This window comes from Muscardinus avellanarius (genome assembly GCF_963383645.1).
Source record: "Muscardinus avellanarius genome assembly, chromosome: 20".
NCBI lineage: Eukaryota > Metazoa > Chordata > Mammalia > Rodentia > Gliridae > Muscardinus > Muscardinus avellanarius.
In genome coordinates, this window is record NC_137806.1 from 5,419,692 (window position 1) to 5,563,870 (window position 144,179).

The 144,179-nt window shown below is 43.8% G+C and overlaps 1 protein-coding gene and 1 pseudogene across 3 annotated transcripts; both read left to right on the forward strand.

Moving 5' to 3' along the window:
- Positions 1-3,248: 3,248 nt before the first annotated feature.
- LOC308277627 (ATP-dependent DNA helicase Q1-like) lies at positions 3,249-5,202 on the forward strand (annotated as a pseudogene). Its single transcript has one exon. The product of its transcript is annotated as an ATP-dependent DNA helicase Q1-like (transcript).
- Positions 5,203-19,424: 14,222 nt separating this feature from the next.
- Positions 19,425-116,931, forward strand: ARMC3 (armadillo repeat containing 3; the record flags this gene model as incomplete). Of its 2 annotated transcripts, none has more annotated exons than XM_080716880.1 (18): positions 19,425-19,472; positions 24,458-24,575; positions 38,857-38,982; positions 44,148-44,216; positions 45,596-45,771; positions 49,237-49,431; positions 56,191-56,374; positions 75,653-75,805; positions 75,901-76,006; positions 90,776-91,025; positions 94,033-94,169; positions 95,230-95,398; positions 98,938-99,038; positions 103,440-103,541; positions 103,955-104,062; positions 111,222-111,422; positions 114,951-115,113; positions 116,722-116,931. In XM_080716880.1, 18 exons carry the CDS (start codon positions 19,425-19,427, stop codon positions 116,929-116,931), a joined length of 2,616 nt encoding a protein of 871 aa, XP_080573006.1. The 2 variants fall into 2 exon arrangements, with proteins under 2 accessions (XP_080573006.1, XP_080573007.1); XM_080716881.1 differs by having other exon boundaries at positions 103,967-104,062.
- Positions 116,932-144,179: the final 27,248 nt, after the last annotated feature.

A 144,179-nucleotide genomic window follows, 5' to 3' on the forward strand; every position in this document is an offset into this window, starting at 1 on the left:
CAGACTCAGGCCCCTGGACTCCAGAGTTCCGTGGGCTTTAAGTTACCTGGCACTCTGCTCCTCCTCGCCGGCCAGGAGATGGCTCTAGCGCCTCCCTGGGCTGTCCACACGCTGGTTTTCTCAGGGGAGTCCCTCAACCACATTGTGCCCAGTAGTTGATTCTGGTGATTCTTCTGGGTTGTATATTGATCCACCTAGTTATTCTCAGCTCAAGGGATTCATCCTTAAACACAGGCAGTGTTGTAAACAGGCTGTGTTGTTCAGCTTTTTAAATTTAATATTTTGTTTGTGCATTGTAATTATACACGGTAGCGAGGTTCAAAGTGGTGCACACATACAGGCCCACCGCACTTGAGTATCTGCTCTGCGTCCTATCCTGCTCCCCGGCCCCTCCTGGTACATGTTAGTGAGGTCGGCAGTGATACCTTTATACATGGACACCGCGTGATTTGAGCTGTGTCCTCCCTCAATCCTCCTCCCCACCCATTCCCCATCTCTCTCCGAATTCACACCACAATCCACTTGTCTCTCTCCTCATTCACCTAACGTCACTTATGTTTCTTCTTTTCTCTCTAGCTTCCACATTTGAGAAGAAACGTACAACCTTGGACTTTCTGAGCCTGGCTAACCACACTCAGCGAGCCTAGTGACTCTCGTTCCACCCATCTCCCTTCAGCTCACACAATTTAGTTCTCTGTGGATGAGTAACATTCCACTGTGCATATAGCGCATTTTCTTTATCTGTTGACACCTAGGACGGTTGCATAATTGGGCTGTTGTGAATTGTGCCGCTATACACATGGATATACACGTATCACTATAGTATCCTTTTTTTATTTTTTTGTGATACTGGGGATGGAACCCAGGGGCATTCTACCTCTGGGCTACACTCCCAGCTTTAGTTTTTATATTTTATTTGGAAACAGGGTCTCTTAAGCCAGCTGAGGCTGGCTTTGAACCTGCACGATCCTCTAGTCTCAGCCTCCCGAATGCTGGGATTAAAAGAGTGCGCCACCACGCCCGGCTGAATTGTTTTGTTGTTGTTGTTGTTGTTGTTGTTGTTGTTGTTTTTACTGTTAATTTGGGTATTTGTTTATGTCAAAAGTCAAACTAGAGCTGGGAAGGTGGCACATGCCTGTAATCCCAGTACTTTAGAGGCTGATACAGGAGAATCACAGGTTTGAGACCAGCCTCAGCAACTTAGTGAGACCCTCAACACCTTAGCAAGACCTTGTTTCAAAAGTAAAATAAAATAAAATAAAATAGGCCTGGGGTTATAGCTCAGAGGTAGAACACCCCTGAGTTCAGTCTTCAGTACCAAAACAAAACAAAACAAATGTCAAACTAAAGGGATCAGCAGGTGTCCTCCAAGGGGCTGCTGGGACAGTGCTCCCTGGTCACCCATTTGCAGGGATGCCGTGTTCATGCAGAAAGGAGCCAGCGGTTCCGGGCATCAGTCACAGAATGAGATGTTACGTCAAAGGCATATGTTGTCTCAGAACTCTTTTTTTTCTTCTTCGAGTGTCATGGTACCCCATATTCTTTTCAACCTCACAACCTCTAGCAACCAAGCTGGTATGTACAGATTATAAAAACCTAGTTCAAAATCCAAAAATGTAAAATCCAGTCTAAGGACTAAATGCCTGCCCCTTAGGACCGAGTCTACGACGTTAAGCTGGTGTGAAAGTCCTGGGGTCAAGTGTACAATGAGCATTATGTACTTTGAGTCATTCAGGCTTCCAAACGCTCTCTTTCACAGTACGGTTGTCTCTCGCGAGGGGACCTTATTCTGCGCTGTGGGTGCCTAGTAGCATTACCCTTCTGAATAGCCAACAGGGCTTCCCACTGTTTGTAGCACAGTGTCAGTCCCTGGAGCCCTTAATTTTTTTTCTCCCCTGGTACAAAAAGACAAATGCACTGAAATTCTGCCAAGATTTTGCATCAACCGTAGCATGAGATAAAGAGGATTTATAAGCAAAGAACTCCCTTGAACGGCTGCCAAAAAGCAGATAACTTTTAAATAACACAATGTGGTAGAAGAAACTGCCTCATGGCGATCTACTGTTGAGAAAAAATAGCCACTCTTTATAGTACAGGTTGACAAACTGAGCATGCTTCCGCTCTAGAAAAGGTAAAAGATCATCATGTCGCTTATGGCTCTGCTTCCAGTGAATCAAACGTAGCAGGAAACAAAGGCTTACGTTGTGTCACTGATCTCTGGACACTTCCAATTGGTTTACAAAATCGGTCATATGACTAACTTAAATGGAAGGGAAATGAATCCAAAAGAACATTTTTAAAACTTAAGATAAATTACCTAACATTATACAAATGTACCCTTCCACTTAAAGAAAATTTAGATTATAACATAGATAAGTAGCATCAAAATATAATTTATTTAAAGTAAAATAAAATCCATGTTATACTGTACCATAGAAATATAGTTATTTACCAGCTGAAATAAAACTTAAAACAAAATCAAATAGATACATCAAATATTGAGTTTATAAAACTTAAAAATAAAATAGTATTACATTTTAAATAAGAAAAGTGAGTTTGTCCTTGCGAATATTTTATACACACGCCTGACTTGCAGCTTAAAATTTCTCCATGTAATTCCGGATCAAAACCTTTTATATTCGAAAAATAAAGAATAAGAGGATGGAAGATGGCAGCTGCCGAACAGAATAAGCGTCTCTTGGAGAAGCCCTGGACACCAGGTTTTGGTGTGATATTGGAATTGGACAGCTTAAGGAGGCACTTCCAACCGCGACTTCGTATCTAGAATACAGCAGAGGGAGTGCATACCGGCGGAATTAGAAGCAAGGAGACAAGGAAGCGCCCAACACGCAAGAAAAGAGATCTTCGGAGAAACTCCCCAGAAGGGATCAGAGAAGGGACCACTCCAGCCGCGCACGCTGGGGACTCTTATCAACACACCTTGTAAGAAAAATGCGCCTGGGATGGTGGAGGGAACCATACCGCGCCAGGCGGGAGCCAAGCTGAGGTAAGGGGGCTTCAGCGCACAGCGGTCGCACTTCGCCCTGCTGTGCCGGGGTCGCAGAGCACCGGGATCAGCAGACCCAGCGCTGAGCAGTGAGGCTGTGACCTCTGATCGTGGAAGGGAGATAAAAATCATTGCTGCCGAATGCTTGCTCTCACAACCTCCTCAAACCACACATACTGTCTTCTCTTATTTAAAATATAGAAGGTTATCTTGCGGGGCTGCTGACAGAAAGAAAAATTTGCATCTCCAGTTCAGTTTTAGAATGGCGTCCGTCTCAGCTCTGACCGAGGAGTTGGATTCTGTAACCAGTGATCTGCATGCAAGAGACATTCGAATTCAAGGACTTACAGAAAGGCAGCAAGAGCTTCTTCAGAAAAAGTCTGTCTCAACAAAGAAAATAAAAGAGTGTCTGGATGCTTCAGACGCCGGGGCCAGCACGGAATGTGATTCTTCACCTGCCGCCCGGGACAAAGAAGATTTTCCGTGGTCTAGCAAAGTCAAAGAGGTTCTCAAAATGTCTTTAAACTGCAGAAGTTCAGGCCACTGCAGCTGGAGACTATTAATGCGACCATGGCTGGGAAGGAGGTGTTTCTCATGATGCCCACGGGGGAGGTGGGAAGAGGTTATGGCATCAGTTACCAGTGCTGTGTTCAGATGGCTTTACACTTGTGATCTGCCCACTGATCTCTCTTATGGAAGACCAGTTAATGGTTTTAAAACAATTAGGAATTTCAGCTACCATGTTAAATGTTCTAGCTCTAAGGAACATGTGAAATGGGTGCATGCTGAAATGGTAAATAAAAACTCCAAGTTGAAGCTGATTTACGTGACTCCAGAGAAGATCGCCAAAAGCAAAATGTTTATGTCCCGACTAGAGAAAGCGTACGAAGGCAGGAGGCTGGCCCCGGGTCACCGTGGATGAGGTCCACTGCTGCAGTCAGTGGGGCCGTGACTTCAGACCCGATTATAAGGCACTCGGCATCTTGAAGCGGCAGTTTCCTAACACGGCGCTGATCGGGCTCACTGCCACCGCGACCGATCACGTTTTGAAGGAAGCTCAGAAAATTCTGTGTGTTGAAAAGTGTCTTACTTTTACAGCGTCTTTTAATCGTCCAAATCTTTATTATGAGGTTTGGCAAAAGCCCCCCAACATGGAAGTCTTTATTGAGGACATCGTGAAGCTCATCAATGGGAGATACAAAGGGCAATCAGGAATCATAAACTCTTTCTCTCAGAAAGACTCTGAACAAGTTACGGTTAGTTTACAGAATCTGGGAATTCATGCTAATATGGAACCGGAAGACAAGACCAAGGTTCACACAAAATGGTCAGCCAATGAGCTTCCGGTAGTAGTGCCAACAGTTGCATTTGGTATGGGGATTGATAAGCCAGATGTGAGGTTCGTTATCCATCACTCCATGAGCAAATCCATGGAAAATTACTACCAGGAGAGTGGGCGTGCAGGTCGAGACGACAGGAGAGCAGACTGTATTTTGTATTACGGCTTTGGAGATATATTCAGAATAAGTTCAATGGTGGTCATGGAGAACGTGGGCCAGCAGAAGCTGTACGAGATGGTGTCGTACTGCCAGAACATAAGCAAATGTCGCTGGGTGTTGATAGCTCAACATTTTGATGAAGTGTAGAACTCAGAAGCCTGTAACAAAATGTGTGATAACTGCTGTAAAGACATTGTGTTTGAAAAAAAGAATGTAACAGAGTACTGCAGAGACGTAATCAAGATCCTGACACAGGCCGCAGCCCTGAACGAGAGGCTCACACCCCTGAAGCCCCTGGACTCTTGGACGGGAAAGGGCACGGCCAAACTGAGAGTGGCCGGTGTGGCGGCCCCCGCAATTCCTCGCGAGGACCTGGAGAAGATCATCGCGCGCTTCCTGCCGCAGAAGTACCTTAAAGAAGACTACAGCTTTACAGCTTATGCTACCATTTCATATTTGAAAACTGGACCTAAAGCCAATCTTCTCAACAGTGAGACACAAGTTATTTCCATGCAAGTAAAGAAGCGCACGCAGAACTGCTTCAGGGTTGAGTCATCGGAAACTTGTAATTCTGAACGCGTCGATAAAAAGGGGGAAGAAAAAAATTCAGGTAACTTCCGGAAGCCTGCCAACATGCTTCAGCAATCTGGTTCTAAGAATACTGGGGCTAAGAAAAGAAAAATTGATGACGCCTGAAACGACTGCTTCTAATTTCCCACTAAAAGAACCTTTTATGCACGCATACATTAGTCAACAGTTTGATTTTAAGGACAACTTTATTATTTTATATGTACAGAGCTATATTTTTCAGAGCTTATCTCTGAAGATTTGAGAATTTGGGACCTTTTGAAAACGGCTCATTACATATTTTTTCAGTAAGAAACAAAGGGGAAATTTTCTTTGTGTGTGTGTGTGTGTGTGTGTGTGTGTGTGTGGTACTGGGGGTAGAACACAGGGACATTCTACCTCTGAGCTACACACTCCAGCCCTCTTTGTAATTTGTTTTTGAAACAATATCTCACTAGATTGTTGAAAGAAAAACATATTTATGTAAAATTTTTCAAATGTAAAACACTTGAAAATAAGTTCACATACATGCCTGTGTTTTCCTTGGTACACAACTGTCTTTTTCATAGCAATACTACTGATGCTTATCACTACAGTGATACTTTAAGCTGAATAATGTAGACGACTTCAGATTATACAATTAGCTGTAAAATCCAAACAAAAAAATAAAAGCATCAGTAAAAATACAGCTACATCTCTACTTAAGTAAAATAAAATTATGAGCTTCCTGAAACCACATCTCTTTTTTGACATTTTACAGTAAAACTGAATCTCATTTATTACAGGACATTCTGGCTAAGTAGATAACAACTAGTTAAATTTGTCCCAAAGTTAAATCACATGTTTAAAATACAAAAGTAACAGGAATTCTTAAACAATAAATGGCCAATTTTGTGTTAGAAAATAAGCCTTGCTGGCTTAAGAGACCCTGTTTCCAAATAAATATATACATATAGATATTAAAAAAGGAGAGATAGGTCTCCAGAAGTGTAACCTGGAGGTGGGGGGTCTCCAGAAGCCTCAATACCAACCCTCCCCCCCCAAAAAAAGAAAAAAGGGAACATCTGTAGATGACCTGCCCATAGTGACAGAGACCAGAGCCCAACGCACAACAAGGCTGGTGCTGGGGACCAGGATAGGAATCTGCCGGGTGACTAGGCCGACGCCAAAGCCAGGGAGGCCCGGTTTGGAGCCTGCCGTGAGGCAAGGCCAGGGCTGGGGCCTCTGTCTGAGGCCAGGAACAGAGCCTTCCAAGGAGTAAGGCCAATGCCAGGGCCAGTGAGACCAGGATCAGAGCCTGCTGAGGGGTTAGGCCAGTGCCAGGGCCAGCAAGGTCAGGACTGGGGCCTCCCGTGAGGCAAGGCTGGTGCTGGGGCCTCCAAAGCTGGGATCAGAGCCTGCCGAGGGGTGAGGCTGATCCCAGATCCAGTGATGCTGGAATCAGAGCAAGCCGTGAGGCAAGGCCAGTGCTGGGGCCTCTGAGGCCGGGATTGGAGTCTGCTGAGGGGTGAGCCCGGTGTTGGGGCCTGTGAGGCTGGGATCGGGGCCTGCCGTGAGGCAAGGCCGGTACTAGGGCCTCTGAGGCTGGGATTGGAGCCTACTGTGAGGTAAGGCCGGAGCTGGGACCTCTGAGGCTGGGATTAAAGCCTGCCGAGGGGTGAGTCTGGAGCCAGGGCTAGCGTGGCTGGGATTGGAGCCTGCCATAAGGCAAGGCCAGTGCTGGGGCCTCCGAGGCCAGGATCAGAGCCTGCCAAGAGGTTAGGCTGGTGCTGGGCCAGCAAGACCGGGACTGGAGACTGCCATGAGGCAAAGCCAGTGCTAGGGCCTCAGAGGCCGGGATTGGAGCCTGCCAAGGGGTGAGGCCGGTGCCGGGACCAGCAAGGCTGGGATCGGAACCTGCCATGAGGAAAAGCTGGTGCTGGGGCCTCTGAGGCCGGGATCGGAGCCTGCCGAGGGGTTAGGCCACTGCCGGAGCCAGCGAGACCCAGGCTGGAGCCTGCCATGAGGCAAGGCCAGTGCTGGGGCCAGAAGGACTGGGACCGGAGTCTGCCATGAGGCAAGGCCAGTGCTAGGGCCTCCGTGGCTGGGATCAGAGCCTCCCGAGGGGTTAGGCTGGTGCCGGGGCCACCAAGGCTGGGTCGGAGCCTGTCATGAGGCAAGGCCAGTGTGGGGGTCTCCGAAGCCGGGATTGGAGCCTGCCAAGGGGTAGGCCGGTACCGGGGATAGTGAGACCAGGATCGGAGCCTACCATGTGGCAAGGCCGGTTCTGGGGCCTTCAAGGAAAGGATCGGAGCCTGCTGAGGGGTGAGGCCAGTGCTGGGCCCAGTGAGACCGGGATTGGAGCCTGCCATGAGGCAACGCCAGTGTGGGGGCCTCTGAGGCTAGGATTGGAGCCTGCCAAGGTGTTAGGCCGGTGCCGGGACCAGCGAGGTAGGGATCGAAACCTGCCGTGAGGCAAGGCCACTGCTGGGGCCTCCGAGGCTGGGACTGGAGCCTGGTGAGGGGTTAAGCCGGTGACGGGACCACCAAGGCCTGGATCGGAGCCTGCTGGTGTGCCAGGCCGGTGCCAGGGCCTTCAGGAGCGGGATTGAAACTTGCAATGTGGCATACATAGAGAAACATACAGAAAATAGAAATTCAGATGCTTTCCCTAATATGCAAAAACTAGGAAGAAATGGGTAATAGGAGGAGATCTAGTTGAAGAAAGGACCCCATGGAAGAGCAATTAAGGTGACCAATCAGAGGGGATGGGATGGGGGAGGATGGAATCTTTTCAAAACACAGGATATACGTAAACAAATGAATCAATGTCAATCACCAAATCAAGCATGGGATCGAGGTAGGGGGAGGGAATGGGACAGGGAGGGGATGGGGCTAATTGGATGATGTGTGCTTGGATACCCTCACAAGTCATGTATTCTATTGTGATATTTGACTACAATGCATTAATAAAAATATATTTTAAAAACGTTTATATTCTCAATAGTCACCTTGTTCAGGAAGAATGCTTATAGAATTATAGGTATAAAGAGAAGATTATGGTTTTTTTCAGTGAATTAAAACTGCTCTTAATCATTGTAGGTCATTTAAAATCATATTTTATAGGCCTATCATTTAAAAAATATAACTATTTTTTCTTGGACCTATGTAACACTGATTTTTTGTGATAATGAATGGGATTCGAGTTCTTTAAAAATGTTTTAATATTAAGTATTTCAAAATCTTAAAGAAGATTTTTCTTTCAGCACAAACAGATATTGCTCCACTGGTCTTCCTAACTCTTTAGAATACACATTTTAACACTTAAAAAAAAACAACAACGGTGATTTTTTTTCTTTGAATCTGTTAATGTCGACAGTGCACATTATCCTATTTCCCTAATTTCATGGAATTATTTCCTGTGGTCCTTCCAATCTAAGATTATGTTCAAGATGTTCAGTATACCACTTAACATATATTTTAAATCAACAACTAAACTTCACTTCTGCAAAGTAGGAATCATTTTTACTCACACATATTTTAATTCTTTTTTTAGATCAGAAACTCCTAACAAAAGTTTTCATTGGTTATCTCCTTTGGTTTGAACCAATAGATAGTATTTTTCCAATCTTAATTATTTGCATAAAGCTGCAAATAAACAGGACTACACCATTTTGAGAATAGCATTGAATGTTGACTATAGATATAGAAAAATAATTTTACACCACCATTTCTCTGTAATTTAAACAGTGAGTTCTTTCACTTCTAGGTTTCTGGAACAAACTCTTGATGTAAAGCCTTTAACCCACAACTCAGCATCACACATGGTTAAGCAGTATTTCTAATCTTTCTTGTTTTAACCTGCCCAAATTGCACTTTAAATATCTTATCTCAAGGACTTTGTTTTGGTCACTCTTTTGCAGAACAAAAAATTTTTCTCAAGCATTTTCTTTCAAGATGTCTTAGTTAGACCTATTTGCTGGGCACGCTTAGCAACGCCCACAGGCTCAAGTTTTTCATCTGACTATCTTCTAGATTTTTGCTATCCTGTCACTTCACACATCATAAATACCTCTTCTGAGAGTATCATTCACAGGCGGCACGTCTTCTATGCCTTCGCCTTGCTGGCCTCAAACATAGACAATTTTCACAAAGGGTGTTAAGTTCGGTGTTTTTGAAATTATACATGTAACTTGGTTATGGCTGTGAATTTAAGGTTAACCTAATACTAATATAAATTATTTCATGAAATTATCTTGTTTTTTATTTTGAGCTTCGTTTGAAAGGTTTAAATCTTTTTCTTTTTAAGATATAAATTTTGTGGAATGGAGCTGGGTCTGATTTCCTACGCATACTGCTTTACTTGATACTTTTCTATGACACAGAGAGACAGACAGACAGACAGAGACAGACAGACAGACAGAGAGCCACTGACTAGGCTGAGAGGGAGTAGATTTAATGGCGAACATAAATACCAAAGTATGACAATCCTCACTATTCTGCATGCTCATGACTTAAGCTTCTTGATTGCTTGACTTTCTTGGTGGTCCATTTCTGCAGAATTGTTTTAAAAGTTAAAAAAAAAAAGCTAAGCCTACAATCTGCTCCTTTAGCCTCTGAAATAACACTCTAAGACTCTAATTTCCTATTAGCTAGAATAAATTTTTTTTTCCAATGGAACTTCAAGTAATCCAATACTTGGAGCCAGGAACAGTTTTTGGCTTTAGAAGCCCAAAGATCTGGGGCTTGTTCTTTGCCCCAGTTGGATTTGAAGACAGCAAGGATCTGTTTACTTTGAGAGGATGTCTTATTGGGGGTCATTTGTGGAAGGAGTATCTCCTGGAGAGAGTTTTGACAGACTGAAGGGCCATACCTCAGCACAATGTGGTCCACAAAAGGATTGCAGAGGATGTGGAGGTGGGAAGGTTATTTTGGAAGTTCTGAGACAGAACTGTGTAGTTCTGTACTTGGTAGTTTTAGAACTTGGTAGTTTTGAGATTAAAAATGATAGTTTTTACACTTGGTAGTATTTATTTATTTATTTATTTATTTATTTATTTATTTTTGGTGGTACTGGGGTTCCTGGAAACCCTTCTACCTCCGGGCTACACTCCCAGACCTATTTTATATTTTATTTGGAAACAGCGCGGCTGGCTTTGAAGCTTCGCAATCCTCCTGTCTCTGCCTCCCAAGCGTGGGGATTACAAGCGTGCGCCACCACGCCCGGTTCACTTGGTAGTTTTAGAACTTGGTAGTTCTGAGATAGAAAATGACAAGTTTAATGTGGACAGAAAATGACTAGTTTAATGTTTTATATTTCTTTTGTGTGTGTATGTGGTACTAGAGGTAGAACCCAGAGGCTTTCTACCTCCGGGCTATACTCCCAGACCTATTTTATATTTTATTTGGAAACAGGGTCTCACTAAGTTGCTGAGAGCCTCACTCAGTAGCTGAGGCTGGCTTTGAACCTGTATGATCCTCCTGTCTCAGCCTCCCAAGCATTGGTATTACAAGTGTGCGCCACCACATCTGGCAAATATTTTATATTTCTAATAAAAGTTATGGCTAAAAAACCAGAGTTCCAATCACTGCCACACAATGATATCTTGCCTCTTGTGTTCACAGCATGGTCCTGTCAGTTTCTGATTGACAATGTGCACTGATTCGTAGCTTCTCCAGATTTCTGGAAAGACCTAGAAGCAATACCTGGCCCTTCAGCAATGAGCAACCCAATGTCTAGTCTATGATTTCCAAATGTCTTTTTCACCATAACAGGCATGAACTCCCTGAGTGTCAGTTTGGGGACAGAAAATTTATAAGACAAGTTGAAAAATCTTTTCATAATAAAGAACAGGGAATCCATCAAAAATTCCTTGAGTCCTATCAAAAGGATACAGGACTCAATTTAAAGGGCTTCATAAGTTGGACAACTCAGTACTATTAAGTTGTTGATTCTCTCTACATTTACAGATTTAATGCAATTCTAAGCAAAATCTTAGTTTCTTATGAAAAGTGACGAGTTAATTTTAAAAAATATATGAAATTCAAGAGACTTAAGATGGTCAAATTGATTTTAAAAGAAATAAATTTATAAGACTTACTATAAATTACAATAATCAAGGTATTGCAGTATTAATGTAAAGACAAATGTATTGATCAAGGAAACAGAATAAAGTCCAGAAATAGACGTACGCCGAGGATGAAGGCGCCAAGGTAATTCATTATGTAAAGAACAACATTTTCTTCCAGTGGTACCGACCCCTTGGACAGCCACATTCGGGACTGTGAAACCCAAACCATGTCAAGACATGACATAGATGATAGACCTCAATGTAAGAATAAGAGCCACAAGAATTTTAAAACAAAAGAAACTCTTATTCTCTCCTCATGTGGGGTCAGGCAAAGATTTCTTAGGTAGGGACAAAAATAAACAGAACAACAAAAACTAACCCTTCAAAACCAATATTTGATACTTGATCAAAATGTAAAGCTCCTGAACTGAAATATGTGTCTAAGATAAACCGTAGACTGATGGGAAATATTTCTAATATAGAGAGAAATTTTACAAATCCATTAAGACAAACAACCCAATTAAAAGCAAGGAAAATAATTAAGCAGATAATTCACAAAAAAGATACAAAAATGACTAAATGCACATGGAATGAGATCGCCATGAGTCATGAAAGAAATGTAAATCACAGCCAGAAGGCCACACTGCTACATGCCCAGTGGAACTGCTAAAATTAAAAGGACCAACGATATCAAGTGCCGTAGAGCAAGTGATGTAATTGGATCTCTCGTCCATTGCTGGTGGGAAGGTAAATACAGCCCAGTTCCTTTGGAAAGCAGTTTGGCAGGTTCTCATAACATTAAACACGTGTATGGCATAAGACCCAGAAATTCCACTTCTGGGTATTTTCCCAAGGAAAGGAAACATATATTCCCACAAAAACCTGTATATAAATGCTCAGAGTTATATTTATTTATAACAGTACAAAACTGGAAAGACCCCAGTGTCCATCAACCAGTGAATGGGTGGCTGTTGGACAACCATACGGTATAAGCGTACCGCAATTTCACGAGACAATCTACTGATACACACTGTGGGCGAATCTCAAAGGCAGCATGCCAAGTTAAAGGAGTCAGACACAAGAGGCAGCAGATTGTGTGGCTCCACTTCTAAGACAGTCTAGAAAAGGCAAAATTACTGGGAAAGGAGCAAGGCAGCTGCTGCCAGGAAAGTGGGGTGGAGGGAGAGGTTCGACATCAAAGGGGCAGGAGGGAGCTGAGGAAATGTTCTGCTTCACTGTGGTGGTAGTTACACAACTGTAAACCCTTGTCAGAGCACATCGGATTGTAGGTTAAAATAGGCACGACCAAAAAAAAAAAAAAAAAAAAAAATTGGCATATTCAGTAAAGATTGACCTAGGGGGGAAGAAAAACAGCTGTTTTAATTATTTCATTAAAAAACTCTACAACACGCTATAAAACTGTATTTCTAGGATGGGCTGGAATGATGATACATTGGTTCAGAATATTTCTACAAAAGCCAAGTTAACCTCGATTCAAGTCTGACTCCTTCCATGTATTAGCCAAGTGACCTTATGGCAATGATTTCATTCATACCTCAGAGGGCCGTGGTGGGGATTTAATGACTCACTTCAACCACTTCGTAACTGCCCGACTCACAATAAATACCCACCAGATATCATGGAAGCAAATATATCATAATATGTGAAAATAAAGTCAATGAAGCTAGTGTAAGGTCAGCAATAGCATAAAAGGAGAAATGTTTTACGATGGCTGGGGAACCCAGTAAAGATTTTCTGGAGGAAATCATGACTCACAAGAATCTGAAAAATGAGTAAGTGGTTTCTAGCTGGGAGCCAGGGAGGGCACAAAGTGTCCTGGTGCGCTTAGAGAATAAAACGCAGGGGCCACATTTTTTTGAGTGATGAGAGGAGGAGCTTTTGCAGAAGAGAGGGACTGGTCTAAAGAAGGGTCTTGAGTGCCAATTTAAGAAGCTTGTTGCAGCTGGAGGCAGAGGCACACACCTATAATCCGCAGGAGACTAAGATAGGAAGGTTATAGGTTCCAGACCAGCCTCAGCAACTTAGCAAGACCTCCAGCAACTTAATCAGACTCTGTTTCAAAATAATACAAAAGAGGACTGGGGTGTATCTCGGAGGTAGAATGTCCCTGGGTTCAATCCTCAGTACAAATGAAAAGAAGAAGGAGGAAGAGAGGGATAGGGAGGAGGAGGAGGAAGAGGAGGATGTTGTTACAGCTCCATCTCCAGTGGTAGATATTAGGTTCAGTAAGGAGAGAGACAAATTAGACTTGCCTCTTACAAAGTTTGCTATCATCATCCTGGAGAAGATGAACTAAAACTGGGATGAGGCTGGAGGACAAGGGAGAAGGCTTGTGAGATGGATCCGTGTAGAGGATGGGGACATTCTATACTTGGGCTGTGGGACTGGAAAGGTGACAATAAATTCAGAGAACTTTTAGAATCAAGTAACTGTATATGTAATTGCCTTGAGTATTTCGTTACAATAAAGGAAAGCTGACTAACACAGGGACTGGAAGAAGTTTTTATTTTTATTTTTATATCTTTTTATCATGATGTAAATCGTGTTGACAGTGGCATACATGTACCCAGCACTTGGTGCCCTCCCCTGCCCCGTTCCTCCTATCTCCCCCTTCCTCATACAGAGTACTGGGGTTGACCATGGTATTTTTACATATGTACACGAAGCCAATGGTAGTAATTCCTTCACTGATCCTCATTCTTCCCCCTCCACTTCCCCCAGCCCGGCTCCTTGGCTCTGCTGAGGTTTCCCCTCCATCCCCTGGAGTCCCCCTGGTACCCGATCACTCCCCAGCTTCTGCATATTGGAGAAAACATAAGACCCTTCACTCTCCGTGACTGGCGAATCTCACTTAACATAATGTTCTCCAGGTTCTTCTATTTTCCTGCAAATGACATAATTTTGTTCTTTATTGCTGAGTAGAATTTCACTGTGTGTATTTTCCATAATTTTGTAACCCATTCATTCGTTGATGACACCTAGGTTGCTTCCACAGTTTGGCTTTTGTGAACTGTGCTGCTTTGAACATGGGTATGCATATATTACTGTAGTGCTCTGATTTCAGCCCCTTTGGAAAGATACCCAGGAGTGGTACGGCGGGTCATAGGGTGGATCCATTCCCAGTTTTCTGAGGAATCTCCATACTGATCTCCATAGTGGCTGAACTGATTTACAATCCCACCAACAGAATAGAAGAGTTCCAATGTCCCCACACCCTCTCCATTTATAAATGACACGTTTATCGTTGACTTCTTGATGAGGAAGGTTTTTTGTTTGGCACAGGAGAGACTTAGCCATATTTATGTACTGATTAAGAGTAAAGAAGGGAGAGAGGAAAAGATTGAAATATACAAAAGGGTCCAACCAGGAGACAAAAATCACACCAGATATTTGCAATAGAAAATTTAATAGAAAAATCATTAAAACGTATATAAAGCTACTTGTCAAGTAATTAAAAAGGTGGAAAGAGAATATAAAAACATAAAAGTATCCATTTAGAAGTATCTGGCACTCCTCGGGCTGAGGGCCCAGTGCAGGCAGGAGATAAGTATAAAGGAGAAGAGTTTTTGTTTTGTTCTGCTAAAGGCAGTCAATCAAAAATATTTTTATGAAGATGCCACGTGAGCCAGTCTTAATTAGGTAGAAATGACAGAATATCCCAAGAGTTGCACATAACCAAGCAAATAGTAGATGCCTAATAAATACTTGTTGAAAAAAAAAATCAAACGATGACGGGGCAAAATCCAGAGGAGAAAGGCATGTGAAAATTTTAGGAAAAGGAAATGTGACCGGGGCTGGGGCCATAGAGTGAACCTCCAGGCTACAGGCAGGAGAGGAGAGGAGGAGGTGGCGCTGACCGCGGGGGGTGGGGGGGCGGTGGGTGTTTATACTGTGCTTAAGGTTGATCCTAAGAAGCCCCTGACTTTTCAGTCGGGAAATGATATTACTAGAACAGCGGTTTCTGGAGGTCTGTCTGTCTGTGGTATGTAGAAAGAACCAGAGAGGAGCAAGGGACTGACGTCGTCGGCTACAGGGCCGGACTTGATGGCTGGATTGGGACGGAGGAAAGAACTCGAGAGGGGACGGAGGAGGTGTGGCCGGAGGCGGGGAGGGAGAACAAAAACTCGCTCGTTCTCTATCTACCTGGGCGCTGGGGAGGGATGGCAGAGAAGGGGGGAGAGGAGGACTTGAAGGGCGGGCGGGACCTCCCACCGCACAAAACACTGGCGGTGTCAGTCTGCAGCCTAGCGGAGTTATTTGCACCAGTCTGGCTGAGACCCAAAGGCCGAAGAATACAACCCACCCGCACCTGCCCACGGGGCTGAGCGGCTCCTGATTTCATTTCCCCCTGCGATCCCTCAACAACCAGGAAAAGGAGGATTCCCAGTTTTTATTCTGCCCCAAAGCACGGGCCTCGGGGGACTGCGGTGCTCTCGGGTTCTCGGCTACTGACAGCGCCCAGGGCTGGACAATGGGAGCCTCGGGAGCCTCCGGCGCGTACTCCCAGGAGGAAGCGCGCAGGCGCAGCGACGTTGCCTAGCAACCAGAGGCAACAGTGGACCGGGAGGCGCGCTGGCACGGGCAGGTGCGGTTTGCTGGGTCTGAGGAGCCTCTGTGCTGTGTTACCTCCAAGGTAAAGGCGGGTCCGCGGCTGCACCCCTGTGCCTTCAGCAAAACTTGGGGAAGGGAAGGGTTCCGCGTGGTGGGGACTGCTGCGGCAACCAAGAAAATGCCTCTTTAGGGGTTGTCCTGTCCCAGCGTCCCCGGTGTTAGGAATAGAGATGGGTTTTTTAAGTATCACCTGCCATTTAACAGGTGACAGGACTGAGGTCCCGGGAGGGGATCTGAGGGCGTAAGACGCCGTTCCTGGCCTGGGAACGACTCTAGAAGTGGGGCCCAACTTCTCCAGCACTCCTCCTCCACTAGAAATCTGTTGAAAACAAGTCTCTGGTTTAGAAAATATTTCAGATTGCAGGATGAACATGTGCTGAGGAGAAATGCAAACAACCAATAAACTCCTGAAAAGCAAGGTGGCTGCGGGATGCGTATTTAAATCAGACTTGTTTTCGTAGCCAACCCCTTTCCGCTCGGCTGCTTTACTGCTGGAGATTATATATATATATATATATATATATATATATATATCCTAGGGGATCAGCTGGGGATGTGGGTGGAAATTGTATGTCCAAGGCTATTCATTGAAGCCTTGTCCGTAATTCCAGAAAATTAGAAATAAGACACTGGCTAGGAAAATAATGGGCTTGGAAGCATTATTTAAATGGCATATTATGTTGCTCCATTGGAAGTGATTATAGCAATAAATGAAGGCTGAAATTTCATGCACTTGCCTGTTAACGTAAGGATTTAGTAAGAAAATGGCTCCAGGAATGGAAAGTAATAATAGGGAATAGTAATCCAGGTAGTATTTCTATGAAGAAGACATGAAAAAATACTGTATGGAAATAGTATCAACTTCTTTGAGCTTAACTTTGAGTGACTTTTATTTTATTAACTGTGCTAGTCTTTGTTTTTCAAATTCTCTACAATAAAATATATTACATTTATAAGGGGAAAAATCAATGGCTCATTGCCCCTGGGCTATACAAGTAGTTTACTCTCTCCCACCAACGATTACAGCCAGTGTGGAGCTAAAATCCAGGTGCTTGTAACCACACGGTATCTCCATGATGGGTTCTGCCACTGTATTACCGTACTCTTAGGTTATTTTAGCCTCTGTAGTCTTCAGTATGCAATTGCTCATAAACACTATCCTGAAAGAGGAAAAATCAACTTCAGAATGAAAACAGATGATTAAAAACAACTTTATGCAGGTATAATTTAATTGCTTCTCAAATATTCAAAAGAATTCTTTTATAAATCAGAGACTGCTATATTTTGGAATTGGTTATAAATAGCTATGAAGTCATCCTGCCCCCAAGGAAATTAACTATAGGATAGCTTCTCATCTGTTCCAAATAGTTTCTGCATGTCTGCCTAAAACATTAGAGGCACAAGGTCTAGGGCCTATACACTTTTCAAACACTTAAGATATTCGAGATTCAGAAGGGACATTGGCCCTAATTTTTTAAAAGCAACCTGAAAATTAAATGTTTTTACTAACATTAAATTTTTATCAGATTGGAGCTGGGCGAGGCGGAGACAGGAGGATCGCGCAGGTTGGAAGCCAGCCGCGCTGGCTTAGGAGACCCTGTTTCCAAATAAAAATATAAAATGGGTCTGGGAGTGTAGCCCGGAGGTAGAAGGGTTTCCAGGAACCCCAGTACCACCAAAAATTTTTTTCATCAGATTGGAAAACAATTTTTTGTTTTATAAGAATTTCCAAGTATATATACTACTTGCTAAGTAATTTCAACAGCAATTTTTATGAAGAAAATTACATTTAATGGGGGATGTGAGTACGTTTTAATAAGTTTGATATATTGGCTATAGTGTAAAATAATACAGCATATAAAATAAGCCCGCCAGGTCCCTCAAAGATCTGACAGTGACATGGCCTGAAGTTAGTGACTGGGAACAGATGCCTGACAAAGTCTCTGTGAGTTTCCATGAACTGAAAGCCTTCAGTGAGTGTGATAAATACTGCTGAGTGTTTCTAATGCTAGGAATTGCATTTGAACCAACAGACATTGTAAATTCTCTCTAAACATTTTCCGAATCCCAAGGCTTCTCTTGACACGATGGTGATTTCTATGTAGCTAGAATATGTCATCTGAAATTTCTCTAATGCCCAACATCACCCCAGAAACACCCACGGAAGAAAACTAGAAAAATGTGTTGGGTTATGTAAGCACCAGCATCTCGAAAGCTCTGCTCCCAGTTGAGTTACTCCTCTGTGGTTTGTCAACTAGTACATGGGCTGTTCCTCTGACTTCCCCCCACAAAGCCCTGCATCTAAGAGCAGGTGGAGAGCCATCTTGCAGAGAGTAACCCCAATGTCCTTAGGATATGTCTTTTCTGATTCCCAATTACTTTTTTAATCGATCTTGGATTATATTAAATCTTTTTTTATCTAGGAAAATGACACAAATATTAGCTCAGATTTGGTAGACTTTGTTACCATTTATCAAATAATTACTCCCAGGAAAAGTAGAAGAAATTATTGGAGCAGGGTTTGGGGATTGAACCCAAAGCATTCTGCCTTTGAGCTATACCCCAGCCCTTTTTATTTTTTGTTTTGAAACAGGGTTTTACTAAGCCGGGCGTGGTGGGGCACGCTTGTAATCCCCGCGCTTGGGAGGCGGAGACAGGAGGATCGCGCTGGTTCGGAACCAGCCTTGCTAGTTTAAGAGACCCTGTTTCCACATAAAAATTAAAAAAAAAAAAAGGTCTGGGAGGGTAGCCCGTGGGAGTGTATCCCGGAGGTAGAAGGGCTTCCAGGAACCCCAGTACCACCAAAAACAAACAAACAAACAAACAAACAAACAAAAAACAACAACAACAAAAACAGGGTTTTACTAGGTTGCTGAGAATCTCACCACATTGCTGAAACTGTCCTCAACTCTACGATCTTCCTGTCTCAGTCTTCCAAGCACTGAGATTACAAGTAGAGGCCACCACGCTTAGCTAAGCTAATGAGTTTGATAAATATAGACGCCTATGTGGAAGAAACTGTTTTAGGTTCATAAGACAGATGAATGCCAGAAAATGGACAAAAATCCTTGCGTTGTGACACAAATATTTTTGTAGATCTCAGAAGAAACTTGGATTTTAGTCTCTCAAGTCCAAAAGAAGTGAGTTGCTATAAGCATGGTGAACTATTTTTCTATTACATAAATAGAAGTTATGTGGCTATTATATTCACCTGCATTCTAAACGACAGCTGAGACTCGTGCTCAGCTATCATATCGATGTTTCCTTAGAATTGTACAGTTTGAAATAGGGATATTGGTAACACAAACAGTCATTTCTACATATTTCGCTTTTTCCTTTTTTTGGTACTGAGATTGAATCCAGGGGCACTCTACCTCTGAGCCAAACCTCCAGCCCTATTTTATTTTTTATTTTGAAGCAGGGTTTTCTAGGTCGCTAAGAGTCTTGATAAATTGATAAGGCTGGTCTCAAACCTATGATCCTCCTGTCTCTGCTTCCCAAGTACTGGAATTGTAGGCATGTGCGACCATACCTGGTGCATTTTCTTTTATTAGGTAAAAATGTAAAGGATGATAAACCTCCTCCCAAGAGTACGGGTAGCTGAGATACTCATACACACTTATCAGGCCTAATGACGCTTTAAACATTTTTTATGCATCTTTTCCCAGGATGGGTAAAAAGATAAAGAAGGAAGTCGAACCTCCTCCCAAGGACGTGGTGAGTTTCTGCTTTCAATACTAGCAGCACTTTAACCACCAGTTTTAAAAATAAATGGTCTGTTTGGCATGTACTAGCATATACGTGAGTACACAGTGGCAGAAGTCCAGAGTCTGACTAATGATAAGATTAGTCAGAGAAATCTAACATTATATAAACAAACATTTACAACATTGTCATTATATAATTAGCACAATTAGAGAGTCATCATTAGCTTTTCCGGTCTGTGGATAGCACGTTTACAGCCTCGTTAATGGATAAATAGTTTGGGTCTATTCTTTTAGATACGTCACATTTGCATTCTCCAGGCTCTCGTTAATGTGAATTATCCGAGTGACTTTTCAAAAATAACTAGAAGTCTTGCTACAGCTCAGCTCCATGGTCTGGTGGTCCCCAGGGACATGTGAAGTTCTGATTCTTTTTTTTTTTTTTTTTTTTTTTTTTGGTGGTACTGGGGTTCCTGGAAGCCCTTCTACCTCCGGGCTACACTCCCAGACCTATTTTTACATTTTTTTTTATTTGGAAACAGGGTCTCCTAAGCCAGCTCGCGCGGCTGGCTTCGAACCTGCGCGATCCTCCTGTCTCTGCCTCCCAAGCGCGGGGATTACAAGCGTGCGCCACCACGCCCGGCCCGTGTTTTCTAATTCTATCAGAGGAGTAGTCTGGAATCGCCAGATTCATTATTTCTAATGCTATGGAACGCATCCCCCACTGTAGACGCCCCTGCTCTCGCTTCTAAAACCATCATTCTATCAGCTCTCTAGTCAGTTACTGAAACATTGCATTCAGTGTAGAAAGTGGCCCTTGACAGTTTTCAGTTAAGAAGTCTATTTTGAAACAGATGTTTGATGTGAATAGCAAAGACATGAGGATAGTGCCCCGACTCACAGGGTTTCAACTCTGCAGAAACCTGAGCTTCCTGCAGACACTTCCTCCAGAAGGGAGCACTGTGGGTAGGACCAAAAGCTTTATTCCAGCTCCGCCTCTTGAAGGCTGGGTTATTCTAAGTTGCTGAATTTGACTATAGTTATTGCAGTATTTCTTTACCGCTTGAATGGGTATTGTACCATCTAACTCATCTGGATGATCCCCTGGATTAAAATAAATTACATAAATTTCTCAATGCTAAACCCATAGTTAGCACTCAGTAAATAAGATCTGTCATGATGAGAATCCCCTGAATTCTGCTACACACACACACACACACACACACACACACACACACACACCATGCACACATGCACACCCTGAACAGCCACCCAAGTATGGATGCTTCAATAGAGTTAGGAATAAAAGCTGCAGATCCCCCTGTCCGCCCCAGTCCAGGAAGACTCCGCAGCAGTGCTAATTATGGTCTGGTGGTGGGCTTTCATTCTGACTGCTTTGCTCTGGAAACGTACTCCTAAAACGTACATGGCAGATACACTATTCATCCCATACCTCCACGTTTGCGTGCCCCCACTCTTTGCTGACAAATAGCATTATTAGCCTCCTCTTAGCAGAAAGTTGACTCACAAGCCCAGTTCTTGGCAGCAAATACATTTTTATTTAGAATTAGGGCACTGATAAACATAGATATATTTGTTGACTACACTTTATACAATTTTAGAATGCTTGGCTGGTACTATTCTCTGTCCTCCAATCTTTGGGGACACAAGGAGGACTTAGGAAATGCAACCCTAGCATTAACAAGACAACCACTCCTGCTCTCTCAGTTCCCAATAGCTTTGGGGGCCATCAAATTCATATGTAAGAACTAGCAGCGGCCCCCAACGATTTGTTACCTTTCCCAAGGACCTTCTGCCCTTTTCCCCCTCTGATCTTATGTTAACACAGCTGAGAGAGTAGTATAAAAATAATCCCGGCCGGGCGTGGTGGTGCACACTTGTAATCCCAGGATTTGGGAGGCAGAGACGGGAAGATCACGGTTCGCGGACAGCCTCAGCTACTTCTTAGTGAGGCCCTTTGCAACTCAGTGAGACCCTTTTTAAATTGTGTTAAGGGGTCAGCACTTTCTCCTCCTAGATCTGTGCACAGGGGAAGCGAAGCCTGGTGACTATGGGATCAGGGCGACAGAAAATAATAGAGCATTTCCCTCACCTGTGCGCTCCAAATCCATTTCCTTGAAAAAGTGGCGTGTCTCCCAAGGCTTGTTTTTCCTTCTTCATCAATCTCAGAACTCAACCTTTTATCATTTCTCGTAGTCTGACAGCACTGCATTTTTTTAAACAAAGAATCAGCGATTTATTTTGGGGTTTTTCTCTGTCATCACAGATAAACAAAACACCATGAATTAATAAAGAAGTATCAATATGTAATATATACACGTATAAAACTATTGGTTTGCTCACTTTGATCTAAAAGTTTGCCACTTTAGTTCAGGCTGTAGAGTGAACTAACGCCCATGTTAGCTATATTCACCTTAACCATAAGCACTTAAGCAGATCTTACTGATGTCTAGAGATTCTCCAGTAAAAATTCGTACTAGATAGAGAACTGGCTTCCTCGTGCTTATCGGTCTCTTTCCCCTATGCACTTGGTGCCTCACGATCTGAGGCCACTGGTGTGGCAGACACACTCCAGTAGAAATCAAAAGAGCCTTTGTTTGCACGTAGCATCAACACGCGTCACTTGACTCTCATGATCTGCTTCCAACGAGTTTCACTTAATTTTGTATTCCATAGACCCAGCTATCTGATAACACAGTAACCATTAGCCACACGTGGCTATTTAAATTTAAATCTATAATAATTAAGATTAACCATTAAAAGAGTTAAAATTCAGTCCTTTGGTTGCATCATTTCCCTTTCAAATGTTCAAGAGCTACTGGTAGCCTGTGTGTGCCATTCTGGACAACCCAGAATCAGAAAGTCCTTATCATGGAAGTCACACTGGACAGACCCGTCTCCTTCACAGAGATATAAAAGCATCTCTGTAAGTCTCTGGTCGCACCCACAGACTGGGCTTAAAAGGTAAAGCTTGGTCAAAAGCTTTCTTCCATCCTTTCTGTAAATAATTTGGGCTCATCATTTATTTTGTACAGAGCATCAAATTCTAATTTCACATTCAGCTTGTTGGTGACTGTGACCTCCTCGTGGGAGGCAAATGGGATGTGTAATTACAGCACAGTATTATTTATTTACTCATGTGGCATTCTGTTATAGCTGTCACTTTATTCTCAGTGCCTTTTTAAATATAAAATTACTATGACGCTGCAGGCACCGAGGAGAAACAAATGTCATGCCAGGTGTCTCCACTCTTTGCCAAACCTCGCTCTTTCTCCTCGTTTGACAGTTCTTTGATCATAGTGCCCCAGTTTCTATCTTTAAAAGCTTCTCATGCCCTATTTTGCCTTTTTCTTAATGATGACCGGAAGATAGGAGAAAATACCAGATTGCATTTTAAATCCTTAAGAGAGATTAAATGATATTTACTATAGCTTTTTTTTTTTTGAAGGTCTGGGGATGGAAAACCAGGGGCATTCGACCTCCGAGCTACACCCCTTGCCCTATTTTTAATTCTTTATTTTGAAACCGAGTCTCACTGAGTTGCAGAGGACCTCACTAAGTAGCTGAGGCTGTCTGCGAACTGCGATTCTCTGGTCTCAGCCTCCCGAATGCTGGGATGACAAGTGTGCGCCACCACGCCCGGCTTACTATAGCTTTTATTTACATGTATTTTCATGTGCTCTACTTTTTTGATAATTGTAGTCATTTTTGTGGAGATCACAGCATATCCATGTTTAATCATAGAAGACTCAGTGTGTGTGTGTGTGTGTGTGTGTGTGTGTGTGTGTGTGTGTGTGTGTTACAGGGGCTGGCCACAAAACCTGCAGTCCTCCTGTCTCAGCCTCACAAGTACTATTCTGCCACACTCGGCTTGGCTCACATGTTTGTTTAAAAATACTGTAATATGAATTCTGGCTGGGCACTGTGGTGCATGCCCGTAGTCCCAGCTACTTGTAAGCAAAACTCCCTCCTCTACCAGCCTCTGGAAATGGAAGGAAATAGCGTAATACCGTTTTTCTCCATGACCATAGGGAGTCCCCAGAGCTTGTGGGTCCTTATTGTTCATTTCAGCAGCACATTAATTCTCCAGGTCTCACAGCAGGCCCCGGGGATACTAGGAGGCCTACCTTTTTTCTTTAAGCTACATTACCATTTCCTTTGTTGAAGATTTTACCCAAGTTTGTTATATGCTCTTTTCTATTGCTTTTTCTGTTGTTTCACATATGTAATTCCTGCTTTCCCCCCAAAGAAACTAGGGGTTGAATGTAAGTACTGATTATGAAGATTTGGGGGGTGTCACAAAGACACTCACAGGTTCTTCTCTGCTGACAGAATGAGTTAGTTACATCCAGACAGTGTTGACGAGCGCTTGAAAGGTGCTCACCAATCGTCTCCTTGGTCCTTCATGGTAGATAGGACTGTCCCCATGATCCAGGAAAAGTAACTTGCATCCGAGGACCTCAGCATTCAGTGGCTTCCCTGTGGCTAAACTGAGAAACTAGGCCTGTCACATTCCAAAACATTTTTCTCTTTCCACAGGAATTCCAGTGATTATACCAATAATCACTTGTCTGTTATTTTTTTATGTGAATGTGTTATTGATTGAACCCAGGGACATTCTCTTCCTAAGCTACACCCCCAGCCCTTTTTTAAATTAATTAATTAATTAATTTATTTATTTACTTTTGTTTTCAAACAGGGTCTCACTGTGTTACTGAAAGTTCTGCTATTTTGCTGAGGCTGGCCTTGAATCTACGATCCTCCTGTCTCAGCCTCCCAAGTACTGGGATTACAAGCATGTGCCGCCGTGCCTGGCTGGCTTATCTGTGTTTTCTTTAAACAACAGCTTTCGTGTGCTCTTCTTCAGCAGTGACCGCAGCCTATTTGTAAGATTGTGGTGTCTTTAAGTTTTCAGACACCGTTCATCTTTTATGCGGTTTTTAAAGCTCGGCTGATGTTTTTCCTTTTGTATTTCAGTTTGATCCATTAACAATTGAGAGTAAAAAAGCAGCAACCGTGGTGTTAATGCTTAATTCTCCAGAAGAAGAAATTTTGGCTAAAGCCTGTGAAGCCATTTACAAATTTGCCTTAAAAGGTTTGCATTTCCTCAGTTGATCTGTCTATTTAATTAATGTCTTAAAATATATACCACATAGTGGCCACTTTTCTCTCTAACCTTTAACTTCCTTCCTATCAGATGAATTCTTTTAGGCAACTAGAACATCATTTAATGTCCTATCTGAAAATAACGGGCCTCCCCAAATGCCGGACTTACTCTCAAGGGCAAGCTCGTCACGGGGCAGAAGAGTCGTGTGGAAGGTCTCATCATAATGAGACCTTTTTAAAAATCATCAGTCTCACGGAAACTAAAAGCACCTTCGATGTTTGAAACTAAAAAATAGTGTTGGATTATAACCAGAAGTATACAATACACATCCATCAGTCCACCCAGTATGGATACACATAAGTCGTTGAATAACTAAATAAATGAGAAATACGAGACAAATATCCCATAAAGAAATTCAGGTCATTTATGGAAAACATCCTGCCCTGAAACAGGTGAACTATAACTTCCCACTTTATATGAGTGGGTTGCATTTAGTGACTTTTTCCCAAAGGGTATCACATAAAAACAGAAAAAAGATTGGTTCCATAATTTGGCTATTGCAAAGTTTGCTTTGATAAACATGGGTGTCATGTAGCACTGTGCTATTCTGATTTTAATTCTTTTGGAAAGAGACTGAGGAGTAGGATAGCTGGCTCATAGGATGGCTTCATTAAGTCTTTTTAAAAAAAATTTTTAAGCCAGTGTGGTGGTGCACACTTGTAATCTCAGCATTTGGGAGGCTGAGACCAGAGGATCGTGGTTTGTGGCCAACCTCAGCTACGTAGGCCCTTTGCAACTCAGTGAGACCCTGTTTCAAAATAAAGAATTGAAAAAATAAGGCTGGGGAAGTAGCTTGGAGTTAGAACGCCCCTGGGTTTCATCCCCAGTACTGCCAAAAAAAAAAAAAAAAAAGTTATTGGTGCACTGTAGCCAAGCCTCTTCATGGGATATACGATGGTGGAGGCACACGTGCACACACTACAAGCCATCCCCTCCCCACTGCAGAGGCTTGAGGAACTTCCAGACGGATCTCCATAGTGGATATACTCATTTACAATTCTCTCAACAGTGTATAAAGACACGTAGCACATACACATAATGGAGTTTACTCAGCCATAACAAGCAAAATCGTGGTTTTCGTAAGAAAGAGATGAAACTAGAGAATATTATGCCAAGTGAGACCAGCCGGCCTCAGGAAGTCAAGGGGCACGTGCTTTATCTCACATGTGGAAGGAAGCTGAGGGGAAATAGCAAGCAGAAGGGACTGCAGATGACAGAGGAGAGAAATTAAGGAAGAGGCTTGGGGAGAGAGAGAGGCGTGGAGAAGGGAAATGAGGCTTAGGAAGAAATCGTTCAAATAATGTTATGTCGTAGATACAGATGCCACTGCCACGCTCACTGCCGCGTCCTGGGAGCGAGCAGAGGGGTTGGGCCGGCTGTGGAGGGAAGCGCCGCACGTGCCCTGTGCCTGTCTGCTTCTATCGCTTTGAACCTCACGGTTATGTGTGACTGTAATGTGCCAATCGAATTATAAAAAAGAAACAGAGGAACAAATAATCTGTTGGTAATGAAGAGCCCTGCAAACCTTCCCTAGCTGGACGACCAAAGCAAACATTAACGTCAATAGGCCGCTGATCGTACACGCCCTTGACGTGAGGTGATGGAACGTTTATCTCTGTGCTACTTCCCTTTAAAAGTCATAATCCCTGTTGGCCAAAGATTTTTAAAAATTAGACAAAATCCCAATTCAGAGACATTCTAGAAAATGCTAGCCAGTATTTCTCAAAGCTGCATGGCCGTCAAAAACAAAGAAAGTCTGAGAAATTCTCACAGCCAGAAGGAGCCGAGGAAACCTGGTATCTACCTGGCACAGGAGCCTCAGTGGGATTCTACAGCAGAGAGAAGATCTCAAGTTAAAAAAGGAAATGCAAGCCAGGCATGGTGGTGCGTTCAAGTAATCCCCGAGATTACTTGAGTATTCTAAGTTTAAGGCCAACCTCAGCAACTTAGCAAGGTCCTACCTCAAAAATAAGAACTAAAAAGCTCAGTGGGAGAGCAGTTTCTAGAATAAGTCCAAGAGTGGAGGGAGGGACAAAACACAGACTAAGAAAACTCAACTAATCGTGCACCAATATTGGTTTATTAACTGTGAAAAATGCACCACCACTACACTCATGTCAGAAGTTAATAATGGAGGAAACTAGGTCTGGACTATGTGGAAAGTTCCTGTATTACCTCTGGATCTATTTTCTATAAAACTGGAACTGTTGTGAAAATAAAGTTTATTTAAGCATTGTCAACACTACAAGTCAGACTTTATTGGTAGGCGTATCTATCGAGGATTTACAAGCATACAAGACAGTTCTATTTTAGCTCACTCCAAATGAGAAAATTGGACTCTAAAAATTATATTGTGTGACATTTTAATTGGGGCTATTTGAAGTGAGTTTAGTATAACTTGATATTTTTACCAAAACATTTCAAACTAGGATGGGAATCGTCTGATTTTAATGAAACGATGCTTTAAACATTTTGGGGGACTTGGATGAGAGAAGAACCTGTCTTTCAATTAGCAAGTCGTCCTGTGCTCACCGTGCTTGGACTCTGGTCATCACGGGGAACCCAAATGAAGCCTGGAGTTGTTCTGGAAGGTTCTATGACTGAGTTGCGTAGGGTGCTGGGTCAAATTTCAGGGAACCGTTGAGTTATGCACACCACTCGGCCTAAGAGCAATCATACGTCATGAGGTGTCTTATGAACTTAACTATATTAACTAACAAAATTATTTCACCTGGTGTTTTATTCTAGCAGTATTTTCTGAAAAGTTTATTTAAAGAAAAATGATGGGATTTTGCCTTTTGGCCAAGATGGAGTAAAGTAGCAGATTTATTTATCCTACTACATGAAAAAACCAAGAAAACTGACAAAATGCGGTAAGTGACAGTTGGCAGGAGGCGGAGCGTCAGACAGCAGAGGCAATGACCCCGGGAGACGGGACAGAGGAAGGAGTCCCAGGCCTGCCCGGCCTCTGATCCCGGAAGGTGTGTGCTCTGAGTGGGGAAGACAGGTGTGAGCGTCTGGGAAGACAGAGGAGACGGTCTCCTGCAGCAGCGAAGAGGGCTGAGCGGCCCAGAGGGACCTGGGGAGTGTGGAGGATTCCACGCAACATTCAGCGTGGTGCCGAGCAGAGGACTTCTTGGACAGAGAGGCTCTCCAGAAGATTAGCCGTAACAGGTGCTCACCAAGGGCTAGAGTAATAACCCGTTCTCATAGGCCGAAGTGAAAACCTCAAAATTCATAGAGCATTATGCACAATACACACAAGAGTTTTGCCTTAGTATAAGAAAAAAATTTACGATAGACTGACAATCCTTTTGGCATCACCGAACAAATAATCTTAAGAGCAGGACCTGAAAATATCACTGTTTCCAAGTCACTTAACGGTGCCCCAAAATTTCAAGGGTGCAGAAATATCCATTGCTCAAAAATTTCACAATGTCTGACAGCTAATAAAATTACCAGGCATGAAAAAAACAGGGAAAATGTATAATAAAGATATAAATCAATCAGTACATTGATTGATGCAGTTATCAGAATTAGCAAAAATAGCCATTCAAAGATGAACTACTTCTGTATTCCATATGTACAAAGAAAAATTAAAAACATAGAAGATATAAAACAGATCCAAGTGTAACTTCCAGAGATAAAAACTTCAGTGTTAATATTAAAATTACGTGGATTTGGATTGACTGCAGATGAGACATTGCAGAAGAAAATATTAATGAATCTGAAGACAGGATGAGGAACAGTGGAAGAGGATTTTAAAAGGGTAAAATGAAATTCGGGAAGCCAGAGGGGAAATTCAGGTGCCGACATATGTGTAACCGGCATCTCTGAAAATGATAAAGACGGAGACTGTTTGAAGAAACAACAGCTACAGTTTTCCCCCATCTGATGAACACTCTCGATCCACAGATCCAAGAAGCGCATCAAAACCCAAGCGCAAGGCTGGGCGTGGTGGGCACGCTTGTAATCCCCGCGCTTGGAAGGCGGAGACAGGAGGATACATATGTTCCCTCTAATATGCCCAAACTAGGAAACACAAAGGATACCAGTGGGACTCCAGATATTGGAGGGGAAATACTAGCTAAGTTTGAATGGAAAGATAGGAGAGGAGAAAGGCCGATCTTGATTAATGAGGGTCTACACCTGAACATGTGTAAAATTATGAATAAGACATGGTTAACCTGGACAACCATTGGTGGGAGGGGGGAAGGGAAAACGGGGGCGGGGGGGGAGAGGGCACCAAATATAGTGTAAATGTATACTATTTATGTTCAATAAAAAATTGTTAAAAAAAGAAAAAAAGAATAATATTAAATAAGCTAACAAAAAAGATCCAATGGAATGATAAGTAATGTCCAATTTATATAGAAGAAGGCAGAAAATTAAGAAACAAAGCGAGGAACAAAAAACAAATGGCAAGATTGGCGGAACATACAACAATTAAATTAAGTAAAAATTACGGTCTGTGTGCCACAATTAACAGGAGGAGAGTGTTGTATTTGATAAAGAGGAAGATAAAACCACATTCCGCTCTCAAGAACTTCATTTAGAATGTGAAGACACAAATAAAAGGTTGAAGAAAGATACGCGGGCCGGGCGTGGTGGCGCACCTTTGTGATCCCAGCATTCAGGAGGCTGAGACTGGAGGGTCGTGGTTCAAGGACAGCCTCAGCTACTTAGTAAGGTCCTTTGCAACTCAGTGAGACCCTGTTATCAAAAATAAAAAGACCAAACCCGCCAAAAAAAAATAAATAAAAATAAAAATACCAAAAACTAGGGCTGGGCGTGTATCTCGGAGGTACAATGCTCCTGGGTTCCATCCCCAGTACCACACACACACAAAAAGAAAGTTATGCCAACACTATTCAAAACAAAGCTAGAGGTATTATATTAATATCAGAAAAGTCAACCGAGAAAAGGGCCAGAGATAAAGTCATTTCATAATAATAAAGAGGTCAACTAATCAGAAGACTATAAAAATCTCAAACCATTATGTGTATAATATGAGACCTTCAAATACTCCAAGCTAGTGACAGAAGGACTAATGTCCACAACTAGAGATGGGATTTCAGTAGCGCTCTCTCTCTCTCTCAATAAATAAAAGAACAAGTAGACAGCAAATCTGTAAGGATATAAAAGCCTTAGCCATCAATATCAATGATTTTAACCTAATTAATATTTATAAAACACTCTAAGAAGAGCAGTGTATACATTATTTTTAAAACGCATACAAAACATTTATTTAAATAGGCCATATTCTGAGCCATAAAACAAGCCTAAATTTTAAAGGATTCCAAATCATGCAAAAATCTATTTTCAAACCTGAGTGATATTAAATTAGAAATCAATAACAAGGAATTTGGGGTGATCATGAAGCAGATAGAAATTAAATAACACACTTCTAAATAACCCATGAATTGAAGAACAAATCAAAAGGAAAATCAGAATTGAAACCCAAAGCAGCACATAAACACTTATAGGATGCTGCTAAACAAATGTGTAGAGAAACTTACTGCATTCAATGCCTGTGCTAGGAGACAGGGAAAGTTTCAAACGAGTAACCTGAGTTTTCATCTTAAGAAACTAAGATCAATGAAAAGAAACAGATTAAACTCAAAATTAGCAATAGATACAATAGATGTTTAAACAGAAAACAATGAAATAGAAAATAAGAAAAAGTGGACAGAAGTCATGAAATGGAAAGCTGGATTTTTTTAGAGGATCGGTAAGAATGATAAATGTACAGGTGGGTTGATAAAAGACACGAATAAATTACCAATATTAGAAATGAGAGTGGGGACTTCATTATGGAACAAGCATGTATTAAAAGGAGAATGTGAATAAAATGAACAATTCAGTCACAATAAATTCTACAGCCTAGACAGAGTGACCAGATTCATTTCAAATACAAACCCTCAAAACTCACTAAAGAAAACATACCCTGCATAACTTTGTATCTATTACATAAAATGAGATGTATAGTTAAGAATCTTCTATCCAGATGGCTTTACTGGTAGATGCCAAATATTGAAGGAACCAGCAGTACCAATTTATAAAAACACTTTTAGGGAATTGAAAAGTACGAGATTTTTTTCCAGTTCATTCTATGAAACCACCATTATCCTGGTACTAGAAACTGAAAAGGTCAAGAAACTCACAGGTCATCTACACCGCGTGAACATAGATGTGAAAATTCTGAAGAAAACATCAGCAAATCAAAAGACAGTAGCCGGGCGTGGTGGCGCACGCCTGTAATCCCCGCGCTTGGGAGGCAGAGACAGGAGGATCACGCAGGTTCGAAGCCAGCCGCGCGTGCTGGCATAGGAGACCCTGTTTCCAAAATGAAAATGTAAAAATAGGTCTGGGAGTGTAGCCCGGAGGTAGAAGGGCTTCCAGGAACCCCAGTACCACCAAAAAAAAAAAAAAAAAAAAAGACAGTATACAAAAAAGCAATTGCAGCCTGACTAAATGCGCTTGTCTCAGGACTGAAGATTGGTTTAAAACATCTGAAGATCGATCGAGATATTTTACCATGGATAGTAGGCAGGGGGGGAAATGCCCCAAAATATTAACACGATGATCTCTGGAAGTTGTGAATATGTATGTTATATGGTCAGGGGGCAGTAAGATTTCAGCTATAATTAAGGTCGTTGATCATCTAAGTTTGAGATAGAGGTCATTCCAGTTTCTCCAGCTGAGGCTAACACAGGCTCGGAGTCCTCCTGCTGGGAGGACATGGGAGAGTCCTGAAGAAGACGTGACGGTGGTTTTGAAGATGGCAGAGACTCACAAATGAAGGAATACTAGGTGGAAGAGAAAAGGAAACAGATGTTCCCAAAAGAAGGAGTATGGATAGCCTGCCAATAGGTCAACCGTCACCTGCAGAGACTTGTTGCAGGTTTCTGACGCCCAAATCATAATAGGAAAATTGGTTTCATTTTAGGTCATTAAGTTCATGAGTTGTGTTATAGCAGCAATAAGAAATGCATATACCTTCTCTTAAAAAGTAAAGAAGAAAAGTTATATTATCTCAATAAGTGCTATTTTTTAAACAAAATCCAACTCTTGCCCCTGATTTTAAAAAGACTCTGCAAAGTAGGAATGCATACAAGTTTCTTCTACCTGATAAAGGACATCTATGAAAAGCCAGTAGCTAACAAACATCACATTTAATGTTGGAAAACAGAATGCATTTTCTCTACGATCAGGAGCAAGAGAAGGACTCAGCTCTCCTGGCCGCATCCAGCATCGTCTGGGAAGCTCTAGGTATTGCCTCCAGGCAGCCAGAGGCAGTAAGAGGCATCCAGATGAGAAAAGCAGTACAACTGTCTTCCTTTGACATCACCTTGAAGTAGTCAAGGTTCTTTAGAGAAGCAGAATAGGGCGTGTACAAAGGAGAGGAGAGTACGGAAGTCAGTTCACGTGATTGCAGAAGCCAAGAAGCCCCATGATGCGCCATCTGTGAACTGGAGAACTGGGGAAGGCAGTGCTGGAATTCAGTCTGAGTTCACAAGTCTGAGGACCAAGCCTCTGGTGGAAGATTCTGGAGTCTGAAAGCCCAGGAACAGGTGCCAGCTCTCACAGAGCAGGAGCCGATGGATGCTCCAGCTCAAGAAAATAGGAAGTGTCCGTCCTCCACCTTTCTGCTGTCTTTAAACCTTCAATGTCTTGGCTGTTGCCTGACTACCTTTTTGAGGGAGGATTTTCTTTACTCGGGCCACTAATTTATCAAATGCTATCTGTTCCAGAGACACCCTCACAAATATACCCAGGAATAATGTTTTCTGATTATATGAGTATCCCCTAGCCAAGTTGACACATAAAATTGATCATCACATATATAGAAAATTCTATTGAGGCCGGGCGTGGTGGCGCACGCTTGTAATCCCTGCGCTTGGGAGGCAGAGACAGGAGGATCGCGCAGGTTCGAAGCCAGCCACGCGCGCTGGTTTTGGAGACCCTGTTTCCAAATAGAAATGTAAAAATAGGTCTGGGAGTGTAGCCCGCAGGTAGAAGGGCTTCCAGGAACCCCAGTACCACCAAAAAAAAAAAAAAAAAGAAAGAAAATTCTATTGAGCTCAAGTGTGGTGGCACACGCCTGTAAGTCCACTAGTTGGGAGGTTGGGATAGGAAGAGCACAGGTTCAAAAGCAGCCTCAGCAACTTAGTGAGACCCTGTTTCAAGATTTAAAAAATGAAAATAAAAATAGGCCTAGGGGTGTAGCTCAGAGGTAGAATGCCCCTGGATTCAATCCCCAGTATTTCCCCCTACACACACACACACACACACACACACACACACACTCACACACACACATCTATTGAATATTTATTTATTTTTGTGGTACTAGGGATGGAGTTGCAAAGGGCCTCACTTAAGTAGCTGAGGCTGTCCATGAATCGCAGTCCTCCCATCTCAGCCTCCCGGGTGCTGGGATTACAAGTGTGCGCCACCACGCCCAGCTCTATTGAATCTAGAATGAGATCTAGAACTTATAAATAAGTGTGGTTGCAGGATCAGTATATTCAATTGCACATCTGTAAAGAAGCAATGTACCATCAGAAACCAACCTTGCAAAATACTATTTACAATCAAAACAATATGAAATACATAGGGATATGTCTAACAAAAAAATTGTGAAATACACAGGGTTGTATCTAACAGCAGTATGTGAAAGACCTGTGCATTGAAAACTATGAGATATTGATGGAAAAAATAAATAAACTACAAATAAATTGGAAAAAATATTCTATGCTCATGGAGTAGAGATGTCAACTGAGTTTATCATCAATCTATAGATTCAACTCAATTCCTACTAATGTCTCAGTCTTTTTCTTAACACAAATTGACAAACTAATTCTAAAATTCGTGTTATCCTCCCCCCCCAAATTAAAGTTAGAATACCATAGCAATACATGCATGCCTCTATTTATAGCAGCACAGTCCACAGAACCAAATTATGGAACCAACCCGGATGTCTGTCAACAGACAAATGAATGAGGAAGATGTCCTATATACACACGAAATTTTACTCAACCATAAAGAAGAACAAAATTGTGTCATTTGCAGGACAATAGATGGAACTAGAAAACATTAGACTACGTGAAATCAGCTAGTCTCAGAAAGCCAAGGGCTGTGTTTTCTCTCATATATGGAAGGTAGAGAGAAAATTGGAAAGAAAGGGAACCTTATGAAAATGAGGAGAGAGAGCAGTAGAGGAGCGGAAGAGGATCAGGGGAGGAAGGAAGAGATGAAAAAAGGAGGCTTGTAGAATTAAACAGACCTAATAATATGATGTCCACATATGAAAGTACGACTATTACTAGCCTTACTAATTTGTATGTGGAGGGAGGAGGTTAGCAGCATGGGGCCAGGAGGGAAGCACAGGAAGAGATGTTGTGTGCATACTTGAATGTACCACTTTTAACCCCACTACAGTGTATAATTATACGGTACCAGTAAAATTATGAAATAAAATGGACATGCAAAGAACCTAGTAAGTAGACCAGGCGTGGTGGCACATGCTTGTAATCCCAGTACTTGGGAGGCTGAGACAGGAGAATCGCAGGTTCGAAGCCAGCCTCGGCAACTTAGCGAGGCTCTCAGCAACCTAGTGAGACCCCGTTTCCAAATAAGAAGTTTAAAAATTGGGCTAGGGATGTAGCTTGAAGGTAGAATGCCTCTGGGTTCAACACCCAGTACCAAAACAAAACAAAACAAAACAAAAACTAGTAAGTTAAAACAACTTTGAGACAAAAACAGAGTTGGAGGGCATATGCTATCTGATTTAAGACTATTAAGCTAGGCATGGTGGTACATTCCTACAACTCGGTTCTTGAAAAGTCAAGATAGGAGATTGCAGGTTCACAGCCAGCCTCAGCAACTTAGAGAGACCCTCAGAAATGTAAAAAGACCCTGTTTCAAAATAAAAAAAATAAAAGGGTTAGGGGTATAGGTCGGAAGTAGTATGACCCTGGGTTCAACCCCCAGTACAAAAAAAAATGGTTTAAGATTATTATAAAGCCACAATAATTGAGATAGTTATCATTATAAAGATAAACAAGCAGGGTGTGGGGGTGCACACTTGTAATCCCCGCGTTTGGGAGGCGGAGACAGGAGGATCGCGCAGGTTTGAAGCCAGCGGTGCTGGCTTAAGAGATCCTGTTTCCCGTAGGTAGAAGGGTTTCCAGGAACTCCAGTACCACAAAAAATAAATAAATAAATAAATAAATAAATAAATAAATAAATAATAAAACAAACAAAACCAGGCGTGGTGACTAACACTTGTAATCCCAGTCCTTGGGAGGCTGAGACAGGAGGATTGCATAGGTTTGAAGACAGCCTCAGCTACTTAGGCTCTCAGCAACTTAGTGAGACCCTGTTTCCAAATAAAATAGAAAATAGGTCTGGGAGTACAGCCCAGAGGTGGAAAGCCTCTGGGTTCCATCCCCAGCACCAGACACTCAAAAAAATATAAACAAGTAAACAGTGAAACATAATAGAAAGTTCAGATATAGTCTCGTCTATTTATAGCCAATTTTTTAGAGGCACAAACTCAATTTTGTGAAAACAGTCTTTCAATTAAGTGGTTCCAAAGCAATGGGAATTTTGACACTAAACTACATGATATATAAAAGAACAACTGATAAATTGGACTTCATTAAATTTATACTGAACATAGGGCTCACCAAAAAAGAGAGAGAGAGCTGGTAAAAAGCATATTACAAAAAGATGCTTCACATCCCAAGTCACTAGGAAATACCACTACATAGTTATCAGAATGGCTAGAATTCTGGTACTGACAACATCAAATGCTGTCAGGGACATGGAGCAACAGATATGCCTGTTCTTGGTCAATGAGGATGCAAAATGGCATGGCCACTTTGGGAGACCATCTAGTGGACTTAGAAAACTAAAATAGTTTTCTCTTATGATACAGCAAATGCTCTTTAAGTTAAAGTGATTTTATTACTCTCTCCATTTTGAAATTGAAATCAAAATTTTCATAGCCCAGTGAAACTGAAAAGCTGAACTCAATCAGGACCTAAACATTATTCCAAAACTTGCAAGGCTGAACCCACATAGAACCTAAACACGATTGGAGACTTTGTAGCATGAGATCCCACTCACTGGGGTGTAGATGCACCCCTGTGCTCCATAACACTGGACTCTGGCCTTAATGAACTCCAGCCTCCGGGTCCTCTTGCCACAGTGAGAGATGTCAGTGACCCTAGAGCGAGCCAGAGTCCCCGGTACCCTGGTGGCTCACCTCTGTGCAAGTGTTGGCTGCAAGTTCATCTGGTGGGAAAGAAGAGGAGCTACGGTAAAAAAAACAAAAAACAAAAAAAACAACGAGCTCCCCATGTGGCCCCACGCACACTTAGCTTGCAGTAGGAACTATGCATGCTAATGAGTTACTTTTCATATTAATTATGCAAGTGTTCATCAAGCATCCCTTACATGACTGTCGGGCGCAGTGACGACTCTTACACGATCTTCCTCAAGCAGTTTTATTACCCCAGGTTCTTTTACAGTTCCCGTAAATCTTCTTCCCGTAAATCTTCTCCCGTCGATCTCCTCCCCCCAGAAATCTTCCCCTTATATAGAGCCCAACAGCCAATCAGCAGACTGTTCACGTGCACAACTCATGGCAACAGCCAGTCCATTGGCTGTTGCCCTATGGCATGCGGTGTTCCCGTGTATCTCATGCTCTTGTCGTCACTTCCTGAAAGCTGTTTACCACCTAAGTGCTCTGGGGAACTTCCGCTCAGCGCCATCTTAGCTCTCGGACTTATTGGCTGATGGGCGGGGCCCGTCACAGTTCCCCCTTTTTTGTTTTTTCAGACAGGAGAGGACAGAGGACTCAACCCCTGTATGTTTGGAAGGGGCTTCTAGGCCCACCACCTTTTGCCAGGGACGGGACAAGAATCAGTGGCAACCCGTATGCAGTTGAGCATGCCCTCCTCGGGATGCACCCTCCCGGGGTCCCGAGTGCAGTCCTAGCTGGCATCCTGTCATTAAGACTTTCCCATCGCCGCAAGCCATATTTGAGGGGATTGTCCCAACTCCATGGCTGCAAATGCCTGAGCTATGAGCACTTGATCTGTAGCGCGCTGACGGATTAGTTTTCTAAGACAGTAGAGACATAAGATACACAGTAAGACCAGACAGAGACCAAGAGCACCCAGTCCAGCCCACTCTTTTAAATGACGAGCTGCTTGTTGGATCCAGGACATCAAGGTGCGGGCCATCACCGGGTCAACTCGAGTAGTATTGGTTTTGATGATCTCCAACCGCAACTGTTTTATCAAATTGTCAAATTTCGATGACCAGTTATCTGTAGGATATGCAGAAAGCTCGCGAGAAAGATTAGCGGCAATAGACGCGTTATCATTAATCATGACAAGGGGAGCTAAATCCGTGCAACTGCCATTTATCCCACAAAGAAGCCACAGATCAAATGGGTTAGAATGAAAGGCCATGGTCGGGCTCTGATAAGTAAAATTATAACCTGCAAAAGTAGAATTTGCTCCTGTGCCAATTTTAGGGGAAAAGGTAAAAGGATTAAGCGGGGAAAAACTTGAGCAGAATGACTCAAAGGCAATGGAAAAGGAAAAGCAGTCAGAAGCCCCCATTGTGGATCAATCCAAGTATTGGCCAGGATTTAAGGTGGCTCTAACTAAATTTTGCCAGTCTCCTGGGGTCATGGCATAGCGATGTAAACTCTCTATTATTGCTATATTGAAAGCAGCTGACGACCCATATGTGCGAACTGACTCTGCGAGATGCTTTAATCAGTTCAACAGCTTTCACTTGTTTAACGTTCCTCTTTTATACCGTCTAAAGCTGCCTGGCCCTCCTGCACAAATTTTCTAAAGCGCCTTTCTTCCAAACAGGCACGAATCAGCCGAAAAAGCGGCCGAGTCCCTCCTGTAACAATACCTTGTTCTTCGGCGCGTTCTACGTCTCTTCCCAATTTATCCCAGCTTGCTAAAGAAAGATTCCCTGATACTGTAAACCATGGCGCTACCCTATCTATTTGTTCGAGAAAATCTTGTATTGTCTTGTCCCTAAGCTTTAGGCCTCTACTTTTCAACAAAGCTTTCAATGCTTTATGCTACGGGTGAGATGGACTATTTCCCATCTTGTCGAATCAGGACCAGCCCGATTCTCTAACTTGCTTACACTAAAAAATATCCTCCTTAATGGAGCCCCCTTTGATCGGGGAAATAACTTGCTTACACTAAAAAATATCCTCCTTAATGGAGCCCCCTTTGATCGGGGAAAATAACCCTCCGTAAACGGAGCCTCCTCCTCCCTTTTCGGAGTCAAAGGAGTACTTACCAGCTAGCTGCCCTGGACTGCCGAGGTTCTGATCAAAGCGAAGTTCCCCGTACGGGCCACCACTTGTCGGGCGCAGTGACGACTCTTACACGATCTTCCTCAAGCAGTTTTATTACCCCAGGTTCTTTTACAGTTCCCGTAAATCTTCTTCCCGTAAATCTTCTCCCGTCGATCTCCTCCCCCCAGAAATCTTCCCCTTATATAGAGCCCAACAGCCAATCAGCAGACTGTTCACGTGCACAACTCATGGCAACAGCCAGTCCATTGGCTGTTGCCCTATGGCATGCGGTGTTCCCGTGTATCTCATGCTCTTGTCGTCACTTCCTGAAAGCTGTTTACCACCTAAGTGCTCTGGGGAAATTCCGCTCAGCGCCATCTTAGCTCTCGGACTTATTGGCTGATGGGCGGGGCCCGTCACACATGACCAGCACTGTGCCAGGCACGGAGGGTACAATAGAAAATCAAGAGAACATGTCCTCATGGGACGTTCCGTTACGGTGGGGTGGGCAAGAAAGAGGCAGAAATCATTGGGTGGTTTGATAAAACTAAAGCAGGACAAAGGACACAAGAAAGACTCCGTCGTGGTGACATTAGACGCGGTGGTCAGGGAAGGCCCGTCTCAGCCAGGGCCCGTGAGCTCAGAAGTGAAGACCAGATGAAGTTGGCTTTAGAAGCATCTGGGGGAAGCGAAAGCAGAAAACTCAGCAGAGCTGCAGCCGCGCTCTGAAGCTTACTGGGAGGGCAGAGGAGCGGGAGAGAAGAGGGATGAGAAAGGCATGCCGCAAAGAAACCCAGGGACACGAAGGAGCGGTTCACGAGGCGGGTGGTCTGTGTGTAACTGTCTCACCTGTGACCGCAGGAGAGGAGAACAAAGCCAGTCTCCTGGAGCTCGGAGCCGTGGAGCCTTTGGCCAAGCTGCTCACCCACGAGGACAAGATTGTGAGAAGAAACGCCACTATGATATTTGGAATCCTGGCTTCTAACAGTAAGTGCCACTCTGGACGGAAATCAAATGATCTCCTGTAGTGCAATGTCTTTTTTAAAAAAATGTCGTTTAAATTTTATTTAAGCTGACTTTCATGTTGACAAAAAATTTTACATCAGTATAATTCAATGAATGATTTCAGATTGGAGAGAGGGTTACTGGGGACGGAACCCAGGGGCATTCTACCTCTGAGCTACACCTCCAGCCCTTTTTTATTATTATTATTTTAAGACAAGTTCTCACTTGAGTGCTTTGTAAGTCGCTGAGGCTGGCCTTGAACCAATATCTTCCTGTCTCAGCCTCCCAAGCACTGGGATTACAGGCATGTCGCACCATGCCCAGGTTGGTTTCAGATTTTAAGGGATTTTTTTTTTTCCGTACTGGGGATTGAACCCAGGGGCATTCTAACTTGGAATTACACCTCCAGCCCTATTTTTTATTCTTCATTTTTAAAACAGGGTCTCACTAAGTTGTGAAGGGCCTCACTAAGTAGCTGAGGCTGGCTGCAAACTTGCAGACCTCCTGTCTCAGCTTCCCACACCTGGCTTAAGGGATATTTTTTAAAATATAAAAACATATGCAGATATATACATATAAAAGCTCCTCTCAAAGTTGTTGATGTAGTACATCCCAGTCTTATAATTGGGGTGAACAAGCATTAACTCTTAAAAGATTATTCAGCTTAATTTAGAATAATGTTTTTTGCCTGTCTACATGTAAATTATAATTCCTATGTATTTCCTAATAGAGGAAGCCAAGAGGAAAGTTTTGAAAATTTGATTTTTTGAAACAGCAAACTATTGTTTTCTAAAAATAAACTCAGATATGTGTATTTACTCTTAAATCAGATCTATTACTTGCTTAGAATATTTTCATATATTTTACATGGTGGCTCTGGGCGTAGTTTTGCCGCAGGATGGGAACATTTATGGGGAATGGACATCCCATCGCCCTTGATGATGATAATGCTAGTTGACACTTACATGGAACGGTTCTAAGTGCTCTTTGGATACTGAATCACTTAATCCTAACAAACGGCCCTGCAAGGTAGGTGCTGTCCTGACCATGATGACGGTGATTGTCCTGGTGATTGAACCCAGGGCTGCCCTACCTCTGAGTGGCACTCTTGGTCATGTTTTATTTTGAAACAGGATCTCACTAAGTTGCTGAGGCTGGCCTTGAACCTGCACTCCTCCCATCTCAGCCTCCCAAGTACCAGGATTACAAGTGTGCACCACTACACCCAACGCAGGTGCTACTGTTATTCCTATCACATACGAGGCAGCCAAAGCATAGAGTGCAGCAATCATCTGTGTCATGAGACTTGCGCAAACATATCTCAGGATTGCCTGTGCCATGATTCTGTGTTGGCACCATATGGAATATCCGGAAGCCAAAAGAGGAGGAAGCTTCTAACCAAAAAAAAGAGGGAAACTTTAAATGTCTTGGGTGTTTTTCTGTTCACACACCATGGAATCTGAGAGCAAAGGTATTCTAACACCTATTGTGTAACTCATTTAGAAGTTAAGAGAGACCTCTGGAAGCGTTAGGTAACGCGCCTGAGGTGGAGCAGAACCAAGGCACAAGGTCAACGTGGAAATGCATTCGGACCCATAGCTGTCTAGTCCTTCCGCCCATCACATCACTCTTGGTCCTCACCACACGCGTGTGCCACGTCTGTCCTTACCACATGCGTGTGCCACGTCAGCTTCTTTTTCTAAGTGCTTTTGGGGAGGATACATCTCAGTTGAAGAGCAGAATTGTAATTCGCTGTTTATATTTATGTTTTCCAATTTAACGATTAGGTCTTCATGACTTCCTTTTTACAATTGTTAATCTATATTATTCATTTTTTATTTACTTATGATCATCTTTCAATATAGAAGGTGCTTATAACCTGTGAAGGTCTCCAGGTTGCTTGCAAAATGTTTCAGAGCAGGGTGTATAAACTGAATGTCGTAGCCGGGCCTGGTGGCGCACGCTTGTAAACCCAGCATGTGGGAGGCTGAGACTGGAGGACTGTGGTTCGTGGACAGCCTCAGCTACTTAGTGAGGCCCTCTGCAACTCAGTGAGACTCTGTTTCAGAATAAAGAAAGAAAAAATAGGGCAGGGGGTGTAGCTCGGAGGTTGAATGCCCTCGGGTTCCATCCCCAGACCTGCAAAAAAAAAAAAAAAAAAAAAAAAAAAATTGAGTGTCATGAGTTTCTTCCTGTCTCGGTCCCCTCAGGACTGGGATTATAAACATGCACCACCAAGTCTAGCACTCCTCTTCTCTTCCTCCTTTTTTTCTGAATGATGGAGCTTTTAACCTGTGTCCAGGTGCTATCATTTAGGACAGGCATTTAAATTACTTTGCTAAGCTAAAATGGAACTATTGTGCTCTTTCACCCACCAGTATGCATTTAGTTCAATGGGGCTGTAAAAGTTACTCGCTTAATGAAGTCAGCTCAGGAAAAGTTCTTTAGAATCCACGTGAAAAGCAGGCTTGGTAGGCAGACTTGACGTTACCTGAGGCAATCTGAGGAACTTTCCGTCTCAGGAAGACAGTGATGGAGAGTACACAAGATCGAGACTAAATCTGATGAAGCCGGGCGTGGTGGGGCACGCGTGTAATCCCAGTAGTTGGGAGGCTGAGACAGGAGGATCCAGGTTCATGGCCAGCCTCAGCTACTTAGTGAGGTCCTCTGCAACTCAGTGAGACCCTGTTTCAAAATAAAGAGTAAAAAAAAAAATCAGGCTGGGGGTGTAGCTCAGAGATAGAATGCCCCTAGGTTCAATCCCCAGCACCACACACACAAAAAGAATAAATTAGATGGCCAAAGCTGGGTGCGGTAGCACACACCTGTAATCCCAGTACTTGGGAGGCCAAGACAGGAGGATCACAGTTTCAGAGTCAGCCTCAGCATCTTAGTGAGGCCTTCAGCAGCTTACTGAGACCCTGTTTCAAGTTGGAAAAAAAATAAAATAGGGCTAAGGGTGTACCTCAAGGGTAGAACACCCCTGGGTACAATCTCTCTCTCTCTCTCTCTCTCTCTCTCTCTCTCTCTCTCTCTCTCTCTCTCTCTCTCTCTCAATGGAAGCAGACTGCAGAAAGGTATTCCAGGAAGAGACACTGCCAGCCCCGAAGCAACTAAGCTGCAGGCCGCAGCCCATTTGGCCAGATCATGTTCTTGCTCAACCACAAGTCAGTGTTGCCAGATCTGGGAGTGTTCTTTGTTGAAAAGCAAAGGTCACAGCCAGGCTTGGAGGAGTGTGCCTGTAAGCCCAGTACTTGGGAGGCTGAGGCAGGGCGGCCACAGGGTTGAGGAGCCTCCACAATTTAGTGAGCTACTCAGAAACCTTGTTTCAAAACAAAAATTAAAAGACTGAGTGGTGTAGCTCAGAGGAAGAATGACCCTGGGTTCAATCCCCAGTGATATATATATATATGGACAGAGATCAATACTGTACTTAGAGTGATGGAAACAGCAGCTTAGCCATTCATTTTGCTGATTTAACCTCAAGAAAAGGAAGATTCTTTGAACATTCTGGTATCAAAAAGCAGAATAACAAATGGATCCGCTAGGTCACCAGTTTCACGAGCAAACTTCAGTGAACTGGAATTGCCCATTGATCTGTGAGGAAGTGGGTTAGAGGATCAACTACCGAAGCATTGCCGACCGTCTCTTGCCATTCGGGCTAAATTCAGATCTAGACGTCCAGAGCATGGAGAAACCTCTGGTGACAACTTGTATCTTGTTTGGGCAGGCCGAGGTGAGTGCAGGAGACACAGGGCACCAAGGCGTCTCCCTGTGGGAACCAATCACACAGAGGAACAGGAGGAGCCGAGTGTACACAGCAGGGCCGTTCTCCTCAGTGTTGCAGAAGAAAATTCTGGAGTCTATGGAAGTGTTTTGCATATCACTCGGGAAATGTACTTGGACGTCTAAAAGCCCAGAAATATTTTTTTCAAGCATGCAAAAATAGGAGACTTTGGCATAACTTTCACAAAATTCCTTCCAGGCCATACAGACTGGACTTGAACCACGCTCCACAGGGAGAGTGCGGGCTGTTCAGTGCACCCGAGGGATTGGAGAGTTGTGCACGGCCGTTATTTCCCAGTCAGTGGAGGAAAGGCACTTTTATTTATTTCACTTTTAATATACCTTTGTTGGCGCACTGGAGCCTCACAGCAGAATGCAGTGCAGAGGGAGGAGCGCACGCGCACAGCACTTGGTGAGCCTCCAGCCTGTAGAATGACGCCCCACCTTGGGACACTACTTTTCCGAGGGTGACTCTTATTTTGTATTCCGAGTCTGTTCACCTGCATACAGCCAGCTGTGATTTCGCTGGACCTCTTTTAGCCACTTTGAACAGAAACAAAAAAAAAGCAGAAGTTTTGAAGGGTTAGCAGAGAAGTCGCAGTGGAGTGTGCGAGCACGTCGGCAGTGAATGCGGAAGGACGCATCGGGGTACCAACTGCTTCTGGTGATGCAGTGACTTCTCCATGTCTCTCACAATGGCAATTTTGGCTCATAGATGAAGGCAACTGAGCAAGAAGAGAAATCACAAAACTCAAGAGTCAGAGATGCCTTATTTCTCAGCAAACTAGGATAATAATAAGAAAGGAGCAGGGGCGTACCTGCGTTGTCTTAATTAACCTACTATCAATCACGCAAAAGTCAACTTTATAGCAGTTAGTATGCTTACCTTTAAGAATTTGGGGCATTTTCAAGCGTTAAATAGAATTTCAGCAATCCACATATATTAAGTAAAATAAGCCGGCGTAATTCTTTAGTTTCATTCTGTAGCATTGTTATGAAAAGCAAAATTTAAAATATCCTCCCAACGAATACAAAAGAATACTCTCATAAAACTAACCAGTGTCAGGCACAGTAACTCAGCTTCACTGGCACGTTTCCAGGGACATTTTTCACTCTAATGGCTGTCACTTTTCATGTCTGAAAGGTAACAGAACTCAACGGTGAAGAGGCAGAGGCTGTTGTCTGTGTGAGGTCAGACCGACCTGGACCTGTCCCAACCTCTTGCTTGCTGTGTGATTTTGGACCACAATCTCCTTGTCCACAAAATTAGATATTAATTGTATCCTATCTCTTAAAGAATGCTCAAATAGACATTGTCATTACTTTTAATAAACATCCATGTCCTGTTTCTTCCTTTGTAGACGATGTTAAAAAATTGTTAAGGGAACTGGACGTCATGAATTCTGTGATTGCCCAGCTCGCTCCAGAAGGTAACTGCATATTATATCTGTTTCAAAGATTGAACAGATTTCTTTTTACATTTTTTGTTTATTTATTTTTATGGTACTGGGGATTGAACCCAGCAGCATTCTACCTCTGAGCTATACCCTCAGCCCTGTTTTATTTATGTTTTGAAACAGGGTCTTGCTAAATTGCTGAGACTGGCTTCAAACCTATGATCCTCCTGTCTCAGACTCCCAAGTACTAGGATTACATGTGTGTGTCACCATGCTCGGCTTCTTTTTACATTTTATTATTGAGAAATAATATTTCATATTGAAAAAAAGTTTATGACTTAACACATGTAAATTGTTAAAACTCATAAACCACAGCTTGGTTTTAATAATATAAAAAGGTGGGCTGGAAGCAAGATCTATGGAGTTTTGGTTTTCTTTTTTTAATATGCTTTTATTTGTGCATTATAGTCTCACATCCTAATGTAAATCGTGTTGACATTTGACACACATGCACCGGAGTCTAAAGAGAAAGCCTACAGAACGGGAGATGACCTTTGCCAGCTGTCTCTCTGATAGATGACTGATATCTAAAATATACATAGAACTTAAAAGACTTTACACTAAGCCGGGCGTGGTGGCGCACACTTGTCATCCCCGCGCTTGGGAGGCAGAGACAGGAGGATCGTGCAGGTTCGAAGCCAGCCGCGCGCGCTGGCTTAGGAGACCCTGTTTCCAAATTAAAAATGTAAAAATAGGTCTGGGAGTGTAGCCCGGAGGTAGAAGGGCTTCCAGGAACCCCAGTACCACCAAAAAAAAAAAAAAAAGACTTTACACTAAAAAATCAACAAATGGGCATCTGAACTAGACACTACACAAAGAAGAGATACAAATGGCCAATAAATACATGAAAAAATGTTCCAGATCATTAGCAGTCATGGAGATGCAAATCAAAACTACACTGAGATTCCATTTAATGCCAATAAAATAACAATCATCAAGAAGTCAAAAAACAATAAATGTTGGAGGATCCAGGGAAATTGGAACTCTTCTGTACTGTTGATGGGATTGCAAATTAGTTAAGCTGTTATGGAGATCAGTGTGGCGATTCCTCAAAAACTGGGAAATGGATCCGCCATATGATCCAGCTATTCCACTCCTGGGTATTTTCCAAAGAGACTGAAATCAGAAAATTACAATAATATTTGTATAACCATTTTCATAGCAGCAAAATTCACAATGGCCATATTACAGAAACAACCTAGGTGTCCATCAACAAATGAATTGATTACAAGATGTGGGATAGCTACACAATGGAATTCTACCCAGCAATAAAGAGTTTTGGTTTTCAAAGCATATTTTAAAGTAGGAGTTGCATAAGCATTTAACATACTTGTTTTATTTTTTATATTCAGAAGAAGTAGTTATCCATGAGTTTGCTAGTCTTTGTCTGGCAAACATGTCTGTAGAGTACACTGGCAAAGTGCAAATCTTCGAACATGGTGGATTGGAGCCACTGGTCAGACTACTGAGTAGCCCAGACCCTGACGTGAAGAAGAACTCTATTGAATGCATTTACAATTTGGTCCAGGTAAGACTCACTGCTAAGGTTTTGATGGCTGCGGATGCAGCTCAGTGGTAGAGCACCTGCCTGGCATGCATACGGCCTTGGGCTTGAGCCCGAGCACGGGGAGCAGGAGGAGGGTTAGGGGAGGAAGAAATGCTGATTATAGAATTAATTTTCCCATTCAGAATAAAAGCTTTTTTTAACTCAACAGTTTTACATAATCAGTTATTCTTGGAACATCAGATATGTATCATTCATAAAAATAGTTTAGTGTAGATACCTTTTGATTTTCACATTATATTATTATTTCCCATTAAAGAATATCTTAGAAATATATTTCTATTTTAAAAGAATAGAATGGCAGACAAATTAAGGTGGGATTAGTTTATATAAAATGTACTTTTCATAACGGGAAATCTAAGATTCATGTTGGACCTGGGAGGTGACCTTCTGATCTAACCCTGGTCATATAAGCACATTAGGTATCATCTCTGCCCTGGTCAATGCCAAGGCTTTGGATTAGACTTATTTACTGGTATAAAAACAAAGCAAAACAAGCAACCGCAACAAAAACTAGCGATTTGAGAATGCAGAACAGAACTCACTGCTCACAATAGCAAAATGCTACCTTGCTGTACCATTTCTTTTGTAATATCGTATTTCCTATATACAGAAGTAGTTATCCGCGAGTCTGCTAATCTTGGTCTAGCAGACACATCTGTAGGGCCCACTGGTGAAGTGCAAATATTTGAACACGATGACGATGGACCCGAGCCACTGATCAGACCCCAGGTGACGGAACGCCGCCTCCGCTCCCCACCGCCCCGTCTCCCCCTCCACACCCACACCCTCACACACGCAGCTGGGTGTCCGGACACTCTCAGCAGCCTTCTCTGCTGCTTCACCTGCCCGGGCTCCTAACAGTGACCACACACATTGGACAAGGTTTAGCTGAGCTAAAAATACAGAAGCATCATTTTAAATGACTACCAAGACAACGAGGAAGAAAGACTTTGAAGTGAGAGCGAGGAAGCAAAAGAGAGGCCAAGTGTCTAGGCAAAGAGACACAAATAGATTCAGAGTCTCTGGTCTCAGTGTATCTCTGAGAGGTAACTGGACCCTCACTCCTAAGAGAGACGCCGTAAAGAGCTATGAACCTGCCCCGCGGCTGCTCCTTTTTGGCTTCTGATTGCTTGGGCTTGACGTCATCCGACATACTTATCTATTACTCTGTGTCTGTGTTTTTAATCTCAAGACACTGTAGAGCTGTATTTCCCTATTTTTTTTTAAATCAGGCAGAAATGAAAATCATTCTTTCTGGTGTGTGTGTGTGTGTGTGTGTGTGTGTGTGTGTGTGTGTGTGTGTTATTGGGGATTGAACCCAGGGGCATTCTCTCTCAAGCTGCACCCCCAGCCCTATTTTATATTTTGAAACAAGGTCACAGAAGCTGCCTACACTGGCCTCGAACCTGCAATCTTCTTGTCTCAGCCTCCCAAGTACTGGGATCACAGGTGTGCACCGCCATGCCTGGCTCCCCCTACAAGTCTTAATATCAGAATTCCTAACTAATAACAGTATATTAGTACTCCTGTAGCAAGGTTCCACAAAATAGGTGATTGAAGACAGCAAGTCACAACTCTGAGGTTCAAAGCCAGGGAGCACCCTTCCTCATCCCTTCCTCCTCCTGGTGGCCATCAGCTGCCCTGGCATCCTTTGGCTTGGTGGCCGTCAGCAGCCCTGGCATCCCTTCGCTTGGTGGCCATCAGCAGCCTGGCATCCCTTGGCTTGCGGCTGCATCATCCCAGCGTCTCTCTGTCGTCTCTCTCCTCTCAGAAGGATCCTTCGAGGGCTTAGCTGCTCCAGGACGGCCTCATCTACCTAATCACATCTGCAATGACTGTTCCCAAATAAGGTCACATTCTGAGAACTCGTGGGTGAGGGGCAACAGTTCAACCCGTAACAAATCTGAAATTAAGCTGGGCGTGGTGGCACACACTTGTAATCCCAGCATTCGGGAGGTTGAGACCGGAGGATCGGGGTTTGTGGTCAGCCTCAGCTACTTAGATACATCCTCTGCAACTTAGTGGGAACTTGTTTCAAAATAAAGAATAAAAAATAGGGCACGGGGGTGTAGCTCAGAGGTCAGATGCCCCTGGGTTCCATCCCCAAATCTGCAAAAAGAAAAACCCTGTAATTTATTTATAATAATAATAATAATAATAATAATTATTATTATTATTATTATTATTATTATTATTATTATTATTATTTTGGTGGTACTGGGGTTCCTGGAAGCCCTTCTACCTCCGGGCTACACTCCCAGACCTATTTTATATTTTTTTATTTGGAAACAGGGTCTCTTAAACCAGCGAGGCTGACTTCAAACCTGCGCGACCCTCCTGTCTCCGCCTCCCAAGTGCGGGGATGACAAGCGTGCCCACCACGCCTGGCTAAACCCTGTAATTTATATATCCAAAGGAAGCGGCACGTTAGAGGTCGGCTGAAGGGCAAGTGAGAGAAAGCTAAGGTGTAAGTGGGCCCTTTTCCACCTTTAATCGGATTTTGATTTAAAATGACATAATTTAGTAGTCACGGCTGGGAGGCTTCTTGCCATGTTTTCTTCTCTGGTTACAACCAGTCTCCCCCGCCCCCCCACACACACACTCACACTCGCACAGAATTGTTGGTGCACGCACATCAATTTCGTCTAGACCGTCCTGATTTCTTGGTATCATAAATCTCTCCAGTAAAGGTCAGGTGTCTGGACAACCTGCTGTCAGTTTGCACGCTGGGCTGCTGGGCTGCGCCGCACACAGCCGGGCACTTCAGAAACCAGCCCCTGGAAGATAATGAGGAAGTCATGCCGCCACGCATCTTGACAAATACTATTTGAACAGTGTGCCAACGTGTGCAAAGGCTTTTGTTACGCACAGGCTTTGTTGTGATGCTGATTGTAACAAGAGGAATTGGTTGGGCAAAAGGGTGACAATGGATACTGCAAAGGTCCCGGATGATACTATTTCCCGTTGTTGACGTCTGCAGAGTTGGAAGGGAATATTTTGGTGTTGTCCGTTGCACATTTTCTTATTTCTGGATGTGTTATTTTGGAAGGAGCCTGGAATAAAAGATGGGAAAATTGGAACTTAATGTTTTTTTTGTTCAGAAAATAGAATTTCTCCATTCTTGAGGCTGGGTGATGCCTTAGAAGGTACTGATGGAGCCGGGCGTGGTGGTGCACATTTGTAATCCCAGTACTTGGGAGGCTGAGACAGGAGGATCGCAGGTTCATGGCAAGCCTCGCTACTTAGTGAGGCTCTCTTCAACTTAGTGAGACTCTGTCTCAAAATAAAGTTTAAAAAACCGGGCTGGGAATGTACTCCAGTGGTAGACTGCCCCTGGGTTCCATCCCCAGTACCGCCAAAAAAAAAAAAAAAAAAAAAAAAAAAAAAGAAGAAAGTACTGATGGGATCCTTTGTATTTCCTGGCAGGATTTTCAGTGTCGGACATCATTTCAAGAACTGAACGCAATACCTCCTATATTAGAGCTCTTGAAGTCAGAATATCCAGTTATTCAGTTACTGGCTCTTAAAACCTTAGGTATTATTACAAATGATAAAGAGTCTCGAAACATGCTAAGAGAAAATCAAGGGCTGGAGCACCTTATTAAGATCCTGGAGGCTAAGGTATTTACGCTGTTCATTCCATTCTCTGTGGGAAATACACCTCTGAATGTGTTGTGAAATGGGAATTGCAGAATATTTTTAGATAATTTTTATAAGCATTGGTACAAAGTATAATAGAGTGTAATTGTGACATAAAGTTTATCAGCCTGAGAAAATCAGACTAATTGTAGAAGCCACTTTTAAATGAATGTTAAAAATTCTTCTGGCATAGAAGATTGAAGTTTCTAAATTCTTGAGCCAGGCATGATGGTGCACGCTTGTAATCCCAGTGCTTAGGAGGCTGAGACAGGAGGATCACAGTTTTGTGGCCAGCTCCAGCTACTTAGTGAGGACCTCTGTGACTTATGAGACCCAGTTTCAAAATTAAAAAATATATATATTTATTATATTTTATAATATAAATTTTAATGTTTAAATTTTATTTATATTTATATAAAAATATAATATTTTATTATATATATTTATATATGGGACTAGGGTGTAGCTTAGAGGTAGTATGACCCAGGGTTTCATCTCCAGTAATACACACACACACACACACACACACACACACACACACACACACACAGTTCTCTGCAATCTTTTTCCTGATTTCCTGAAACACTGAGAAAATTATAGTCTTTTAAAGGTTAAAAGGCAAGAAGAGTAATTTGCCTTCTAAGCACATTTTGAGACATGTTGGAGCTGAATTTCCATAGTTACTGCTATGCTCTTTAGAGATGAATTTTACGCTTTGAGAATTTGGATTCCTGCTCCAAGTCTCTCCAGTTACCAAAATCCATCTCGCAGTCGGCTGAATACTTGTCAGTGGTTATAGGGTGATTCCGATCGCTTCTGCAAATGCCCGTCTAAACCTCAGCGGGAGGTGATGCGCAGACTCCAGACCTGCTGCTCCTACTTTAATGGTTCAATAGGTCAACTCCACTGAAAAGCAACCCCTAGAGCCTCCTAGGAGTCAGAGACAGGACAGTTCCCTGAGTAACTACTTAATATTAAGTTTTACACTAATATTTCAATCAGCATCTGATCTTCTGCTAAAAAGCTAAACCTCTGAGTTAAAGGTGCCAAACTGGAAAGATAAACACAGAGGAGCCCAAGGGCACAGAGTGCTCCAGGCCACGCAGACCTCCCGCCTGTCCCTCGTCGGCCCCTCTTGGCCAGCCTCTCTGAAGACATTTCACATTCCTGATGGAGAATCCTAATGCAGTGAGCCAGACATGGTGGCGCACGCCTGAAATCCCATGACTTGGGAGGCTGAGACAGAAGAATTGCAGGTTCAAGACCAGCCTCAACAACTTGTGAGGCCCTCCGTAACTTAGTGAGACCCTGTTTCAAAATAAAGAATAAAATAATAGGGCTGGAGATGTAGCTGGGAGGTAGAATGCCTCTGGGTTCGATCCCTGGTACCATTACAAAAAATAATAAAATAAATAAAAGGGGTTCAGAGTGTAGCTCAGAGATGGAATACCTTTGGGGCTCAATGCCCCCCTGTAACACACACACACACACACACACACACACACACACACAAAATTAAGAAGGATACTTTTTCAGAATTAACACATGTGGCCGGGCATGGTGACGCACACTTATAATCCTAGCATTCGGGAGGCTGAGGCAGGAGGATCGTGATTTGAGGACAACCTCAGCTACTTAGTGAGGCCCTTTGCAACTCAGTGAGACCTTGTTTCAAAATAAAGAATAAAAATAGGGCTGGGGGTGTAGCTTGGAGGTAGACCGCCCCTGGGTTCCATCCCTAGTACCACACACACAAAAATTAACACGTGTTTTAGTTGGAAAAATCCAAATACCAAAATGTAGAGAGTGAAAAGTCCAAGTGTCTCTTTCCCGCCCCTCCCCTTCTGGCCAGGCGCCCAGCCCCGGCGTTGACCGGCACCTTGCATGTAGCCCAGTCCTGGAGGACGGGAAGCAAGGTCAAGGAAGGAAGAAGATCAAACTGTTTATTCACACATTACATGACTGTGGGTACAGGGGACCCAGAGAGCCCACAAAAGCCGAGCAGAACTAAGTCAGTCAGTCTACATAAGTCACAGGATAAAAACTCAATACATAAAGATGGATTGTGTTCCCATGTGCCGGCAACGAAAGGAAAACTGAATACAGTTTACAATCATTCCTAATACATGAGCTACTCAGAGTTAAATTGAACGACATTTGTGCACAATCTATCACCAAAAATACAAGACAGTTTTCAAGAAGGCCTAAGTAATGGAGGGATCTAACGCGCTCATGGATCGGAACGCATAACATTAATATGTCTTTTTTTTCCCTCCAAATTGCTTTCGAGTTAGAGTTTCAGTCAATGTTTATAAAATGATTTATAAACCAATTTGGTTGTATCGGGGCAATGCCATTTATCTCCTGTTTTCTTGTGTCTGACCCATTGCTTTATTGGACTCTTCCTCCCTTCCGGCATGTTAATTTAATTTTTAGAGTTATGTTTTAATTTCTCTATTGACTTTCTGCGATATCTCTTCGCATGTGGTGGCTGCTTCGGTGATTACCACACGCAGCTTAAACTTATCATGGTCTACTCAGAGCTGGCCCTGAGATACTGCAGTAACACATGGGAAGCTTGTGGCCATAGATGTCTATTCACTTTTCCCATTCTGAATGCTATCACTGTTGTATTTATTACATCCAAGTCCATGATACAAAATAATAATTTGTTTTGAACAGTCCTGTAGCATGTCTTTTTTAAAAAAATTAAGAAAGGTGTGTGCCTGTAATCCTAGTACTTGGGGGGCTGAGACAGGAGGATCACAGGTTTGAGGCCAGCCTCAGCAATTTATTTATTTATTTATTTATTTATTTATTTATTTATTTATTTATTTATTTGGTGGTACTGGGGTTCCTAGAAGCCCTTCTACCTCCGGGCTACATTCCCAGACCTATTTTATATCTTTTATTTGGAAACAGGGTCTCTTAAGCCAGCACGGCTGACTTCGAACCTTCGCGATCCTCCTGTCCCCGCCTCCCAAGTGCAGGGATTACAAGCGTGCGCCACCACGCCCGGCTAGCCCTCAGCAATTTAGAAAGACCTGTTCCAAAATTAAAAATAAAATAGGGCTGGAGGTGTAGCTCAGAGGTAGAAATTCCCTGGATTCAATCCCTAGCCCCACAAGAGGAAGGAAGGGAGGGAGGGAGGAAGGGAAGAAGGAAGGAATGAGGAGAAGAAAGAGGAAGGAAGGAAGGGAAGAAGAAAGAGGGGAAGGAGGGAGGAGCAGCCCCTGCATGTAGGCATAGCATCTATCGACTCATTGAAACTTAGTTTTTCTGTATCTATCCACGTATTTACCATTTCTAATGCAGTTCATTTTTTCCTGTTGATCTAAGTTGTCAATCAAGCATCTGACGTTACTTAGAAGGGGTTTGATCGGCCCCTTTTTTCCGCTGTGTTTGATTGACATTCTCCTGTTTCTTTGCCCATCCATCCAGGCATTTGGGGGTCAAAGTGGACATTGTGGACAGTCCGCTCCAGTCCTCGGGTTCTGCTGCATCGTCCTGGGGGCTGCTGGTACTCTGTGCTAGTAGGCAGGTAGCTGCAGACCCTCCCTGGTGTGTTGCGTAGTACATCTGGTGTCTTACTCAGTTCTGAGTTTCTGGCTGCTGCTGTTTTTAGCCCGACCCCCTAGGGTCCTCCCCAGGGCTCTATGCTTTGCTGGCCTGGCCGGCCATGGATGTGGAGAGGATCCTAACCTGGATTTGGGGTCTCAACTTTTTTGTGTCCCCTTGCTTCTGTTCTGAGAAGCTCCTCCTTGAAATCTGAAGCTCCGCTACAACCTTCAGGCTTAAGCAACCTCTCATGCCTTAAGCAAGTAGAGTCAGCTTTCTGCCTGCTGAGTTACACACGGATTGAGGAGTGCACTCCCCTCGAAAAGAAGTAAATTAACAAGTTTCACCTAGCACGGCTCCCTCTTTCAAGGACGAGATACATTACTTTCTAGTCCCTGCCTGTTATCGTCACCAGAGTCCCTAGGTCTCCTTCATGCTTCCGTAGTTTAATGGCCTGTCAGAGGTCTGGACAGAGTTTATATTCAGAGTTTGGAGAACATCCTGTGTTAGAGTTCTCCAGAGACACAGAACAACAACAGATGAGTAAGAAATTGGCTCATTCAACTGTGTGAGTCGCAGTGCAGTGCCCAGAGAATCCCTCATCTCAAGGGAGGTCCGTGCTCGTCTGACAAGACCTTCGACTGACTAAATGAGGCCCACCCACATTATAGAGAGTAATCTGCCTTACTCAAAGTCTACTCATTTCAATATTGATCACATCTAACGTTTGACCAAATATATGGCTACTGCAGCCTAACCAATTTGATACATAAAAATAAGCATGATAAGTCTACCCCTTGCCAGTTTTGGTGCCCATGTATATCCTGAAGTCACACCTAATCTTCAAATAAAGACAAAGTCATACATCCACCTAGAACAATACAGCCATCATGTGCCCTACCAAAAAGGCATCAACCCTCTCTTTAGAAGAAGATGCAGCTGGGCGCGGTGGTGCACGCTTAAAAATCCCAGCATTTGGGAGGCTGAGACAGGAGGATCACAGTTCGTGAAAAACCTCAGCTACTTAGGCCCTTTGCAACTAACTCAGTGAGACCCTGTTTAAAAATAAAGAATAAAAAAATAGGGCTGGGGTGTAGCTCAAAGGTAGAATCCCCCTGGATCCATCCCTAGTACTACAAAGAAGAAGAAGAAGGAGGAGGAGAAAGAGGAGGAGGAGGAGGAGAAAGAAGAGGAGGAGGAGGAGGGGGAGGAGGAGGAGAAAGAGGAGGAGGAGGAGGAGGGGGAAGAGGAGGGGGAAGAGGAGAAACAGGAGGAGGAGTGGGGGAGGAGGAGGAGGAAGAGGAGAGTTGTAGTCCCTGGGTGAGGTTTATTCCCCCAAGGGATATGTTTCTCCTTGATATTCAGGAACTTAAATACTATGATGTAAAGTGAACAAAAATTAAATACTAATATATTTTCATTTTGGGTATTGGAGGTTAAACCCAGAGGCATTTTACTTCTGAGCTTTACCTCTAGGCCTATTTTATTTTTTATTTTGAAGCCAGCTCTCACTAAGTTGCTGAATCGAACCTTGAAACTGCAATCCTGTTGTCTCAGTCCCTCGAGCATGGGGATTACAGGAGTGTGCCACCACCCCTGGCTCAAATACGCTACCTAATACTACTATATTAAATAATATAAAGTTAACCCATCTCACAAGGTAAGAGAAAAGCAAAGAGGTATATGTTAACATACATACATATACACATAGACACACATATATACACATATGTGTAACAGAATTAAAATACTCAAGCCAATCTTCCTCATAACGTGGTCATGACTGACACGGCCACGTTCTTCCTCTGCCTCGTCCATATTTCCTTTGCCTTCATAGCACGTACTTCAGCCGTAGCTCCTTGCCTTGTGATGACCCCAGCTTTCGTTCTGAGGTGTCAGAGTGAGGAGTCATCCCGCCCGGATGGGGTCGTCCTGGCGTTCCATTGACTTTAACCGCAGCACGTGGTCACACTCGGGGACCCTGGGAGATCTCTAGTTTTGCAGACGCCCTCTTCCTGCCTTCCACTGAGCATTAGCCGTCCTTCCCTCTTGCACACTAACTCTCTTGGTTGACTTAGAGGCCGGGAGCCCCAGTGGCAGGTGGCAGCCTTAACTTCCAACCTAATGAAGTCACTGTTGACTCTCGCCTTGGGGTTGAAGGTCCCTGGGTCAGCAGGGCCCGAGGCGGCAGGTGCACGAAGCTGAGCTTCTGCTGGCGCGTCGCTGGGGCTTGTGAGTGGCCCCACTCCCTCTCCACTGCTGGATCCCTGGGCCTGTGACTCTACCTCAGGGAAGATGGCGCTACTGGAAAGACACCGATTGGGGGTGCACACCTCCTCAGGAGACTCTGACGGGCCGAGCGGTGCCCTGCTATGCTAGAACTGAGTCTTCAAGGGATGGTGACCTGTGACTCCCTCCAGCGTGGGCCAGGACTGCACTTCCCTGCAGTGGAGCGAGCTCGCGGTCAGGAGCCAAGCTATGCATCACTGAGATTTCTAGCTGTTTGGGTAAAGCTGCGGCCTCTCCTTGTGTTGGGCATTTGGGAGATTCCCTGGGCAGGAAAGCCACAGGCTGGCACTGCCTTACTCTACCAGCGCCAATCTCAAGGAACACAGTTTCCTCCAGCTTCTGTCTGATATTCAAAAGACATATTCTTGGAATATTCAATTGCCAGTGCTGCAAATAAATATTTTGGTCAGATTTTAACATTGTTTTTGGTGAAAGGGCATATGGGCAACTTCACTAGACTACCGTGAGGGGCGGTACTGGGGAATGAAGCCAAGGGCATTCTATCTCTGAGCTATACTCCCCTCTAGTCCTTTTTATTTATTTACTTATTTTTATATACTTGAAACAGGGTCTTTCTGGGCTTCCGAGAGTCTCGCTGTGTTGCTGGGGCTGTCCTCAAACCTGGGATCCCCCTGTCTCAGCCTCCCAAGTACACTTGGCTACCAATCTTGGAAGTTTTCTTCATAGCCTTATTTTTAATCTATAAAGCTCTTTGGAGTAAGGGAAAGGAGAAAAGTGGGGCACACGGTTAGGGAGGGCGATGTTACTTTGCTCAGCTGAGCTTCTGTTTCCTCCGCCCCTGCTGCAACACCAATAAATTGCATTATGTTCTGACTGATCTCAGCTATTCCTTTTCATGCAACTCTCTAAAGTTGTGTTTGCTTTTCTTATTAGGAACTAAATGATCTTCACGTGGAAGCACTTTCAGTGGTAGCCAACTGCCTGCAAGATATGGAGTCTATGGCGCTCACTCAGCAGACAGGCGGTCTTAAAAAGCTCCTGTTATTTGCGGAAAGCTCTACAGTTCCTGACATTCAGAAGAACGCAGCCAAAGCGATTACGAAAGCAGCTTATGATCGTATGTCTCGTCTTATGGAAACAAATCGTACATTCTTTCTCTTACTCTTAATTTTGATCAGTACTAACAAAGCGCTAGAACATTTGTTCACACTACATACCAATGGGAGAGGGGCGCTACTCCTTAAGGCCAAAACTGACCTCGCTGCCAACGAGCTCCAGTTGAGATTGCGTTATCAGGGATGCAATAACCTATGGTTTAATTATAGTCCCACTTTAAAGAACAATTTCTTTCTAAATTAAGCTTTAAGCCTTTGTTTCTCTTTAATGTGGAATGATATAGATTGTATGCATTATTGCGATCTTGAAGGTACTGTTTCGAGAAAGCCACATTCAGAATAACATTCATAAGGTAATTTCAAGTTTCAGTTGTAGTCTAGGAATGCCATGTTACCTAGCTGCGAAAATAACATCTTCATACTATATAACACAGTTTTCATTGCCCTGACAAGCTATGTTGACATAAATCTGTAAAATATGAGAGATTAATTACATTCCAGGCACAGAAGATGAAATTGTAGTTTTAATTTATGAATATTTGGAGTATTTTGTTTAATAAAAGATGGATTTTATGTTTCCCTTTCTGTGTCACTACTCTTATAAACGATGACAACTTTGAGTATTTTAAGTGACTTATATTCTAAATATATATAATGTACATCTGTACCTATGTCTAGTGTAGATTGGGAGAAACATTTTTTCCCACCCACACTGGGTTTCTTCAAGGCAGCAGAGAGCAGAATTTCGCAGTCTCCTGCAGAGTCAACACAGAGGGGCCTCATGGAGTTACATTATCAAAGCCAGGTCCTAAGACAGGCTGTGAAATGAAGGTGTCTAATACTGACAGAAGTTGGTCTGTTTCTAATCTATCAATGGAGCTTGGACATTCTCCTAACTGGTCAGCCTAATTTTTCTCCTATTTCAGTATTCTTAGCTAAGTGAGACCTAAAGAGAGGTGTAATAAGAAGATGCAAAAATGTCAAACCCACAATTTTGGCGTATCTCAGCCTCTTGGTGCCTACTGTAACTGAGTCATTCAGTGTCCCAGCTACACTTGAGGTGGTGAGTTCCTGGACTACTCCTCATGCCAGGAGCACTGGATAGAGAGTCCCTGGTCCCACTGGCCCTGCAGTGACCGGAGAAGCTGTACGTTCATCCATTCACGATTTTTTTCTGTTTTGTTTTTGAGGTAGAAATTGAGCCCAGGAGCGTTCTACCCTGAGCATTACCCCTACCCTACTTTATTTTGAAACAGGGCTTTGCTAAATTGCTGAGGGCCTCATGATGCTGCTGGGCTGGCGTCGAAACTTTGATTCTCCTGTCTCAACCTCCACACGAAGTCACTCATGTTTTTTTTAAGTCAACAGGCAACCACAATGCCCGCCTTTATGTGGCTTGGAGTTGGCATTGTGCAAGGGAAAGACACTCGCAGTTTTTGGCACATCTGAGGAATCCATAGATCCTTGTGGACTTGAGGGAGGGAGAAAGTGATGTCAAGGACAGGGCCAGGTGTGTTCGTGGACCACCAGGAACAACCCGTCACTACTCCAGAAATGAGAAACTCAAGAAGTGCGTTTTATTTGAAGGAAAGAAATGAGTTCCGTTTTTCCCTTTAAAAAACGAATAACATTTTCATAATATAAAATTTACCATTGCAATCGCTTTAAATATAGCACAAGCTGCATTGAATATATTCACACGAGCCGGGCTTGGTGATGCACGCTTGTAATCCCAGTACTTGGGAAGCTGAGACAGGAGGCTCACAGGTTTGCAGACAGCCTCAGCAAGTAGTGAGACTCTTGTTAACTTAGCAAGCCTGACCTTATTTCAAAATAAAAATAAAATAGGGCTCAAGGTGTAGCTCAAAGGTAAAATGTCCTGGGTTCAATCCCCAGTGTCACAAATATAAATAAATAAATAAATAAATAAAGGCAGGCAGGCAGGCAGGCAGGCAGAATAAAGACAGACAGATATAAATATGTTCACATGTTCATGCTACCATCCATTCACAGAACACTCTTAATTCAACACAACTAAAATCTGAGGCCTATAAAAGAGTAACTTTAACTTCTGCGTCTGGTAGCCACCATCCCGCTTTCTTTTCCATGACTTTGACCACTCTCCATCTACGTGGAATAAGAGCATTTATCCTTTTGTGACTATCTAGCCCTTAGCTTGCCTTCAACATTCATCCAGGTTGAGGCATGGGTCGGAATTTCTTTGCTTTCTAAGGCTGAATAGTATTCCACTGTATGCATATACCACATTTCACTTATCCATGTACCACATTTCATATCCAACTGATGGGCAGTTGGCTTGCTTTGCTATTATGAATAATGGGTCTATAAACACGAACCAACAAATATTTCTTTGATTGTATATTTTTTTCAATTCTCGGGGGTATATACCTGGAAGTGGAATTGCTCAACCATATGGTAATTCTATTTTATTTTTTTCTTTTCTGTGGGACTGGGGATTAAACCCAGGGGCATTCTAATTCTGAGCTATACCCCCAGCCCTATTTTCTCTTCTTTATTTTTATTTTTTAAATTTTACTTATATGTGGAACATATTGAAAATGGTGTACATTTAGACTGTTCTTGGTGCCATCTCCCCTGCCCCCATTCCCCTTCCTCCCTCCCAACAATGATTGACCATGCTATATTTATACTTTTACACATATTCAGGTGTAGCTCCTCCATTAATCAACCTCAGCCTTCTTCCTCTCCTATCCTTCCATTCTAGCTTTGCTGAGATTTCCCCTCCATTTTCTGGAGTCCCTCTGGTATCCCCAATGCTCACTAGTTTGGGCATATTAGAGAAAACATATGTCCCTTCCCTTTCTGTGCTTGGCTGATCTCACTTAACATAATGTTCTCCAGGTCTTTCCATCTTCTTGCAAATGCCATGATTTTGTTCTTCTTTATAGCTGAGTAGAATTCCATTGTGTGTATTTCCCATAATTTTGCAATCCATTCATCTGTTGATTGAGACCTAGATTGGTTCCATATTTTGGCTATTACGAATTGTGCTGCTATGAACATAGGTAGGCATATGTTACTGTAGTTCTCTGATTTCAACCCCGTTGGAAAAATACCCAGGAGTGGTAGAGCTGGATCATATGGTGGATCTATTCCCAGTTTTCTAAGGAATCTCCACACTGATCTCCATAGCGGCTGAACTAGTTCGCACTCCCACCAACAGTGTAAAAGAGTTCCTCTTTTCCCATATCCTTGCCAGAATTTGTTGTTATTTGACTTCTTTATGTTTGCCACTCTGATTGGGATTAGATGGAATATCAGAATAGTTTTTATTTGCATCTCCCTGATAGCTAATGATGTAGAACATCTTTTCATGAATCTATTGGCCATTTGTATCTCTTCTTTTGTGAAGTGTCTATTCAGTTCAGTTGCCCATTTCTTGATTGGGTTATTTGTTTTGCTAGTGTAGAGTCTTTTGAGCTCTTTGTATATTCTGGATATTAATCCTCTATCAGAGTGGCGGCTGGTAAATATCTTCTCCCATTCTGTAGGCTTCCTCTTTAGGTTCTTGATGGTTTCCTTTAATGAAAAGAAACTTTTTAGCTTGATGCCATCCAACTTGTTAATTCTTGCTTTAATTTCCTGTGCTTTGGAGGTCTTGTTGAGAAAGCTACTTACTGCCTGTGCCATATGTTGGAGTGTTGAGCCTATGCCCTCCTCTTAATAACTTCTCAGTCTCTGGTCTAATTTCTAAGTCTTTGATCCATCTCGAGTTGATTCCTGTGCATGGTGAGTGGTAAGGACTTAGTTCCATCTTTCTACCAATAGATAGCCAGTTCTCCCAGCACCATTTGTTGAAAAGCTGTCTTTTCTCTAGCGTATGAGTTTGGCCCCTTTGTCAAAGATTAATTGACTATAGGTGTGGGTATGCAGGTTTGTTTCTGTATCTTCTATTCTGTTCCACTGGTCAGTCTGCCTGTTGTTGTGTCAATACCATGCTGTTTTTACTACTACTGCTCTATAGTATAATCTGAAGTCCGGGATTGTGATGCCTCCTGCCTGGTTCTTGTTGCTGAGAACTGCTTTGGCTATTCTGGGTCTTTTCTTTCTCCATATAAAATTCAAGACTGATTTTCCTAGGTCTGTGAAGAATGTCATTGGTGTTTTAATGGGAATTGAATTGAACCTATAGATCACTTTTGGCAGAATGGCCATTTTGATGATATTTATTCTGCCTATCCATGAGCACGGGAGGTCTTTCCATCTTCCAAGGTCTTCTTTGAGTTCTTTCTTTAATGTTTTATAGTTTTCTTTGTACAGGTTTTTTACATCTTTGGTTAGGTTTATTTCTATGTACTTTATTGGTTTTGAGGTTATAGTGAATGGAATTGTTTTCTTTATTTCTTTCATTGTGGATTCATTGTTGGCATAAAAAAAAAAGCAACTGATTTCTTTAGGTTGATTTTGTATCCTGTGACTTTGCTGAATTAGTTAATAAGCTCCAGAAGTCTTTTGGTTGAGTTCTTTGGGTCTTCTAGATAAAGGATCATGTCATCTGCAAATAAGGATAGTTTTAATTCCTCTCTTCCTATGTGAATTCCTTTGATTTCCTTCTCTTATTGCTGCGGCAAGAGTCTCAAGAATTATATTGAAAAGGAGTGGTGATAGTGGGCATCCTTGTCTTGTTCATGATTTTAGAGGAAATTCTTGCAGTTTTTCCCCATTCAATATGATGTTGGTTTTGGGTTTATTGTATATTGCCTTAATGATTTTGAAATACACTCCTTCTATTCCAATTTTCTGCAGTGTTTTTAACATAAATGGTTGTTGGATTTTGCTGAATGCTTTTTCAGCATCTATTGATATGATCATGTGGTTTTTGTTCTTGGTTCTATTTATGTGGTGAATAACGTGTATTGATTTGTGTATGTTGAACCAGCCTTGCTTTTCTGGAATGAAACCAACTTGGTTGTGGTGTACAATTCTCTTGATATAGTTTTGAATATGTATAGCCAGTATTTTGTTTGGAATTTTTGCATCTATGTTCATAAAGGATATTGGTCTGTAATTTTCCTCTCTTGAGGTATCTTTATTTGGTTTGGGGATTAATGTGATACTGGCCTCATAGAAGAAATTTGGGAGAATCCCATCTCTTTCAATTTCCTGAAACAAGTTGTGAAGTATTGGAATAAGTTCTTAACTGAGGGTGTTGTAGAATTCAGCTGGAAAACCCATCAGGGCCTGGGCTTTTCTTTGATGGCAGAATTTTTATTGCTGTTTCTATTTCTTTGCTTGCTATTGGTTGGTTTAGGCTTGCTATGTCCCCTTGGTTCAGTTTAGGTAGGTTATATGTGCTTAGAAATCTACCGATTTCTTCCATGTTTTCCAGTCTATTGGAGTATAAATTTTCAAAATAGTTTCTGATAATCTTTTGAAATTCCGCATTGTCTGTAGTTATGTCTCTGTTTTCATTTCTGATTTTAATAATTTGAGTTGATTCTCTCTTTCTTTTGGTTAGATTGGCTAGGGGTTTGTCAATCCTATTAATCTTTTCAAAGAATCAGCTTTTTGTTTTGTTGATTCTTTGAATTTTTTTCTCTATTTCATTTATTTATGCTCTGATTTTAGCAATTTCTGCCTTCTGCTGGCTTTGGGATTAGACTGTTGCAGTCTTTCTAGGTCCTTGAGTTGTGGCATTAGGTTCTTTACTTGGTTCTTCTCTCTGTTCTTCTTATCTGGGCACTTAATGCTATTAAGTTTCCTCCTAGCACTGCCTTCAAAGTGTCCCATAGGTTTTGATAAGTTGTTTCTCTATTTTCATTTATTTCCAGAAATTTATTTCTCCCCTAATTTCCAATCTCACCCACTCATTATTCAATAGTGTATCATTCAATCTCCATGTATTTAAATAGTTTCTTTTGAATTTCTTGTTGTTGATTTCTACTTTCATTCCATTATGGTCTGAAAAGATGCAGGAAATTATATTACATCTTTTGAATTTGCTGGTGCTTGCTTTGTGGCCGAGAATATGATCTATTTTTGAGAAGGTTCCATGGGCTGCTGAGAAGAATGTGTATTCTGTTGTTCCTGGTTGAAATATTCTGTTTATGTTTATTAGGGCCATTTGATTTATGGTTTTCTTTAGTTCTGAAGATTCTTTACTCATCTTTTGCCTTGAAGACCAATCCAGTGGTGTGAGAGGTGTGTTGAAGTCTCCCAATAGCATTGCATTTGGGTCTATTTGAGATCTGATGTCCAGCAGGGTTTGTTTTACAAATGTGGCTGCACTCACATTTGGTGTATAAACATTTACTATAATTATATCTTCTTGGTGGATTGTTCCTTTTAATAAAAGGAAGTGCCCTTCTTTGTCTCGTCTGATGTGTTTTAGCTTAAAGTCTGTTTTGTTGGATATCAGCGTTGCTACCCCTGCCCGTTTTTGGTCTCCATTGGCATGGTATATCTTTTTCCATTCTTTCACTTTCTGTGAATCTGTGAATGTCTTTGACTATAAGGCGAGTTTCTTACAAACAGCATATATTTGGATTATGTTTTTTAATCCACATTGCCAGTCTTTGTCTTTTGATTGGTGAGTTAAGTCCTTTGACATTCAGAGTTATTATTGAAGTATGATTTTTGTTTCCTGTCATTTTGTGTTCTAACTTCTGTTTGTTATATTTTATTTCTTCTTTACTTAGATACCCTGCTGATCAAGTTCATCTCTTCTCTGGTTCTCTGTAACTTGCTTTTTTCTTCTTTGTTTTATTTCTTTAAGTATTTTCTCTAGTGTTGGCTTTGAATTCATGAATTTTTCGAGATACTGCTTATCTTGAAACACTCTTGTTTCTCCATCAATTTTTAATAATAATTTTGCTGCATATGGCAGTTTTGATTGGAAGCTGTTTTCTTTCAGGGTCTGAATCACATCATACCAGTTTCTCCTGGCATTCATGACTTGGGGTCTGGGGTAATTTTTATTGTTTTGCCCCTAAATGTCACCAGTTCTTTTGTTCTTGCTGCTTTTAAGAGTATTTCCTTGGCCTCTATGTTGGTCATTTTGATTATTACATGTTGTGGGGAGGTCCTTCTTTGACCTTGTCTTAATGGTGTTCTGTATGTCTTCTGAACATGTAAGTCCAAGTCTCTTTCCATGTTTGGAAAATTCTCTGAAATTATTTCTCTGAAGAGATTATGAATACCCTTGGTTTATACCTCTATGCCTTCTTCAATGCCTTTTATTCGTAAGTTAGGACATTTCATATTGTCCCATAGTTGTTGGATGTTTAGGTTTTGTTGCTGTAATGACTTCTGTATGCTGTTGACTGTGCTTTCAGTTTTGAATGAGCTATCTTCTAACAATGATATTCTATTTTCCATTTCATCTAATCTTCCAGAATTTTTTTCTATTGCTATCTTCATTTCATTTATTGACTCTTTCATTTCATTCCAGACCTCTTTCTGATTCTTTCTTAGTGTCTTCATTTCCTCTTTCATTTTCTGTACACTTTCTTTGAGACCTTTCATCATATTGTAGATCAGGATTCAGAATTCTTCTTCCATTTCTTGTAAGTCAGTATTCATGATTTCCGTTGTTTCTTCACTATTCCTAGTTCTCATATTTTCAAGGTTTTCATGCTTGTTTTTCTGATATTTTGGCATGTTCTGTGGCTATTATGTCTAATCCAGTCTTAGTAGTAGGAATTTAGAAGTGTCCGCAGGTAAGCAGTGCTTTTTCCAATGGTGAGGGTTGGGTGATGATGGAGGAGCTGAAGTGATGGGTGCAGGAGTCAGGTAAGGTAGAGGATATGATTAGGTTGAGGAAGAATTTAAGTATAAGGTAGTATCTGGTTGAGAATGAAAGGAGGTTAAGTAGTAGGACTATTGTAGTTAGTAGAATATTTAAGTATGGAGATATGAAACACCTTGAGTATTAAACAAGGAGACACAGTAAAGGAAAAAAAACTTTTGAGAGAATAGAGTAGTTAGGCTAGAGTGAAGAAGTTTGTAAAAGGAGTAGGGGAGAAAGGAGCAAACAGACATGAATAATGTAACAAAACAAAGATACAAAAGCTAACTACTATACATTAAAGATAAACAAACAAAAACCAACAAAAAGGGGAAAAAAGAGTAAGAAAGAGAAAAAAAGACAAAAATAAAATAAGATAAAAAGTACTAAAGACTGTGTGAGAAAACAAAGTAAAACAACTAAACAAAACACCCAAGTAAAAGGAAAACAAAACAAAACAAAAACAGTCATACTAATTTATGAATATGGGGCAGACCTGCATAATATCTGAATGTCTGATCACTGTGGTAACTTCTGGAGTATTTTCCAATGTCTTATTTTCTCTGTACCCCATTTTCAGCTTCTGAACCCACTCTCTGAGTATTTGTGTCCCTATCTCGCCTCTGACAGCTTTGCGTTTAGGTGTCAGGGCGTCAGGAGTCACTGTTAATGAGTTCTGTGCAAGTCCCTGGTTCTATGTATTTCCAGCCTCTAGTCTGTGCCTTTGCACTCTCCACCTATAGCTCAGACCTGTGCTTCCCTACCTGCAGGGGTGAAGGGTATCCAATTTAGTCTTGGAGTGACCCCCTGTGGCCCTGTGCAGGTTTTGTGCCTTGAGCACCTTTCCTATGTCTCTGGACATTCTAAATTGGACTAGCCTGCTAGGTCCCATGGTGTACACTGGTCACATATGGTTACCACCATGTCCCATGGCACACACTAGGTGCATGCCAGCTCCCATAGCTCATCTGGGCACACACTGTTACCTGGCTGCCCTGGTCTGGGGCTCTGGAGAGTGAATTTGACTTGCTGCTGGGTCCTATGGCTTTTCTAGGTGCACATGGTTTCCTGGTCCCCTTTCAAGTCTCTGGAGGACTTTCTGTGCTGCTGCAGGTGCTGCCTCTGGTGAGAAAATGGTGCCTCTCAGATGCTCAGGTGCAGCTCACTGCTTAAGATGTTGGAGCTCTATGCGACTTTCAAACTCTTGGGTTTTTTTCTGAATTTCTTGGGGCTGCCACTCCAGGACTCGTGGTTTGGGCCTGCGGCCTGTGATGGTGCCGGTGGCTGGCCACGTCTGCAGCAGGTCCTTCCACTCTCGGGCTTTTTTGCAGTGGATCTTGCAGGTCAGAGTTACTGGATTCCTTCTGCCGTGGTTCTTGGATCTGTTTTGGGTTGTGAGCTATATTTATTTTGTTTATTAAGATGCTGCCTTCTCAGTAGTTGAACTTTGTTTCAGCTACTGAGATGTGCTGCGTCCCACCATCACCATTTTGTCTCTTCTATATTTTGAAACAGGGTTTCACTAAGTAGCTGAGGCTGGCTGTGAACCTGAGACCCTCCTGTTGTGGCTTCCCCAGTTAGAACAAATAGTTCCCAGCTATTTTAAATTTTTTGAGGAGCCACCATATTTTTTTGCCATAGCAGTTGCACCATTTTTTGGTGCACAGACAATTCACAAAGATTTCAATTTCTCCCCATTCTGGCCAACACTTGTTACCTTCTGTTTTGTAATACTAGCCCTCTGACCAAGTATGAAATAGTGAATTTGACTTGCATTGCCCTAATCATGTTGAACATCTTTGGTCTATTTATTGGACTCTTCTACATCTTGACAGAAGCGTCTATTCAAATCCTTTGCCCATTTTTGTTGTGTTGTGTTGTGTGGCACTGGGGATTAAACCCAAGGGCATTGTACCTCTGTGCTATACCCCAGCCCTTTTATTATTTCTTGAAAGAGGAGCTCACTAAGTTGCTGAGGCTGGTCTCAAACCTGCAATTCTCCTGTTTCAATCTCCCAGCTACTGGGATGACTGAATGTGCCACCATGCCCAACTCTGGCCACTTTTAAATTGGTTTGTTTGGTGTTTTGATGTTGAGTTATAGGAGTTCTTCATCTATCCTGGGTACTAGCCCCTTATGTAACATAAAACTAGCAAGTATTTTTCTGCATTCTCTGGGATTGTTGATTGTGTCTTTTTGATGTACGTGAGTTATTCATTTTGGCAGTTCAATTTATTTTTTCTTTTGTTCCTGTGCTCTTGGCATCCTATTCAAGAACACATTACCAAATCCAATATAATAAAGCCTTTCTCCTATTCTTAAAAGTTTTATCGTTTTAGCTCCTATATTTAGGTCTTTGATCAACATCAAGTTAAATTTTCTACAAGGCATAACGGAAGTGTCCAACTCCAATATTTTTTGCCTGTAGACATCCAGTTTTCCCAGAGTCATTTGTTGAGATCCATTTTCTATTTGTAACACAAAATAATTCAAGCAGATAGACCTTAAATCCTTCCTTCCTGGCACTCGGTGTTTCTTGATTCCACTTCCTTATGTTAGTTCTAAAATAACTACATTTCAGTTTCGAGTCGTGTCATCACAGATTTTTATTTTAGGATCTAATGATGGGACCTGTATCTGCTGCTTTCGTGACTGTGCCGCGTTCCCGTCAGCCGTGGCACTCCAGATCCCAGGGTCCTTGTCTTGCTTTGTCTCTCCCCGTGTACCACGCTCGCAGGCTGCCTGTGATCACGCTCTTGCCTCCTCAGGACTTTCGCTTGTTTATAATTTCCTCTTTGAAGTGTGTTGATGAGTATTCTGGACTGTGTGTTTGCATACGGGCGTGTGTGTGTGTGTGTGTGACTGAGGATTAAACTCGGGGGCATTCTACCTCTGAGCTACACTCCCAGCCCTATTTTTTTTTTGGTTTTGAGACAGGATAAGAGCCTCATTAAGCTGAGGAGGCTGGCTTCAGACCTGCCATCCTCCCATCTCAGCTCCCCAGGTACTAAATTACAGGCATGGGCCACCACGCCCAAGATGGACAGTATTTTTAAAGTAGGTACCACAAACCAGGCCTGGTGGCATACACCTGTGATCCCAGTGCATGAGAGGCTGAGACAGGAGGATCACAGGTTCAAGGCCAACATGCAGAAATTTAGCAAGACCTGATTTTAAAATAAAAAATAAAATAGGGCTGGAGGTGTAGCTCAGAGGAAGAATTCTCCTAGGTTGAGGAATTTTCTTATTTCCCACCATCAAAATAAGAAAGAAATAGGCCCTTTGATTTTATGTAATATAAACACGTGTGGTTTAGTGGTTCTCCCCCATTTCAGTCCTATGACACAACCATTTTGGTCCATCTCTTAACTGTATCAGCCTATTGGGCCAACTCACTGAGGGGAAAGACCTACAGTGAGTGCCAGGGTACCTCTCTCAGTCAGAACCCAGGGCTTGAAGCCTTTCTTTTGAAATCTGAACATTTTTATTATTTTTACTTTGAAAAATGCAAACCTTGCTTTGAAACTAGTATTGTCTTTGCTGGAATATGATCAGCATGCACACACAATCTATTAAATCGAGAAAAGCTGTACTCTGCGAGGTAATAAATGTTTACTGTATGCATGCTGTGTGCAACGCGTGTTCCAAAAGATAAACAATGAGAATAAGTGAATTCATGTTGTTGACTAGACAAACAGATGTGTTGCCTCTAGAACGTAGGGTTTTATATGTATCTTTAGCTCACCTTTATAAATAATGTTGGGCAGTTCTTTGGGGTTTTGTTTATTGTTTTATTGACTTGACCCATCACAGATGAGGGATGGCTGTGTTAGGAGCTTCCCACTACATGGTTTCTGTCGATTTGCCCTGGTAACGTGAAGTAATTTAGCTTTCCTCGATACTGTTTTACATCCACTACTGATTCAGTTTTTAAAAACCTCAGTTCCTGCGCGTTAGCTTTAAATTCTAATTTTATATTATGCTCATCATGTGGTATAAAAGGTGGTTTGGGCAGAAAAAAAAAGTTTTGTAAACTCCAGATAAGAGTTTGAAATAGAGACCAATGAGGGGACTACTTTCAGAAATATAGCTAGGATTTGGGGAACAAACAGAAATGGTGGGGACTCCACAGACTAGAATGTTGGGGAAACCTCATGACTGCTAAAGGACGAGGTAAAGAAATAGGGTGTGCTCTGTTTTTACAACTACTGTATTTAATTTTATTTCTGACATCATGCTTTCTGCATTTTATTTTCTGTGCCATTTTCTTTCGTTTGACAGATTTAAAAGTCTTTTAATTATTTTAAAGATAGTTACTGTAGTTATGACATTCAGCAATTTTGCTTCCACAACTTTTTTCTTTTCCAATGTGTGCAAATTTAAGATGGGGTTATAGGTTCCCTCTCCTAAATCAATAAACTTTTTTTAAAAAACCTTTTTTTTAAGATTCATTTTTTGCCATTATATTCAACTTTGTCCACATTTACCATTTAGGTTTATATACACATTAAATGTTTTAATGTACATTGTCAGATTCTCATGAAAGAGCCTCCCTATCCTTAAGATTTTACTTCCAAATCATCTATTTGGAGATCAGGGCATGGCCACCCACACTTGTAATCTCACTACTCGGGAGGCTGAGACAGGAGGATTGCAGGTTTATGGCCAGCCTCAGCTACTTAGGCCCTCTGCAACTTAGTGAGATCCTGTTTCAAAATAAAGAAAAAACATAGGGCTGAGGGTGTAGCTTGGAGGTAGAATGCCTCTGGGTTCCATACCTAGTACCACAAAAAAGAGGGGGTATACAAGAATGGTGTGCTTTTGAGACTTCACCTGTGGATGCATTTGTTACCTTTAAACAAATATGACAATTTAGCTGGGTTGGGAAATCTCCAATTACCTTTGAACCTTGCTTTTGAAGCGTCGTAGTCTGAGGCAGCTCCACTTTTACTGTTTTGTGTTACGCTGACACAACAAAGCCTGTTGATCTCCAAACTGGTTCCTCCCCACCCCCACAGTCAAGAAACTCTCTTTTTCTATTACCGTTTTTTGAATTGTTTTGCCTTGTTTAATATCTTTTCCTTCCAAAATAATTACGGTTTTCCAACCATCTCTGTTCTAACATACCTATTAAGCAGTCTTCCGTGATTTCAGTTTTTTGTGTGCCCACCGTGGGCTGCAGGGTGCCCTCCCTGGGCCTGGTTTTAACCAACAGACAAGAATCATGGCGCCTCTGCCTGCTTTCTCCATCCGCTGAGACGCCTGTGGAATCCTGAGCTTACAGCTCTGAAGACAAGGATACATTCTTCTAAATTAGCAGCACCACCATGCCAGGGTCCCGTAGCCTCCTGCTCCCGCTGGTTATATGAGACACTGAGAAAAGTCTGAAATATCGCGAGAGGTCCATGATTTATACCCTTGACCCACCGTCCTGTTTTGAACTTTTCTCAAACTCTTCAAATAAGCCCACCTCCTTAACTCACGTCCATGACTTAACATACCTGCATGTGAAGTCATTTTCCAAAACGGTTCTTGTAGAATTTGACACTGAACTCTTAACTCGAAATCATTTATATATAAGAGAACATATATCTATAGATACAGCTAAATCTAGATATATAGATGTCCTCCTGAACGTGTGATTTCTGTGTGGCGTCCACTGTTGACCGTCCCCTCCTCCTTAAAACCCTTCTGCCCCTTGGTTTTAATACCTCTTCTGTCCTGACTCTTCTCCAGATTAACCAAGAGACCCCTTTCCTGTTGCCAGCTTGCTCCGCTCTAACATTTCAGTGTTGGTGATGGCTTCTTGTCCCATTTTAGTCCTTTTCAAATCTTCCTGCCCAGTCTCACTTGTGAGTCATGTTTCCAACGCTTCCTTATTTGCTTACGAATTGCAAATCTGTTTCTAATTCTGACATGTCTTCTGAATTTCTGCCTGTGTTTCTGACAGCTTCCAAGCACGCCCAGCTAACAGTGCGCAAAATCAACTCTGGAGGAGTCTGGAATTTCTTTGAGAATCTGGTCAAAGAATAGCCTTCCCCCTCCGTACATGGGCACAGCGTCCTGCATGTCATTTCAGATGGCCTGAAGCTTGTGTGTCTTCTGAATTCATGGATTCAACTCAGACTGGCATAAACAGGGCGAAGTCCAGATCACCTCGTGCGGCCCTGGGGAGTCTTGCATCTTCTGGGCTCTCCCAGCCACTGGTTATCAATTTGTTCCTGCTCAGACACGCACTGTGTTCTGCAGTATATCTGCAGTCTATAACTCCTGCTGGGCCGCAGCTTTTGACTCTTCTGCTTCGATGGAAGTCCTCAGTCTGGTCCTGAGTTTGAAAATCCTGCTTTCGCTCGTTGGTGTTATAAGCGGGGCCTGCTCCCAACCCCGGGAGCTAAAAGATGACCTGTGTCAAAGCTGGCATTTTTTCTTCCTTTGCCCTTTCCCCATTTTATCCATTTGCTGATGAAAGGGGACCCAGCACCTGTGAATCTGAATTAGAACCGGTTCAAAGAAGACTTAAATGTGAATGCTTTCCCTCTGATAAGACGCCATCATGACCCTGAAGTACTAACTCTTAAGAGCCTTGGTTTCTTTGGGGAGAATCCAGGGCTTATTCCTGGATGCTTCTCTGATTTGCTAGCAAGTCAATAAGTATTTTTTTCCTTCTTCCCAAAGGCTTGTTCCAATTGATTCGGCAGGTTGGGCCAGGTACCGGAATTCAGTAACAGCACCCATGTCCTTCATGGATTTAGATACAAAGTCACACTTCCTAATTCCTAATTTACTTTTGCATGACTTAATCCAGTATAACCCACCAGTCTCTTCTTGCCAGTCCTTCTATTCCTACAGTGATAAATTAAAGGAAAAACCTGTGCTTGAACTAAAGTAATGTAACCCTACTACTGTGGAGCACCAAGCAAGCTCAGCAGAAAACTTCCATTGCTTAGCAGAATCTCATATCCAGAGGGCAGAGGCTCACGTACCCTGTGACATCACTAACGAGCTACCCATCTGCCCGACAGTACGGCCCTTCACTACTGCCTTGCAGGTTCTATCTATTAGTGTAAAAGCCTTCTCTCCCCGTGGTGCTGGGGATTGAACTCTGGGCCCTGAGTGCTGGGCAGGTGCCTTACCAATGAGCTACAAACCAGCCCCAAAGCTTGCGTTTCCATAATTCCGTTCACTCGACCAGTACCCTTCCTCCAACCTTTCTGGCACAGTCTCCTTTCCTAAATCGATTCCACCTTTGGTGATGGTGCAAACACCGGAAAAGTATGTCAAATCCTTGAACCCAGTGGGTGCCCGGACAGTTCAGTTTTCTCCTAGCTAAGGAGATCTGAAAGCTTGATTCTTAAAGCCTGTAGAAACAGGTATGATTCCATGAAGACTTGAGCTTTCTCTCTTTTCATTATATAAGGAAACCTTTAACAATAAACCCTCTTCTAATTGCAAGAATGGGGCTTTGAGAAAATGGCTCCATTCTGAGCTTCTTGCCCTCAGCCGTAGTATTTGTGGGCGGCACTGCCTGTTTCTGACGGGAACCCAGTGCGGTCAGAGTCACCGCCCTGGGGCGAGCGCCTGCGAGTGAGCTGGCACCGTCCTCGCTCGCCTGCTTATCCTCCTCTGCGTTTGTTGATATCTTTACTCCTTAACTGCTGGTATCCGTGGTCTTCAAATGGCTGGATCCAGGTAGAAATAACCTGGCCAGAACTGCAAGGCCTACCTCTTCCTCTCTGCCTGATTGTAGACTCTGCCTCTTTTGGGGTCCTGCCTGTACTTCCTGTCCAGCCAGCTGTGGTGGTACAGGCCTATACTCTCAGTACTTGGGAGGCTGAGATAGGAGGATCACAGGTTTGAGGCCAGCCTCAGCGACTTAGTGAGACTGTTTTAAAATAAAATATAAAATAGGACTGAAGGTGTATTTCAGAGGCAGAGAATCCCTGGGTTCCATCCTCAGTACCACAAAGAAAAAGAAAATAATCATTTAATTCTTAGGCTGCCTTGACCTAGTACTGCCAGATCCAGCCAGTTTATTTCTTATTAGTTACAATAGTAAACTCTAAAAGTGAGAAGAATTCACAAGGTTATCTCCTAATAACTGTACTGAAAGTAAATAATCATGAAGGGAACCATGGTGGTTCGTATTTGTAATCCCTGTACTCGGGAGGCTGAGAGAGAGGGTCACAGGTTTGAGGCCAAGCTTTGCAACTTAGTGAGATCTTGTTTCAAAAGAAAAAGAAAAAGGGCTGAAGTACATCTCAGGGGTAGAGAGCCTCTAAGTTCAATCCCCAGTACCATAAAAATAAAGCATGAAGACATTTAAAAATTTTTCTCCAGCTAGAAAATCCCACTTATAAGTAGGTCTGGACACATCTTACTCTTTTTATTGTTAGATCAATGTAACTCTTTAATTAAAGAATTAATTTATTAATTTATAATTTTTAGCATTATTTTTTTTGGTACTGGGGATTGAACCCAGGGACATTCTACCTCTCAGCTATTCCCCCAGCCCCATTTTATTTTTATTTTGAAATAAGGTCTCACTAGGTTGATTAAAATCTTACTAACTTGCTGAGGCCATCCTCGAACCTGTGATCCTCCTGTCTCAGCCTCCCGCTTGTTGGGATTTCAAGCGTGCGCCACTGTGCCTGGAAATTTATAAATGTTTAACTTTCCATCATCTTGAAAATTTTCTTTTTAGACCAGATCTTGCATCGCCACCATATGTTGAAAACACAGTCGGAACACACAGCCGTGGAATGTGCGTTCTGTGAGCTTTGTTGGTGGGGCAGAGTTTTGACACGCAATCAAAAGCCAGCGTGCTTTTGACCGGAGACCAGTAGGAGGAAGGTGTTAATTACCACGTTGCCACAAGGTTTATGAACTGGCATTAACATCTCTACAGGAGCAAAGGTGGTACAATAGGCACTTCTGGGCAGAGGCGAAGAGACGCATCATGGCACGCAGACTTCCTTTAGCAGCAAGCCTCCTGCTTTTTATTTGAGTGATATTGAGCAAGCGTTATTTTTAAAGGACACTGCTAATGGCATAACTACCTTACTGTCTCTATTATATGCGCAATTGAACCGCAAATACTTTACTTCTTGTCCTAGTGACTCAATGAAAGACCTTGGTTAATATGTTAATTCATCTTTTAAATCTATTATTGGCAAGCTGCAGTCAGCACTTTTGAGGTTTGGTGAACACTGCTGGATTTTTAAGAACACTCCCAGCGGGATTGAGAGACTAATTGCCCGCAGTAGTTACTTAAGTTATTTTTTAAAATCTTTCCAATAACTGCATATATACTGTTTTCTTGAATGCAACAATTATATCAAAGTCGGTCTTTTCAAATTAATCGCTACCATATTTTGGCCAATCTTCTCGATAGAATCCATGCTAATAAGGTTCCGTTTAGGAAATTTAATTTAGAGCCATCAAAGAAGTCTTAAGGATACAGCTATGCATTATAGGTCAGAGAGTCTGAAAAAATTTCAGATTCTTTTTTTAAGCGAAAACTAATATGGCCTACAGGTACTTTAAAACATTTTAGGAGCCACAGATTTGAGATTTAAGTACTAACTGCAGCGTTTTTATGAAGCTCGATTGTGACCTGCTTGAATACTAGCGTAGAATGAGAGGAGCCAGGAATTAGACTGATAGGATTAAGGACACGGTCGGTGAGTGGCTTGGGAGAAACGAGCAGCAGTATTAGTAACTGAGCCCGTGCCGGCCTGGGCCAGATTTCTGGGTCTACATCTGCGTATCAGACCACAGAGGCCTAAAATATACCCAAATAGAGCACCACAGAACTGTTAGGCTGCTTCCATAAAAAAGGGTGAATTCTTAAAGTGATTATTAAAAGAAGAAATCATATCTTAACTTTAAAATGGAAACCTAGTTACCATTAATTTCTGAAAATATTTCTGGAGAAAACAAGTTAATTACAATAAGCCATGAATGAGTTCCGCGTGCAGAGGCCGTAATATGTCACCACCAGCCTTTTTGGCAGAGGTTCTTAGCCTACAAGAATATTCTTCTCGTATATTAACGTCCCAAGAGCCTATATCTACACATCTTCTATTTTAGTCATGAAAATTGATTTCATAAACTTTAATTATGAAAAAATGACAAAGGTCATTAGAGGAGAATCAAATTTGTGATAAAATTTTTGAAGGACCTGAAAGAAATTTAGCAAGGAAATTATATGTAATTGGCTTCTTTTCACACTAATCTCTGGTACCTTTTATGACATTAAAACTGAGTTTGATATATTTTTTCTTATGCATACCTAAAAGGATAAAAGTAACTTATTTAGAATTAACTAAAGGAACATTTTAAATTAACTAAAGGAGCATCTGAAGTTAAACTAAGGAACAGTTTTAAAAAGAACAGAGTAATACACAAGACAAAAACTTAGGTTTAAATATCCCAATTTACTTTAATGCAAATTTATTTTATTATAGTAATAAGATTGTCATTTATTTAAGAAATCAAACTAATTCAAGAGAACAAAATTTTTAGGGAACAAAAGAACATTTAAAATACTTTATTTTTAGGCTGGCAATGCGTAGCTCAGTGGTACAGCTCTTGCTAGCGTACGTAAGAGGGTCTGGGCTTGATCCCCCGGGGCCAAAAACAAAAAACCTTGGTTTCAAATTTAGTGGCTTTTAGTGGGGGTGAATATCAGGACATGAACATAGTTTCAAATAGCAGAAACTGTTCTAACATATGTTTAGATTATGTTTATGGTGATATTTCAATTAAAATAATTTTAATGGTTTCTACTTACGCATGCATTGGAATCTGAGGAAGAGACGATTATAGGAATTTTGGTAGAAGACGGTAAGCGCCTTACGACTCCGGGTGGTTCTTGACCGCTCAGCACGACATTGTCCTCCCTCCGGAATTCCCCTGAAGACCGGAGCATTAGCTCGCCAGTGTGGACAGCATAGGAGTTCTTCAAATATTGGGTTTTGTTCTTAAAATAATCCTCAAACAAACAGGCTTCTGTCCTTGGTGGGAAGATAGCCTCTGTGGACAATGAGCACTGTGTCAGCACAGGATTGGTGTTAAATAATTGCTGGTTCTAAGCCGGCCTCAACAACTTAGTGAAACCCCGTTTCAAAATAAAATAAAATAAAATAATAAAATAAAATAAAGGAGAGCTGTGGGTGCAGCCTTTGTGCTCAATCCCCAGTATCAAAAAACAAATCAATAAAAATAAGTATCCAGAAAATCTGAAACCTTACCTCTTAGTTTAGAACTTTCTTTGCTGATGTATTATTTACGGAAATGAGAAAAACGGAACACCCGTGACGCATTTTGCTTTATTGCTATGTTCTAACGGGTAAATAGGTATATATTTTGTTTAGAGTTTGACACTAACATAGCCATCGGTTTGTATTTCTATCAGACTCTGGGTGGGTAAGTAGTAATACTTGCAGTTATTGTAACTAAATTCTGAGTATGATTTTTTTTTTCTCTCTCTCTCTCTTTTGGTTCACAAAAGCTGAAACTAGAAAAATTTTCCATGAACAAGAGGTGGAAAAGTGCCTGGTAACCCTTCTGGGTTCTGAAAATGATGGGACTAAAATTGCCGCTTCCCAAGCCATCTCAGCCATGTCTGAGCATTCGGGCAGCAAAGACTTCTTCAACACTCAGGGTAAGCAGCCAGAGGCGCTTGGGGGGTTTTAGGGGAGCGTACTGTAGCATGCACAGATGTTTCCAAGCCACATTTTTACCTTTCTGTATCCTTAGGGATTCCGCAGCTGGTCCAGCTGCTCAAAAGTGACCACGAGGAGGTCAGGGAGGCGGCAGCCCTGGCGCTGGCAAATCTGACCACCTGCAACCCCGCCAACGCGAAGTAAGGGCAGAAATCCCCCGAACCCACACTCTTTGCGGGGTGCTTGCCAACCAGGTGCCCTGCTTTTAATTTGGACTTTTAAGATAGTTACATTGTTTTTCAGATAGTTTATCTTGGGTTATTCTTCAGGGCCCCTTATGAATACAGAATCATCAGATTGACCTGTTCTCTAAAGATATTACGAAATCTTGACTGTTCCTGGGTTTGCTAAGAAACCGTGTAGGCAAATTGGTTCAGGCAAAGGTTAACTCTTTGTAGAAGCTTCTACTGAAAGTAAACCTGGATAATGCTGGAAATAAAAGAGACCGCATTGGGTAAATCTAGAAAAAAACAAAAAGTGCCATTTGGAAAGGATTTAATCGTCAGAGAAATATGGAGACATTTTAAGATGTCAATGAAGAGCAACATAGTACAGGCAAATGCAGCTAGAAGTCTGGAACATAAGAAAACACTTTTGTATAACGTATAACAAGCACTGTGTTGTGTGATTTATAGTCTTTTTAATGTGTAATCATCAAAATAATCTATCAACAGATGAGGAAATGAACTCCACAAGCTTAGCCAGTCTTTCTGGGTGCACACATTTTTTTTTCCCCCCCTGGGCCTGGGGATCGAACCCAGGGCATTCTATCACCGAGCTACATCCCCAGCCCTATTTTTTTTATTATTTATTTATTTATTTATTTATTTATTTATTTATTTATTTTGGTGGTACTGGGGTTCCTGGAAGCCCTTCTACCTCCGGGCTACATTCCCAGACCTATTTTATATTTTTGAAACAGGGTCTCTTACTCCAGCACGGCTGGCTTTGAACCTGCGCGATCCTCCTGTCTCCGCCTCCCAAGCACGGGGATTACAAGCGTGCGCCACCACGCCCGGATTTATTCTTTATTTTGAAACAGGGTCTCACTAACCTGTGGAGGCCTCACTAAGTAGCTGAGGCTGGCTGCCAACCTGCAATCCTCCTGACTCAACGTCCCAAGTACTGGGATTACAAGCGTGCGCCAGCCTGGCTGGTGCACATCTACTAAATAGCTGAGCTGGAAATTTAGTCAAGGTCTATTGATCTCTGAATGTCTTCTTTATAGAAGTTAAGATTGCCTTATAAAACAAGGAGAAATTTCTTGGAAGCAACTTTAATAACTAAAAACATTTTCCCTTTCTCCATCTCATTTGGTATGTGAGTTACTTAAAATTGTTTTGTAACATTATGGCCTTTTCTTAACTAGGAATGCATTCTCCCCTTTCCCCATCACAAACTTAATTTCTCACTTTCTTCCCTTTTTTCTACTTCCAGCACAAATATTTTAGAAGGCCTTAAAGATATCTTATGAGACCCTAATGAAAAGTCTAACAAAACTTGGTAAAAACAAAGCAAAAAGACATACCCACAGGAATGAATGTGTGCTTCCTCTGTGGCGGGTTTTCACCTTTAAAGTAATTTGGCCAGGCATGGGGGCACACACCTATAATCTCAGTACTTAGGAATCTGGGACAGGGAGGTCACAGGTTCATGGCCAGCCTCAGCAACTTAGCAGGGCTCTCAGCCACTTAATGAGACTCTGTTTCAAATAAAAAAAAATAGGGCCGAGGGGATAACTCAGAGGTAGAATGCCCCTGGGTCCAATTCCCAGCACTTCCCAAATAAAGTAATTGAACATTCTGGAATGGGTGCTCAGGGATCTCTACTATCTGGGCTTCTCCCTGAACGAAGCTCCCTAGTTATTCAAGTTTCCCAGACACTTTCAAATCTACTTCTTCAATTAACAGAACATTTAAAAAAAAAAAACCTGTAAGGGGTTTGAGTTAGCATATTCTAAAATCCGATCATCCAGGCCTGGGAGCCCTGGTGGAGGTCACCCGCTGCCCCCCAGGGATGTTTCCAGGACCCTCCCTTGGGGCTTTGATGCCTTTGCTAACCTCCTGGCAGGCTGCCAGCTGTTAATTTTCAACTGATCTGGTTGGCAGAGTCTTTAATTTCCTCCCGGCTAAAGTTTCCTGCCAATTCCTTCCTTTCTGTAAGTTAAAGGCTCAGATAGCAGGTAACCAGCTATAACAACTTTTATACAAAAGCAATAAAGGAGGGTCTCTTCTCTAAGGACGTATTCCGGCTTCTCCGAGGTCATTCTTGGCCCTCATAGTTCTCCTGTATCTTCTGCATATGTGAAGTTCCCAGGCATTCGGGGTTATGCATAGATCATAGTGGATGCAACCCTCCTACCTCCGGGCTACCCTCCCAGGCCTATTTTATATTTTTATTGGAAACAGGGTCTCTTAAGCCAGCGAGGCTGGCTTCAAACCTGAGCGATCCTCCTATCTCTGCCTCTATCTCTACAAGAGTGCGACACCACGCCCAGCGCTTAACATACTTTTAACAGACACAAATCCCTTTACTTACCAGGAAGCTCAGGTGGTGGAGTAAAACGATGAAGTGGGCCCTGAGATTTGCCGTGCGAGTTCATTCAACTTCCGGTAGTACTTAGCTTTAGGATTCGGTACTACCACCCTCTTGCCTGGGACGCTTTTCCCTGAAGAGCCCGAGGCTCATTCCCTCACCCCTCCTTGTCACTTCCAAAATCCCCTTGGCACAGAGGCCACCAGGGGCACGGCGTCGAGTCACACTGCACGGAGGGTGGGCGTCGTGGCACACCCCTGCAGCCCCAGCATTTGGGAGGCGGAGACAGGAGGAGCTCAGGTTCAAGGCCAGTCTCAGCAACCTAGCAAGACCCTGACTCAGCAAGACCCTGTCTCAAAATAAAACAAGAAAAAGGGCTGTGGATGTAACTCATTGGTAAAGGATCCCTAAGTTCAGTCTCCAGTACTAGAAAAATAAAGGGAGAAATGGGTGAAAATGGAAAGCAAGAAGTAATCACGAATTCTATGATTTAAAATTCATCTAGTTTAGCCGTGCGTGCGTGGTGGCGCACGCTTGTAATCCCCGCGCTTGGGAGGCAGAGACAGGAGGATCGCGCAGGTTCGAAGCCAGCCGCGCGCGCTGGCTTAGGAGACCCTGTTTTCAAATTAAAAAAAAAAAAAAAATGTGAAAATAGGTCTGGGAGTGTAGCCCGGAGATAGAAGGGCTTCCAGGAACCCCAGTACCACCAAAAATAAATAAATAAATAAATAAAATTCATCTAGTTTATTTGGACACATATCTTTTCCTGGTACACTGCTAATTTACTGGATAATTCTCAGTGCATAGGACTTTTTTGGGAATGAGAATCTGTTAATTTTTGCAATAGGAAACATTTCCAGCTGCACCTCATATTGTTTATCCTGCCCTAACTGACCAAAATGGTGCGGTCGTTATGCAAGTACTGAGAGAGAGAGGTGTTTGTAGTTGACGTCCTTCCGAGGAGGCAACCCCACATATAATGAGAATATTTCAAACTGTTAATTTATAACATCACTGCCATCTGTTGGATGCAATTAGAATTAGTTTTGAAATTAATTCCAAGAATGGAAAAGGGTTCAATGTTTCTCATTTCCCATTGCCAATTACAAATAAATCTGGCCACTGGCAAACTATGAAACAAGACAAGATTAGAAAACTAGTATAAATGTTAGATATTCTTCAAAAGGTGCAATTATCTTAGAAAATAAGCTGAGGAAAAGAAATAAAACAAATGACTACAATCATTTTTAAACCCAGAGATAAGTGAAAGCTGATTTGGGTATTATAAATCTACAATTAAAACCCACTGTTTACACATAATAAATGTGATAGTTCCCATTAACCCCATTCCCTTCACACCTATTCTGTGTTATCTCTGTGAAGGGAAGGACGAGGTGATTTCCCTAAATCTTAAAGACCTTTTTATTCTCCATTTTTATGTTTTTTAATTTTTTTAATTTTTGTACTCCTTCTTGACTTCCCACAACAGCAATGGCCCAAGAAAGTTCTAAATGGTAGCATATATAATGGCTACTTAAACAATATTTAACTGATTGCTCATTGGACCACGGCCAAGCATGCACAATACCAGAGACAAAGAAATGTCCTCCGGGGACTGTCCTGCCATTGTGTGACTTCCGGCCAGGACAACACAAAGGAGAGGATGAGATGCGGAGGCCCCCCAGGGACTCCAGACTGAGACAGGATGCTCCAAATTATATGAACACACGTCTAGGTGCCTCAGGAACCTCTGGATGTCTCCATCAAAACCGGACGATCTGTCATGTTGTATTATCGGCTTTAAAAATTCTCCTGCTACCATAGATATAGAGCATTGGCTAATTTTAATGCCTACTAGAATTATTCAGGGTCTGTCGTGCCCAAACTAGACAGAGAATTTGTAGAGGAAAATATAAAACACATTCACATTTGGAATTTTATATAATATTTTGAAAGTCGGAACCTCCAATAGCCACTTCGGGGAAAAACCAATACTGCACTTATTTAGTGACCAAACTCCCTGAACAGTCCCCACAGCAGGGAGGGCGTGACTGTAAATGAGATCACCCTCTCTGGTGTGCAGAGAGAACTATTTCTTACCCCACTGAATCAAGTTGGAAGGAAGGAAGGAAATGGACTTGTATACTTATTTTTGCCATCCTTTCTATTTCTCTGAACTTGTAAATTTAAGTCAATGCATGTCCTCTAGAAGTGCCCCTATTTTATTGTGGAATAATGACTGTATCACAGTGAGTGAGGACGGTGGTTTTGAAGGCTGGGAACAAAACAAAGAAACTCTCAAAGTTGGCACAACACTGCGAGTTTCACTCCCTGCTCTCTGTCCCTTTCCAGGAAGGGACAGAAAGGACCGGAACACACACCTTTGGGGTGGGAAGGCACGTGTGTGATCACCCTTTGAAAAGGAAATTTTAACGTCCTGTCTTCAATCTTACTTCCTGGCAATACTCAGATTCACTTAGAACGGGTCATCCTAGCACTTGGAATGCTTTCCATTAAAGCAACCCTGGCCACAGAGATCACCCATGAAAGATGTAAAATCAAGTTCTAGACTCGACTTAAGGACACAGCGATGCGGTGGCGGGTTTGTCCCCTAGGGCTTTTCCTAGGATCCTGGTCCCCGCTGTCCCCGCGTCCAGAGAGGAACCGCGTCTTCCTACTGACCCCTAGTGGCGGCTGGGGAGGGGGAGGGGCGCCAGCTTGATCTTCAGCACTCCCTGGGACCTGATATCTTAAGGTTAGTAAAAGGCTGAGATCCGGAGAGCATTCCATCGTGGTGTTTTCAAAAGATAGAGGCTGGTGCTTGTCCCTGTCTGAGGTGCAGTCGTTTCGAGATGCTTGATACCTTCGTTGACGAGCAAATGAATATTTACTGTGCTGTGTAACCATGTAGGATGAACAGAACACCTCTGAACAGCATACATATCATTGTTATTTCCCCAGAGTTGAGCTTTGATCTTGACAAATAGAAAAATTGTTCTCTTTAAACTTATTTCTATAATTTTGAATTGGCATGCTCACAATATGAGTATCTAGCACCAGAAATTGCACTACTTTTAGACTGTTTTGTTCTTTAAATGATTCAACTTTAAAAAAAAGAAAAGAAAAGAAGAAAAAAGAGGGATGGACAGGCATGGTGGCACAGGCCTGTAATCCTAGTCCTTGGGAGGCTGGGACAGGAGGACCCAGGTTTGAACCAGCCTCCCATAACTCAGCAAAGCTCTCAGAGCTTAATGAGACCCTGTTTCAAAAACAAAAAATAGGGCTGGAGGTGTAGCTCAGAGATATAACATCCCTGGGTTCGATCCCCTGTAGGAAAGAAAAAAAAAAGATGATTCCTTAAAAAAATGTTATTTAATACTTTGAGAATCCTCTGACTTTCAGAGATAAACAGACGGGAGAGCTTTCGCGGTAAACTGATGGGCTATTTCTGCATGGTTTCCACACATGTTCGCCACGTGGATAACCTTTGTTTCCACACTTTAGATCCTAGATTCCTCTTGACCATTAGAGCCTTGTTAATATTACCTTGGTTATATTGGATTGAGAAAAGAATCATACTGAATTTAAAAATCATATAGAATGAAAAGCTGAATTTTGTGATAAAGCTAGTGAATTCCAAATCCTCATTTTATGTCAGTTGCTGTCTCCCCCAGACCTGTCTATACAGGTGAATTTGATTTACCACCAACCAGTAAAGTTAGTTTAATATCATAAAATTTTTAACTAGAAAATTATCCATGCTGCCTTTATTACCTACAGATCAGAGGCCAATACTTGTAAAGCATTATTTTAAAGTTATTGGTACTCTCAGGTTTAACTTCCTCCAGATTTAATTTTTTGTGATATTGGGGATGGAACCCAGGAACATTCTACCTCCAAGCTACAACCCCAGCCCTATTTTTTATTCTTTATTTTGAAACAGGGTCTCACTGAGTTGCAAAGAGCCTTACTATGTAGCTGAGGCTGGCCGTAAATCCGGATCCTCCTGTGTCAGCCTCCCAAATGCTGGGATTACAAGCGTGCGGCCACCACGCCTGGCTCAGATTTAATTGTGTGTGTGTGTGTGTGTGTGTGTGTGTGTGTGTGTGTGTGTGGTACTGGGGTTCCTGGAAACCCTTCTACTTCCAGACCTATTTTTTTATACTTTTTTATTTGGAAATAGGGTCTCTTAAGCCAGCGCGGTTGGCTTCGAACCTGCGCGATCCTCCTGTCTCCGCCTCCCAAGCGCGGGGATTACAAGCGTGCGCCACCACGCCTGGCAATTTTTTAATTACTGATTTTCAGAGAAAATTATCAGACCATTTTGATGTCCTTATATTGTGTGATTATCTTTTAATTTGAAGCATACATAAACCTGCATAAGTTTATTTTTATTCATCTTAGACTTCTAAAGAAATTTTGTGTGTGTGATGCTGGGGGTGGAAGCCAGGCCTTCATGCATACTAGGCAAATGTTCTAACGCTGAGCTATACCCCCAGCCCTGTTTTTGTTTTTCCTGAAAATATTGTGCTTTTTGATGATGAAAAGATTCGTGAATGTTGCCAGGCGTGGTGGGCACGCTTGTAATCCCCGCGCTTGGGAGGCGGAGACAGGAGGATCGCGCAGGTTCATGGCCAGCCTCAGCTACTTAGTGACGCTCTCAGCAACTTAGTGAGACCCTGTTTCCAAATAAAATATAAAATAGGGCTGGAGGTGTAGCCTGGAGGTAGGAAGCCCCTGGGTTCCATCCCCAGTACCACCAAAAAAGTAAAAGATTCGTGAATATATAAAGAAAATGGATTAAAAGTCAGCAACCACGATTCAGTCCTGTGTCTCCTGATTAACTTGTTTCATGATCTCTCTGAATCTTTATTCTTTCTTTTCAGCAGCAAAAGGGATCTAGACTATCCACTCTATTTTGTGTATCTAAGTAACTCCCCTCTTTGTAATATTGGAACTCGGAGCTCAGCTCCCTCTGGGGGTAGTGGCTATTCCTTTCTATGGCCTTTAGCATTTTTATCTCAATATGCACCCATGGATTTGGGGTTCCCTTGTAGTCATTTCTCCATTCCTGGGGCTCATTATGTGCTAGGCATAGCTCTACTTGTGGGGACACAGTAGGGAAGAAAACAGAAGCTCCTTGAGGCGTACAATGCAGTCTAGGAGACTAACAAGCAAGACATAGGTAACTGTAAAGATCATTTCAAAAGCCATCGCAGTATAAATAAAACCGTAAACACTAAAACCACGTCACCAGGAGGGGCTTGAACCTGGGGTCCTGCAAGGGCTTCTAGAAAGTGGCCTGGTCACCGAGGGGCCTTTGGACAAAGGATGTCAATGCTGAGCAGAACACGCCAGCCAGGGCCTGGGGTGCTGACGCAGACACTAGAGCATCCAGTGACCTTACTATTTGGTAAGAAAATCAACTCGGTGTCCCTAATATGTATTTAAGAGAAGCAAAACTATGGCCTCTCTAATTGCCTTGGACCGTGTCCTTTGTCATCTACAGAAAACATTTACCAGGCAAAACAGAAATATTGGGCAACTTGCTGTGACCATCCTAGCCCCTGGACCGTCATTCCTGTGTGATGGGAAGGCGTGTCAGCGAATTAATTACTGGCAGGGCCTGCTAGCTTTGAAAAGAGGGGGGAGCGTGTGTGGAAGGGAAGGACTGGGCCTGAGAAGAGAGGCCAAAAAGACTCCGTGTCGCTCTGTGTACGAAACTTGCATTTGATCTCGCCAGACTTTGATTGACTGCCTCCAAACTGGCGACAAAAACACACTTAGCATTTGCCGAAGTGCTGGGTCAGTGTGACTGGACTCTGCACTTATGAGATTCTGTGCAGAAACTATGACATTGGAATATTCTGAAAGCCTCAGGATCATGCCTACGGCGGCACATCAATTCACATAGACAATTTGGTTTCGTATATTCTCTTTTCTTGTGTACTAGGGATTGAATTCAGGGGCATTTTCCCGCTGAGCTACATCTCAGCCCTTTTTGTTTTATTTTTATGCCGAGACAGGGTTTCATGAAGTTTCCTAGGCTGGCCTCAAGCTTGCAATCCTCTTGCCTCCTCTTCTGAAGCAGCTGGGATTCCAGGGATTCACCACTGTGCCCAGAGATTTCACATTTTTTTAGTGTTTTTTTTCCCCCATTTTTCTTATTTTGCTATGTGATGCAAAACTCACTTGCGTCTGCGGCTAGGTTTGACTTTAATAATTACATGTTATTTAAAACCCCTTCATTTGAAGCATTTGCCTGCAATTAGTTGTGATTCCCTGCCTTAACAGTGAAAAGCTGCTCTAAATAAGACTTCTTTTAAAGGAGCACATTCTCTCGGTGAGTTTTGCCGGTTTTGGAGTTCAACCAGAGTTTGGGGGTGTGTACCCCAGCTTTCTGCAGCTGTGGGGCTGCCGCTGGGTGATGGCTGTTTTGGGCTCCTAGATTGACCAATTTAGCAAACACAGTTCACTTCTTGGATCATTACCTTTGCTGAAAAAAAAATTGGCTGGAACGAGAATCAGGAATCCTGTTCTCAGCATTCCAACCCCGGTGGTGATAACCAGGGGGCTCGCTTATCACGAGGGCTGCTGTGCCACCTGCACAGATTTAACGCAGCCTGCAAGGCTTAAAAATGTCGCCCCAGAGCCATGCTGCAGACGCAGCTCTCCTGACCACTCGCAGCGCGTCTGCCACCAATATGTCTTCCTTGATGTGACAGAACTCTCGGAGACATATGAAAAGTCATGCTGGTGGGAACGGCTGTAATCACTGTTAACAAACAAGGTTCTCATTGCCAACATCACCATCTGTTCCACCGGGTTCCGCATATTACCCTGTATGTGGGCTCTGTTCAACAGATTTCTGTCTTGCCCAAGGTCATCCCTTGATTCGTGTAACCAGCCTCCACAGAGGGGTCGAGCCGTGAGCCTCAAACTGCAGCAAAGGTCCCGCTCCGAGGGGTACCCAGCAGTGTCCTCTGATGACGTGCTCAGGGAGAATTAACAACGCTTGCACAGACCAGAAAGAGACGCCCTTGATATGGGAAGGGCGTATGTTCCTGAGATATGTTTTGTCTGATGTGCACAATTTCACTCGTGGGACTCCACCTAAAAACTCCCTCAAGAGACTTGGAGAAGCACCGGGGATGGGAAGGAAATGAAAAACTTCAAGGCAGCTGTCGGTGATAAAAGGGGAGATCCCGATTTTGTTGAAGCCTCTCCCTTCTTGCAAACTCAAAGCCAGTGAGCGCTTTTCCCTTCTCTCCTCAACGCAGGCAGAGGTTTCCTCTACTCCCCTTGAGTTGATTCAGATCAATCAAAACATTTTGATTTTCGCTGGGATTGGTAGTGCACACCTATAATCCCAGTACTTGGGAGGCTGAGATAGGAGAATGACAAGTTCATGGACAGCCTCAAGAATTTGGTGAGACCCCCCAGTAACTTGGTGAGACGCTATTTCAAAATAGAATTTTTAAAAATCTAACTTAAGCAGTGTAGCTTAGCGACACTGTTCTGTAGGTATCGGTTGTTTGCTCTCATAATTATTTGACCGGGAACTGCGGCTTGTTGTGATAGTCAGCATCCTGAGAAAGTATCTTATAGCATATTACTAGCTTAGCAAAAGACGAAAATTCAAGACTTAAACCATGGTTCCCATTAAAAGTGTACTGCTTTGGCACCATTGTTAAACCAAAAAATTGGCCAGGCGTGGTGGCGCACGCTTGTCATCCCCGCGCTTGGGAGGCGGAGACAGAAGGATCGCGCAGGTTCGAAGCCAGCTTCACTGGCTTAGGAGACCCTGTTTCCAAAAAATAAAATAGGTCTGGGAGTGTAGCCCTGAGGTAGAAGGGCTTCCAGGAACCCCAGCATCACCAAAAAAAAAAAAAAACCCAAAAATTGTAACTTGAATTGTAAATCAGAGACCACTTATGTGTGTGTATACACACACACACACACACACACACACACACACACACACGAGGGGATATGGGACTAGGTCTATTGAGAAGATGGAGAAATACTGGGTGAGGAAAATAACCAGGACCTAGCATTCACATGACAAGCCCAACTGCACCTCTGTTACCGTATCCCATGATAGAAACAATGTGTTTATACATTCCCATATTTGTTTTTCAGATTTTTTAAAAATTTGAATTTTAAACTCTGGCTTGACTAAACTCCAACTGGATGGAGACTAGGGATGATGAATATCAAAAATATTTTCGAATTTTTGTATGACATATGGCCCTGTAGTTCTGGATTTTGCAACAAAGCAACCTGACTTCTGTTCCATTCATTTGGATAATGCTGTACTATTTAGGAAACAAATATGTTTTAAAAATATGACAGGCTTCAGTCTGTGTCCATACTAGAGACACAGAAAAATAAAAGTAACGGGTTTGAGGAAACAAAATTAATGCAATTCTTTTTGTAAAAAAAAAATGTACAAAATCTGTACTGTGTCTATACATGAAATTGGCTTTTTTTGTAAGAATAATAGTTTGATTTTGCACCACAATAAGTTACTTTCAGTTACTCTTTTTAGACTTAGAGCCACACATCGCAAATTAAGGACAGATAATGTTCGTATAATGCAAGTTGTTCTGTCCAGATGTGCACTCATGATTCGTCTTTCTGTGCCAGCTTTTATGTTCGACACAGTAAAAGCTATCTTCCACTACGCGCTAGAACCTTTGGCTTTTTACACACTAGATTTTTATGTACTTCCATTTACTGTCTCCATAAAGAGCAAAGAAAAGAGCAGAAGGTAGAGATATATGGGCCAACGCGAAATAAGCATTCGCACAGGAGGAGGAAGCCAAATGAAAGCCGAACGGCTGCGCCTGTTCAGTCTCTCCTGACGGGGATTCCTGCATCTTGACCCGACATTTCTTAGTTTCCAGGAAAAACCAGAATGATGGGGTGTGATCCTATGTACTCTTTAAATTTCCCCCCAAACTCCTCAACACACATAAAAGACAAAGCCTTTGAGAACTTATCGGTACGCAGTCTCTGAAAATACTGAAAATACTTCTGGCTTCTATCATAGATGCCATTAAAATAGGTCCACTGTTCTTTAACTCACCAAGATATTTTAAAAAGTGAACATTTCAAAAGGAAATCTTTTGGCCTGAACAATTTACTCAAAGGAAAAAAGGATTTTTGAGAATACTGGGGTAGATATTAATTAATTAGAAAATACACATACTTTAAAATTCCATGACCTATAGGTGTAGCTCATTGGTAGAGTATGTGCTTATCCTGTACAAGCACCAAAAACAAACAAAAATCCTGCTGGTTGTTTTTTATTTTTTGTTATGTTTTTGGTGGTACTGGGGTTTCTGGAATCCCTTCTACCTCCAGGGTACACTCCCAGACCCATTCTATACTTTTTATTTTTTTTATTTTTGGAAACAGGGTCTCTTAAGCCAGCACAGCTGGCATCGAACCTGCCCGATCCTCCTGTCTCCAACTCCCAAGCGCGGGGATTACAAGAGTAAGCCACCACGTCTGGCTGTTGTTTAAAATTCTATGTTATTAACCATTAAATCATGTAAACAATAATATAAAATTTCTGATAAGCAATAATATAATCTCCAAGTTTTCCCTTATTGATTAAAAAATGACCATGGCAATCAATAATAGGAGAGAAAATTAAAATTGTCTTAAAGAGTGTTCATTTTGGCTGGGCATGGCAGCACACACATGTAATCCTAGTATTTGGAAGGCTGAGACAGGAGGACCCACAGGTTTCAAGCCAGCCTCAGCACTTAGTGAGGCCCTCTGCAACTTAGTGACACCCTGTTTCAAAATTAAAAATAGGGCTGGGAATGTAGCTTAGCGGTAGAAAGCCCCTGGCTTCAATCTCCAATATAAAAAAAAAGGTATTTATTTTATCCTTTAGGAAAGGAAATTAAATACTGGTCCTTTGGGCTATCCTAGTGAGATGCAGGGGCCTTCCAACATTTTATACAACTTAATTTTGGTTATACTTAATCTAATCAAAGTTTAATCTTAAAGGATGTCTTCCCAAAGAAAGGGAGATGGTACAAGAAAGGTTCACTGTATGCCAAGTCCAGGAGAAAGTAGGAATGGCGTGGGCAGAGCTTTACCTCGGTGTCGCACCCTGCGCTGGCTGGGCTGGTCCACATCGCTGTAGGTAGGAAGTGTTCCTCAGAGGCTACACCGTAGAACTTCCCTCTTCCTGCAGAGCCACACAGCAGCCTCATCCCACTCTGCTGTCAGTGTCCCTCCGAGCCAGTTTGCACCACAATCCCAGCTTCCTTTCACCTGGGCTTCCAGTCTCCTCACGGAGATTTTATTTTCTCTCCACTTTCTGATGGACAATTGTGCTCACCAGTCCTTTTTCACAACCGGCTAATTCAAGTGACAGTACCAGGTTAAATACATCGGAATGCAGGGTGATGGGCTAACTCATGACGCCTCACTCCACCCCTGCCCCTCCAACTTGGCTCACTTTATGACCTTAAATGGAGGGGGGAAAATGCGTCAACTATAAACTTGAAATGTTCATGTTTTTTGGCGTCTTGGTTATTTTTTGTTGTCTTGATGACCTCTATTATTAACATGTAATTTGGCTGGATTTTTAACACATAATTCTGGGTCTTCATTTACAACCAGGATGCGTCCGGGTGTGGTGGCGCACGCTTGTAATCCCCGCGCTTGGGAGGAGGAGACAGGAGGATCCTGCTGGTTCGGAGCCAGCCGCGCTGGCTTAAGTGACCCTGTTTCAAAAAAAAAAAAATATATATATATATATATATATATTTATATTTATATATGTGTGTGTGTGTGTGTATATATATATATATATATATATATATATATATATATATGTTAGGTCTGGGAGTATAGCCCGGAGGTAGAAGGGCTTCCAGGAACCCCAGTACCACCAAATAAAATAAAATAAAATAAAATAAAAATAATAAAAAATAAAACCAGGATGCTCTGTACATCATATTGTTTGAACATGTCTTTTTCTGAGCATCATCAATTTAAAATAGCTCCAAATAAATCTGTTTAAATAATCTTCCACTAATTAAAAATAATAATTTTTACTTTTACCATTTGATGAACTTTAGAAAACATTCTTTTTGGTACTAGGGATTGAACCCAGACATCTTATTTCTGAGATACACTCCCACCCCTTCTTAGTCTTTATTTTGAGGCAGTATCTTGCTAAGTTACTGTGAGGCTCAGCTAAGTTGCTAAGGCTGGCATCGAACCTGTGGCCCTCCTTTCTCAGCCTCTCAAGTACTGGGATTACAGGCATGTGCCACCATTCCCGGGTTATTTTATGAGCCTTTAAAGTGGTTAAAAAGCAAGGGCCATAGAAAAATAGTGTTCTTAAAAGAAGATTTAGGCTTTCTAATTGTGAAAAAATGTTAAGACATTAATGATAGCTGTAGTCTTTTTTATACTAAAAATAAGAAACCTAACAGACTGCCTGCATTAATAAGATCATTCGTATCGGTATCATGATTTTGTAAAAGCAAAATTCATATGCAATAGAACTAGCTGGTTTCCACCACCTTAGTCTCCACCCACAATGGCCGCTCCCATTTCAGGAAAGGGAAGCTCCCCTAAGCATGTGACAGTCCCCGCACTTGCTCCTTCCTCCTATTTAAGGTTTTCTCTAACAGAAATAGTTTATAAGACATTCTCTGAAGAGGACTTCCAGATCTTATGAGTGAGTAAAAAAAAATTAAGAGTTGAGCCGGGCGTGGTGGCGCATGCTTGTAATCCCAGAACTTGGGAGGCTGAGATCGGAGGATCACAGGTTCGCGGCCAGCCTCAGCTACTTAGTGAGGCTCCCCCGCCCCGAAACTCAGTGAGACCCTGTTTCAAAATAAAGAATTAAAAAATAGGGCTGGGGGTGTGATTCAGAGGCAAAATACCCCTGCGTTCAATCCCTACTACTGGGGAAAAAAAAAAAAAACAGTTATAATAGGGTTTCTAAAAAGCAGTAGGCGCACACTTGTCATCCCAGCATTCGGAGGCTGAGGTGGGAGGCGGTTCGCGGACAGCCTCAGCTACTTAGTGAGGCCCTCTGCAACTCAGTGAAACTCAGTTTCAAAATAAAGAATAAAAAATAGGGCAGGGGGTGTAGCTCGGAGGTCGAATGCCCCAGACCCACGAAAAAATAAAAAGCAGTAGAAATAGAGCATGGCTGGTGTTGGTGCACACCACCTAAAATTTCCCCAGACTCCATCTATCACTAGCACCCCGACCTGATTTCTCCAATGGCCTTTCTGCGCTCCTTGGTTGTATGTAGAAGCCTAGTCGCCTGCCCCAGAGGTCAAGCCCGGAGCCCCGATGACTCGCCCTCCTCTCTCCCTTGTGTCCAGCGCTGCCGCCGAGGCCGACGGCATCGACCCGCTCATCCACATCCTGTCCAGCAAGCGGGACGGGGCCGTGGCCCACGCCGCCGCCGTGCTCACCAACATGGCGCTGCAGGAGCCGCTGCGCGCGAGCATCGAGGCCCACGACGTCATGCACGCCCTGCTCGGCCCGCTGCACTCCGCCAACCCGCAGGTGCAGAGCAGGGCCGCGCTGGCCGTGGCCGCCACCGCCTGCGACCTGGAGGCCCGCGCCGAGGTGGGTCCCCGCGCCCCCGCAGGCGTTTGGACTCACCCGTCGTTGAGTCCTTCGCAATGGGAACCACACTCTGGGAACCAAGTCGGCATGTTTTACCCTTTTACAACCTGTGATCACTCACAAGTATTAGGATTCTAGGTGTTCTCCAACATGCCCAGCAAATTTGCGTGTGTGTGTGTGGGGGGGGGTACTGGGGATGGAACCCAGGGGCATTCTACCTCCGAGTGACACCCCCAGCCCTATGGTTTTTTATTATTAATAATTTATTCATTCATTCATCCATTTATTTTTGCGGGTCTGGGCCCAGGGGCATTCTACCACTGAGCTACACTCCCTATTTTTTGTTTTTTATTTTTGGTGGTAATGGGGTTCCTGGAAGCCATTCTACCTCCAGGCTACACTCCAGACCTAGTTTATATTTTTATGTGGAAAAAGGGTCTCTTAAACCAGAGCAGCTGGCTTCGAATCTGCACGATCCTCCTGTCTCCGCCTCCCAAGCGCGGGGATTACAAGTGTGCACACCACCATGCCAGGCTTTTTTTTTTTTTTTTTTTTTCTAAATAGGGTCTCACTGAGTTGCAGGGGGACTCACTAAATAGCTAGGCTGGAAGTAAACCGCAGTCCTCCTGTCTCAGCCTCCTGAATGCTGGGATTATAAGCGTGCACTACCACCTGGTCAAATTTGCATTTTTGATCCTATGAAAATCTTGGTGCTTATGGTGATCCTAGTAAATCTCGATTACTACTTGATATAAACCTACAAACCTGCTTTTTCTATTTTCCATTTTTGCTTGTCACCCTGGCACCATTGCAGCCTAGGACTTTGTTCCTCACCCCCAACAGAAATAACAAAAGCTCAGGTTGCTTGAGCACCGCTGTGCGCCAGGCACTGTGCTGGGCCCTCTCCACTCATTTAAGCACCCCTTGCAACAGGTGTGTTCGCAATCCCAATTCACAGATGAGGAAAAGGAGGCTTAGAGAAACCACGGGCTCAAAGCAGAGCCAGTGAGGGCAGCAGCCCGGGGACGCGAGAGCACAGCTCTCAGTCCATAGCCCAGTGTCCCGCGATGCTGGTCTAATCATTTCTCGTCTGTCTCTGAGACATCTACCCTCTCTCCTTGCTCCTCTTGGCCCAGTTCATTCATACCCATCCACCAAGTACGGCGTGTGCTGCACAGTGGCAAACAGGAGTCACTTTCCAGCCCCCTGGGCCACCTGCTTTGTGACCTGTGCTACCTCTGCCACCTGCGAAGCACGTCGCTCCCATCCCAGCTGCCAACACCTCTGCTTTTGGCATTTCTGTCTCCCTCTTGAGAGGATCCTTGTATTTATCCTGAGCCCACTGCATAATGCAGTTAACCTCCCAGGCTCAAAATCCTCACCTCAATCTCATGCACATAGTTTTTTTCAGGGACAGGGACATCCCTGCAGGACCAGGAACCTGCCTACCAGGGCCGTCTTTATGACGCCGCATCGGTCAGTCAACCCAATGAGTATTCAGTGTCAAGGAGCAGAACAGAATAGTCACGGCGCCTCCCTCGTGTAGGCAGAAAGGAGGCAAGCTCCTTCCCCAGCCCTGTACCACTTGGCATCACGCAGAGCTCCCTCTGTGACTCTACCGGGGACTCTTATGGAAAATTGGGCCTCTGTCTATAAAGGTTTATTATAATAGATTTCCTCCCTGAATTTAAGAAATCTAAATATAGACATATTATAAGACACTTTTTTTTTTTACATAGTTAAAACCTCTTAGCAACCAAATAATGAAGTTTTTCACTCTGGAGGTAAGTATGGAGGCTCATAGGAACTCGGAATGGGGTAGGAATGGAGCTGCCATATGACCCAGCTAGACCACTCCCCAGCGCCTTTCCAAACAATTAAAGTTAGAATACTCCAGTGTACCTGTGTTCCCGTGTTTACAGCAGCATAACTCACAGGAGCCAAGCCATAGAACCCACCCAGGTGTGCAGCAGATGATGGGTAACAAAAATGTGGTACACACACGATGGAATTTTACTCAGCCATAAAAAACAAATTCATGTCGTTTGTAGGATAACGGCTAGAACTAGAGTATGTTGTGCTAGGTGATACCAGCCAGGCTCAGAAAGTCAAGGGCCATCCCACGTTCACAGCAGCACAGTTTGTAATAGCCCAAATATGGAGCCAACCTAGATCTCCAACAACAGATGAGTGGATTGCAAAATTATGGGAAATACACACAGTGGAATAAAGACAAATAAAATAATAGCATTTGCAAGAAGATGGAAGGTACTAGAATACAGTATGTTAAGTGAGATTAGTCAAGCACAGAAAGAGAAGGGACATATGTTTTCTCTAATATGCCCAAGCTAGGGAGCAGTGGGAATACCAGAGGGACTCCAGATGATGGAGGGGAAACCTCAGCAAAGCTTGAACAGAAGGATAGGAGAGGAAGAAAGCTGAGGTTGTTCAATGGAGGAGCTACATCCGAATATGTGTAATAGCATAAATGCAACATGATTAACCTGGACACTCTCTATTGGGGGGAAGGGGAAGGGAGGGGGAAGGGCATGAAGCATGATGTAAATATACACCACTCTCAGTATGTTCCACTTATAAAAAATAAAAATTAACAGAAAGTCAAGGGCCATATGTTTTCTCTTATATATGGGATCTAGTGAGGAAATAACAAAAGGGTTTTCAGATAAAAGAGGCGAGAGACTAGAATAGGTGAAGAAGATTAGGGGAGGGTGAGGAGGAAGGAAAGAGGTTACCCCCGGGTATGAAGGTATCACTGCCAGTCTCATGTACAGGGAGCAAGAGGGCCAGCGGGGTGGGATCTGGAGGGTAAGACACCAGGTAAGGGTGTGCGTATGAAGGGATGGCTTTGACTCTTGGGATGTCGTGTCATTACAGTGCACCGGTAAAATTATTTTTAAGAGCTTGTAGAAATAATTCGGTTTATAAAGCAGAAGTGGTTTTAAATGCTTTTACTTGTAACGTGTCAATCTGTGGTTTCTGCTTTTAGTTAAGACTCTGTGGTGGACTGGAGCCCCTGGTAGAGCTCCTGCACTCTAAGAATGACGAAGTCAGAAGGCACGCCAGCCAGGCCGTGATGGTGTGTGCCAACGACGAGCTGACGGCCGTCGAGCTGTGCAGGCTCGGGTGAGTGGGCGGTGCACCTCGAGATCCTGGCTCGGATGACCGAGCAGCCCCGAGGAAGGCCACGCAGTCCCTACTGAGCTCTGAGTCGCAGACCGCTCAGGAGCCCTGCAGACCCTGACTCTGAAGGGGCCACCGCGAGACAGGGCATCCTAACCCACCCCCGAACCCGAGGGTCCCACTCCCCTACACAGTCATCTTTAGTATTTATTTTTTCACTTATTCTTTTTGATATTTTTCTTACATTTTTTTCGGCTATTGCCCAATGCCATCTTATCCCTCAGCTTGAAAACTAACTATGATTATCATCTCCATCCTCCCCAAACCTTTCACCAGAATTCTCAATTTAACCTCCTTCCCCCGATCCATTCTCCATACAAACGGTAGAAAAACTTAGTTGCCTTTAGCGTAGCATAGGGAGTTTTAAAGTTCCCTAGACAGGCAGACTTTATTGATTCCTACCCATTCTTATTCTTTACTTATTGCCTGGTTAACCAAAAAGTTGGAGTCCAAAGCTAGTTTTGCTTTAAATGACTGCTGATTTTTTCCCCCTCAAAGTGTCTTCGGTAGCTTTCCATTGCTGTAAGAAATACCCGAGATGAATCGACTTATAAAGAGGAAAGGTCTATTTTGGGCCAGTGGCAAGTCAAGGACCTCCTGGGGGGAACAAGGAACGGAGGGAGCTGCTCACACCCTGGCAACTGAGGAGCAAAGAGAGAGGGGAAAGGGGTGATATAGCAATATTCTCGCCAAGGACACGCCCCCAATGACCTCACTTCCTCCCATGGGCCCCACCCCTTAAAGGTCCACCACCTTCCATTGAGCCACAGGCAGGAGCCATGGTTTTGCCTTCACGCTGCCTGAATAGGAGGTCTTGCATGGCACGCGTTCTCCAAAGGCACCGAATGCCCTCATCATTCTGTCGGCCTTACTTTATCAAAAAGCCTAGAGAGGCGTGAAGCTTCGCATCTTGATTCTTAATTCAGAATCTCAAGTATATGAATAGGAGCTCAGTGTTGGGTTGCTTGTGAAAGCCAAGAACATGTTTTGCTTTTATTGACAGGGTTTTAGACATCCTTCAAGAAATTAATCTATCCGTGAGCCGAAAAAATAAATTCAGCGAGGCAGCCTATAACAAATTGCTCAACAACAACCTTTCCCTGAAATACGCCCAGACCGGCTATCTGTCGTCAAGTAACATAATTAGCGATGGATTCTATGATTACGGTCGGGTAAGTGGCCTCACATTCTTGTGTCTTCCTCTGTACCAGAATAATTTTTCCTTTACTTGTGATGCCATTACATTGGCATTTTATAAGCACTAAACATAATTTGTATTTCTACAGACAAACGTTTGAAAATCATCACTCTGGTCCTTAACTTTGGTCATAAGATTTTGCATTTTTGTGCAACTTTAGCTAGGATCTGTTTACTTGTAGCTAAACAGGCTTGCTAATGGCTTTCAACTTTCAGATAAGATACAAAAGGAGCTTATTTATTTATTTATTTATTTATTTTTGGGGTGGTACTGAGGGTGGAAGCCAGAGGCTTTTACCTCCAGGATATACTCCCAGACCTTTTATTTATTTATTTATTTATTTATTTATTTATTTATTTTTGTGAGTATGGGGTTGGAACCCAGGGGCATTCGACCTTTGAGCTACAACCCCTGCTCTATTTTTTATTCTTTATTTTGAAACAAGGTCTCATTGAGTTGCAGAGGGCCTCACTAAGTAGCTGAGGCTGTCCGCGAACCACGATCCTCCGGTCTCAGACTCCCAAATGCTGGGATTACAAGCGTGCTCCACCACGCCCTGCTGATTTTTTATATTTTATTTGGAAACAGGTCTCACTAAGTTGCTGAGAGCATCACTAAGTAGCTGAGGCTGGCTTCGAACCTGTGTGATCCTCCTGTTTCAGCCTCCCACGCGGTGGGATTACAAGCGTGCGCCACCTCGCCCAGCAAAAGGAGTTTTTTTAAATAGGGGGTTCTGTTACTTCTAGGGCTTAGTGTTAATGATAAGGATAAAAGGTTTTCATTTCATGAATTATAATCTAGTTCATTATCTAACACTGGGTATGAAAATGTAACATAGAAGATATTTTACTTCATTGTATTTACAGCTGTGATGGTAAGATAGTATACAGTGAACTTGGCATACTAAGAGGAATGGAAAGAGAAAAATTAAAATCTGGAGGACTTTTTGATGTGGCTGCTTAAGATAGCTTATTGTTTTATCTCTTTTAGAAACCCAAAACAATAAAGATCATGGAAAAAAACTTTAGAACCTCACAAATCCCATTTTATGCAAAGCTGGAATCCAGAGATGACTCAAAGACTTCAAAAAACTTTAAGGGCTGCCAAACGCTGTAATGTCAGGCAGAGCCCATGCAGGAAAAAAAAATGAAGGGGCGGGGGCGTCAGAGAGAGGAAGAGAGCTTGGGTGGCATCTAGGGCTCTCAGGAAGCGCCAACACATGCTTCCGAGGGGAGGAGGACTCAGAGGAGCAAGAGCTGTGAGCTGTTCCAGGCAGGTGCGGGAACCTAGGACCGGGCTGAGCAAAAAGCCTTCCTGGACCAATTTGGTTCAAAGAAGCAGAGGGGACAGGACCATACAAGAAGGATCCATGGACCTGAGCTATATTTGCAAGGGAGTGCTGGGTCATGCTAGAGGGGGAGTGGAGAGATCCTGAATAATGAAAAACAGCTATCCTAAACTAAATCCCGACTCCTCCTACAGCCTCCTCCGCCACCACCACCTTACCTTTTAACCCACTCTGACATTGCTGCAAGTAAAGCCATCTCAGTCAGTGCAAAAGAATTTTAAAAGAACCAACACCACATCAGTGCAAGAGGCTTTAAGAGAGCCAGTCGTGGTGTATGCCTGTAATTTCAGTCTTGAGAGGCCGAGACAGGAGGATCCATCACAGGTTCAAGGCCAGTCTCAGCAACTTCAAGAGAACCGAGGAAAGTACAGAAAAGCCAACTGTGGACGCTTATTAGGAAGATCTTGCCAAAGATAAGACCGTGACGGAATGTTTTGGTTCTGAGTGCTTAAAACATTTAATGAGCCAGGTGTGATGGTGTGCGCTTGTAATCCCAATACTTGAGAGGCTGAGATAGGAGGATCGCAGGTTCGAGGCCAGCTTTAGCAACACAGTGAAGCTCTCTGCAACTTACTGAGACCCTTTTTCAAAATAAATAATAAAATGGGCATGGTAGCGCATGCTTGTAATCCCAGCATTTGGGAGGCTGAGACAGGGGAATTGGGGTTCAAAGACAGCCTCAGCTCCTACTTAGTGAGGCCCTCTGCAACACAGTGAGACCCTGTTTCAAAATAAAGAATAAAAAATAGGGCGAGGGGTGTAGCTCGGAAGTAGAATGTCCCTGGGTTCCATTCCCAGTACCAAAATAATAACAATGATAATGATGATGATGATAATAATAACGGGGTGGGAGGTGTATCTTGGAGGTAGAATGCTCCTGGGTTCAATCCCCAGTAACATACATACACACACACACACACACACACACACATGCATGTACACATACACATACATACAAAAACAATGAGACAGTGTCCTCTGTAAAGCAGAACTCTGACTTATGTAGCGAGTAAATATTGTTTCTGATGTCGCAGGCTTTGATTATGTCAGGGACAACAAAGGCAAAGGTCTTTGCTCCCATGGCACCCATTGTACCAGTGGAAAGAGATAGACGACCAGAAAATATGACAAGTAAATACTTTCCCCAAGAGAAGTGATAAGGGGTGGGGAGCCCTGAAAGAGGTGAGGCCGGATGGTGCGTCCACGGGCTGGGGGCGCAGGGCTCCATGGCCCCCGTGTAGAGATGCTGGCCACGGGAGCCTCACTCGGAGGCTAACATCTGAGCACAGACGTGGGGAAGGCGAGAGCCCTAGCCGAGGGGATACGCGGGGGAGATCTTTCTAGGCAGAGGAATCCACGGGGCACTGGGGGTAAGCCAGCTTGGCATGTCCAAGGAACGGTGCCAAGGCCAGTGTGGCCAGACTCGACCAGATAAAGCAGGAAAGCAGCAGGGATGACGTCAAGGCGCTACACGGGCACCGGGTGAGGTGGACCGCGTAGCCCATTGGAAGGGCTTGGCCTTAAATCTGCACAAAGGGGGAAAACCATAGCAGGGTTCGTGGCAGAAGAAAATTAACAGGCTGTGTCTTATTTTCAAAGAATCGCTTTACCTTGTTCTAAGAGGATCAGGATCTTGGGTGAGAAAGAGATCTCCACTGTCGATCCAGTCTGCCCTCTCCCATCAGGCTGGTAAAAGAGCAGCATCAAGGCTGTGTCCGCCGATTCTCAGGGTTACCTCACAGAGCTTTTAGTGGTCAGTACAGTTCTTAGTCACTTTTCCCAACAGTCAATTCTCCCTGGGGTGCGCAGGTGGATTGTGAACTTAGTTTCGGGAGCTGAGGTAACAATTATGATGTAAAGCAGCTGAGTGAAAACTGTAACAATTGTGGAGAACTGGAGAAAAATATCCTGCCCATGGGTAAAAGTGCCCACAAGCAACAGGCCCCAGTCCTAAGAATATAGCTATAAATAAAGTATTATTTATGTTGTTTATATATATAGCACATTACATATTTATATATTATGTAAATATAAGTAAATATAAAATGTAGCGTGTGAATGAATTAGACCCCTCCAACTGTCAAGGACATACCCCGTTAGGATTCATGTCACAAAAGCATGACTGATGCAGAGAATGCTCTTTCGGTCCTTACTCTATCTTGCAGATAAATCCTGGCACCAAACTTTTGCCACTGAAGGAGCTCTACCTGCAAGAACTGAGTGATCACCGTGCCGTTCTCTTGATCAACAGTAAATCTTCTGAGATGTGAGTCCTTTGAGGGCAGGGGGTGCAGGGAAGCAGCATTTGGTTTGTTGACATGTAACTATTTAAAGATTCCAAGTATGGTATCTTTCTTTTCTTCTGTACCTAACAGGACCATGAAAAATAAAAACTGGTCCATACACTTCTCACCTGACCTGAGATAACCATGGGTATGCCTCATCCCCACACCTGCTCTCTGCTCAGTTTTTTTTTTTAACTCCATGTTATCAATTTCCAATGGGTTTCTAATGTCAGGGTTCTTACCCTTAGAGTAACTGAAGAAAAGAGAGGAGAAACCAAGCTAGATTATGTTTCCAGGTCTCTAGAACTATGTACTAGACTATGACCACCACTACTCAATATTTTTCTTTGATATAAGTAAATAGTAGAACTAAAAATCAAAGCTCCACCTTCGTCTTTAAAATGATCAAACATATCTATATGTCTAATTTAGTGTCAGCGTGACACATGTGTACAAATACTTTCTGTTCTAGCCTGTGAGAAGCCTTGGGAGATTTTTTTATCTCTCTTCTATGTTTTTAAAATAGTATGTCCCTGTTAAGTCTACTCCAAATATGACTTTCAGAAAGAAATAGGAGCTGGGTGTGGTTGTTAGGTTGAAAATAGAGTTAGGGAGTGTAGGAGGGAGGTAAAAACACCAACCGGGTTATCAGAGACCGCTGCTTTATTCAGCCCTAACCCCAGTACCCTCTGGAGAGTCAGCTGGCCAGGGAGAAGGGACCGATGGGCCACGCGTCTGGAGAGTTGCATATAGTCCTGATTGGCCGGCTGAGTCATGTGGTGGATTGGCGGCACTGATGTCTTATAGGCATTCCGATTCTCTCGCGATCTGTAGTCTTGCGATGTTTGGAGTCTCGAGGCACCTGGAGTCTCGAGATATCTCCACTCTGGCTTCCAGGGTTCTGCTTCCTGTTTCCGCTGACCTCACTTGGGGGAGGGACCCAACTTATCATCCCTGCCTTTTGGTGATAATGGGCGGAGATTCGAATCTTAAACTGCTTCCTGCTGTGAAGGGGCATTGTGGGGGGCCCTTGGCCGGGAGAGGTCGGGTCCTCTGGAAGCGGGCAGGTGGGAGTATGGCTGCAGCGGGAGTCGGAGGTTACCCTGCACAGCTTGGTGAAATGTATTTGAGGAGACTTTAACGGATGAGGAGCTATTAAAAGAAAAAGCAAATCATGAGAGTGAGTCCTGGGAAAGGCAGGAGCCCATCAGCTGCTGGCCCTTGCCCAGAAGGGAAGGAGCCCAGCAGCTGCTGGCCCTTGGAGCCATTCAAGACATGAGGTAGATTGTCACTAGATTTATTAATATGATAGCAGTATTTTTCCTGAGAAAACATGCTATTGAGTCAGGAGCATCAGTAACAAATTTTAGAGAGTTTAATACTTATGGCTGTCTGGCATCCGAAGAGGGAGAGCAACATACTATGTAAACGAGTGGACCTGCCAAAATAAAAACATTAAAGAGAAGTATGCCAAGAAGAATGAAGTTTAGTGGGCCCCAACACTGTGCAAGAGAGTTTGTCATGAGGATGTTGTAGTGGAGCCCTTTTTAGACTTGGCCTCGCCTTCAGGCAGATCAATTCTGTCCTGTAAAAGAGGGCCTGTAGTGCGTGGGCAGGAGAGCTTGCCATCAATGACCCTGTACCGAGATCGGAAAAGGAAAACTAGGGACCAGAAGGGATGGAAGGACTGAGCAGGCAACCAAAAAGGAAACTGGCTACCTGCTACCTGGAGTTACCCCGGCCTGGCAAAGAGGATGGAGGTTGAGGGGTCCAGGAGCTGTCAGTCTTCAGCCAGGCCGAGTAGGGCCAGCGGCGGGGCCTGGTCTGGAAAGGTGGTCCCCCTGTGTTGAGGCACCTGGGGCTCACCCTTTTCCAAGGGCACTGTTCCAGTGGCCCTCCTGGCCACACGCCGGGCACAGTCTGATTGATGGGCGTGGCCTTGCCCCACTTGAGGGAGGCTCCTAGAGGTAATCGTGGTTGCTGTCCTCCACCCCTAGGTGGCGCTCCAGAGGGCTGAGCCGCCACCTCCAGCAGCAGGGCAGCTACCAGGGATCTGCCTTTTGGCGAAGTCAGAGTGTACGCTCCATCTCCGCCTGTTCCTCTCTGGAATTAAAAGCTTTAAATGCCATGTTAACCAAATCTCGGATAGGGGTTTGAGGACCATATTTATTTAGCCTTTCTTAATTTTTTGAAAAGCCTCCTGAGTTGGTTCCTTAAGGGAGGAAGGCAGAGGGAACAGAGTGGGTTAGAGTGGGAGGCTGTCCTGGTGGGAGGATGGTGACCGGGTCATTGAGGAGACAACCTATAAATCAGTGTCTGCAGAAAGCGCTGCCTACAAGTCAGCCTGGTCAGACTCTGGCATCCACGTATTGTCACAAAATGTGGACTATGCCTGTGACTCAACAAAATTGCAGGCTGGCCCAGGCCAAGATGATGACTGCACAATGTCACAACTATGTAATGTCACAAGATGGCAACCAAGATGGCGACTGTGACATCACCAGGCAGCAACTATGCACCATCACAAACTGGCAGCTGGCGGGAAAATGGAAGCTGATGGGGGAGAGCATTTGGAGGGATGGAATGCAGGGGAGAAAAGCCTGTACATAAAGACTTCCGACCATTTACCAGACCGCTTACACAAGTTCTTAACTGTTCTTGGGCTACCGCAACCCATTACTCAACTTGTATCAAGGCCAGACAGGCGCTCAGGGCATACATAGGTCCTCTGCTAGTTTAAAGGTTCGACTTCCCATAATTGGTTCATGGGTGAAAATGAAGAACAGGAAACAGGCGTCCCCATTTTCCTGATCAATCGTTTGGAAACGGGGGTTAAGAGATCAGGAAAGACGTCTCAGTCCCTTCTCAAAAACCGGAGGATGACCTGGTCATCCGGAGGGTGGTCCCAGTGGACCAGGGGACAGTGGGTCACCAAGTGCTTGGATTTTGGGGTCCCAGTGGACCAGAAGACCCAAATCTGGAACCCACTAACCAAGAGAAATGGAGAACTTACCGGGGTGAAGTGTCGCCAGTCAGTGACGACTGCAGCAGAAGCGCTGAAAAGCTGCTGGGAGCGGGGTGGAGCTGGGGTGGTGCCGGTGCCTGTGCCTGGCGTAGGCGGCACTGGCATGGGCGGAATCAAACAGTGGCACACAAGCGGTGGTGTGTGGGCGGTGTGGCTTGCCAGGCCCGCAGCATGGAAACAAAAATGGGTGCCAGACTCGTGGCAGACACTGAGGCCTGGCCACGAGGAGCACCACCAGTGAGCCTGGCTCGGGCAGGCAGAACCGATCGGTGGCAGCGAGTGGAGCTACACCTGCCAGTCAAGCCTGGTGGTGGATGCCGAGGCTGGGCCGTGTGCCAGAGGTTCTGGCAGGGACCAGAGTCGAGCTGAAACGGTGGTTGTGGGAGGTCCAAGTGGCGGGCGGAGGTCCTGGCCCGTGCAGGTGGTCGGCAGGCTGAGCAGGCACTAGTGGCCACAGGGCGTGCACCCCCAACAAGCCTGGCTCGGGGCGGGTGCAGGTGGTGGCCCTGGTGGCCGGCAGAGCCTGCAGCGGGATTGAAGCTTGCATGCCGCGGCGGTGGTGGCAGTGGCGGCTGCAGCAGGCAGAGCCATGCCTGCAAGCCGAGCACCGGCGCGGGACATCGCAGTCAAGCTGCTGGCGGGACGGAGAGTGCGGGATTCAAAAAGAGAGAAAAAGAAGAGAAAAAAAGGGGGGGAACCAAAAGTTTTCCTGGGTTTCTGCACCAGAGTTTAGGAGGGAGGTAAAAACACCAACCAGGTTATCAGAGACCGCTGTTTTATTCAGCTCCAAACCCAGTACCCTCCGGAGAGTCAGCCGGCCAGGGAGAAGGGACCAATGGGCCACGCGTCTGGAGAGTTGCATATAGTCCTGATAGGCCGGCTGAGTCACGTGGCGGATCGGAGGCATGCCTATTCTTTCGCGACATCTTTAGTCTTGCGATGTTTGGAGTCTCGAGGCACCTGGAGCTTTGTGATATCTCCACTCTGGCTTCCAGGGTTCTGCTTTCTGTTCCTGCTGACCTCACTTGGGGGAGGGACCTGACTTATCAGTGGTGATGCACACCTGTGATCCCAGACTTGGGAGGCTGAGACAGGAGGATCTCAGATTCGAGGACAGCCTTAGCAATGTTGTGAGAGGCTCAGCAATCTAGTGAGACCCTGGTTAAAAAATAAGAAAATGGCTGGGGCATAGCTCCGAGGTAGAATGCTCCTGGGTTCAATCCTAAGGAAAGAAAGAAAGAAGGAAGGAAGGAAGGAAGGAAGGAAGGAAGGAAGGAAGAAGCTGTTTTGTAGAATAACACTAATATCGGTGAATAAATTTTAATTTGTACGTAATTTCAAATGTGTCATGTTTTAGTTCTCCACCTCCATCTACGGAAGATAAATCCTCGGATGTGGGTTATGGCCGAAGTATTTCTTCTTCGTCGTCATTAAGAAGAGCAAGTAAAGAAAAGACCAGGTGAGAAAATGACACTTTATCTACACTCACCAACTCTCCCTTAATCTGGGAGCAAAAGCAATTTTTAGATTTGGGATTTTGGCAGCTTGCTTCTTCTTGTCACAGTCGTAGGATTGCCTGGTTTATCTTGCCGTGGCAAGGATGAACGGAAATCTAGGTTTCCCCTTTGTTCTGCCGTGGGACTTACAGCAATGTTGAACCACGCAGGACTCGGAGTCTGTTTAAACTTTGTTCGTTTCTCAGGTTAATTTAGAAGGAGGGCTGTCTGGTTCCTGCTTCCTAATGGCAAATGGAACCAACGCAGAATGGAAGGGCTGGCCTTGTAGACCATAAAAAGGAAACGTATTGTTCATTGCCAAGTGGAATTGGTCACGGCTCTTTCTTTCAAATGACCAAAAAAAAAAAAAAAATAGTTCTCGTTTCAGTACTGGGTTTGGATCTCCCACAGAAGACAAAACGGAATCGAGTTCGGGCCGCAATACGGTTCTTAGCAAAAGTGCCGCCAAAGAAAAAGGGTCCAGGTAGGAAATGCGTCTGGTGTTCTTCTCCCAGTTATGGACACACCCAAGTTTACTCACCCGCGAGCTCGTGAGGACGAAAGGTGGCTTTTTTTTTCCCCTTTTCTTTTTCTTTGTTTTTCAGCGCTAGGGATTGAACCCAAAGCCCCTGCATGCCAGGCAAGTACTGCGCTGCGAGGCTGCACTTCCAGCCCGAGAGGCTGCTTTTATTTATTTATTTATTTATTTATTTATTTATTTATGTATTGTGTGTGTATGTGTGTGCGAGAGAGAGAGAGAGAGAGAGAGAGAGAGAGAGAGAGAGAGAGAGAGAGAGATTGAATCCAGGAGCATTCTACCCCTGAGCTGCACCCTCAGCTTTATTTCATTTTTTAAATTTTTTAAATTTGTTTTTAAATTTTGAAACATGGCCTCACTAAGTTGCTAATGCTGGCCTCAAACCTGCAGTCCTCCTGTCTCTGTCTTCCAAGTACTGGAATGACAGGCATTTGCCACCACACCCTGCTGAGAGGTACCTTTTGTGTGTGTGTGTGGGGGGGGGGGTCTGGAAGCCCTTCTACCTCCAGGCTACACTCCTAGACCTATTTTATATATTTTTATTTTTATTTGGAAACAGGGTCTCTTAAGTCAGCGCGGCTGGCTTTGAACCTGTGTGATCCTCCTGTCTCTGCCTCCCAAATGCGGGGATTACAAGCTTACGCCACCAGCCCGGCTTGAGAGGTAGCTTTTACGTAGGAAATTTTAGAGCCTCAGAGTGTGGCTCGGTGGTAAAGTGCATGCCTCGCATGCCTGAGGCCCTGGGTATAGTTCCAAGTACCCTAAAATACCAAACCAGAATATTTGACTTCTGAATATTTGACTTCTGAAATCTGTTTGTTGAACTTAAGCAAGACTCCTGAGATGTAGTTTATTTTATATTTATTTATTTATTTACTTATTTATTTATTTATTTATTGGTACTTGGGGGGTGAAACCCAGGGGCTTGTCTACCTCTGGGCTATACCCCAGCCCTATATTCTAATTTATTTGGAAACAGAATCTCACTAAGTAGCTGAGGCTGGCTTTGAACCTGTGCAATCCTCCTGTCTCAGCCTCCCAAGTGCTGGTATTACAAGTGTGTGACACCACGCCAGCCTCTGAGATGTAGTTTTAAAGTGCCTTATGTATTTATTATTTATTTATTTATTTATTATAGTACTGGGGATGGAACCCAGGGGCATTCTACCTCTGAGCTATACCCCCAGCGCTATTTTTTTTTCTCTATTTTGAAACAGGGTCTCACTGAGTTGCAGAGGGCCTCACTAAGGAGCTGAGGCCTTTATTTTGTCCCTTCTCTTTCTTTAAAATTTACCAAGAGAGTTACTTCTGACTGGAAGAGCGCTCAGGTCACTTTGGTCCCATCCCGCTGGCACCTCAAATTCCATATATTCCAACTCCCACACCTCCCCCTTCCTCTCTCTACCTGTTACAACCGCCGACCCTACAGTCATCTCAAAGTCCTCCTGCTTTATCCCCAAAACTTGATGAATCTCAGTCCTACCCATTATTCTGTCCTAAGTGTCTCTTGAATAGATTCCTCCCGCCCCGTGTTTGCTGTTTCTTCCCCAGTTCAGGCCTTTCTATTGGATCTCGAGAATGAAACACCCCGCTTTCTTGCATGCGCTTCACCAATCCGTCCTTCTTGGTATGCCTCCCGCACCCTGCACTATTATTTTGAAATGAAAGATAATAAAGTCTTTACCCAACTATACCTGTTTTACCCACTGCACACTGTTAATCCCCAAAACAAGCTTTGCAAAAAGTATGGTGTCTGTTTTTGTGGGGTTATTTCTTTTTCAGTACCCAGGGCCGTTATACCTGCAAACTACACCCTACACACCCAGATTTTTTTTTTTTTTTCCGAAGTGGCTAAATGTCGATAAGAGAAAGCAAGTCCCCAATCCGCCCCACCAAGGCCGGCCAGGTTAGGGGATATTTATGGGTTGAGGTGTGGGAAACCAGGGTTGAAGGCGAGGCGGTCATTGGTGGGGTCTGTGTGTGCGTAATCGAACGCCATCAGCAGTTGCCATAGAGACTCATATGTCAGGGGCATTATCCCTATCTCAAAAATTGGTGATTTTCAAAGTCAACTAAAAGCAGTAACTAAGAGCAAGTGAAATAGGTCAAGTCAAGAAAAGCACAGAGTTCCGAGCAGCTGACGCCCGTCAGATCCAGCATTCACTGTTTCCCTGCGTCTCCATCTTGCTCTTCTGGCACGGAGGCTCCCTCATCTCCTGGATGCTGACCCTGCGGTGGCCTTCCCCTGCCCGGTGCCGGTGCACGTGCTAATTCCTATTCTTTATTTTCTTTATATTTTTGTTTTTCTGAAGCCTTCCTCCATCACGACGGGTTAAACATTTACCTTGTGCCCCTTCTGGGCGAATGGGGTTTTACATCTCAGTTTGAGCCTAGCATGGTGGTGCACGCCTGTAATCCCAGTACCCGAGCGGCTGAGACGGGAGGATCGCAAGTTCCAAGTCAGCCTCAGCTAGTTTAGTCTTTTTGAGAATGCCATTTAAATAAGATCAAATGGGTAAACAGCCTTGGCGTCCATACTTGCGTGGCCCTGCTCTATGGGCCTGTGGCAGGACAGTGTATCACAGTGGGAGTCTGGGGAGGAGAGACCCTCTTCACCTCCTGGTGGCTGGGAAGCAAAAAGAGAGAAGATGGCGCTGAGGTCTCAGAATCTTCCTCGAAGGCACGCCCACAGTGGCCAGACTTCCTCTTGATTAGCCAATCTCTTGATGGTCCCACCACCTCCCAGCGGTCCACAGGCTGTGGATCAAACCTTGGGCCTTTGGAAATAACTCAGGTTCCCAACGACAGCAGAAATCTATTAAACTAAATACTTATATGAGAAACAAAAAGAGGTCTCAAATCAATCATCTACGCTCTTACCTCAAGAAACTAGAAAAAGAAGAAAATAAACCCCACATAAGAGGGAACCGTACACTTAAAGATCAAAAATCAATGAAATTGAAAACAGAAAAATAACAGAGGAAAATCAATGAAAAAAAAAAGATAGTTCTTTGAAAAGGTCAGTGACATCAATAAACTTCTATCAAGGCTGACAATAAAAGAGGGAAGAGATAAATTATCAGTGTCAGGAAGGAGAGAAGAGGCATTAGGAAACATGCATGGTCCTGTAACTCCAGATAAATTGGATGCATTTAAATTTTGTTTTCAAAAAATGAAATCTGGCCTAGATAGCTTCGGCAAAAATTTAAAGAATTGACACCACTATTGTTCAGAAAAATAGGAAAAGGATGTTTACTAACTCCTCTTATGAGAAGGGACAGGGTAGTATTGGTGAAGAGGTAAACAGTTCAATGAGCAGAATAAAATCCAGAATTATAGCCAAGGGACTTTTAATTGAAATTTTAATTAGACAATTATAGGTTCACCTTCTGCTGTAAGAAAAAAATATAGAGTGACCCAAAGTACTTCAATTATGAAAATTTAGAACCATAGTACAATATCATAACTAGGATACTGACAGGGAGACAATACAATGATTTTATTACCACACGGATCCCTGATGTCTAATTGCATCAGCACCATTAGTCGAAAAAGTGATCCTTCTCCCACAGAATTGCTTTTTCTCCTATGTTAAAAACCAGTTGAGCGTATTTGTGTGGGTCTATTTCCAAATTCTCCATTCTGTTATATCAATCTATGTGTCTATCTCTCTCCTGATTCAATTACTGTAGCTATATAGTAAGTCTTAAAATATCAAGTAGAGTGATTCTTCTTTATCTTTTCTGCATCAAGATTGATTTAGCTACTCTACGGCTTTTGTCTTCATATATAAACTTTTAGAGTAAGATTTTCTCTGTCTAGGAAATCCTTTGATGGGAGTTTAATCACAAGTAGAGATCAGCTCAGGGTGATACTTGCCAGTATGACCAGCTACTCCAGGGGCTGAGGCAGGAGGATGGCAAGAGAGAGGGCAGTTTAGAACCTATCTCAAAATAAGAATAAAAGGCATGGGGGGGGGTATAGCTAAGTAGTAGAGAACTTGGCTGGCATGTACAAGGCCTTGGGTTCCATTCCCAATACTGCCAAAAAAAATAGAGATTTTTTGGGGGGAAGAATGGCCAGCTTGAATATATTGTATCTTCAAGGCCATGAGCACAGCATGTCTCATTGAGAATTTAATATCTCATCATAGATTGTGAGTGTCCTATCGCAGACTTCAGCCTTCTTTAACGGCTTTCATAAGCATTTTAGTTATTTATATTGTATTGTATTCAACACATAGGTCAGGTAGGAATTCAAAACATGTTGGAGTAAAATGCTCCAGAGATTTTTTTAATTTGGTTTCCATATGTTCATTATTACTATCTAATAACAATTGGTTTTTGTGTGTTGCTCTTTTATTCTGAGAACTTAATGTACTCATTCTATTTTTTTTTTTTGGTCAATTCCTTGGTATTTCCTGCATAAGAGTGCCTCCATCAGCATTCTTCCTGCTATATCTTAAATGGACCATGCAACTTAAAGGAAGTGAGATTTACTTGCTCATGGTTTCCTTGGGGACTTGGGGTTTGGTTCCTGTGAGGCCAGGGATCCTGGATCTCAGAGCATGGCGGTGGGAGGTAGAGAGAGAGAGAGAGAGAGAGAGAGAGAGAGAGAGAGAGAGAGAGCACAAAATGTTGCTCTCACATCATGGAGGCCAGAAGCCAGAGAGCAGGAAGAGGAAGGACATGTGACCTCCAAGGCCACACCCCAAGGACCCTCCTCAGCAACCTAGCCCCACGTCCAACATCACTGCCCTGTCTATGTGAGGGATACAGGACATTCTAAGTCTAAATCATTATGCAATTTCAATAGTTTTTTTTTTTCTTGTGTGTGGTACTGGGTATGGAACCGAGGGGCATTCTACCTCCGAGCTACACCCCTAGCCCTATTTTTTTAAATTACTTTTTATTTTGAAACAGAGTCTCATTGAGTTGCAAAGGGCCTCACTAAGTAGCTGAAGCTATTCACGAACCTCAATCCTCCTGTCTCAGCCTCTCAAATGTTGGGGTGACAAGTATACGCCACCATACCTGGCTAATAGTTTGATTTTTTTCATGAATGAAGACGCCAATCATAAACCTTTTGTAAAAATTGTACCACAGATTCCCCAGAGACTATCAGTTGGTTTTTCAATCTTTTGTTCTCTGTGATGCTCAGATTAGATAATTTTTATTGTTCTATTTTCAGATTTACTAGTATCTCTATTCTGCCACCAAACACACTCAGGGAATTGTTTAATTCTGGTTATTGCATTTTCATATTTTCCTTTTCTTTCTAACTCACTATTCATTTCAAGAGTGTTTGCTCTTTCTTAATGGAACACCATGAGGGTCACTCCCCACAAGTTGAGATTTGTCTGGTTTTCCATATGCTGAAGCATTTTAGATTGTAATAACCGTGTTATAATTATTATAGGGTTTATTCACATTCTGAGACTGTCCTCTCTCTCTCTCTCTCTCTCTCTCTCTCTCTCTCTCTCTGTGTGTGTGTGTGTGTGTGTGTGTGTGTGTGTGTGTGTGTTGGGTGTGTTTTAGCGTCTTGTTGACCCACATGGGTTCAAGCTTGAATGTCAGTTTTAAAAGTTTTTGCAGTGCTATTTGGATTAGCCTTGCAGGCATGCCAGCCAGGTCCAGTTTGGGATTTGGGGGATAATCTATCTCATAATTCAGTTCTTAAGCTCTTTAGGGTCAAACATACAGCTCAGGGTTAGCCTAGGCACTAATAAACCATCCTCCAGAGTTGTTTTCCCAAGCTCCTCCTTCCCAAGATCTCTGCTGTCTTTGGGGTTTCTTTAAGCTTCCCTTTGGGTCCTCTAGCCAGGATACTATATTTTCCCTGCTCTGCTGCACTCTTGCCACATTTGCCCCTGTGTCCATAGTCGAACAGCTGAAGGACCGAGTATGCAGCCGTATTAGCTCTTATGGAATCCCGCATCACCGCTTTTTACCACCGTCAGGAAATTCCTTTGGAGCTGGGGTGGAAAAGAATGGAAATGAATACGAAAAATAAACCAGTGACTTCGTGCCACCCTCGTTCCTGTTCCTGGACAGGATTCTCCTTGTGCGCTGTCCGTGCTGGTCCTCACTTCCAAGGACTACTCCAAACTAAACCTACCCTAGTCCTTGGGCAAACTCATTGTCAACTCAGTAGTAAGTCACATGTTGGTCTTCCCTGGTCTTCCTGCCACTCTTCGCTCTGTGTGACCCTCAAACAGCCATTGCTTACATCCCGCCCGGGTTCTATGCTGTATCCACTGGGAGAGACAGGGCCGAGTCTGCTTACTTCATGTTACCTTTGTTTTGTTCAACTCATTATCTGATGGGGCAACCAGTAAGATGTTAATATGGATTCAAAGGACACTTGAGCATCAGAGTATTTACATCCAATTGAAGGAATGTTACAAAAGGACCATTGAGTTCTATACAAATACTGTAGGACAATAGACTATAAACTCTGGGCATATCTTTCCATTGGACATAAATTATTTTCACCTTTACTGAACAAAAATCTACATGTTAACTAGTAATTCTCCAAGCCTAAAACTTTTAACTAATAATGAATCACAATTTTACTGTGGATTAAGTAATTCTGTTTTTACTAAGCATGTTCCTCTTGATAAATCTCGGCTGTATCTAAGCTCCTGTCTGACTTGGAAATTGTGTTCCATTCTTGCTTTGCCTTTTGCTTTACTTCCATGTTTTGGGTACTTTTTAAATAGTGGTCCAATTCTTGCAGAAGATCACAACTGAACCACGAGATGATGTAATACCAGCTTAGACTCTTTGAGGAGGCAAACTAAATTTTCCTGATGCAGTATTTACTGTATACCTACTCTGTGCCAGACACCTTACTAGGTAACTGTCCAGACACTTGACAAAGGTATTTTATAATATATCTCAGTAACAGAGTGTTGTCTTCAAAATTAGTTTCTCCAGCATAACGCAGTCTTTATAAGTGAAAACGTCAAAACCCTACATGGTATTATTGTTGCGGTATGAAATGCCTTATCTCTGTGGTGCTTTTCAGCTGAACTGAGAGCATAGTGTTTGTTTATTTGTTGAGCAGAGGATGTGATTTTGATTATTGTTGTTTACTCTCGAAGGAAAAGCAGGGGGAAAAAAGAAGAGGAAAAGCTGAAAGAGGAGGAAGACGTCCTGGCAGTCCCAAAGCTGACTGGAGAGGGGAGCCTTGATAAGGAATGGTGCCTGCCCCCAGACCCTGACTTCTGTGTCTACGTGTACGAGGTGACCAAAACCATACTGCCCATAGTCAATATCAAGGAGCAGATTGAGGTCCTTGCAAAGTGAGTTCCCTATGTATGCATCTGCATTTTAATTCTGAATTTTTTTATAATTTTTAAAATTTTTTTAATTGGTGCATTGTAATCATATATCACATTGGAGTACAAGACTTGAGAGGATATACAAGCACACATCACCCAGTTAGCCCTCATCCAGCCCCCGTCCCATTGTGGGGTTGATTTTTTTTTCAGTTAACTTTAGTAGCCTGAGATTTTTGTTTCGCTTCGTCTTTTGGTGCATTGTAAGTATATGTCACACCGAGGCTCGTCGTGACAGTCACACGTACACGGGGCACTGGCCATATGTTTCCCTCGGGTTTCCAACCCAGAGATAGTCCTTACGTCAATACAAGTAACTCCATGTGTGAACAAAGGATTAATTGAATAGTTTCTGGTGTCAGATCTCCCTTTTCTCCTCCACCTCCCCTCCTTCCTTCCCGGATCTCCCGCCCCCATTCCACTATGTAGTTTGATTTTTATTTTAGCCAATTTCAGACAAATTCACTACAACAGCATCCTAGCTCTGACTGAAGCAGAAACATAATGAATTTTTTAAAGTTTTCAGTTTCTACCCTAGCCTCCTTTTCCATGAAGAATCATAGCTAGGAGCTAGAAATTGCTTAGAGAGAGAGAAAAAAAACAAGCCTTACTTTTCTCCAGCTAACCCATTAAAAACATCTTTCAGCATGATCTCAGAGAGGTTCTGAATGAATCAAACATTTGAAAATAAAATCATTTCTTAGTTATATGAGGTGTTCATAATTTAAAGGGCACCTACTGGGAATTACTTGCAAACTCATGAGTTATATTTAATGGAAATGTCCCCTATTTTTCTGAACAAGCTCATGGAGTTGCCCTCTTCAGGGTATGTTTGAACAGATTCCACTAAGCCAGGTATGGCAGCGCACACCTGTAATCCCAGTACTAGGGAGACAGGATGATCATAGGTTGGAGACCAGCCTCAGCAACTTGAGTGAGACCCTGTTTCAAAATAAAAAGGGCCGGTGATGTGTCTCGGAGGGAGAGTTCCCCTGGGTTCGACTTTCAGTTCCACACACACAAATGATGGATTCCACTTTGGGAACCCCGAGGACGTGACTTGGTGGCTGTCAGGGACCCGTGATGGAGGATGGGGACTGACTCCACCCAGGAGGTGCGCTGCTGACTCTGGAGCAGCCGCCATCTCCGTGGGAACTTGTGACTACTCCAAGTAGATTTGAGAAGCAGCCACCAAACCTCGATGTAGCAACTGCCAGATCACTGACTTGGAGTCAGCCGGGACCAGGACGAGAGTGGTTTCCTGGTGTCCCTGAGAGGTGCTGACTCCGCAGCCCAAAAGGCCCCTGCAAACGTCTGCCACACTCCCCGACACTTCCTTCCCCTCAGAGGTCTTTTACATCACTCCCCAGTCACCAGTTTTTAAAATGGCTTTTTGTTTTTTCTTAGTGAATTAGGATGTATATAGATATAATATATTCAGCAGTACCAAAGTTGAACACATCATTATAATTGTTTTGTTGTTGTTGTTACTGGGAGTTGAACCCACGGGCATTCTACCTCTGATCCAAACCCCCAGCCCTTTCTACTTTTTGTTTTAAAACATGGTCTCAAGCCGGGCGTGGTGGCGCACGCTTGTAATCCCCGCGCTTGGGAGGCAGAGACAGGAGGATCGCGCAGGTTCGAAGCCAGCCGCGCGCGCTGGTTTAGGAGACCCTGTTTCCAAAATGAAAATGTAAAAAATAGGTCTGGGAGTGTAGCCCGGAGGTAGAAGGGCTTCCAGGAACCCCAGTACCACCAAAAAAAAAAAAAAAAAAAAAAAAAAAAAAACATGGTCTCAAACTGGGTAAGGTGGTGCGTGCCTGTAGTGCCAGTACTTGGGAGGCTGAGACAGGAGGATCACAGGTTTGAGACCAGCCTCAGCAACTTAGTGAGGCCCTCAGCAAACTAACAAGACCCTGTTTCAAAACAAAAAATGGAAGGAAGGAAGGAAGGAAGGAAGGAAGGAAGGAAGGAAGTAAGTCTCACTAAGTTGCTGAGGCTGGTCTTGAACTTGCAATCCTCCCGTCTCTGCCTCTCAAGTACTGAGATTGCAAACATGCATCACTACGCCTTGAGAAAATTTTATTTGTTTTCTTTTCTCATTTTTTTGGGGGGGATGGGGAGTGTGGGGAAAGGAGACCTGGGGATTGAACCAGGCTTTGTGCTTGCTAGGCAACACTCTACCACCAAGCTACATCCTAACCGTATTTTTATTTATTATTTATTTTAATTGGTGCATTGTAATCATGCATCACATTGGGGTTCAGAATTATAATCATATTCTTCAGCCCGTGTCCACAATAAAGTGGAGAGAAAAAGAGGCAGAGATTGTCCCTGTGCTTTGGCCCCTCGGTAGTCATTAGAACACTCCTGGTTCCGTGAGCCGCGGGGCAGCTTACAGATCTCAGTCAACACTTTGCTTTTGTTTATGTTTGCTTGTGTGTTTATTTTGTTTGTTGTTTTCATTGTTTTTCACTTTGGTTTTGTTTCTGTGGTGCTGGGGACTTAACCCAGGGCCTCACATTCTAGGCAAGAGGTCTGCTACCTCTACTACCTAATTATTTTATTTTGAGACGGGGTCTCAATAAATTGTCCAGACTGGCCTCCAGCTTGAAATCCTCCTGCCTCGGCCTCCTGGGTCGCCCAGATTGTAGGCGTACATCGCCACAGCTGGCTTCTCTCTGGCTTTTTACCATTACTCACAAACAGCAAGCGGACATGCTTTCTTCTACATTTGCAGCTCTGACGAGGGTTGTGGCCCTCGCTGACAGAGTTCTTCGACATGTCGACCAGCTTCAACTTCTGGTGTCAGGAGAAAGCACAACCAGCCCTCGGGCTCCCATCACCCTCTCCTGCGACCTCCTTCCTCTTCTTCCCTCTCCTCTAACACCATTGTTATGTGATGTGGTATCTCTCAAAATTTTAAAATAATAATAACTTTGAAGAGAAAAAGGTAAAATTTTAAGACTTGAAAATGTCAGGAAATCGAATAGGAAAGTTTTCTGTTCGTCATGTCTCCGAGTTTAAATTTCTTCAAAAAAGACCATTATAGTCTGAAATCCTTGGATTTCAGATTAACGCATACAAAACTACTTTGCGAGAGTAAGGTAATGATGTAAAACTGCACCTGTATTTGGTTTAATACTGATTTGTATCTTGTAAACATTGGGAAATTAGCATTCATTTTCTTGAAATGAATTGATTACATTAAATGAAACTGCTAGAATTTCAGTATATATACTATATATATGCATATATATAGTATATATATATGACAGTTTGAATAGAGTAAACATTGCTAGAATTTCAGCTTCTATAGTTTGAGCAGAATATTAGCTTCCTGATTTTAAGTAAATTTTTAAAAATAAAGCAAACAATAAGAATCACCGGAGTTAGAGTTTTCGCACCCGTAATTGTATATATAATTGTACACAGTGCATCCAGTGTGAAATATTAAGCTCGCCTGCTTTTATCTCCATGTAACTGACACAGGTACGTGGCCGAAAAAATGGGTGGGAAGCTTCCAAGAGACAGATTAGCCGACTTCAGCTGGGAGCTTCACATAAGTGAACTCAAATTTCAGCTGAAATCTAATGTCATCCCGATCGGATATGTCAAGAAAGGGATCTTCTATCACCGGGCTTTGCTCTTCAAGGTATTTAAGGCATTCCGTCTCATTTGCCATTAGTTTAGGATGTACTGTCGTCGCTAACATTTAACAGAACAATATGAACCCTGTCACTTAGATCTACTTACATTTTACATATATATGTATACATGGACTTATATATGCAAGACAAGTGTATACTTATACACACCCACATAAGTGCCTGAATATAGACTTACCACGCACAGCCCTGCGTATATATTTAACACCTATTGGAAGCTTTTTCACTCAACATTTATCACGCTCCTCTGCCAGGGTGCAGAGTCTAGAAACGCTGAAGCCACAGTCCCTGCACTCGGGGTGCCTAAGCCGGACATCTTCCGAGGTAATATCAGAGAAGGTCGCAGGGAAAAAGCGATACACAGCTCAGGTATGAGAGGCCACCTAAGATTTTATCAGGCAAAGAGGAAAAAGTTAACAGCTTTATGCAAACTAGCATCCCCGTGAAAGTCGATGGTCCGTTACAGGAATTCGAGCAGCTGATCCAACAGCCTGTTCTTACCAGCAGATGGCAGAACACCACCGGGGCAGCGCCACCGCAGGCCCAGGCTAGGGTAGATAGTGTGGCACCTGGGCACGCTGCTCCAGCACCGGCCACGGGCTCTTTACTACCGGTCCTCAGCGGCCGGGCCCTGCCCCTGCCCAGCTTCCCCAGCCCTTCATCTGCACCTCCTCCTCGGAGCAGGCGGCCTGCGTCTCCCAAACAATGCTCACTTGCTCGCTCACTCAGAGGCGTGGCCCCTTACACACTCACACTGGAGACGATGCCCTGGCCCTCACTTCAGCCGCCACTTACCGTGACCCGCGAGGGCATAGGACCTCAGTTTCACTCTATAAAATGGTGAATAGTGCCCATTTCACGGGCGTGTTTTAACAATTTAAAGGGCTTTGACAGATAGGAAGAGATCAGTAAATGTTATTTGAGGAAAGATCCCATAATTATTTGTGTACATAATATTTACATACGTGGTATGTGTATGTGTGTAGGTGTGTGCGCGTCTCAGCCAGTAAGCGGCCTGGCCGTGGAGAAAGGCTGGCAGGCAGGCGTCCTGGGGCCAGGGGCCCACGGGATTGCTCTTCTCCAGCCGCCTTGCCTGTCTTGTGCCAATCCAACACAGTGGAGCTGCCTGACAAATGTCACTTTTCAGCATGACCTACAGAGAGCTGTGAGGGATAGAGACCGAGGAGTATCTCACATCTGATTGGCCCCTATCTCAGTATTCTCTATTCTTCAGCCTCCTATCCAAGCATTTCTTTGCAAGAGTTGTCTATTTCGCCTTCAACCAAGATGGGTTATACAACTAAGGACTCCACCCACCTCCTATCTTTTGTGTGTATGTGGTGCTGGGGATTGAACCCAGGTGCCTGCTCCCTTTGAGCCATACCCCCAGCCCTATTTTATTTTGTTTTATTTTATTTTTTTGAAACAGAGCCTCATGAAGTCTCTGAGAGCCTCTCTAAATTGCTAAGACTGGCCTCGAACCTGTGATCCTCCTGTCTCAGCCTCCCAAGTACCAGGATTACAGGCGTGTGCCACTGGGGCCAGCTCCCAATCTCTGTGGACCCTTGGTGGCTGAACTCCTGTCTCCCCCACAGGCGCTGGCTGATAAAATCGGCGTGGGCTGCTCCCTGGTCCGAGGGGAGTACAGCCGAGCTTGGAACGAGGTGCAGCTGCTGAACGAGTCGCAGAGGGGCGTGACGGGGGGCCTGCCCCAGCCGGAAGCCTACATCGTGGACCTCATGTTCCACCCAGGGAGCCTGATGAAGCTGCTAAGCAGAGAGGCCGATCTCTACCGGTTCCTTTAAACTCCCAGAAGAATGCAAGGGGGGTCCGAACAGAGACATTTGCTGTATCCACTTTCAGAGAAACTCACCCACTGATTTTATGGCCTTAAATAAAAGTGTCAGAAATGTTTGGTGTCGACGTGAGGAAACTTGAACTTGGCTGTGCTGCTTGCCTCAGGCTTGTGGCAAGCGTCCTTCAAGGTTGTCTTGGGTCATCTTATGCCATGGTCAGTCATGATGGTTCAACCATCCCAGCCCACCGCTGCCTAAGCGGCAGGTCTGCCCCCTGCAAAGGCTCCCAGCCCTGCTCCAGGGTGACCCAGCGGCCCTGTGAGCGTTCTCTTTCATATGGAGGAGGCTTCAGAAAATCGTGGTTAAATAACGAGGGAGGTTTTAATGTCTTCAGTTACCTTATCTCCCTTTCCTCAGAATTTTGATAGTTTGAATATTTATAGGTTATCTTTAGTATTACAAATTCCTCCTAACATTTTTTTTTTGTTCATTTTTCTTTTAACTTACCACTAACAAAGCCAGGTGTGGTGGTGATCACTTGTGATCCCGGGACTTAGGAGGTTGGGGCAGGAGGATCGTAGGTTAGAGGCCAGTCTCAGCCCTCAGTGAGACCCTGTTTCAAAATGGGAGTGTAGCTCAGAGGTAGAACACCCCGGTTCTCCCTTGAAGTGGGTTCAATCCCCAGTGCCACAAAAAACAAACAAGCATAAAACAAATAACAACACTGTTTAAATATACTTTACTGAATTAAAAATAGTTCTAGAGGTTACAGGTACATCTCAGTGGAAACTTTGCCCAGCATGTGCAAGGCCCTGGATTCAGTTCCCAGCAACACACACACACACACACACACACGTGCTAAAAATGTCTTTGTCTTGCCTATGTTCACTTGAAACAGACCTCCAGGGAAAAAAGAAAAGATAAAGGGCTGACATGAAAGTAGAGGGGACACTACTGAGGAAGGGGGAGGGAATGGGAAGAGAGGGAAGGGGGAAATGGGATGTGAGTATGACCAACGCGATAGGTCGGGTCCCTCCCTCCCCATGAACCCCGCAGCAGGGACAGGAGGCGGGACTCCGGAAGCCAGGAGTGGAGATATCGCGAGAATGCAGGAGCCTTGAGACTCCAGGCATCGCGAGACTCCAGTTGTCACGAGAGAATTGGCATTCCCAAACTGCTAGCCCCACCCCAAACCTCTCGCTTAAAACATTGGTACTTGCGCTCCGCATGTGACTCTGCCGACCGACCGGCCGACTCTGCTGGCCGCGTGGCTCCTTGGTCCCTCCCCCACGGCCAGCAGACCCACCCGAAGGCGCCGGTTTATTAGGCTGATGAAAGCCGTTTTTAATAACCTGGTTGATATTTGCCTCTTTCGCAACTCCCCAAGCTCAATTTCAACGTTACACAAAGCACTTCGGTGCATGAAATAGTCCCATGAAACCCCGTTATTTCGTGTATCTCATATGTACTCATAAAAAAGAGAGAAATAATAAACTTTCAGTTAAAAAGCAATTCTGATTTTTCTCTTACACATTTTAATGCTGTGTCACCAAAATATAGTTTTAAATTAATATAACTTAAAAATTGTGATGGGGTCCTTGAAATATAAAAACAGAGCAAATCTTTGCTGAGGAATTATATTTTCAGGATTAAGCACAAAACAGAAAGGAAATATTTGAAACAGGAAGACAAATGAAAAGAAGTAATGTAATGAAGTGTGTATTTCCTAGCCAGAATTCAAGTCTAAATTTTACCCGTATAATCATTTTCTTAGAAGGTATTTATTTCAAAGTGGGTTTGATTATAGAAATTAGGGCTAAGATTGCTTTTTTATGGACCAATCTATAATTTCAAAGAGGATAATTCCTTATTTCGGAATGAACTTCTTTATTTCAAGTAGTGTGGCAATTATATTTATAATGTAATTTCATGAAATTGGAGCCTGGATTATAGCACACAAACCTATCTCAGCATTTTTAGGTCTGTTTTTATCAAGAAAACACATAAACCAGGCATGGTGTGGACTCCTGTAATCCCAGCATTCAGGAGGCGGAGACCAGAGGACAACCTCAGCCACTTAGCGAGGTCCTTCACAACTCAGCAAGACCCTGTTTCAAAATAAATAAAAAGAAAGCTGGGCATGGTTGCGCACGCTTGTAATCCCAGTACTTGAGAGGCTGAGATAGGAGGATTATGCAGGTTTAAAACCAGCCTCAGCTACTTAGACTCTCAGAAACTTAGTGAGCCCCTGTTTCCAAATAAACTACAAAATAGGTCTAGGAATGTAACCCAAGAGTAGAAAGCCTCTGGATTCCATCCTCGGTGGCATAAATAAATAAATAAATAAAATAAAAAATAAAAAGACTAAAAATAGGGCTGGGGAGTAGCTCAGAGGTAGGTTACCCCTGGGTTCCATCCTCAGTACCACCAAAAAAAAAAAAAAAAAATGACCCACATGTGTAGGAAAGAAAGTTCACGGCCAAGTATAAGGCTAGAATTAAAATCAAAAACATCTCCATGAAGATGATAATAAGTGAACATAAACTCCCTAGCGGCTGATACAGAGGGATGTCGGCTGACTTGACGCGCAGAGGGGTGATGTCGGCTGACGTGACGTACTCTTGGGTCCACCAGAGAAAGCACAGACAAAGACCAAGGGGTTTTCTCTTCGGGAGCATCATAGAGACAATGAATTGTAATGGAGGGGGGAAAAAACAAGTGCCCGGTAAGTTCCGAAAAGAGTTTCATAGGCCAATGACCTAGCATCGGGTGGAAAGAAGAAAGGATCCAGCCCAGTGCCACCATGACAGGGACCGGCAGGCAGCGCTGCGAAGCCCCATACACCCAGAGACACTTTGTTTGGTGAATCTTTGAGACAGTTCTACATAACGTCTCTCTCAAGTAGGTTCTGGATAATTACTGGGCAGGAATAAGCTAAACTGTATTCTCTGACAGGTCTTTGAAGTTTATATATCCTGTTTTACCCGTTAAATGTAGAGCCATAAAATTTAATAATCATCCAATTATAAAAAGAAAATATGTTCACAATAACCACAAAGGTCATGAAATGACTAGGGTTAAATTTAACAAGAACTATGCAGGGAAAATTATAAAATGTTAACGAGATCTGGATAAACAGAGACACAGCATATTCTTTGATGGGAAACTGGTAAGTACAAAGATTTAAGTCCCTACACACACACACACACACACACACACACACACACGTTTGTGTACGTGTACATGTGCATGCAATCACGCACAGGGTGATTAGGATTGAATCCAGGGCCTGGTGCATGTTAAGCAAGCGCTGTACCACTGAGCCGCACCCCCACCTCTCTGTATTTTACATGGAGACAGAGTTTCGCTAAGCTGCCCAGGCTGACCTCCCTGCCTCACCTCAGCCTCCTGAGTGGCTGAAATTACAGGTGTGTCGCACCAGGGTACTCATATTAATATACGCAATTAGTATAATTTCCACTAGGACCCCAATACATTTATTCTTTTAGACTTGACAGGCAGCAAAATGTATCTAGAAGAATAAATATGCATGAACACCAAGAGTATTTTGAAATAGAATAATGTAGGGGAAATGGCTCGATCACATGTCAGAACACGTATTAAAAAGCAATAAAAAGTAAATTAGGATTGTGCTGTCATAAACATAGAAAAATTAAGCCTCCGGACACAGATAGACAGATGATACAGCTGGGTTTTAGCACTGGAAAAGTAGCTTTATTGTTCAGTGGGAAAGACGATATCCTATTCAGTAAATGGCTTTGGGAAAATTATAATCTTAGCAAGGAAAGACCCCCTCTGTGTATATAGGAGAAGATAGGAGCCATGAAAGAACATGTGTGACAAGTTCAGTGACAAGAACTTTTAAATTCTTGACAACAAAATACACTGAAAACAAAATTCCAGATAGGGAGAAAAAAATGTCAACATATGGAGCAGACAAAATGTTAGTATCCTTAATAGGCAAAGATCATCTAGTAATTACTAAGAAAAAGACAGTCCAACTAGAAAATCGACAAAGACAACTTTATATTTCTACAGAGGTAACAACCCCTGCACCTCAATGGCTTAAAGTAAGTCTTTTATCACACTACACGCAAACACAATTCAGCAGCCCCCCCCCCCCCGCTTGGTCATTCAAGGGCCCGGCTGGCAGAAATTGCTGTGGGTGGCTGTGGCTTGTGGTCCAGGGATTCACAGCCAGGAGGCTTGGTCCCTGTGCAGATTGAGGTGGTGGGACCTTTAAGGGGCGGGGCCTAGTGGAGGCCCTCGGGTCATTACCACCTGTGAAGGCTGGTCTAGTGGAGGGGTTTCTGCCTCTGGGGGGGGGGGTGAATTTGGTTTCTGGAGGCAGTTTGTTATAATAGAGCAGGCCTGGCCCTCCCTGCCCTCTCCTTCCTCACCCACTCCATGGCTGCTCCGTCTGTCTGTCTGTCTGTCTGTCTGTCTGTCTGTCTGTCTGTCTGTCTTTTCCACCACGTGATACCATCGTCCTGTTGTAACACAATCCGGTGGCCCCGTTCAGATGCAGGCACCATGCTGTTTAGCCTTTCCGGTTACCAGAATCACAAGCCAAATAAACCTCTTTTCTTTATACATTGCTAGCCATCAGGTGTTTCATTACAGCAACATAAAACATCCTAAGACAAAGATGCTCCATTTTGTAGCTGCGTTATAAACGACCTTCACGGTCACTACAGTAGGAGGGGAAAGTTCTCAGGGTCTCCTTCAGGAATTACGTGCCGTGGCCGGGAATAACATAATTTGGTGAAAACTAAGCCTAGACAACATGGGAGTAATGTATAAAACTACAGACATGTGAGTCCAAATTTTTTTTTTTTTTTTTTTTTTTTTTTTGGTGGTACTGGGGATGGAACCCAGGGGCATTCCACCTCTGAGCTACACCCCATCCCTTTTTTTATTATTATTTATTTTGAAACAGGGTCTCACTGAGTTGTAAAAGACTCACTAAGTAGCTGAGGCTGCGATGCTCCTGTCTCAGCCTCCCAAATGCTGGGATTACAAGGGTGCACCACCACGCCTGACTGAATTAAAAATCTCGATTGGCTTAAAAATCAGAAACTCTGGCAACTATTATGGTTGTAAGTTCTTGAAACAATATTTATATAGTAACTCATAGTTATCTTGTCAGAACCACAAACTAGATTTTCACTTCTAGGGATCAAACGTTACATTAAAATTCATATCTAGCCAGGCATGGCGGCACACGCTTGTAATCCCTGCACTTGGGAGGCTGAGACAGGAGGATCACACAGGTTCAAAGCCAGCTTCAGCTACTTAGTGAGGCTCTCAGCAACTTAGTGAGACCCTGTTTCCAAATAAAGTATAAAACAGGTCTGGGAGTATAGCCCGGAGGTAGAAGCGCCCCTGGGTTCTACCCCCAGTACCACAAAATAAATAAATAAATAAATATTCATATCTAACTTTAGAAATAGTTATTAACTAATTGGAGAAATAGACAGTTACATAGATTCCTCCACACAAGCTTTCAGTCTCTGAGGGGACACCGGAAATAGGGTTCAAGTTGGTACTGGGCCTTTAGTAAGTACACATCAGATGTCAATGTATTAATTTCCTTGCCAAAAAGCATTGTCATCCATGAAAAACTGCTTTTCTAAAAGCTCAAAATAATATGTAAAATCAAATGGATACTGGCCTATTTTTAAACTGGGACAGAGCTCTCCTAGCCAGCTGTTCTCAGCAGGGTGCCACCATGAGCGCTCTCACCCCCAGAAAAGCTCCTGTGCTGTCAGCACACAAGTGCTCAGAGGGGAGATCACTAAGTTAGAGGTTGGATTATAACCTCGTCAGTGGGTTAATCCATGAAGGAGTCATCATTTGAACAGCTTCACTGGGAGTAACTATGGGTAGGCGGGTCCCTGGGGGACTATATCTGCCCTTGGTCTCTCTCTCTCTCTCTCTCTCTCTCCCTCCCTCTCTCTCTCTCTCCCTCTCTCCCTCTCTCTCCCTCTCTGTCTCCCTCTGTCTCCCTCTCTCCTTCCCCACTGTCATGAGCTGAGCGGCTTTCCTCGGCCGCCCCCTGCTGTCATGATGTTTCTTCCTGGAAGCCACTGGACTGTGGACTGAGCCTCTCAATGCTGAGCTCAGACCTCTCCTCCTCTCAGTTGCTCTTGTCAGGTATTTTAGTCACAGCAACAGAAAGTTAACTAAAACAACAGTACTCCTCTGTTAAAGACAGAAACCAGGAGGTCAGAGTAGGGACTTCAGGAAGCAGTGCATTCTAAACTCAGACAAAGTCTCTAGTTCCATATACTGTTTTTTGTTTGGTTTTGGCTTTTTACAGTACTGAAGCTTGAACCCAGGGGTATTCTAAGTTACACCCCAGTCCTATGTTTATTCTTTACTTTAAAGAGGGTCTCACTGAGTTGCAAAGGGCCTCACTAAGTAGCTGAGGCTGGCCTCGAACCACAATCCTCCTGTCTCAGCTTCCCAAGTACTGGAATTACAAGCGTGCCCTACCATGCCTGGTTCCACACACTGTTTTTAAATGCAAAACTTGAAAACCGATTAAAGGCAATATGGAAAAATCACTGTGGTTCTTGGTATATTCTTAAAGCAGTATAATAGTATCAACTCACTTATTTAGGGTTTTGTATTTACAAGTTTTAGTCTATTTAGAAATTACTTGAGAATTTTATAGCTTACTAGTAAAAGTTTTGCTTGGGCTTTTAATTTTAAAACCATAGCTATATTAGTTTAATAATAAATATGGGTTGGGCATGGTAGTGCACGCTTGTAATCCCCACACTTGGGAGGCAGAGACAGGAGGATTGCACAGGTTCAAAACCAGCCTCGCTGGCTTAAAAGACCCTGTTTCCAAATAAAAATATAAAAAATAGGTGTCTGGGAGTGTAGTCCAGAGGTAGAATGGTTTCCAGGAACCCCAGTACCAATAATAATAATAATAATAATAATAATAATAATAGACAATTTTCAAAGTGTCAGGTGTGATCACATCAAATAAAGCTCCTGTGACTTATAGGTTATTTATTGACACTATAGTCTGTCAATAAATAACATATAAATCACACTTTTTGGGGGGAGTACTGGGGATTGAACCCAGAAACATTCTACCTCTGAGCTACGCCCTTGTTATTTTTTTTTTGAAACAAGGTCTCAGTAAGTTAAGAGCCTCATTAAGTGACAAGGCTGGCTTTGAACCTGCGATCCTTCTGTCTCAGCATCCCAAGTACTGGCATCACAGGCATGTGCTACCACACCCAGTCACAATTTAAAAAAAAAAAGCATTGTTGAAGAGGGTTAAAAAAATTGTCCTAGTGACTTTAGTTATAAATTCAAGCCAGATGTGGTATTTCAAACCTTTAATCCTAGTACTTGTGAGGATAAGACAGGAAGATCACAGGCTCAAGGCCAGCCTCAGAAACTAAGAGCAACCCTGTCAAATTAAAAATGAAAAGGGTTGGAGGGCGTAGCTCAGAGGAAGAATATCCCTGGGTTCAGTCCCCAGTAGCACAAAAAATAAAAATAAAAAATATGAATTCAATAAGCCTTTATCATTGAAAGACAATATAATAACAGTAGCAATAAGTTAAAATCAGAGCTAAGATTAAGGATTTTTTTCTAGCTGTGTTACCTTAAAAATAAAAGTTATTTAATCTCTCAGTCCTTCATATTACTCTTCCGAAAAGTGACAATAAATACCCTTACCAAATATTTACACATGGTTCACTCCGTGGCAGAGGCTGGTCTAGACGGTGAACTCTTCCAGGAAACCTGTGTATAACCTACAGCAGTAAGAGGAAGCGGAGCCACAGAGGTGGAAGGAATTTACCTGCGATCGCTCAGCTAGGAAGGAGCAAAGCTTTAAATCTCAACCTAATTTGGCTCCAGAGGCTATGCTTCCAACTTACGTGTTGTCTAAAGCTGCAAAGTGTTTGTGAGGCCCTGGATTCAATCCCAGAAAGAAAAGGAAGGAAGGAAGGAAGGGAGGGAGGGAGGGAAATGGTCCATATATGGCTGTGTGACTTACTCTTGCCCTACCCCTTATATATGAATATTTATGTTTTATATATTTATATATTTGCATAAGAATAGTTGCAAGCTGAGTTCTTTGGCCTAGATCTGTAATCCCAGTACTTGGGAGGCTGAGACAGGAGGATTGCAGGTTTGAGGCCAACCTAGGCAACTTAGCAAGACCTTATTTCAAAAATAAAAAGGGCTAGAGGTATAGCTCACAGGTAGAATACTCACTAGATTCATCCCCACTATCAAAAAGAAAAGAAGAAAGAACAAGAAAAAAAGAATAGGGATAACAGACAATAGATGGGCTCAGTGACTCAAGAGGCCACTTCTCTTTCTAGGAGTATGTGTGAGAGTGTGGCAGGAATCCTCCAGACCACCCTACTAGCTCATCCTGCTGTCTTGTGTTGACAACTCCTGTCCCATTTCAGACCAAGCGGCCTTGGTGCCGAGTCCCCTCTCGCTCTCCCGGGGCCGCCTCTAATGTGCGGCTGGCGCTCAGTTTGGACTTTTCCACTCTGTTTCCTGCCTGTTCTCTTAATGCTCCTTACATCGACAGGATGTGCAGGTGCACTGGGGAAGCTACGTGATAAAAATGCAGGGTCCTTAGGGTCAGAGAGACTCGAATTTCCTCCTGCTTCTACCATTCTTGGCTGTGGGACCTAGAATAGTGCTAAGCACAGTGCCCCGAATAAAATCAGATCAAGTTAGAATTTTAAGAGTTTATTGTGCATAAAAAAGAACAGTTTGCAATTTTGTAGCAGTCCCGGCACAGTTTTTAGCGTAAAGGAGGAAGTATTTTTATCTTTTTCATGATCGACTGCCACATATTCTTTTTTTAAGGCGAGCAGCTGTCTTCGGCTGATTAGCCTGTAGCTGATTGGTTTGATTTCATTGAATCAAGATAACAGAAATTCTTTGTTTAGCCAAATTTTAGTCAGGCTTCTGAAACTTCTCCTGGGGCCATCTGTACACTTTCTTGTGAAATCCAGTTTTAGCCAAGAGCTCTGCTATGTCCCCACCAGGAGCGCTCAGCCTCCACACCAGCCTCCTCATCCTCCCAGCCCCCAGAGGAGGTCTGACTCGAGGATCTGTCTTCAGCGAGACTTCCATTGATTCAGTTTAGCCAGAATTCCCCTCACCCCTGACACTTCCTCTTAGTAACTTTCTATCCACTGATTCCACCTGCTGGCTCCTGGGTACAAGTCCCTGCTGGCCCCACCCAGAGCTGGCTGGGACCACCTGTCGCAGTGGTCCCGCCTCTCTTCCCACAGTCCTGAATAAAGTCTACCTTACTGCAATTATTTAGTGAAACTCACTAAATAATTATTTGTAACAATAATGCTAAGAACAAGCCATCTAGCCATCTATTTATTTATTAGTGTTTGTGTGTGTGTGTGTGCATGAGAGAGAGAGAGAGAGAGAGAGAGAGAGAGAGAGAGAGAGAGAGAGAAGAGGAGAAGAGAGGAAGAGAGAGAGAGAGAGAAGAAGAAGAAGAAGAAGAAGAAGAAGAAGAAGAAGAAGAAGAAGAAGAAGAAGAAGATGATGAAGGAGGAGGAGGAGGAGGAGGAGGAGAAGAGGAGGAGGAGAAGAGAAGAGAAGAGAAGAGAAGAGAAGAGAGGAAGAGAGAGAGAGAGAGAGAGAGAGAGAGAGAGAGAGAGAGACTGGAGATTGAAGAGTTTCAGATATACTAGACGAACACATTACATCCCCAGCCTGAAATACCTGTTTTGTTTATGTTTAGAGTTAGCGTTTGGGGGAAATGAGGATGACGAGTTTTGTGACCTGGCTGTGTCTGGGCAATCAGCCTTTGAGTTATTAAACCTGCCTCTTTCCCTATTTCTTTTTCATCAACAGCAATAGTCAGCATTTGGCAATTATTGGCGCTCATGCTCTGATCACCCCCGTGGGATGGCACGCCACTTCAGGTCTGGTACACACCTTACAGTCAATTATAAGCACAGGGACACTTGAACAATACTTGTCGACTGTTTTTATGCCTTAAACTAACTGATCTTAAAGACTAAAATGGGATTTTTTTTAATGGTCTCACTAAGTCGCTAGGGCTGACCTCAATTTGCAATCCTCCTATCTCAGCCTCCCACATACTGGGATTACAGGCCTGTGCTACCAGGCCAGCTTGAAATGAGATGCTAGTTAGTTACTTGTTGGGAAAAAAACACATCGCTGATAAGTTACCAATTTCCTTTTGTCATTCAGTGTAGAGGGTAATTGTGGAAACTTTTGAACTTCTACAAAAGGATGTGAAAATGTAGAAACTCCTACTGTCTTGGGAGTTTATGTCTGAAATTATCCCCCATTATGCAGGTATCCATTTCTTCATAAACCTTACCCAACCACAGGTGACTTGCAGAACCTGTGTGTGTCTATTTCATTAAGAAAGAATATTGTGAAAGTCTGGTGTGGTGGCTCACAACTGTAATCTAAGTGATTGGGAGGCTGAGACAAGAGGAGCTCAGGTTCGAGGCCAAGGCCAGACTCAGCAATTTGTTAAAGCTCGGCAACTCAGCGAGAACTTGTTTCAAAATGAAAACTAAAATGGGGCTAAAGGTGTAGCTCAGAGGTAGGATGTCCCTGGGTTCAACTCCCAGGACCACATGAGAAAGGAAGGAAGGGAGCGGGGAGTGTGGCAGAGAGAAGATAAGATATTGAAGAGCCAGGCACATCTGTAATCCTGGTACTGAGGAGGCTGGAGACAAGAGGATCGCAGGTTTAAGGCCAGCCTCAGCAACTTAGTGAGACCTCCCTGTAGCCACTTAGCAATACACTGTTTCAAAACATAAAATAAAAAGGGCTGAGGGTGTAATTCAGAAGTAGACTGGCAAAAACAAAAACAAAGAAAGAAAGAAGACAAAAGAAGACTATTGCAGGGGCATAGTTCAGTGGTAGACCACGTGCTTAGCGTGCTTAGCGTGCATGAGGCCCTGGGTTTAATCCTTCACTCCTAAAACCAAAAAGAAAGAAAGAAAGACCCAACATTATTTCCTGTGTTTTTGTGATGCTGCTCAGAGGACAGAGCTGGTCTTGACGGAACGACTTAACTCACATCCTTGCTTTTGGAGTGTGGGAAGAAAGGTGACGGGGCTTCTCGTTAACGTCTGGCAGTGTGTAGGCTCTGCAAGACGAGGGTCTTTCTACCAACCAGAACCTGGACAGGAGCGGGCCCCGCTCTTGTTCTTCCAGGTCCCCTGAAGCAACGCCCGCCGCGGGTCTATTTCAGTCCCCCGTGTCTGGGTCTGACCTCCAAGCCCTGTGCTAAGAGTCATGGATTTCTCTTCAGTTTGTGTTAGTCAGCCTTCCGTTGCTATAACACAATACCTGAAGCCATCAACTTTCAAGGAAGAGAATTTTATTTGGCTCATAGTATCTATCAAAGGATCCTGCCCATGGCACGCCGGCTGGCTGTTTTGGGGGCCTGTGGCAAGGCAGACACCATGGCGGAAGCGCATGGTGGCCAGAGGCAGAAAGAAAAGCGGAGGGGCTGGGGTCCCAATACCCCTTCAAGGGCACCACCCCCTGCCAACAGCGCCAGAGGCTGGTGAGCAGGCCTTTAACATGTGGGGCTTGGGAAGCTCTTCAGATCCAAACTGTAGCACCGCTTAGAGGTAGCAGCCCCCAAGCCCGGCAGACAGTCAGACTCCGACTCTCCTGAGAAAGTCCTGGTTTGTTTTACACAAGAACAGCTGGTATCCAAATGAAATCAAGGCTCTTAAGTAGTCGTTAATCATCCTGATGAGAACAGCTGAAACAAACAGCCCGCTCTCTGAGTACTTACATACCTGACGTACAAATCAAACGACAGTCCAATTAGCTTATTTATAGGGTCCTTGCTTAGAAAAAGCAGAGTTAATGTCTACCCTTCCTCTGCATGCCGTGGTCTTTCCTTTTAGGAAAACTCTGGAAACCCAGATGAGCGTGTCTGTATCTGTGTTATCAAGCCATTTATCTGCCAGCTCATTGATAGTTATTATCTGCACACATAATTTTCTAGCTTATGATTTCATTTATTTAGCTTTCCCGAAAATGGCATTTTTAGTCTTGTTTTATTAATGCAAACAAGAGAGAGAAAGAGACAGATAACAAGGCTGGTGCCTTAGACTCTTAAGAAATACAGAGCTTAGCTTGTATTCCTTGTGTGTGATTATAAGGATTAGGGTGAGAGGGGAAAGTTATCCACTGAATGAGATGAAATTGTCCTTATGTGATTTCCCTAGCTAAATTAAGACAATAATAAAATAAAATATTTTTTGCAGTACTGGGGATGGAACCCAGGAGCATTCTGCCTCCAAATTACACCCCCAGACCTATTTTTTAATTTTTTATCTTGAAACAGGGTTTAACTGAGTTGCAGAGGGCATCACTAAGCAGCCGAGGCTGTCCATGAACCGCCATCCTCCTGTCTCAGCCTCCCAAATGCTGGGATTACAAGTGGGCGTCACCACGCGCAGGGAAAATAAAATAATTTTTAAAAAGACCTAAGCCAGGTGTGGTGGCATACTTCTATAATCCCAGTACTTGGGAGGCTGAGACCGGAGGATTGCAGGTTTGGGGACAGCCTCAGCAACTTCGCACAGCCCTCTGAAACTTAGCAACACCTTGTTTAAAACTAAAAAAAAAATAATAATAAAACAGAGCTGGAGATAAAGCTCAGAGGTATAATGCCCCTGGGTTCAGTCTCCAGTAAAACACACACACACATGTGCGCGCACACACGCACACACACGCACGCACGCACACACACGCACACACACACACACACGCTGGCATTTAGACACGGTGCTGAGCTGGAGTTCAGAGTTCATGAGCTCAGTTCGGACCTTGCAAGTACGATGTGCAAAGAAGGGTCTGGCTTCTATCCACAGCACTGTAAGAAACAAAAAAGGGTGTGGGGGTCTGCATAATTGCTAGAATAGACTTCTGAGTCCCACTCAGAGGTGTTAACATGAAGCGGCTTCTAGCTGGCGTCAAGGACCATCCCGATACTCAGCCTCCGGGAAGCGCGGGTCACACCCGAGGGAGCCACCGACCGTCACTACTCAATGTTATTAGTGAGATTAAAAACAACCTTTACAGGGCAACTCGAACACTCTCTCCTCACACCTATTCTGTACAAAACGAGTGGCCCCGAGACCCAGGTTTGATTTACCTGAGGCTGCCACACCGTTCAGAGACTGCACTCACTCGTGCGAGAGCCCACAGGAAGGTAATCAAGAAGTGAGGGAGGCCTTGGTAAATCTCTTCATACCCTCCATCTGATCGCTTTTAGAGCCAGCTTTAGTCTTACCATCCAGTTATTGGCCTAAATGTAAAGTGTCAAGTTTCTATTCTCTTCGAGGTGCTGAAGGCCCGGGCCGCGTGCGGTGGCCTGGGTGGATGGGCAGGATCCGCACTCCCCCGGAAACCCCGGCCGGAGCCCAAACGGAAGTCACCCCGAGAGAAGCCCCCGCCTGCCACTGGCTGGGCCTCGGAGTCCTCAGGGTGGAGAGCTCCCCGGGACTTCATGGACAGCTGACATCCATCACAGATCCCATACGGAAGGGACAGAAAAGCCCCTCGACAGCTTGGGTAAGAGCTTCCTCGAGGAGACCAGGATAGATACCAGCAAAGGATGCAGCCTCCACCCTTACTCAGGTTCAGTGCCTGGGGTCCTGCAAATTAAACCAAAGCCCGATCAGCAAGAGAAGAAATAAACTCAATCCTATGAGTAAGGGAGAACACCGAAAAATGTGGTTCAGGAAGGCGGTTAGGACTTGGAGTCACACCGTCTGCTAGGGAGAGGAGAGGGGGAAAGGAGCCTAGGAAAATAGCTCTTTTGAAAGCGACAGGGGCTTTCAGAGGCAGAGGCTTGGGACGCGCTAGCTTAGGCCGGCGCTGAGCCCGGTCAGGGGTCAGGCTTCCCAGGCTGCCCCTGGGCAAGGACTTAGGACCATGAGTTCTTTTGAGTTCGCAGGGAGGCTCTGCAGGTGGCAGACGGAACCCTTCAGGACCTTCTGCTCAGGGTAATTTCTATGCCATCATAGCATGTTCTAGACCCCTTCCGCTCCAAATTATCCTCTCGGGTCCAAATTATCCAGTTATTAGCATAAATGTAAAGTGCCAAGTTTCTGTTCTCTTCGAAGTCTTGAAGGGTGCCTGGCAAATCTCTGCCTGGATTACATCTTCATATCTACACTTAATCTTAGATATGGGATCATCCCTCAACAGCTTAAATTATTGGATCCAAACTTTAAAAAAAATGAATGTACTATTTCTATTGAAAAAGATAATAAAGTTAGGCCTGGTGGCACGCACCTGTAATCCCAGTACTCAAGAGGCTGAGGCGGAAGGATGAAAGATTGGAAGACAGCCTCAGCAATTTAGTGAGGCCCGTTGCAACTCAGAGAGATCGTTTTTCAAAATATAGAATTAAAAAACAGGGCTGGAAGCCGAGCGTGGTGGTGCATGCTCATAATCCCAGCATTCGGGAGGCTGAGACAGAGGATCGCGGTTCGCGGACAGCCTCAGCTACTTGGTGAGGCCCTCCGCAACTTAGTGAGACCCTGTTTCAAAGTTAAGAATAAAAAATAGGGCATGGGTGTAGCTCAGAGGTCTAATGCCCCTGGGTTCCATTCCAAGACCCACAAAAATAAATAAATAAATAAATAAATAAATAAATAAATAAAATCAGGGCTGGGGCTGTAGCTCGGAGGTAGAATGTCCCTGGGTTCAATCTCCAGTACCAAAAAAAAAAATAGTCAATAAAAAATATATTGTCTAGAAAATTCAAGACCCATGTTATACTGAACGTCTTAGCTGCGAGATACCCTGGGCTTTAAACGCTTGACATTTCGGTTCCCTCGCCAAAGAGCGACAGGTAGGATGGGTTGGCCCGCCTCTTCGTCTCTATGTGCAGGTGCCATTGGGATGTTGGGTCGCTAAGATCCTGGGCCGGGGACATATTTAAATCGGGTTCCTTTTGGCCACCAACACCCGTTGGTGGGCTCCTGTATTCTTGGGTCACACGTATGTGGTTTTCACAGGAATGACATCTGTGCCCTCCGCTTTCAGGTGACAGTATCACTCATTCCCATCTCTAAACCACAGAAGTAAACTGTTAGTATTTTTTAATTAGCACAACGCTTGTAAAGGCGTCTCATTGGGGAGACTTCCACACTGGGCGAGTGACATCTGGCCCGCCCGCCCCTCCCCGAGCCCACGGTGGGAGGCAGGAGGGGGCGGGAGGGAAGGGAGCTGGCGCTACCGCAATGGGCTTTAGTAACATAAAACCTGTGCGGGGGGCGGGAAAGGATGGAGACCGTGTCGGCGTGCGGCCGCCGGGCTATGTAGGTTGATCAGGAAGGAAATTCAAACTCCAGCCTGCAGCTCTCAAGGCGGCGGAGCGGGTCCTTGAGACAGGACAGGAGTCATCTAAAGGTCTTTTGCAGTCTGTGCCAAGCAGGCTATGGAGGAGTGTTGGTGACTGAGGTAGGGGGCTTTTCCAGTAAGTGAAAAGCCTTCACAAAATACACTTACTTTTGCTCTAGCCAGCCCTGGAAGACGTGTGTGGCGACTCTCAGCTGGCAGCCCAGAAAGTCCCCTTCGCATCCTGGCTTTACTGCCCACTTAGTGACCTTCGGCATGCCCCGCCACGCTTCCGAGACCTTGGTCCCTCCCTCCCTCCCTCCCTCCCTCCCTCCCTCTCGCCCTCTTTCTCCTTCCTTCCTTCCTTCCTTCCTTCCTTCCTTCCTTTCTTTCTCTTCTTTCTTTCTCTCTTTCTTTCTTAGTGTAGTACTGAGGATTGAACTCAGGGATTTCTACCTCCAAGCTTTTTTTTTTCCCTGAAACAAAGTCTCACTAAGATGCTGAGAATCACAAGAAGTGGCTGAGGCTGACCTCGAACCTGCTATCCTCCTGTCTCAGCCTCCCGAGGCCTGGGATTACAGGTGCCCTGCGGGCCCTCAGTTTCTTTGCCTGTGAGGATTGGGGAGGTGAAAGATAGCAAGAACAGAGCCTTAGCCAGGCGTGGTGGCGCACGCTTGTAATCCCAGCATTCGGGAGGCTGAGACCGGAGGATCACGGTTCGCGGACAGCCTCAGCTACCTAGTGAGGCCCTCTGCAACTTAATGAGACCCTGTTTCAAAATAAAGAATAAAAAATAGAGCAGAGGATGTAGCTTGGAAGTCAAATGTCCTGGGGTTCACTCCCTATACTCGCAAAAAAAAAAAAAGAACAGCGCCTGTCACTGTGGCCTGGGAGCCACATCTCAGACCCTCCAGAGGCACCCCCCGGGCGGAAGGCCGCCTGCAGCCAGCCGCCTCCCCAGCCCCACCTCCTGCTCTGTGCTTTGTGGGGAGCGGAGGGGCGCAGGGCCAGGACCATGTGCCCTCTACTGGGCACGTGCCACCCCGGAAGGCAGGACATTGGTGTACTGAATATCCTAAGATGATGGGACTGGAGAGGACTGAGGAGCAGGAAGGCCTCCCCTTCTCCACCGTGAGATCTCCCTGCACACTGGCGCCCGCGTCCCTGGAGGCAGAGTCTGAGACCAGGTCTGGCTTTGACTTGGTGCACTCGTTGTTGTTGTCATTGTTGTCCCTCCTCCTCCTCCTCCTCCTCCTCTCCTCCTCCTCCTCCTCTCCTCCTCCTCCTCTTCCTCCTCCTCTCCTCCTCCTCCTCTTCCTCCTCCTCTCCTCCTCTCCTCCTCTCCTCCTCCTCCTCCTCTTCCTCCTCCTCCTCCTCTTCCTCCTCCTCCTCCTCCTCTTCCTCCTCCTCCTCCTCCTCTCCTCTCCCTCCTCCTTCTCCTCCTCCTCCTCCTCTTCCTCTTCCTCCTCTTCCTCCTCCTCCTCCTCTCCTCCTCCTCCTCCTCTCCTCTCCCTCCTCCTTCTTCTCCTCCTCCTCTCCTCCTCTTCCTCCTCCTCCTCCTCCTCCTCCTCTCCTCTTCCTCCTCCTTCTCTCATCCTCCTCGTCCTCCTCCTTCTGTGTGTGCAGAGTTTGGGATTTAACCCAGGGGCATTCTACCTCTGAGCTACACCCCCAGCCCTATGTTTATTCTGTATTTTGAAACGGGGCCTCACTGAATCACAAAGGGCCTCACTAAGTAGTCGAGGCTGGATGCGAACCTGCGATCCTCCTGTCTCAGCCTCCCAAGACTGGGATGACAAGTGTGCGCCGCCACGCCTGCCATCGCATCCAGAACTTGCACTCTGCATCTAACTCAGTACAAAAACACCCAAGTTCAGTGCTCCTTCAGGTGTTTTTCCAGGAAGGCTCCTATGTCATGTAAAACTTACACTAAATCAACCCAGATGTTTTCCTCTTGTTAATCTTTGACTGTCTAATCTGCAGCCAATGAACCTAAGACGAGTAGTTAAAAGGAAAAGATTTTTTCCCCTCCCCTAATACATTTTAAAAAGCAAGAGCAGAGTGAGGCTTAGTGGCCAACCCTGTCATCTCACTACAGGGGAGGCTGAGACAGGAGGATCACAGGTTCAAGGCCAGCCTCAGCAACCTAGACTCTGTTTCAAAATAAAAAGTGAAAAGGGCTGAGGGTATAGTTTGGAGGTAGAATGTCCCTGGGTTCAATCCCCAGTATCACACACACAGCATTAAAAAAAAAAAAAAGAAAAAAGCAGTCTAAAACAGTTTCTGACCGCCCTAAGTGTCTGATAAAAAGATTCCTTTTTTTTTTTTTTTTTTTTGTAAAGGAAAATCACCTTTAATGGCTCTGTGCCAGCAGCCTGAGCTTCGGCTGTGAATACGGTTGTGAATCTGGTTTCCCAACTCCAGACTAGCACAAAACATGGGCACGGTGATTGGCTCTTTAATTGTGGGATAATATTGTGAACAAGTATAAAATGGGTTACTTTGTTTTTAAGAGATACATGCTTAGTATAGACATTGTGAACAAATATAGCGGAGGAGGAGGAATTCTATTAAATCAAAGAGAGGATTTATTTGTGGTGCAGGGATGGAGTCCAGGTGATGGGGATTGAGCCTGTATTGATTGTTAATGAGAACTGTATTAATTGCTTATAAGAACAAGCTTTCATACTTAGGCAAAACAATAAAATCCTTTTTTCGGTCTCTAAGCTGCAGTCAGTGTTGACCTTGGTCAGCTAAAAGTGGGGTATTAGCTCAGCTGAACATGGAATGTTAAAACACAGACACCTACACTTAGAATTATATAGACTCTCACAACAGTTTAGACTAAAGTTAAAGGAAAAAGCAAGCAATATGAATCCAATTTTAATTACTAATAATACAAAATAGTTATAGCCCCAAACCTCCATCCTTTAAAAGACTATATTCCTGTGTCTTTCTTTTCTTTATTATAAAACAAGTTTTCAACATAATAAGTAACTTCTAGCAGACAGAGATAGGGAAAGGCTGAGAACTTACCAAAGACACAGGTGGACAGTACATGCCTTAAACTTCAAAGTGGGCATATACCATGTAGGCCCTGACCTTGTTAACCAAGTGACACAGTGTGTGTGTGGTGCTGGGGCTTGAACCCAGAGACATTCTACCTCTGAACTACACCCCCATCCCAATTTTTTATTCTTTATTTTGAAACAGGATCTCACTAAGTTGTAAAGAGCCTCTCTAAGTGGCTGAGGCTGGCCGCAAACCCAGATCCTCCTGTCTCAGCCTCCCAAATGCTGGGATTACATGCGTGCGCCACCATGCCCGGCTGTCTGGCTATTTTTTCTAAACTAGCCGAGAACAAGAACCCGTTGGCCACATCTCAAGCCGTTACCAGGGTCTCAGGAGGTTGAGCAAGGGCTTTGCCACCGAGCCACCCTCCCAGCCACAAGTGTTTGAGTGTTGACATTCTTTTCTTCTTCTTCTTCTCATCTCTTCTTTACTCTTCTTTTCTCTTCTTCCCTCCCTCCCTCTCTTTTTTCCTTCCTTTTTGTACTGGAAATTGAATCCAGGAATGTTCTACCTCTGAGCTACACCCCCAACCCTTTATATTTTGAAACAGGGTCTCACTAGGCTGCTCTGAGCCTCCCTAAGTTGCTGGCTTCATATCTATGATCCTCCTGTCTCAGCCTCCTGACTCCGGGAATTATAGGCATGCGCCATCACACCCGGCTGCTGTGTTGCTTTCCAGTCTATGGACTTAAAAAAAAAAAAAAAAAAACGTATGGCCTCACGAATATACAGGCTTTTATTCCTGTCCTGAGCATAGAATACGTTGTGGTATTTATTTAGGAAGGGTGCTGCAGGAATAGGGCTGCCGGTGCTAGAGACCCTCCTGTGTCCTGGTCTTAGGGGACCAGCAGCTGCCTCTCAATCTATATCGCTGCCTCTCCCCTCATTCAAAGCAAAGAAAGCAGAGAGTTACCAAGCTGACCTCGGGAAAGAACGCAGACGCATCACATTTCAGATGGTCCTCTTCCTGGGCTGGGGCCTCTGGTCCTTTCTCGAAGACTTTGGCTTTACAGAACAGCAGCCACAACCCGGGACACCCGGGTGATAAATAGGACATCGATGGGCAATTGCTTGACACCAAATAGCCCCATAAATCAAGGTGACAGAGCAGGTACCACAGTCCAGGGGGCTCTAAGGGAATGCAGCCCCGCAGCCCTTCAAGGGGAAGACTGGGACTTAGTCACCGTTCTAAGTACCCGACAGAGAGAGGAAGGCTTCCTTCTCAGGGACAGACCCCCCCACACACACACACTTCCATCTTGCTGCGGCCAGCAGACCCCATAGAAGACGGGCTGGGGAGCCGAGCGGGTCAGGGGTGGCAGCCCAATGGCCCCTGCTGACAAACAGCCCTGTGCTACCAAAGGAGGGCGGCCAGGCCGGCTGTATTCTGCCCTCTGGGCCTGCATCCACGGTATTTTTTGTTTTTTTTGTTTTGTTTTGTTTTGTTTTGTTTTGTTTAATGGTGCACAAGATTGAACCCAGGGGTGTTCTATACCCCTAGCCTTATTTTATTTTTTTGTTCTGAAACAGAGTCTCACTAAATTGCTGATACTGGCCCCAAACCTGCAATCCTGTCTTATCCTCTCAAGAACTGGGATTACAGGTGTGTGCGGGCTCCCCTGCTTTTCTGGTTTTGTTCTTGTTGTTTTATTTTGCAGTACTGGGGATGGAACCTGGGGGCATTCTACTTCTGAGAACACACCCAGCCTAATTTTTCTTTTTTGTTGTTGTTTTGTTTTGCCGTACTGCGGATGAAACCCAGGGGCATTGTGCCTCCAAGCTGCACCCCCAGTCCTATTTTTTAGTCTTTTTAGTTTTAGTTTTTGTCTTTAATTCAGTACAAGGATGGAACCAAGGGGCGTTGTACCTCCAAGCTACACTCCTAGCCCTATTTTTTTTTTTAGCCTTTTTATTTATTTATTTTGCAGTGCTGGGGATGAAACCCAGGGGTAGTCTACCTCCGAGCTATACCCCCCACCCTAATTTTTATTCTTTATTTTGAAACAGGGTCTCACTGAGTTGCAAAGGGCCTCACTAAATAACTGAGGCTGTCCGCAAACTGTGATCCTCTGGTCTCAGCCTCCCAGAATGCTGGGATTATAGGCATGCGCCACCACGCCCGGCTTAGTCTTTATTTTTTATTTATTTATTTATTTATTTTTTTGGTGGTACTGGGGTTCCTGGAAGCCCTTCTATCTCCGGGCTACACTCCCAGACCTATTTTTACATTTTTATTTGGAAACAGGGTCTCCTAAGCCAGCGCGCGCGGCTGGCTTCGAACCTGCGCAATCCTCCTGTCTCTGCCTCCCAAGCGCGGGGATTACAAGCGTGCGCCACCACGCCCAGCTTAGTCTTTATTTTTTGAAACAGGATCTCACAGAGTTGTGAAGGGCCTTGCTAAGTAGCTGAGGCTGGCGGAGAACCCACGATCCTCTCGTCTCAGCCTGCCAAGCACTGGGATACTCTTTCCCTTTTGCGGTGCTTAATCCTACTTTACATTTTGGGAACCACAAGACTGGTCGATAAGCATATTTATGATGAGACACTGAAACTACGCCCAGCAGTGACCAGTGCCACGGAACAGATCACCCCATGGGGAGATCGCCCCCCTACGCAACTGCCCCGCAAAGCCGAGGCTGCCCCCCCCAGTAGCAGAGGTCACCTCACTATGGGGACTGAATCACCCCAGAGCTTCTCAGAACCAGACCACAGGTAACGATCAGTCAGAACACTGGCCGATGATGATTTCCCCAGAAATTAATATTACAGGGGGGTTACCCCTTCGCCTCAGCTCCTGATTTCTGAAACAGGGTCTCACTAAGCACGACCTCGTGAGAACCTGTTTCGAAGTAAAAAAATAAAAAGGGCTGAGGATGTAGTTCAGAGGTAGAATGCTCCTGGATTCAATTCCAAATACCAAAATAATAATAATAATAATAATAATAATAATAATAATAATGTAATACAGTCCCATTTTAAAATTCTATGTTTTTGCTTTGTTTCTGTTTTTGCAACGTTGGGGCTAGAACTCAGGGCCTCATGCATGCTAACCAAGCACTGAGTTACATCCTCAGCCCTGTGGAGAATTTTTAAACTGTAGACAAAGATAGAAAAAAGCAACTGACAATCATCCATAGCCTCGGGGCCAGGGCAATTAACCACTGTCAACATCTGGAACATCATAGGCTCCATTGTGATGGGTCTCTGGTGCTGGATGCTAGGAAAAGGTCCACTTTCAATGAACATTGAAATTGAAAGCAGGTCCAGCTTTCAATGCCTCAAACTACAGAGGCCGCATGTCAGACAACCATTTTCTTACCCAAAGGGAGAAAAAAAAAAAAAACTCCAATGGTTTTTGAGATGGGAGATCCTTCCTGCTCAGACACTACAGGTATATCATCTCAACCGCAGAAAACTCATCCTGTAGGGGTGCTGGAAAGCAGGCTGGAAGAAGTGCTTTCCTCCCCTAGCATGAGACGTTAACTAAACCCAGCTGTCCAGGTTGCAGGATTCAAGGACGAGGGTAGGGGACCCACCAGGTCAAAGCCTCTAATCTCCAGCTTGCAGGTCAAGGTCTTTGTACATGGGACCTGATCCCCATATCTCCGAGCCAGATCAGCAAACAAGGCCAGGCTAATCTGCTCTCCAGGCAGATTCCTCAGTGCAGAGATAAGCCTGGCCCAGCCCAGGTGGGTAGGAAAGGCAGCCCTAGGGAATGAACACATACCGTAAGGGAGATAAGTAGTCCTTAGCAGGCTCTGACGTGTGTGAATACATGTTTTAAAATTATTGGTTGTACTTGTTTGTCCTTGTATCTGATTGGTTGTATTCTAAGGTTGGCGGGCTCGGACTTTTGGCGGACTCTGACGTGTGTAACCACTCCCTCTTGGGGCTATAAAGTCAGACTGTGGAGTGAGCTCTGGGTCGAAACTCGACCATAGTGTCTGGGTCTCGACCCCTGGCTAGCCGGGACAGAGCTGCAGCACAATAAACCTCGCTTGCATTTTACATCTCTTGTGAGTCCTTCGTTATTTGGGTTGGTGGGCGATTCTCGGACCCTTCAATCCAGATATAAAAAGCATTTCATGGCCAAAAAAAAGCAAAATGATCAACCAAACACCCTCCAAAACCCAAAGGAACTGGGTCTTAATGAATAGAGGCCCTGTTTTCCTTATTCTTAAGGGGGTCACACTTAGAAATAGCAAAGCAAACAAAATCTGTGACTTATGATGTACTGCATACATAACTACAACTGCTCAGGCCTCCTCTTATAAGACCTTCTATAGCTGGGAATTGTGCAGGCGACTGCAGGTTTGGGGCCACCATCAGCAACACATCTCCTTACACTTGTGGTTGCTTATGAATCGCTGCCTAGGAAGAAATTCCAAGGGCCTTTGCCACTTGTGTGGAGGAACGGGAAATGCAGATGGCTTCCACGGAAGCACTTGGGAGACAGTCCACTTTTAAAGACATTTTTAAAACCACACTTTCGCTGGATGGGTCACGTCAGATTAAGGAGAGAATGTGATCTCAGAGTGGTTGTGACTGTGGATTTCCGAATCCACAGCAAACCGCTGATGACCTCTGGACCCACACTGATTTCCAGGGAGCCTTTTCACCGAGGTCCAGAAGTCTGTGTGCCTGAGCATGAGAAAAAACTGGACCGGAAATGAAAATGGCTTTCTCTCCCCTTGCTAGGTTCACGGCTGAGACCCCTCTAGCAATGGACAGATTAACAAGAGAAAAAGCACACAAACTTATTAACTGTAAGTTACACGTGGTGTGGGATGCTTCAAAGGAGATGAAACCCCGAACGCAGAGAGAAACCTGAGTGTCTTCATGCCGCTTGATGGGGGAAAAGAAAAGAAAAAAGAAAAAGCTAGGTGTGGTGGCACACACCTGTAATCCCAGAACTTGTGAGGCTGAGGCAGAAGGATCACAGCCTCAGCAATAGCGACACCTTCAGCAATCTAGCAAGACCCTGTTTTGAAATTAAAAAAAAAAAAAAATTAAGGCTGGAGGGTGTAGCTTAGAGGTAGAATGTCCCTGGATTCAATTCCTAATTATCATACTTCTTCATAACTACCTTTTTTCCTTTTCTTTTTTTGTGATACAGGTAGGTATGAAAAAGTATGATCATCAGTAGGGGATATTCTACCTCTAAGCGACTCCCTCCAGCCTTAATTTTTTTTTAAATTTCAAAACAGGGTCTTGCTAGATTGCTGAAGGTGTGGCTATTGCTGAAGGGCTGGGGCGGGGCTTAGCCAGCCTGTCATTCAGACTTCTCTCTGTATACTGGGGCTGCAGAGATAAGGACAATTATAGGGTGTAACCTGGACCCCTCTCCCTGAGAGCTTTATGACCGGCTTCAGGGGAGAAAGGAGAGAGGAAGGGAATAGTACCCTTCCTGCCTCCATTCTCCTCCAGGCCGGCCCCCAGCAACACAAACATCAAAATTCATGGACTGCACCAATGAGCCACCTGATCACAGCTCTAAAATCCGTCCAGTGACAACTGATGTATTTTTTTCAAACAGGGTTCCTAATGGAAAAGAGTTCTTTTCCACTTGAATCAAATGAAGCTAAATGTATTTAGCCAAGTCCATCTGTGGATACAATTTGAAACTGCTTTAAAAAAAAAAAAAAAAAAAACGGAAGCAAGGTGGAAATGGGAGGCCCCCTTTCACCCGTGCACACAGTGAGCAGTAAAGGGCCCTGCTCTCTGCCCACGCGCCTGTGTCCCGAGTGGCCAGTATTCCTCCCCTTTTCCCAGGTTTGGAAGATGTTCTTTTCCTTTTGTTTTGCTTTTTCAGTGTTTTGCTTCTGAAAGGGGTTGAGATGCTAAGAATGCAAAGGAAACAAAGACAGTTTTCCCAGTTTCCCAGTGACCGGTGGTCTTTGAGGCTCTGATTTCTTTTTCTTTGGTGCCAGACTTTCTTCTATTCTGAATGTTCCGTGACACACTGGTAGTCTAGTCCTAGTGATTCTTTGTGCCTCCAGATGGTGGTACCCACACCTGCCCGCTCCAGTCCCAGGGGCCAGAGGCCTGGGCACAGGGCATCCCTGGAGCGAGCTGGCAAAAGGCTGGTTCACAGGGGAAAAGGGACACAGGTCGATTTACATGCATGGGGAATCTCAGGAAACCGAGTACCAATAACCCAGTGGGAGTGAGATGCGTATATACCCTTCTTTATAGGAGAGAACGGAGTTAGGGATGCAGGCAATTTGGAAAAAATAGTAAGTGATTATCAGGGGCAAGACCAGGAGATAGTAATTTACAAATGATATCTTTAAAAGGTGTGTGCTAAACTGGGCGTGGTAGCACATGCTTGTAATCCCAGCATTCAGGAGGCAGAGACTGGAGGATTCCCCTTAGAGGACAGCCCTGGGCAACTCATTGAGACCTTGTTTCAAAATAAAAAGACTTGAAGACAGCCTCAGCTACTTAGTGAGGCGCTCAGCAATTTAGTGAGACCCTGTTTCCAAATAAAGTGTAAAATAGGTCTGGAAGTGTAGCCCATAGGTAAAAAACAACAACAACAACAACAACAACAACAACAACAACAACAACAAAACACACCTGAGTTTCACCCCCAATACTGCCAAAAAATAAAAATAAAAAATAAAAAAATAAAAAGACTAAAAAATAGGCTTGGGGGTATAGCTCAGAGGCACAATGCCCCTAAATTACATCCCCAGCATGGGGTAGGAGGGAAGGTGTGTACTAAGAATTGGTTTGAAGGGTTGGGGAAAGTCAATTTGCAAAGTAAAATCCTAAATTGAAATTTTTTTTTTTTTTTTTTTTTTTGCAGGGGAGCAGTGGTGCTGGGGATCGAACCCAGCAGTATTCTACCTCTGAGATACACCTCCAGTCGAATTTTTTTAAACAGGGTCTCACTGAGTTGCTGAGGCTAGCCTAGAGCCTATCATCCTGTCTCAGACTCCCAAGTACTGGGATTATAGGTGTGCGCCACCATACTCTGCTTAAACCTATGTATTTTTTGGTGGGCGTCCAAGGGGATTGGTATATTTAACCTGATTTAAACATTGCATGAGTATACATATATTGAAACATCCCATGATGTGCCGATATTGGAAAATTGCTCTGGTATTAATTTCCAAAATGTAAAAAAGCAGGCAGGGAGGGTTGGCAGCTGTCACAGTGCAGAGTTACCCCCTCTCTGTCCTTTGTCCCAATTTTTACCCATAGTAAAGTCTGTACCCCTAAAAATATGTAGAGGGAATTAAAAACCCTAAGACCACGGTGACTCTGCCTGGGGCATTTCAGAGCCATAAAGATAGGGCAGAAGCCAGGTAGACTATTGACCCCCCGCCCTTAGTCAGTGTGCTGTCCAGAGGCAAAGAGGCACCACCTGGCTAAGAAATGCTACTAGCCCATTGCCTTGGTAACGCTAATGAGAACGTGCAAGCTCTGTTTAAAGCTAGGGATGGAGAGGTGGCAGAGTCCCATTTTCAGGCTCTCCAGCGTGCATGCCTGCATGCTGCCTTCTCTGTTCTCAGAGAAATAGAACTTTCTATTTCCTACTAATTTTGTAATAAAGACTTGTTAAAGCTTCACCAAGCTGCCTCTTGGTTTTAAATTTCCTATTCAACAAAGTTTAGTTGAATAAAGGAAAAGAACCCACAGCGCCATTGCAGCCATGACACACGAGACCCCGTGTGCAGTTGTGGGTTTTTGTACCAGCTAGATAGAGAGTTTAATTTTAAAATAGTCTCAAGGAATAACTTATATTTTGATTATAATTCGATGCATAGTGCTGTGTCTACCATATATTCTTCCCCAAGGAGTTTGGATAACCTAGAAAGCGGGGCAGGCAGTGAGGGGCGGGGCGGGGCTCGGCTCGCCTCTTCCTTCCCCAAGGCGGAGGGGTTCTGACAGCTGAGGGGTTTCCTCCAGGCAGGCCTAGCTGGAAACGGGAGCTCGGCTCCTCCGTCCCCGGCTTCTTCCTCCCCCTCCACTTACCTATCAGAGTCCCTTCTCTGACCTGGAGGGAAGACAGCACAGGGAGAAATGGCACTTCTTACAGATCCCCTTGGCACTCATGTTCTCTCAAAACATACCTTGTCCATCCTAAAAAATCTCCAGCCATGGGCTCAAAACTCACCAAAGACAGCATTTCCCAACAAGAGCTGAGCCTAAGTCTAGACGCACTTTGGTGCTGAGCGTGGTGGCGCACGCCTGAAATCCCAGGACAGGGGAGGCGGAAACAAGAGGGTCACAGCGTTGAAGCCAGACGCAGCAACTTAGTGAAGGTCTGTTTCCAAGTAAAAATAAAATAGGGCTGGGGGTGTGGCTCAGAGGTAGAATAGTCCCTGGGTTCAATCCCCAGTAACACACCTCCACACCTACACACATACATACACACACATACACATACACATACACACACATACATATACACACACGTACACACGTACACACATACACACATACACACACCTCCACATACACGTACACACGTATACATACACATACACACACAGCACTTTGGCTAACTACTCTCAACACTTCACTTTTCCTGGAGTATGAGCTCCAAGAAACAATTGGCGAGTCCATCCTGGACACTGGGCCTGGCGTCTGCTGGATGGTCTGCTGCTTAATCAGTGCTTTTGAAAGGACGCTTGGCTAGGAGGCTGCTGGTTTAGGAGCTGAACAGCCATTCTGTGGGATGGGGCTATTTCTGGGGCGTCAAATCAGCTCCCGGGTGCCACCATCTGGCCGAGCCCTAGCCCAGTGTGGAATTCCCAGCGCTGGGCCAGGCA